Source organism: Delphinapterus leucas, chromosome 12, assembly GCF_059928025.1.
Source record: "Delphinapterus leucas isolate spDelLeu-1000000601 "Yukka" chromosome 12, BTC_Dleu_Yukka2, whole genome shotgun sequence".
NCBI lineage: Eukaryota > Metazoa > Chordata > Mammalia > Artiodactyla > Monodontidae > Delphinapterus > Delphinapterus leucas.
In genome coordinates, this window is record NC_143140.1 from 17,408,233 (window position 1) to 17,552,411 (window position 144,179).

Consider the following 144,179-nt stretch of genomic DNA (forward strand, 5'->3'; position numbering starts at 1 on the left):
AGTGCAACTAGTATCTCTCAGGGCTGAATTCAAAGTGTTGTTCAGGGCTGCTCTCGTTTGAGGCTTGGGATCTCTACCAAGTTCATTTGTTGCAGGCAGAATTCATTTCCTGTGGGTGTAGGACTGAGCTCCGTTGTCTGCTAGCTATCAGCGGGGGATGGCTATCAGCTTCTAGAGGCTACTCTGAGGCCATGCTATGTGGCACCTTCTATCTTCAAGTCAACGATGGTGCTTCAAATCTCTGACTTTCCCCTCTGCCACAAGTCAGAGAGAACTCTGCTTTTAAAAGGATCATGTGATTAGGTCATGCTCACCTGGCTAATCTCCTTTGGCAGTATCATGTTAACATGATCACAGGAGTGATATCTCATCTCTTTCACAGGTTCTGCTCACAATCAAAGAGGAGTTAACTTAGAATTTTGCCTACCACACATCTATATACACACCAGTGACTACAACTTTGCAAGCTGCAGGACTATTTATATCAGGAAACCTGCATTCTGGGAAGTGGTCAGGAGCTCTGACATCTTCAAGGTCCATGATGAGCGGACAGATTCTAGCTCCATAGTATTTAAAATAAAGTCCTTTCATTTTCTATTTATAAGGAGATTTTTGGTTTAGAAATTTGTATAGAAACACACTCAATTCATCCCCTTTCCTTTCTCTTGTAATGAAACAACAAATTTGTCCCTTGATCTTTTAGGTTTCAGAGAAGAGCACATATCTGACATTACCTGAGATGAGCTTGCTCAGCAAAGTACATACTCATTCCTTCTTGTTAACACCCCCATATTTTAGTGGAAGGTAAATTTTTGTTTACATGTAGGATTTGCTTCAATTTTTCACACATGTTTCTAAGAATGTGCATATTGAGGTTGGTAGGGATTACTGTACATAAGGGGTTTATATTTATGCTCTTTTTTGGCCTATATTTATTGGAAAGACCAACTTGCCAAGGTTCTAAGATGAGTTCAAACAAACGCATCTGAATATTTTCCATCAAGCGGAAGGTAGAGGATCAGGCATGAATTTTCTCTTTATAGCACTTCGGATAAGAGACTTTGGAGTAAAATTCATGTATTCCTTCTCCAACTTGGTAACCACAACATCTCTTTGTCTCCATTGGCTTTTGGCCATTGATCTACTGTCTCCTGTAGAAGACACCCACGATCCCTCATAAGGCCAAATGGTGATGAGGAACAAGAAGTTCTCAAGTGATTTTAGTCATGGAATGAGTCATAGCCAAGTCATGGCCTGGTTACATCATTTAAAGTAATTGAAGAGGGGCTTAATTTTATGTTTTTCTCTGATTTGGGGGAGTGAATTATTAATAGTAGCTATTTATTTAGAGGAGAAAAAGTCAAGAGATTTAGATTGGAACCCAGCAAACACATTCCCTACTTATTCAATATAGTACAGGATGTGTAGATTTACTTTTTTGACTACAAGAACCACCAAAAGAAATTAGTTGGTTTTCATAAATTTAGGGAGTGAAAGTTTAACTTTATATTAAAAAAGTTTAATTTCATATTAAAGTTAATATAATATATATGTTTAAAGCAAACATTTTCAAAAATCAAAACACTATTTTTTCCAAGTTTTTAAAAAATGATTTTTCCATTACATAACAACAATAGCTCATAACTTTGCCACAACATTATGGCTACTTCTAAAACTGTGATTTGCTACTGTTAGGCAAAACAATGAAAAGTCCATGAGAGGACATTGCATTCAAGATTAGTGGTGTCAGGATCTTCCAACAGCCTGGAGCCTCCAAGCTGTACTTTGATCAAGGATTCTTTTGGTGTTGGTACGTCTCTCTTGGATTACTGCTTAGTTTAGCTTTGTCCTGGCTGACCACACCCTGTCCAGCTGTGATAGATCATTTAGCTGCTACTTCTTCTCCTCCTTCCCCTTCCCCTCCTCCCCTTCCTACTTCTTCTTCTTCCTCTTCTTTTGGTTTAACTGAAATTGTTTAAATTACCCTATAGAAAACATAAGCCAAGCCCCTTTAGAAGCAGGAAGACTTGGACTGGGAATCTAGGCTAGTGCTGCAAAACAGCTCCTCTCTAAGACCCTGATCAAAGCACTTTCCCTTAGATTTCTGAGCTGAGGTGCTCTGATCTGCATTTACCTCTGCCTCCAGTCTTAGCATCTTCTCTGATACATCTGCTGCTCATTCTGTGCACAAAATGATACCTTCTGCTACCCCTGTGTCTGCTGACACTTCCTAGTTTCTGGGTCATATCTCTTTTGTGATGATTCTCTCATATGACCTTGGTCTGTCTCTGGCCCAAATTGAGCCTCTTGAATTCTGCCCTCTTGAAGTTTCTCCCAGCTGGAGCTGTATCTTATCACCCTGTGCTAGAACAGAGGAAACCCAGAGGAAAAAGAGTGATGTGGCATCCAGCCTCAAGGAACCCTCAGACTAGTAGGAAAGGCAGGCCTTCATTAATTAATTACAGTATTAATCCCTCATGCTCTAATTCTAAATGGTCTAAAAGTGTGAAACTTTTTTTTGTTCTGTCCAGCTTTCATGTTGGTTATTCCTAAATATTCCAACACTCACTCATTTAAACTAAGGCTGGTTCCTAACATGGCTGCTTCTCTGCTTTGGGATGCTCACTAAATCCCCAACTTAGGAGTCAATGGTAAGAAATAAAACATTGAGTAGATGGATTTGATCTTAGGCTGCCCTTTGTCATGAAAGTGCCTTGGCCCCTGAGCTTTGACTGTCCGTCGTTCTTTACTCCATGAAAACTTTCATCCATATGAAATTGCCTCTATGTGACTCTGCATGCTGACTGAAGAGAAAATAGGAAGGAATAAATCTAAGTTGTTACAGAAGAGAATGTCCCAATATAGGGGCTTTTTTTCTCTCTGTTTAACCTTTATAACTTTGCCTGTAATATTTTCTGGAAAACATCTTAGAAGGTATGCAGAGTCTTAGCTATATTTATGGTAAATTCAAATACGATGAGATTAAAAGAATTGTCCCGGGACCTACACAAATGGAAGGCAGATCCCAGAACTCCACGCTCATACTCTTGTGTTCTAGCCTTTGGGATTCTTTCTTGGTCTCTCTTTGTTCTATCTGCCAAAGCATGATCAGAGCAGAAAACATCCTCAACCAATTTAGTCAAGCTCCCCATTTGGTGATTGCCTTGTTCTGAGAACATCTTGTGTATTACCGCATTTGAAGCTCCAGTTGGAGCTTCATTTACATTCAGCGACAGCTTCTTTCAAAGAACTGACCTTCTGACTATGCCGGGAGGAGCAGGGCTAAGACTTTTTTCAGCTGGAAGTTACACATTACGTATTTAGAGTGTGTGGTCATTTCAGATCTGTATAAGGCAGGGGTGGGAAAAGCGATGCCTTACAAGGCTCCTAAGTATATCTCCAATCCCGTAAGTCCAACTTGGTCGGTACTAGATTTACTCTTATGTAAATACTTATCTGACATCTTTGTACATCTGACTATAGAAGAGTACCACTACAATATTTTAATGTTTATTAATCGAAAATCCAGGCCATTTTAATCTGGTTATGTTTAGCTAACACACCAAAATCAATTTAATTATAGTGTTTAAAGATCCTAGATTGTCCAAATACGGCAACTGAATGAAATGTTTTATGAAAATAATGTTTTATGAAAATAAAATATTAGCCAAAAAGAAAAGTTTGTGTGTTAAGATACTAATCTTTCTCTCATACTTTTTTTTCTCTTCCTTGCTGTTTCTCTACTAATTTATATCTGTGAATCTCTCAGTCATCAATTTTATCTAATTTACAAATCCACACATTTCTTATAACTCTGTGATGGCGAATGCCTGGTACTTATATCACTCCCTCCCTTCTTATACCCATGTCAGATATCATTAAACAATGACAATAATCCCTCCCACTGAGCTGTGGATTTGGCTTCAGAGTCCATCTCAACACAGTAGTCTAAGCACTATTAATCTTATAGAACTGGATCATAAACTTTAATCTGTTTGCTATTCCTGCTACTTCAACATTCTCAAACACTGTTAGAAGTAGAAGATAGAAATGAAAAATGAAAGACTAAATTCAATAAAACCTGTTAACTTAGGTTATCATAGCCACTGATTGATGAAAAGGATTAAAATGCTTTAGGGAGAACATTCATACTGAGTGTTGTACTAGACAACTTCTAACAGTAGGCCATTCTGCCTTTGTATGAATGTTTCCAAGTACAATTAATTTACTTTTTGATAAAATAACTTATTACATGATTAAAAACCCTGAAGTTTAGAAAGAGTTTCCTTTCCTAAAGTTGCTTTCCTTATAACTCCACCTACTTGCCTTGCATTCCTTCAATTGAATGCATTCCTTGCATTCAATTCGATGAGTTTTGAAAATTGAGTAACCCATGTAACTATCACCTAATACAAGATGTAGAACATTCCTATCACCGAGAAATCTTCCCCAAGCCCACATTGATTGAACTCCTTGCCTCTCACCTCCCAAAGAGAAACACTGCCTCATTTCTATCACCATGGATTAGTGTATTAGTCAGAGTTCTCCAGAGAAACAGAACTAATAAAATATATATAGATTTAGATAAGAGGAGATTTATTGTAGGAATTGGCTTACATGGTTACAGAGACCAAGAATTCCCAAGATCTGTTGTCTGCAAGAAAGGCTAGTGGTGTAGTTCAGTTCAATTTGGAAGCTCTGAGAATCAGACTGGTTGGTATAAGTCCTGATATGAATCTAAAAGCCCAAGAACAGGGAACACCAATGCAGGAGAAGATGACTATCTCAGCTCAAGCAGAGAGAGTGAATTTGCCCTTTATCCACCATTTTATTCTATTCAGGCCTTAAACAGGTTGGCTCACGCCCACCCCCATTGGTGAGGCAATCTTGTTTACTCTGTCTACTGATTCAAATTCTAATCTCTTCCAGAGGCTCCTTACAGACACATCCAGGAATAATGTTTTACCAGCTATCTGGGTATCCTTTAGACCAGAGGTCTCCAAACCCCGGGGCCGCAGACTGGTACCAGCTATCTGCAGAGCTCACTCTCTTATCTCTCAAGTATGTGCCCAGATGTCACCTTCTCAATGAGGCCTTTCCATGACGACTCTGCTTGAAATTGAAATTTGCCCCCATCCCTGCCCCAGACCAGCACAATCCCTTCTTATTTTCTATTTATATTTTCCTCCTTATAACACTAAACACCAACTGACTATATATTCATTTTTTTTTTTTTTTTTTTTTTTACTGTACGCAGGCCTCTCACTGTTGTGGCCTCTCCCATTGCGGAGCACAGGCTCTGGATGCGCAGGCTCAGCGGCCATGGCTCACGGGCCCAGCCGCTCCGCGGCGTGTGGGATCTTCCTGGACCGGGTCACGAACCCGTGTCCCCTGCATCGGCAGGCGGACTCTCAAACACTGCGCCACCAGGGAAGCCCTATATATTCATTTTTATTATTTATTGCCTGCGTATTCCCTTTGAGTGTAAGTGCCTTGACAATAAAGATTTTGTCTGCTCTGTTTATGGCTGTAAACAGTTTTGGTTGCACAGTCATCTACTATACTCGATGAATATTTCCATATACATTTATTTATATAGATTAATGAGTGAAATCTTGCTATTTTATATCTTAAAGTTGGAAAGAGTTCCTAGAGGCCAATTGATACCACTTTCAATTAGGATTTCCTCACTGGTATGTGTAAATTTCTATATTCAAATGCTATATCTCCCCAACTGTATTGTAAACTTTTGGGGAATAGAGGCCTTGTGTGTAATCTTTGTATTACCTACACTATCTTACGGCAATAGGTTCTTAACACATATTTTTAGAATAAGTGAATAGGTATAAAGCAGATAGAAAGTGCCTTTAATGTGCTACAATTTCTACTTTTATGATTTTTTTCCTAACAATTTTTATTTATTAGGGTTTGGGAGCAGCATATACCTACAATTGTGTTTCTAAAAGTCAAAGTATAGTACATTTTCATACCTAGTTTCCATTAAATTTTATTAAAATGCTTTTGAAATGCTAATTCACACTCCCAATGATATTCTAAACACATAAAAATATAAAAATTCTCTTCTTTAAAATTTCAGCTTAAACAATAAATATTCCATAACAGATTTATATGTCTATATCATGATCTTTATCCTGTATTTTTTATGCCTTTAACTAATTTTAGAAAAGAGGAAGAACTTATACATGTACACGTGCACGACACACATGGGAAAATAAGGGACTTTGAAACAAATGTTGAAAGGAGCTGAAGAATGCCAAATACTGTCCTAATCCACAATAGCACAATATATTATACACTTAATTATTCCCCTAGTAAAGTTAAAAGAACTTATGGGAAATTGCTAACAATGAAAATGAGATCTGTTGTGTGTCAAGTAAAAATTCTCCTCAATAAAGTTGAAATATGTGTGTATGAATGTACCTAAAATTAATTCAACATTCTAAAATGGAATGACATTCTATTCACAAGATATACAAATTAGAATGAGTTTGAAAGTGAACCTGTGGATTCAGAGGTGAATAAAGCAAATGATTAGCCTCTGCATTTGCTCTTGAGCCCTCCTGTGTCGGGTACACAGCCTGGTTTCATGCATGGGGTGAGGGCAGTGATTCTGCCTTGACTATTTCCAGCATTGTTTCTTGCACTATCAAATATCAGAAAGTATAAGTTAAATGAATAAATAAATACAAAAAAAGAATATGTTGTCCAGAGGGATTGTGAGCTTTATAAGATCATACAGACATTTAGTGGACCAGCTGTAACTAACACCTAAATTCTCCTGATTTCATTGTCAAATAAAATTATTTTAGTTATATGAATAATAAAATGTTTTAGGTCAAGAGGTTATATAGTCCCCCAAATATTTTTCAAACACATTAGTTTTATTTTACTGATATAATATTTAAAATTACAACTAAATTTCATTTCTTTAAAAAAAAGAAGCAAGAGTTCTTTTCTTTTTCTTTTATTAAGTGCAGTTGATGTACAATATTCTATTAGTTTCAGGTGTACAACATAATGATTTGATATTTAAATAACTACAAAATTATCACTATGATAAGTCTAGTAAACTTCTGTCACCATAAAAGTTATTACAATATTATAGACTATACCCCCTCTGTATTACATCCCTGTGACTTATTTATTTTATAAAAGGAAGTTCATACCTCTTTATCCCGTTCACTTATTTTACCCAACGCTTTGCCCTCCACCACTCTGGCAGCCACCAGTTTGTTCTCTGTTTCTATGAGTCTGTATCTGTTTTTTTGTGTTTGTTCATTTGTTTTGTTTTTAGATTCCACATATAAGTGAAGTTAAACAGTATCTGTCTTTGTCTGTGTGACATATCATCTGTGTAATACCCTTTATGACCAACCAGGTCATCTCAAATGGCAAGATTTCATTCTTTTTTATGGCTAAGGAATATTCCATTATATATATACCACTTCTTTATCCATTCATCTATCGATGGACACCTAGATTACTTCCATAACTTGGATATTGTAAATAATGGTTCAGGAATATAGAGTTGCATATATCTTTTGAAGTAGTATTTTCATTTCTTTGGATAAATACCCAGAAGTGGAATTGCTGGATCATATGGTAGTGAGATTTTTAATTTTTTGAGGAATCATCATGCTATTTCCTATACTGACTGCACCAATTTACATTCCTACCAACATTGCACAAGGATTCCCCTTTCTCCACATCCTCATCAACACTTGTTATTTGTTGTCTTTTTGATAATAGCCATTCTGACAGGAGTGAGGTAATAATCTCATTGTGGTTTTGATTTGAATTTCCTTGATGATTAATGATATTGAGTATCTTTTTCATGTGCCTGTCTTCTTTGGAAAAATGTCTATTCAGGACCTCTGCCCATTTTTTAATTGGGTTGTCTGTTTTTTTGATATTGAGTTGTATGAGTTCTTTGTATATTTTAGATATTAACCCCTTAGCAGATGTATCATTTGCAAATATCTTCTCCCATTCAGGAAGCAGCCTTTTTGTTTTGTTGATAGTTTTCTTTGTTGTGCAAAAGCTTATAGTTTGATGTAGTCTCACTTGTTTATATTTGCTTTTGTTTCCCTTGCCTGAGGACACATATCAAAAAAATATTGCTAAGACTAATATAAAAAAGAGTACTGTCTATGTCCCTCTAGTTTTATGGCTTCAGGGCTTACATTTAAATTATTAGTTCAGTTTCAGTTTATTCTTGTATATGGTGTGGGCAAGTAATTCAGTTTTATTCTTTCATATGCAATTGCCCAGTTTCCTCAACACTATTTATTGAAGAGGCTCTCTTTCCTCCATTGAATATTCTTGCCTCCTTTGTCATAGATTAATTGCTTATATAAGTGTGGATTCATTTCTGGGCTCTCTATTCTGTTCCATCGATCTATGTGTTTTTGTACAAGCACCATACTGTAGCTATATAATAGAGTTTGAAAACACAGAGTGTGATACCTCCAGCCTGTTCTTCTTTCTCAAGATTGCTTTGACTATTCAGGGTATCTTGTGTTTACATATAAATTTTAGGGTTATTTGCTTTGTAGAAAAATGTCACTAGTATTTTGAAAGGGATTGCTTTGAATCTGTAGATTGCCTTGGGTAATATCGTAATTTAAATAATATTAATTCTTCCAGTCAATGAACATGGTATATATTTCCATTTGTTTGTATCATCTTCAACGTCTTACAGTTTTCTGAGTACAGATCTTTTACTTCCTTAGTTAGATTTATTCCTAGGTATTTTATTCTTTTCAATGAAATTTTAAATGAGATTTTAAAAAATTTTCTCTTTCTGGTAGTTCATTGTTAGTGTATAGAAATGCAACAGATTTCTGTATATTACTTTTGTATCCTGCAACTTTACTGAGTTCATTTATTGGTTCTATAATTTTTTGTGGTGTCTTTAAGATTTTCTATATACAGTATCGTGACATCTGCAAACAGTGAAAGTTTTACTTCTTCCTTTCCAGTTTGGACTCCTTTTATTTATTTTTCTTATCGTATTTCTGTGGCTAAGACTCCCAATACTATGTTGAATAAAATTGGCAAGAGTGGACATCCTTGTTCTGTTCCTGATTATGGAGAAAATGCTTTTAGGTTTTCACCATTTTGAGTATGATGTTAGCTGTGTGCTTGTCATATATGTCCTTTATTTATGTTGAGGCATGTTCTCTTTATAACCACTTTGTGGAAAGATTTTATCATAAATGGATGTTAAATTTTGTTTAAAACTTCTTCTGTGTCTGTTGCGATGATCATATGATTTTTATTTTTGACTAAACATTTTTTCTTCAATATTTCTTTTACATTGGAGTATAGTTGCTTTACAATACTGTGTTAATTTATACTGCACAGCAAAGTAAATCAGCTATATGTATATCATCTTTTTTAGATTTCCTTCTCATTTAGGTCACCACAGAGGATTGAGTAGAATTCCCTGTACTATAGAGTAGGTTCTCATTTGTTATCTATTTTATACATAGTACCAATAGTGTATATATGCAATCCCAATCTCCCAATTCATCCCACCCCATTTCCCCCTTGGTATCTATACATTTATTCTCTACATCTGTGTCTTTATTTCTGCTTTGTAAATAAGATCATCTACACCAATTTTTTCAGATTCCACATATATGCATTAATATACGATACTTGTTTTTCTCTTTCTGACATACTTCTCTTTGTATGGCAGTCTCTAGGTTCATCCATGTCTCTACAAATGATCCAATTTCATTCCTTTTTATGGCTGAATAATATTCCATTGTATATATGTACCATATCCTCTTTATACATTCCTCTGTTGATGGACATTTAGGTTGATTCCATGTCCTGGCAATTATAAATAGTGTTGCAATGAACATTGGGGTGTATGTGTCTTTCTAACCATGGTTTTCTCTGAGTATATGCCCAGGAGTAGAATTGCTGGGTCATATGGTAGTTCTATTTTGAGTTTTTTAAGGAACCTTCATGGTGGCTCTACCAATTCACATTCCCACCAACAGTGTAGGAGGGTTCCATTTTCTCCACACCCTCTCCACCATTTATTGTTTGTAGATTTTTTGATGATGGCCATTCTGACCAATGTGAGGTGATAGCTTATTGTATCAACAGTTTTGATTTGCATTTCTCTAAAAATTAGTGATCTTGAGCAACTTTTCATGTGTTTTTTGGCCATCTGTATGTCTTCTTTGGAGAAATGTCTATTTAGATCTTCTGCCCATTTTCTGATATTTGTTTGTTTGATTGAGTTATTTGGTTTTTTGTTATTGAGCTCCATGAGCTGCTTGTATATTTTGGAGATTAATCCTTTGTCAGTTGCTTCATTTGCAAATATTTTCTCCCATTCTGAGGGCTGTCTTTTCGTCTTGTTTAGGGTTTCCTTTGCTGTACAAAACCTTTAAGTTTCATTAGGTCCCACTTGTTTATTTCTGTTTTGATTCTCATTACCCTAGGAGGTGGGTCAAAAATTTCTTGCTGCGATTTATGTCAAAGAGTGTTCTGCCTATGTTTTCCTCTAAGAGTTTTATAGTGTCTGGCCTTACATTCAGATCTTTAATCCATTTTGAGTTTACTTTTGTGTATGGTGTTAAGGAGTGTTCTAATTTCATTCTTTTACATGTAGCTGCCCAGTTTTTCCAGCACCACTTATTGAAAAGGCTGCCTTTTCTCCACTATATATCCCTGTCTCCTTTGTCATAGATCAGTTGACCATAGGTGCATGGGTTTATCTCTGGGCTTTCTATCCTTTTGCATTGATCTATATTTCTGTTTTTGTGCCAGTACCATGTTGTTTTGATTACTGTAGCCTTGTAGTATAGTCTAAAGTCAGGAAGCATGATTCTTCCAGCTCCATTTTTTTTCCTCAAGATTGATTTTGCTATTTGAGATCTTTTTGTTTCCATACAAATTGTAAAATTTTTTGTTCTTGGGCTTTCCTGGTGGTGCAGTGATTGAGAGTCCACTTGCAGATACAGGGGACATGGGCTCGTGCCCCAGTCCAGGAAGATCCCACATGCTGCGGAGCAGCTGGGTCCGTGCGCCATGGCTGCTGAGCCTGCATGTCTGGAGCCTGTGCTCCACAAAGGGAGAGACCACAACAGTGAGAGGCCCGTGTACTGCAAAAAAAAAAAAAAAATTTTTTTATTCTAGTTCTGTGAAAAATGTCATTGATAATTTGATAGGGATTGCACTGAATCTGTAGATTGCTTTGAGTGGTATAGTCATTTTCACAACACTGATTCTTCTAATCCAAGAACATGGTATATCTCTCCATCTGTTTGTGTCATCTTTGATTTCTTTCATCAGTATCTTATAGTTTTCTGTATACAGATCTTTTGCCTCTCTAGGTAGGTTTATTCCTAGGCATTTTTTCTTTTTATTCCAGTGGTAAATGGGATTGTTTCCTCAATTTCTCTTTCTGATCATTTCTTGCTAGCATATAGAAATGCAAGAGATTTCTATGTACTAATTTTGTATCCTGCAACTTTACTATATTCACTGATTAGCTTTAGAAGTTTTCTGGTGACATCTTTAGGATTTTCTATGTATAGAATCATGTCATCTGCAAAGAGTGACAGTTTTACTTCTTATTTTCCAATTTGGATTCCTTTTACTTCTTTTTCTTCTCTGATTGCCATGGCTAGGACTTCCAAAACTATGTTGATAATAGTGTCAAGAGTGAACACACATGTCTTCTTCCTGATCTTAGAGGAAGAGCTTTCAATTTTTCACCATTGAGAGTAATGTTTGCTGTGGGTTTGTTGTATATGCCCTTTATTATGTTGATGTAGGTTCTCTCTGTGCCCACTTTCTAGAGAGTTTTTATCATAAATGGGGGTGGAATTTTGTCAAAAGCCTTTTCTGCATCTATTGAGATGATCATATGGTTTTTATTCTTCAATTTATTAATATGCTGTATCACATTGATTGATTTGCATATATTGGAGAATCCTTGCATCCCTGGGATAAATCCCACTGATCATGGTGTATGATCCTTTTAATATGTTGTTGGATTCTGTTTGCTAATATTTTTTTGAATATTTTTGCGTCTATGTTCATCAGTGATATTGGTGTGTAATTTTCTTTTATTGTGATATCTTTGTCTAGTTTTGGTATCAGGGTGATGGTGGCCTCATAGAATGAATTTGGGAGTTTTCCTTCTTCTGTAATTTTTTGGAAGAGTTTGAGAAGGATAGGTGTTAGCTCTTCTCTAAACATTTGATAGAATTCGCCTGTGGAGCCATCTGCTCATGGACTTTTGTTTGTTGGAATATTTTTTTTTGGCGATACATGGGCCTCTCACTGTTGTGGTCTCTCCTGTTGTGGAGCACAGGCTCCGGACGTGTAGGCTCAGCGGCCATGGCTCACAGGCCCAGCTGCTCTGTGACATGTGGGACCCTACCGGAACGGGGCACGAACCTGTGTCCCTTGCATTGGTAGGTAGACTCTCAACCACTGCGCCACCAGGGAAGCCCTGTTGGAATATTTTAAATCACAGTTTAAATTTCATTATCTGTGATTTGTCTGTTCATATTTTCTATTTCTTCCTGGTTCAGTCTTGGAAGGTTGTACTTTTCTAAGATTTTGTCCATTTCTTCCAGGTTGTCCATTTCATTGGCATAGAGTTGCTTGTAGTAGTCTCTTATGATCCTTTGTATTTCTGTGGTGTCAGTTGTAACTTGTTTTTCATTTCTAATTTTATTGATTTGAGTCCTCTCCGTTTTTTTCTTGATGAGTCTGGCTAACGTTTCATCAATTTTGTTTATCTTCTCAAAGAAACAGTTTTTAATTTTATTGATCTTTGCTGGGTTTTTTTTTCGTTCCTATTTCACTTATTTCTGCCCTGATCTTTATGGTTTATTTCCTTCTACTAACTTTGTGTTTTCTTTGTTCTTCTTTCCCAGTTGTTTTTGGTGTAAAGTTAGCTTGTTTATTTCAGATTTTCTTGTTTCTTGAGGTAGGATTGTATTGCTATAAACATCCCTCTTAGGACTGCTTTTGCTTCATCCCATAGGTTTTGGGTCATCATGTTTTCATCGTCATATTTTTCTAAGTATTTTTTGATTTCCTCTTTGATTTCTTCAGTGATCTCTTGGTTATTTAGTAGCATATTGTTTAGTCTGCATGTATTTGTGTTTTTTACAGGTTTTTTCCCCCTGTAATTGATTTCTAATCTCATAGCATTGTGGTCAGGAAAGTTGCTTGATATGATTCAATTTTCTTAAATTTACCTAAGCTCACTTTGTGACCCAGCATTTGATCTATTCTGGAGAATGTTCCATGTGCACTTGAGAAGAAAGTGTATTCCGCCACTTTCGGATGGATTGTCATATAAATATTAGTTACGTTTACCTGGTCTTATGTGTCATTTAAGGCTTGTGTTTCCTTATTAATTTTCTGTCTGGACCATCTATCCATTGGTGTAAGTGGGGTGTTAAAGTCCCCCACTATTTTTGTGTTACTGTTGATTTCCCCTTTTATGGCTGTTAGCATTTACCTTATGTCTTGAGGTGTTCCTGTGTTGGGTGCATAAATATTTACAATTGTTATATTTTCTTCTTGGATTGATCCCTTGATCATTATGTAGTGTCCTCCCTTGTCTCTTGTGACAGTCTTTATTTTAAAGTCTATTTTGTCTGATATGAGTATTGCTATTCCAGTTTCCTTTTGATTTCCATTTTCAGGGAATATCTTTCCATCCCCTCACTATCAGTACGTATGTGTCCCAGGGTCTGAAGTGGGTCTCTTGTAGACAGCATATGTATAGGTCTTGTTTTTATACCTATTCAGCCAGTGTGTGTCTCCTGGTTGGAGCATTTAATCCATTTACATTTAAGGTCTTTATTGATATGTATATTCCTATTACCATTTTCTTAACTGTTTTGGGTTTGTTTTTATAGGTCTTTTCTTCTCTTGTGTTTTCTGCCTAGAGAAGTTCTTTTAGAATTTGTAGTAAAGCTGGTCTGGTGGTGCTGAAATCTCTTAGTTTTCGCTGTTCTCTAAAGCTTTTGATTTCCTCATCAAATCTGAATGAGATTATTGCTGGGTAGAGTAATCTTGGTTGTAGGTTTTCCCTTTTCATCACTTTAGGTATATCCTGCCACTCCCTTCTGGCCTGCAGAGTTTCTGCTTAAAGTTCAGCTGATAACCTTATGGGGATTCCCTTTTATGTTATTTGTTGCTTTTCCCATGCTGTTTTTATTATTTTTCATTGTATTTAGTTTCTGTTAGTTTGATTAATATGTGTCTTGGCATGTTTCTCCTTGGATTTACCCTGTATGGGACTCTCTGTGCTTACTGGACTTGATTGACTATTTACTTTCCCATGTTGGGAAGTTTTCAACTATACTCTCTTCATGTATTCTCAGACCCTTTCTCTTTCTCTTCCTCTCCTGGGACCCTTAAAATTCAAATGTTTGTGGGTTTAATATTGTTCCAGAAGTCTCTGAGACTGTCCTCAATTCTTTTCATTCTTTTTTCTTTATTCTGCTCCATGGCTGTTATTTCCACCATTCTATCTTCCAGCTCACTTATCCATCCTTCTGCCTCAGTTATTCTGCTATTAATTCCTTATAGTGTACTTTTTATTTCCATTATTGCATTGTTCATCACAGTTTGTATTTTATTTAGTTATTCTAAGTCCTTTTTAAATGTTTCTTGTGTTTTCTCCATTCTATTTCTAAGATATTGGATCATCTGTACTGTCATTACTCTCAATTCTTTTTCAGGTAGTTTGCCCATTTCCTCTTCATTTATTAGGTCTTGTGGGTTTTTGTCTTGCTCCTTTGCCTGCAAGATACTTCTCTGTCTTCTCATTTTGTCTAACTTACTGTGTTTGAGGTCTCCTTTCTGCAGGCTGCACAGTCATATTTCCTCTTGCTTCTGGTGTCTGCCCCCAGTGGGTGAGGTTGTTCCAGTGGCTTGTGTAGGCTTCCTGGTGGGAGGGACTGGTGTCTATGTTCTGGTGGGTGGAGCTGGACCTTGTCCCTCTGATGGGCACAGCCACCTCAGGTGGTGTGTTTTGGGGTGTCTGTGGGCTTAGTACAACTTTAGGCAGCCTGTGTGCTGATGGGTGGTTTTGTTTTCTTGTCTTGCTTGTTGTTTGGCATGGGGCATTCAGTACTGGAACCTGCAGGCAGTTGGGTGGAGCCAGATCTTGGAGTTGAGATGGAGACCTCAAGGAGAGCAGTTGCTGTTTAATATTCCCTAGGACTGGGAATTCCCTGACATTCCAGCATCAGGGACTCACTGTTCCCTCCCCAGAGGCTCAGGCCTGACACCCAGACTGGAAACCAAGACCCTGCAAACCACACGGCTTGGCAATAAAAGGGAAAAAAAGAGAAAAGACAGGAAAGAAACAAATGAAAACACACAGACCAAAAATACCACACACACATACAAAAAAAGAAATACAAACAAAAACAGGGAAAACAAGGGAGCAACCAGCCCATCAAAAGAACCCAAAAATGAAACCAAACGTTTAAAAATCAAATTGACCAGAACAAAAAATAAAAGACAAAACAAAAGCAGAATGCAAACTGAAGGAAAAAAGGAAGAAACAAAACAAACACACAAAAATGATATAAAAAGATAAAACAAATAGAACAAAGGAAGAAAGATATAAACAAAATTGAATAAAGGAAAGAAAAAAGAAAACAAGGAAAAATTACAGAACAACAAAAATGTAACATAGAAATAGAAATATAAAAATATATTAAAAAATTTAAAAAAACGAAATGAAAATAAAAACAATATTAAAACAACAGAACAAAACAAAACATAAAAAATAGTAATAATTATATTTTCCTGGTGTCTCAGCTGTCCATGTCCTTGCCCCCACTGTGAGTTCAGGCCAACTCCACCATTACCCTGGGGTAATGGAGAGAAGGAAGTATATATCTGTTTTTAGATAGCTTTGTTCTGAATTTTGAGGATGGTTTGACCATTGCAATCCAAAGCAAAAATTAGTGAAATGAAGTTGTCAAAAGATTTGAAGAATAAAACAACTTCCACTGTGTATTTGATTAGGTTTTTAAATATTTGGGATCAGAAAGGCAAAACTGTGCATATACTGGCATATGTTATCACCAAGTGTTGATCTTTTATTTAATAAACAACTTTGCCAAGAGATTAACTTTTCCTCATTATTCTCTCCTAAGAGAAGGAGAAGTAGAAGGTATGGAAATACATGCTGTTGAAGCCAACACAAACTATGTCATTACATATATATCTTTCGGGTTCTCAACAAGGAATAAATTGTGTTTTATTGTCCCACTTTTATAAGAGGGGACCATGTGGCTTAGAAATTTTTTTAGAAACTTGATTAAGATCATGCATCTAAGATATGGTAGAGTTAAGATTCAAATCCAGGTCTATATCACTGATTAATTCATCCAAAAGTATTTATTTACTATGTGCCAGGAATTGTGTTAGATGTTACAGACCCAAGAGTGAACAAAGCCAGGCGTTGTCCTTGTCCCCAAGGAATTTACAGTCTGGTTGGGGATATTAGCCTTAATCAAAGGATGACACAAATTACATACATTGCTATGGTAATTAGTGCTCCAAAGGAAAGTTAAAGGATGCTGCAAGAGCTTATAATGGGGAGTTTGATTTCATCAGTGGGGGATAGGAAAGGCTGTTGTGAGGAAGTGGTGGCTGAGTTCACTCTGACAGTGAGTGCAGAGGCCAGTAAAGTCTGGTCCAGGCAGATGCATCAACTTACTCAGGGAAAGCTCTTGGGCTGAGGGAGCTTGAGGTTAAAGGAGAGGAGCCTTGTTGGCTTTTGGTCATTTGGTTAGGATTTTGGACTTTATCTCAAGAGTAATTAGAAGCTATTGAAAGTTTCAAAGTTGATTTATGTTTTGAAAAGGCGCCTCTTTCTGCTTGTAAAACACTCAATTGGCCACATTTTCACTTACTTTTCAACTGGTAACTGTAGGCACGCTTGGGGGAAAAGAAGTTAGCTTACGTTTATACCCCTCTCAATGTTTCTATTTTTCAGTTTGTAAGAAATTAAAAAAATGAATTATAAAATTTCACCTCAACTCTTGAAAGGGAGATTCCATAATTTCAGACCTTGGATGAGAAGACAAAACATTAACAATGTGACGTTGATCAAGATATTTCTTTGGCATTTCCTGTCAGCCTCCACATAGACATTTGAGCCTAGTTTTTATACAATGGACATTACTAATTTCCTCTAGCTCCTCTATGTGCTTGCACGAAAGAGGAAAAACATGTCTGAAAGGCTAATAAAAGAAATAGTGAAACACATAGTTGAATGGTTAAAATATTAAGTGTTTCAAAATGGTAAAATTTGAAACTCTTGGTAAGAGACTGAGTATGAATGATTTAAAAAAATGAAGACATTTCGATTTGTTTCTGAAAAAAAGAAATGGAACCATTCTGCTTAAATGTTTATTTTCTCTTTTTTTCAAAATTTTGATGTTTCATTGCTGTTATTTTTATTGTATTAGATAATATTTGATATTTCATTAACATTGAATATATTTTTAAACATAAAATTTGTCTTTAAAAGAGTCTTCTGTGATATTGAAGTGATGTAGCAATCAGTTGACCTTAAGTTCAAATGTAGATCAGAATATTAATTTTCAAGTTACAGAATTCCTAGCAAAGAGGGGTGCGGTTATAGCTATGAAAACACTCCAAATATATGATAAACAGAAAGAAACAGTAAATATCAGCAGTAACAAGCTTATGAATTACTTTAATTCTATAGTTTTATGATCAAATTTCCTGTTTTCTAAGAGAACCAAAAATATTTTAAAACATGACATGAACAGAATATTTAGTAGTTGGTGAAAGTTATAATTTATATTTTGTAGAATTGCACGAAGAAACATGAATGACAATGCAGACAAGCGAGTGATTTGGGGAAATGATTAGACTTAGAATAAAGTGCTTGCAACACCGGGCTAACAGCATGAAGTTAGTTACTGTTAAAATACCAAAAAAAAAAAAAAATTGCTTTCCTGAGTCTAGCTAAGTGACTAGAAGTGAGGAAACAGCTTGGGTCAAATCCAGATTAAAATCTTTGTGTTCAGACAATCTGAAAGCTTCCTTTTCCCTTTATTGAGTATTTCATGAAAGAATAAGCTATATCATATGTTAAAATATCTATCTGCTATTCCCTCTTTAAGAAGTCAGATTCAAAACAATCCATTGTCTACTTCCACTCAGAAGTATTTAAACACATTTAGTTCACACCATTGCTCAGGTTTGTGTTCAAAAGTAGGTAACGTAGAAGCAAGGAGAAAAGAGTTCACTTGAGTTGATAACTATCACTAAGAAAAATTTGAGACACATTCAAATTTATATGTAAGTTTCACTAATTTTTATTTGAATTTTAAATGTAAAAAATTCTGCTATTCAAAAGTATTTCATCTCTAGAGTAAATAACATTCAAAGATTAAAAAATATTTACACTTTGAACTCTACAAATATTAGTCCCTTGAAAGATTTTTTCAGTTACAAAATATTTCTGTTACTAGTATCAGATGTGCAGACTCTACAACAGTTGGGAATTTAGGAAATTAATTATTCGTGTACAAATTCCCCCTCATAAATTTTGGCTGCCTTCACGGAAGGCTTTCACCAAGTGCTATCCAATTTTCACCTCTCCTTCATTCTCATGCTCTCTTATGAAAACAAAAGGAAGAAGAAAAAATAAATCTAAGATTAAATGACTCTTCCACCAATTCACACTCAAAGTTAAAAAAGAACATTTGGGGACCCCATAATACACCTATCTTCCCCCAAAAATGTATCAAGAAAATTGGAAACAATTATTGTTAAACATAAAAACATAGACCTAATTTCCTATACCTTTGCTGAAACACAGCTGGTCTTTTAAGAGAGTGAAAATATAACTGAAAAATACAGTATTTGTCTTTCTCTTATTTCACTAAGCATAATAAAACAGACCAGTGAATACAGCAAACTGAAGCACACTCAGAGATACAGAGAACTAGTGGTTACCAGTGGGGAGAGGGGTGGGGGAAGGGGCAGGATTAGGGTAGGGGATTAAGAGATACCAGCTGCTAGGTATAAAATAAATAAGATACAAGGATATAATGTACAGCACAGGGAATATTACCAATATTTTATAATAACTTTATATGGAATATAATCTATAAAAATATTGAATCACTGTTATACACCTGAAACTAATATAGTATTGTAAATCAATTATACTTCAATTGAGAAAAAAGAGAGAGTGAAACTAAATAGTTTGTATTATTACAACCTTTTGGGGGAACATCAAGCATCACCTGTGGTTTTGCTCTGGTAGCAAAATGAAATGGCAAGTTTCTATTAACATATGTGGGACTCCCTCACCCCCTGCCGGAATGCTTCAATCACCCCTCCACTTGCTTGGTGGATATTTATGATCACAGTGTGTGATTCTTCTGGTGAAGATTTCTGGAGGTTTGTGATGGAAAACGGAACATTGAGGGAGTTTTTACCATGTTCTTAGAGATGAACAGGTCAGTACAAAAACTAAAGTACTGTTGAGGAGAAAGTCCTTGCCTATAGAAACCAGTTGCCAAAGACCTAATCATTCATTTCCTTCATCTGTTATTATCAAACAGTTGTTTTACTTAACTAATAACATTGTTGTTGCAATGTTAATTTTAAAATTTAATGTCCAGCTTTCAACGAGATCAAAATAGCATGGCAGAGTTCAGTGGAAGAAGAGAAATACTATATGCATCATCAAGGCATTTATATATTTAGAGCAAGTTACCAGTGACACATACAGTCACCACGTCTAACAGGTGTTCCAAGGGGATGCTTTTACCTGCTGTATTTTATTTGTCCTATAGAACTTGCTTTGTGTTAACAGATTTAAGAAAATAGATGTCTAAGGAAAACACAGGTAAATTAGACCCCTTCTCTCTAGCGTGATTAAAATGTTTCCTTTACAACCGTAGGTTCTTACTTAGGACTATGACCAATATTCTTACTTTCTCCAGGAAGCTAGGTGAAAGTGTTTAAATATCTAAAGTTAGAACAATAAAAAAATTATTCAAGTATAAAATAATACTTCAATGGATATATTATAGCAAAACAAATTACAGTCTCCAGTGAGATTGGATACCATGACCTGAAAAATTATATACTGTATTCCAACAGTGAGAAAAAAATTTAATTAAATATTCACATTTAAAAATATATATATCAAGCTACTTCAAACCTTTTCCCCAGCAACACTTTAGTATGTATACTGAACTGGTCATCTTAAGATCATGGTAAGAAATCTTCTAATGCTCTGGTTTTTTTTTTTTCGGTACGCAGGCCTCTCACTGTTGTGGCCTCTCTCGTTGCGGAGCACAGGCTCCGGACGCGCAGGCTCAGCGGCCATGGCTCATGGGCCCAGCCACTCCGCGGCATGTGGGATCTTCCCGGACTGGGGCAGGAACCCGTGTCCCCTGCATTGGCAGGCGGACTCTCAACCACTGCGCCACCAGGGAAGCCCCTAATGCTCTGTTTTAATCACAGAAAGATTAAATACATTTCACGTAATTCATTTTTCTAATAAACAAATCAGAAAACAGAGAAAATTTCTTGAAAGTTTTTGTTATTTTTTAAATTATCTTATCATTCTTTCAAGTTAAGACCTCTGTATCTTTAAATTTATCTTCACTGGAATATTCTATGCTGTTCAAATTAATGCTTATGGGTCTCAGGTGTCTTAATAACATACAACTGTAAAAGATAGTAGATTGTTGATCATGGTATCTCATAGTTTTAGGGGGAATTTATTTTAATTGAAAAATGTATTTATCCAGAATTAACAAAATATAGGAAATTGAGCCCTGCCATCTACTAACTCTTTGATATGTTGTTTAATCTCTTTGATCTCCAAATTTCTCACCTAATGAGTGGAAATTGTAATAAGCAACATCATAAAGATGTTGTTAAAATTATGAGACTTATAAAGTACAATGTCTGCTACATGATTTATTATTGTAGTTGCTATTTTCACTTTTTGACAGTATAAATATAATATGGTATTTCATTTTGTTACTTTGCCTGACATATAAGAAACAAATAAATTTCCAGTACTATTTATAACCCAAATTTATGAAAAAACCGTTGTCCTGAAGTACATAAAGTTGAAAGACATCCTTCATAACAAAACTGCATATTATCATTTCAGGAATAGTGAAAACACATGGCTGGCAATAGAACACTAAAATATGTCTGGTATTGTCTCATTCAGAAATAGAGGTAATTTTTCATAGTTCTGAAAACATCAAAGAATGGATGGAGTTAGGAGTAATATAACATATGCATTTCTATAATGTGTAGTTATAGACCAGTAAAAGTGAGTCTATACGATGAGGCAATTACATGGACATTAAAAAAAAATAAAAACTAATTTAATACCAAGGTCTTCTCTTTTTTATCTATATATTTTTACTAAAAGACTACCTCAGCAATAAATTATCTAATTTAAGTACACTATTTATTCCATTTTCTTTGCTAATATAGTATTTACCTATTGTTTGTTATGATTGTTGAGTTACTGTTAAGATAATAGACAATATATATACCTTGATGTATAATATATTTCAAAGAAAAATGTAGAATACGGAAAATTTTGCTTTCTTCATGTAGTTTCTTAATCATGTATTTTGACTATTCCCCAAAGGAAATAATAATTTAAAAAACACACCTCAGATTTTCAGTTTCTATTTTTCAGTTTTTCCTTTGCTTATTTAGAACTGACCCTGAGCAAAACAAACAAACATAAAAACAAAAAAAACCCAAAAAACAAAAAACTGTGGAGTGGATTTGTTCTGTTTTCCTCCTAGTTTCCTTTCCCATATTTGACACTATTTATCTACAGGCGCCAGAGCATGTCCTTGGAGTTGTTTTTCCAGTAGTGGTGATGGATTTATATTGATCCATCCACACTCATTGGCTCAATCTCTTGTGGACACCATCCTGTACTCGTTGGACACCAGGTCAACATCAGGGTTCTGGTTTTGCCTTGGAGCTGAGTAAAATGAACTGTCCCATATGTAGACTTCACTCAGCTCATCCCAGGTAAAACAAAAGTAGGGGTGCCCTTTTCCTAACCATCCTTCCTAACTCTTCTGACAAACCACCAATGTGCCTGAGCTCTAAGAATTCTAGGGAAGTTGTCTGTATTTAACCCTGTTCTCTTCTTTACAGGTAGGACTTGGAGCCCAAAACTTATGAGAAAAACCTCCAAGTGATGTGCATTTTAAAAAGAAAGCCCAGAAATTACAACTCCATACAAGTGAGTAAGATATATTTTTAATGTTCTCTAGGTAACAGTTTACTTCAGCTGTTCACTGTCCTACTAAAGGTAGTGATGTCTTCAGTGTTATGTGGGAGTCCCCCTCACCTCATGTTGCCTTGTGTCATTTGCCTTTAATAAATTCATATTCTTGCGTTCATTTGCTTAACTTTTACATTTCCAGACAACCTAGTCATTGGAGAACTCTTATATTTCTGAGCTCCTTGCTTAAACAATATTTAGCCAGCGGAAGGGTTCAATTATCAGACTTTATATTAGCTTTAGGTCAAGAGTTCTTAAAACAATAGAAGTATTATCAAATAATTCACTTCCTGTCTCTACAAAAGATATTGATTGCCCTTCCTAAAAACATAGACTGTTGTAATGTGTTCATCTTTGGATTTTGCTAATGTTTACATGTAGCCCGTTCTTCATTCCAGAAGATGAAATCTCTTGATTCCATGACTAGGAAATAAGTTTTCTCATTTTCTCCTGAGTACATTTTACACTGTGTATATTTAATGCTGCTTGTGGAAAAGAAAGACCTAATTTTTTCTTCAGTTGGTAAAATAGAGAAAAAAGTAGGTAATGATCTAAACACACTATGCTATCCCAGGCAAAATAATATAGGAGTGCCACACTAGTCTAATCCATAGTTTGTATAGCATAATGTTCAATTTCTTAGAGAGAAAATTTCTAACATAAATGAGTGACATAGATGCATTTGATCTTTTAATTTTACTTTTATTTACTTTATTGGTAACATTATAACAATATTAAGAATAATAAAACTGGAGTACGCTTATCCAGGGTCTTTAATTCTAAATGATTAAAACGTATTTCACCTTTTACATTTTAGTTGTTATATTTGCTTATCTTTTAGTTGACAAGTAAAATCATTTAAATTAGCCAAAGACAGAAAATTAAGAGAATTTTTTATGATTTTTAAAGAAATTTGAAACAATCTCAAACTTACAGAAATTTGTAAGTATAATACAAAACTTTTTTTTGTCCTGAATCATTTGAGAATTGGTTGCTGATATGATATTATGTCACACCCCAAATACTTTAGTGCAGCCATCCCCAAACTTTTTGGCACCAGGGACCAGTTTCGTGGAAGACAATTTTTCCACGGACAGGGCGGGTGTGGGGCGAGGTCCAGGTGGTAACACGAGCGATAGGGAGGATGGTTCAGGAGGTAATGAGAGCGACGGGGAGCGATGGGGAGTGGCAGGTGAAGCTTCGCTCGCTTGCTGCCGCTCATCTCCTGCTCTGTGGCCTGGTTCCTAACAGGCCGTGGACTGGTACTGGTCCATGGACTGGGGGTTGGGGACGCCTGCTTTACTGTATATTCCCTACAAGTAGGGATATTCTCCAACACAACCACAATGCAGTCATCTAAGTCTGGACATTAACTTTGATAGTTTACTACCATCGAATCCTTAGACTTCACTCAAGTTTCCCAATTATCCCAATGTTCTTTATAGAAAAACGACAGTCTACCAATACATTGTATATTTAGTTGTGTCTCATATTATCCTTCAATTTGAAAGAATTTCCCTGTTGTTCTTTGTCTCTTATGACTTTGTTATGTTTGAATTTTGTTGTTACTTTGTAGAATGTCCCTCAACTTGGATTTAGCTAATGTTTCTTTCTGATTAGATTCAGCTTCTGTGCATTTGACAGAAATATGACAGAAGTTACGCTGTGTTCTTTTGACTGCTTCCTATAAGGTGGCACACATTTTTAAATTTTTCCTATTACTGATAATATTTACTTTTATCACTGGAATGATGTGGTATCTGCTAGGCTGCTCCACTGTAAAATGACTCCTTTTCTCTTTGTATAAATAAATATTTTGTAGGAAGGTAGCATGTAACTATGTAATTATCCTGTTCTTTAGAAAACTTTCAATTTATTTAATTGTATTAGTTGAATTCCTAGTTCCTATTTTGCTCAATGAGTTATAATCTATTACTCTAAACGTTCATTTTCATGCTCAAATTATCTCCAGTTTAGTCAATGCCTTCCGTGAAATTTAGGCTTGCTTCTGGGTCCTTTTAAAAAAGTGCCCTTTGAGCCAAGAATGTTAAGTGAGGAAAAATAGTCTTTTCAATAAACAGTGTTGGGAAAACTGTATATTCACAAGCAAAAGAATGAAATTGGACTCCTATCTTATTAACTTCAAAAATTAACTTGAAATAGATTAAAGACTTAAATGAAAGTCTTGAAACCATAAAACTCCTAGAAGAAAACCCAAGGAAAAATCCTCTTGACAAGGGTGTTAGTAATGATTTTTTTGGATATGACATCAAAAGCACAAAGGGATAAAAGCAAAAATAAATAAGTGGGGCTACATCAAACTAAAAAGCTTCTGCCCAGGAAAGGAACCAATCAATAAAATGAAGGGGCAGCCTACAGAACAGAAGAAAATATTTGGAAACCATACATTAGGTAGTGGGTTAATATCCAAAATACACAATGTACTCTTACAACTCAATAACACAAAAAAATAAACAAAAACAAATCATCTGATTAAAAAATGGGCAGAGAACCTGAATAGACATTTTTCTAAAGAAGACATACAAATGACTGGTAGATACATGAAAAGGTGCTCAACATCACTAATCATCAGGGAAAAGCAAATCAAAACCACGGGGAGATATCACCTCACCCATGTTAGAATAGCTATTATCAAAAAGACAAGAGGATGTTAGAGAAGATATGGAGAAAAGGGAAACTTTGTGCACTGTTGGTGGGAATGTAAATTGGTACAGCCATATGAAAAACAGTATGGAGATTCTTCAAAAAATTAAAAATAGGGCTCCCCTGGTGGCGCAGTGTTTGAGAGTCCGCCTGCCGATGCAGGGGACACAGGTTTGTGCCCCAGTCCAGGAAGATCCCACATGCCGCGGAGCGGCTGGGCCCGTGAGCCATGGCTGCTGAGCCTGCGCGTCCGGAGCCTGTGCTCCGCAGCGGGAGAAGCCACAACAGTGAGAGGCCCGCGTACTGCAAAAAACAAACAAACAAAAAAAAATTAAAAATAGAACAACTATACGATCCAGCAATTCCACCTTTGGGTATACATCTGAAAGAAATAAAATCACTATCTCAAAGAGCTATCTATACCCCCATATTCATAGCAGCATTATTCACAGTAGCCAAGGTATGGAAGCAACAAAAGTGTCATCAACAGATGAATGGATAAAGAAAATATGAGAGAGAGAGACAGACAGACAGACACTGGAATATCATTCAACCATAAAAATAAGGAAATTCTGCTATTTGTCACACATGGAAGGACCTTGAGGACATTATGCTCAGTGAAATAACTCAGTTAGAGAAAGACAAATACTATATGATCTCACTTGTATGTGGAATCTAAAAAAAGCTGAACCCATGGAAACAGAGTAGAAAGGTGATTGCCAGGGGCTGGGGGTCGGGGGAAACGGTGCGATATTGGTCAAAGGGTACAAACTTCCAGTTATAAGATGAATAAGTTCTCAGGTCTAATGTACAGCATGGTGACTCTAGTTAACAATACTCTATTATATACTTGAAAGTTGCTAACAGAGTAGATCTTAAATGTTGCTGAAATATGCAGAAACAAAATTATAGTTATGTGAGGTGATGGCTGTGTTAACAAATCTTATTGTGGTAGTCATGTCACCATATGTACATGTATCAAATCATCATGTTGTATACCTTAAACTTACACAATGTTATAAGTTAATTATATCTCAATAAAGCTATAAAAAAATAAAAAGTCCTCTTCATTCTTTGGGTATTTTCTACCACCACAAAATGTTAGTTCTTAAATTTCCTGGCACAACATGCTCCATTCTGTATTTTCCCTGCCCCAGCTGTGAAGTTGGCTATTTCTCCAATGCTCCTTTGGTTGAAGAATGACAATTAGAAGTAGCAATCTGAGGGTTACATTTGCCTATTGTTATTGGGTGTTGCTGCTCCCAGGCCATTTTGGTGGACAAAGCTATATTAACTTTGACATCTACCTATATAAGTATTGAAATGCATGAGTTTACATTGCAACATTCAATTTCAAACCAATGCTACAGGGTCCATCCTGGTTTTCTCACTTTCCATATTGTTCACCCACCATGAGAAATCTGACTACCATTAGCCTTAATGTATTGATTATTTAACCAGTCTCCTGCCTGTTAACCAACCTCCCCTTGCCAGTGCTTCCCCTCCCCTGCATAGATGACCTCCCCACCTGCTCTGGGCTCCAACACAACCAACATGGGCATTGTTCTCACCACACTTGGCCCCAACACCCACACTGGGCAGCCCTCATTACCCTGCTCAGGCTTTGATACCCACCTCTGAAGCACTGCAGGTCCCCTGGCTTGCTTGATGCTCCCTGATGATTTGGAGTCTAAATTGCCTGTAAAAGAAAGGGAACAGGAAGAGGAAGGGTCATCTTTGTATTTTAAAAATCTAATTTAATAAAAGAACTTACTGTTTGACATTCTGCGGCCCCCTTTGGGATGCCTTGTTCATCTTGATCTCATTACTACTGGACAGCTTAAGCGTGTTTCCTCTTACTTCTTTCTTGAAACACTTTTCTCTCTTGTTTTGTAAGGCAACATCTTAGATACTTTTTCTTTATTATTATTGACCACTTTCTCCCAATCGTCTGCATTTATTTCTTTTCTTGTACTCATTCATTAAATCATAATGTTCTCCAGAGTCTTGTCTTCAGGCTTTTTTTCCATGGGAGAGCTACTTGATGGGATTCAGCAATGATCTATACTATTTAAGCACAAAAAATTAATTGCAATAAAAAAAACATAATTACTGGACCAGACTCATACACCCCATAGCCTGGAGCCCAGGTGAGGCTCCTATTTCAGCAGCATAGCCCCATAATAACATGCATGGCCCCTGAACACTGTGTGGCCTTGGAAAGTAAGCTGCAAGTTTATTGGTGGTACAATGAGGTAACCCAAGTTCTCATGAGCATCGTTGTGGGTCTCAAGCACAGGCATAAGGTCAGAGCAACACAAAGTTTTGGTAAGGTGTTGGCAAGGACTTAGTTGTATGGACACTGATTTTCAAAGTTGGTAATGTGTAGCCTGTGAGATGAGATGGCTCTTACCATAGGTTACCTAGCTCTTTTCAGAATTGAGAGAGTGGGTAATAATCAAAGTTGTGTGAAAAGGGTGTGAGACCCCAATCAGGAGAGCCAAAGACAAATTCGGGGGTGCTGGCTGGCACTAGGAGTGTCCGAGAGGTGCTAAGCAAGACAGTGCTGGAATCCTGGAAGACAAGGCATGAAGACAGGGCATGTATGAGTGCCAGGGGTCAGAAAAAGTGATTATTTCACCCAGGCTGGCAGTTTGAGGTAAGAATGCACTTTGTCATCATGAGCTGGTCACTGTTTCTCTTTACTATTTGGTGATGTTCTCTTTGTCTATCTAAAAAGGAAAAAAAAAAAATTCCGAAGTAACTTTTAGAAATATTTGTGCAAAAGTTAAAATTGAGATGAAAGTAAGGAATTCCAGCAATAAAACAAATTAATGTGTTAATCTCAACACAAATAAGAATATAACATTTCTATGTCTTGCATCACCTTTGTCATTGTTTGTGATGAATCAGTTTTAGATTATTTACTCTCAAAGGAATAGCATGTGATCTATTCTTTTTTATTTGTTGGTTTTAAGAAAATAAGCTTATAGAACCACTTAGCAATTTCAGGGAAACAATTCTTCTTTTCACTATGATGTAACTTATTTGTAGCTTTACAGCTACATTAATGGGACAAAATAGCATATTTTAAAAGAAGTTGAACCAATCAAAGAAGGGATTTGCAAATTATTCTGGTATCGTCCTCATTTCATCTCCCTTTGGATGTAATCTCATTGATAGTGGAGTAAGGACAGAGTAAAAAGCCAGATGTAGAGGAAATAATAAAAAGAAAAACAAAAAAGGCTGAGCTCATCTTCAGCCTGGGCTGCTTCTCATGCATCTCAGCACTGGTCATGTTTATCAGAGTTCCCAAGTATGGCAATGACAAACCCTTTTTCCTGGCTTCTTGCCTTACACAGGATTAATAAGTAATGAGTTCATTATCTTAGGAAAGAGCCGTTCCATTATCATATCTTTTTTAAACCATTTACTTTAGTTACTAGCCATTATTGATTCATATTTGAGACACATAATATTATGACAGATATCTGTATTTATATCTATGAATCTCATATCGAAGACAGAATGGCACAGCACACACACACACATGCATAACATATGTCTATGTGTGTAAATATATTGTTATTATGCAAATGAATGATAATCATTTTCTAATGAGAGCTTACCATTTTATTCTTTAAAATATTTAGTTGATTTCATGGCTTGATTTGAAAAAGACCCGTTGAAGGAGGTCAACTGTAGAGGGTTTTTTAGAAAGTTAAGTTTTCTGATTTCTCACATCCAATAAGTAGAAAGCATCATGTATGGGGTGGAGGCAGGGAGAGGAGTGGACAGAATGATGGAAGCTGAAAGCTGCTCAAGGTCCGCTTGCCCTGAAAGGTAGCTCACACAGAGAAGCACTGGTTTCATAGACATCTTTTCAAATCAGTCCTCCTCAGAGAACAACTGCCACCATTTAAAAACCTGCTATCTCTTTGCTGATTATCTGGGATAAGATCATCACAATTCTCTTCCTAATGAGCAGAATTTTTTTTTTTAATGTCAAAGGAGCAGAAGTAGCCACAGCATAGATGAAGGCATTTGTGTAATATCTAGTAAATATACCACCGTGCCTCATAAATATTAAGTTCAGGACAACTTTCATCCAAAAGTGGGATTAGTTTGATCCAAACCAGATGAATGAAGAAAGCAGCTACCATGTAAATAGTTCACTTGTTACTTTTCCAGATAGAAAACAAGCTAACTATAAATAATTTGGGGGCTGTTTAAAAGGCTTTCATAGTTTTGTCAGGATAACATTAATTTTTGGAACCCTTAAAATGTAATATTTTCCAGAGGTAAACTCTAAAGTGTTAGATGAACATACAGACATAAAACTATTTTAAGTGATACAATAGTAGATTTCTTCCCTACACTTTTTCAGTTTTAGTCGGGGACGGTTTTTCTAGGTAATGTTTTTAAGACATTATGTTTAAACAGGTATAAAGAAGGCACTTTGTTTGTAGACCTAGTGGACCATGACATGTCCATAACGGAAAAAGGAATGTCTTTGTTGTATTTGCTTCAGACCACCATTCCCTGGCTATGTATCCATTGTCTACTTCAGCAAAAAACAAGCAGTGATGTTTTCAGTGAATAATGCCATTATGTAACCTTCCACCAATATGTGAATGGTCAGAGTGGTCCATCCAGTCCTTCTGCCTGTCTTTCTGCCCTTACCTTACCATTCCTTTACATCTGTGATGAGAAAGAGAAAAGAAAAGAAAGGAGCAGAGCAATGCTTTAGACGAAGTTTGAATCCCTTCCTCTCCAAAAAGAAAATTCATTTTGCAATTTGAATCCCAACATCTCATTTTTCTTCTTCCCATTTCTTTTTTGTACTAACCCTCTTCTCTTTTAGGTTCAGTGCCTGTGTTGAATTTTCAACTCTCTCTACTTTCTCTTCCTGTCCTCCCTTGCATTCTGAAAGCTGAGATCCTTTCAGTAAATGATAGTTTGAATTAGTTCTGTTTTTTAATCTTGAATCTTCATATCCACATGCCTTGGGATCCACATGTTTTATTGAACATTAGAATGAGATATTATCTTGAGACTAGGTGCTGTTTTATTTATTTGTATCCTTCCCTCTCTGATGAATGGAGAAGCTAGCACAGTGTTTGGCACATAATAAAAGGTGCTCAATAAATAATTGCTGAAAAAGGGAGTCTTATACCTGAGTTCTAGTGCTGGCCCTCAGTAATTGAGCCACAGGGAACTTTAGTTTTTTCTGCTATAAAACTGGATGTGGACATTACGTAGTTGCTATCTTAACTAAATGAGATGACTTATCTAAAAAGTGACCTGCAGAGTTCCAAGGACACAGTAAGTCCTCAATAAATATTAGTTCCAGTCTCTGTAGGCTAGTCATTTAATTTTCATAAACTGTACTCTCCTCTTTTGCACAAGAGGATTATAGTATTTCCTGGAACTTCCTGACAGGCTTGTTCTGAGGATTAAATAAGTTTAGGTTTGTGGAACTCCTTTTGCAATATTAAAAAAATGATATAAAATTTTATTAAGGTATTGAAAATGTTTATCAAACAGATTCAAAAACTGATGGATTAAGGAATTTAAGAACAAGACTGCTGTTGAGTGATTCTTCTCTTTCAAGGACAAATCAGTATTTATACTTTTTAAAAAGGTGTTTATGATTACTTGTGGTTCGTTTGTCTAAAACACATAATGTGGTGACTAATTGCAGAGTTGTGAGGCAGTTCTGCTTGGGTTTCAGTTCTGGCTTTAGCACTTTCCAGATATATAATCTTAGGCCACATCTCAATGCTTTAGTTTCCCCATTTGTGAGATGGCCACAGTAAGAGTGCTGACATTATGGAGTTGGGATGACTAAACGAGATAACGTGTAGAACTTGCTTTGAGCAGAGACTGAGGTGTACTAAGTGCGCAGTATATGTCAGCTCTTGCTTTAAATAGAATCATCACTTTTTGTATGTTTTCATGTAACCCTGACAACTTTAAATTTTTGGTCAACTCCATTTTATACTCCAGCATGGAAGAAATATCACACTGTATTTTGATCCAAACTGAAGAAGCATAAATAAAAAAATATATAGGGGCAAGGGGGATCTTTCACTTCAGTAAATTGACATTTTATATAAAAGATGAGATTTTGTAAAAAAAAATTTAAATGATTAAGACTCTCCATTTTAACTATCGATGATTCTAATAATATTGACAATCATTCTGCTGGGAAAAATGATTATGTCTTGGTCAATGTCCTCTTAGTTGAAATGAACAGGAACACACCTCAAATTGTGTAAGCTACAAAGGGGCTTTTGTGGACAAATACTAGGTATTTCACAGAATCCAAGATCAGCTAGGCCATGGGAGAACTTATTCCAGGAGTAGGTAGTACTCTCAGTTCTTTATTTCTACTTTTCTCTCTGTGCTCTGTAGTCATGTTCCCACTGAACTTGGTCCCCCTTGACGGGCTAGTACATGGTGTCAGGGAGGAAAGCATGGTTGCTGAGAGACCACCCTAACCCATGCAGCAGAGCTTGGAGAGAAGGGCTGGCTGTGTGCTGAGCAACCCGGAAGGTCTCTACTGTAGATTTCCACCTAAAATAAATGTATACTATAATGATGAACCAGGAAATCTTTCAGTGTCATACCTTTAAAAGGAAAGCACATTTTGATTTAAAAATATACGCAGAAGAGAAATAATAATGCTACCCTGCAATCTGCTGCATATATTGTTCCCAAATGGGAAGGATTAATTTGTTTACTGACTGAAAATGTATGAGATTCAATGTGTTTCTCATAAGCCTGTTTTGAATGGAATGCTCAGTACTTTTTAATATTCTTTTTTAAAGCCAAATGAAATATAAAAATTATTTGAATTTTAACCGTGGGCCAGGAAAAGGTGAGTGGCAAAATTCCTATAAATTTATAAACCCTCTATATTTCAAGTTGATCATTTGATCTTTCAAGTAGAATTTGTGCTCCTGGAATAGCTATAACTCACTCATGTAAATTACCATTTGGTCACATCTTTAGTCTGCCCCCAAATTGTTTTTGGAGGCATCTTAATCTCTTCTGGCTTCATAGAAGTTGGCAGACAAGGCAGCAGGGAGCTATTGTGGGTTTGTCTGTTGATATAGGGCCAGAGCTTCTGCTCCTGTCCTGAATTAGGTTCATTGACAATATTCCCCTCACCACCTCACTCTTTCCCAGACTTTATTTGAAGAGTTTTAAGGTTCCGTTGGATGCAAAGAGCAGAGATTTGGGAAATGAGTAGGAAAGTCAAGATCTGGGAGAATGAGTGAGAGGAAGACAAAGGAAAAGATTGTTAAAGTTTAGGACTTTAGATAAATTTTCAGTGGCCTCATAACATCTTAGCACTTTAGTTCATAATCCAGAAATATGTATTATATGTATATATTTGGTAAAGATGTGTGTGTGTTCTATATATAATAAAACACATGGCATTAAATCTTTGGTTTTTTTAGTAACACTTATAGTTTGCAAAGAAATAATAATATACAGTGTCTCTGGCTAAAATTACTAATATGAATTTAGCAATAATTATTAGAACATGCAGTCCTTTGGCAAATACACCATTAAACAAATTAGCAGACAGAGCCTCTACCATGGTTTATTTTGCATATTGATTTGATGGTTCATATCAAGTAGCACAAATAATTGATGATGTGGGTAAAATAAGCTGCCAGGGCCAAATTCATGAAGAATCTTTCATCAGGCATTTTAAAAGAGAGATGACCATTTAGAAAGGTTTAGGCAGCCTTGGAGGAAACTTGCATTGGATGATTAGATCTGACACTTTTATTTATTTATTTGGTTGCGCCGGGTCTTAGTGGTAGCAGGCAGGCTCCTTAGTTGTTGCTTGCCAGCTCCTTAGTTGTGGCACATGGGTTCCTTAGTTGTGCCAGGTGGGATCCTTTAGTTGTGGCTTGCGGGCTCCTTAGTTGTAGCATGGGAAATCTCGGTTGTGGCATGCGTGTGGGATCTAGTTCCCTGACTGGGAATTGAACATGGGCCCCCTGCATTGGGAATGTGGATTCTTAACCACTGTACCACCAGGGAAGTCCCAGATCTGACACTTTTCTTTAAGTTAGGGTCTATTTTCAAAATAATAGGAGATTTCATAATTTACCCCAGGCTGTTATTATTTTTGGTACTACACATATGACCTTTCAGGTTTGTTTTCTTTAATCAAATATCTGATTCTTCTTGGACAAAAGCCAAGTCTCTGTAGGTCTCCATCCTTTTAATTATAAAATGATCCAGTAAAAAGTGATGTTCTGTGATCATAAAAGGTTTTTCTCCAGATTTAAGAGCATCTAAAGAGCTGTGAATAGTAAACAAGTCTGTCTGCAAAGATCCATGGAGGGAGGTAATAAATTTATATTTTGAAAGTCAATAATTCTAGATGTCTGGGGTTTCATTGGGAAAAACTAAGATCACAACAGAGTTTGCTGCAGAGAATCATGGAGGCAGAAGTAACGAAACAAGCAAAACAAAAGAGGGGCTCTCAAATTTAAAAGAACTATGTTTTGTCCTTTTCCTACATGTATTTACTTTTTATTGCCTTTAAGATTTGCTGTTCTGAGTAAGCCAAACTGTGGGTCTTACTTTTCATTCTTGTCTTAGGCTTTCTAGGGCATTGGGTTTGTGCATGAATTTTGGTTATATTTACCAAAGGCAATATAGAGATTTTCTGAGAAAATGTCTATGATGAAAAATGTTATAACTCAGTAATTTCAGCACATATAATAATTTTTCCCCCAACCTGTAAGTTGCTTTAACCATGCCTATGCATCTGGCACATAGTAAATACTTTAAAAATGTTACTGAATAAATTAATTCTATTCAGAGAGAAGTCTCTCAGTATTTTAATAGAAAAGGCTTTCACAAGGACTGAGTCTGGGTATGAATTTATTCTGATTACTACTGCTCAGGTAAACAATTAGGGTGCTTGATTTATTTATCGTAAACAAGGCAAATATGTCCCAAGGTAACTCTATTTTAAAGAAATATTAATTCTTCTTTGTTCCAGCTCTTTTCCCTCTCTCCCACTGTTACCTGAAAAATGGGTTTCCCTCTTGGTGGGTGTCAAGCCTAAAGACACAACCAAACCAAAGATTGGAAGAAGGAAGGATCTATTACTTGTGGCAAGTATGGAGAACACTGAAGATCTTGCCCAAAGCAGTGTCTCTGCAATCAGCAAAATTGGGGATCTTTTAAGCTAAGGGTACATGCATATTCATGAAGGGGCTTGGACAATAGACAGAATCTGAGCTTTAGCTGATGAGAGTCATGAGGGTCAGAAAAGGTCAGCATCATCCTCCCTTAGGTTCCAGTTGATCTGGTGGTTGAGCATTCAGGCTAATCTTTATCACTGAAAGAGAACTGGAAGTCTTTACAACTGATATGTTATATTTGCTGTTGTTACTTCTTTTGCCTGATAACAGTCCTTTGTTCCTGCATTCTGGTGTTCCCTTAAGATCATTAATTACTGAGACCTGTTCAAGGGCAAGCATTGTGACCAGACTTAGATCACAAAATGGCTTAGGCCTAAAATGCCTTCTCTTATGTCAAGAAGACCATGCCTGGTTCTCTTTCTCTGGGGATGCCCTACCTTATCTGCTTAAGTATCTTTTATGTTTCCATTGTCTCTCTTCTGCATGTTCTTCTTCCCTTTTCCTTGTGTCTTCTTTTCCCTTCCATGGTTCCCCTTTTTCTTTCCTATTCTTTCCCTCCCCTTAACGTCTTCCTTTTTTTAATGTAGTCATAAAAGAGAACAGACAGCAGAAGCAAGAATTACAATCTTGCAGCCTGTGAAATGAAAACCACATTCACACAAAGATAGACAAAATGAAAAGGCAGAGGACTATGTACCAGATGAAGGAAGAAGATCAAACCCCAGAAAAACAACTAAATGAACTGGAGATGGGCAATCTTCCAGAAAAAGAATTCAGAATAATGATAGTGAAGATGACCCAGGACCTCAGAAAAAGAACGGAGGCAAAGATTGAGAATATGCAAGAAATGTTTAACAAAGACCTAGAAGAATTAAAGAACAAACAAACAGAGATAAACAATACAATAATTGAAATGAAAAATACCCTAGAAGGAATCAATAGCAGAATAACTGAGGCAGAAGAACAGATAAGTGACCTGGAAGACAGAATGGTGGAATTCACTGCCACAGAACAGAATAAAGAAAAAGAATGAAAAGAAATGAAGACAGCATAAGAAACCTCTGGGACAACATTAAGCACAACAACATTCACATTATAGGGGTCTGAGAAGGAGAAGAGAGAGAGAAAGGACCTGAGAAAATATTTGAAGAGATTATAGTCTAAAAATTCCCTAACGTGGGAAAGGAAATAGCCACCCAGGAAGAACAGAGAGTCCCATACAGGATAAATCCAAGGAGAAACACACCAAGACACATAATAATAAAATTGGCAAAAATTAAAGACAAAGAAAAATTATTGAAAGCAACAAGGGAAAAAATGACAAATAACATAAAAGGGAACTCCCATAAGGTTAACAGCCGATTTCTCAGCAGAAACTCTGCAACCAGAAGGGAGTGGCAGGATATACTTAAAGTGATGAAAGGGAAGAACCTACAACCAAGATTACTCTACCCAGCAAAGATCTCATTCAGATTCGATGGAGACATCAAAACCTTTACAGACAAGCAAAAGCTAAGAGAATTCAGCACCACCAAACCAGCTCTACAACAAATGCTAAAGGAACTTCTCTAAGTGGGAAACACAAGAGAAGAAAAAGAGCTACAGAAACAAACCCAAAGCAATTAAGAAAATGGTAATAGGTACACACATATTGATAATTACCTTAAATGTGAATGGATTAAAAGCTCCAACCAAAAGACACAGGGTCTCTGAATGGATACAAAAACAAGACCCATATATATGCTGTCTACAAGAGACCCTCTTCAGACCTAGGGACACATACAGACTGAAAGTGAGGGAATGGAAAAAGATATCCCATGCAAATGGAAAGCAAAAGAAAGTTGGAGCAGCAATACTCATATCAGACAAAATAGACTTTAAAATAAAGACTATTACAAGGGACAAGGAAGGACACTACATAATGATCAAGGGATCAATCCAAGAAGAAGATATAACAATTATAAATATTTATGCACCCAACATAGGAGCACCTCAATACATAAGGCAAATCCTAACAGGTATAAAAGAAGAAATTGACAGTAACACAGTAATAGTGGGGGACATTAACACCTCATTTACACCAATGGACAGATCATCCAGACAGAAAATTAATTAGGAAACAGAAGTTTTAAATGACACAATAGACCAGATAGATTTAATTGATATTTATAGGACGTTCCATCCAAAAACAGCAGATTACACTTTCTTCTCAAGTGCACATGGAACATTCTCCAGGATAGATCACAACTTGGGTCACAAATCAACCCTTGGTAAATTTAAGAAAATTGAAATCATATCACGCATCTTTCCCAACCACAACGCTATGAGATTAGAAATCAATTACATGGATAAAAACATAAAAAACACAAGCACATGGAGGCTAAACAATACGTTACTAAATAACCAAGAGATCACTGAAGAAATCAAAGAGGAAATCAAAAAATACCTAGACACAAATTACAATGAAAACATGACAATCCAAAACCTATGGGATGCAGCAAAAGCAGTTCTAAGAGGGAAGCTTATAGCAATACAAGCCTACCTCAAGAAACAAGAAAAATCTCAAATAAACAATCTAACTTTACACCTAAAGGAACTAGAGAAAGAAGAACAAACAAAACCTAAAGTTCACAGAATGAAAGATATCCTAAAGATCACAGCAGAAATAAATGTAGTAGAAACAAAGAAAACAATAGCAAAGATCAATAAAACTAAAAGATGGTTCTTTGAGAAGATAAACAAAATGATAAACACTTAACCAGACACATCAAGAAAAAAAGGGAGAGGATGCAAATCAATAAAATTTGAAATGAAAAAGGGAAGATATGACAGACACTGTAGAAATACAAAGCATCATGAGACTGCTACAAGCAACTTTATGCCAATAAAATGGACAACCACGAAGAAACGGACAAATTCTCAGAAACGTACAACCTTCCAAGACTGAACCATGAAGAAATAGAAAATATGAACAGACCAGTAAGTAATGAAATTGAAATTGTGATTAAGTCTTCCAACAAAATTCCAGCACCAGATGGTTTCACACATGAATTCTATCAAACATTTAGAGAAGAGCTAACACCCATCTTTCTCAAACTCTTCCAAAAAATTGCAGAGCAAGGCAGACTCCCAAACTCATTTTACGAGGCCACCATTGCGCTGATACCAGAACTAGACAATGATACAGAAAAAGAAAATTACCAACCAATATTACTGATGAATATGGATACAAAAATCCTCAACAAAATACTAGCAAACAGAATCCAACAACACATTAAAAGGATTATACACCATGATCAAGTGAAATTTATCCCAGGGATGCAAGGATTCTCCAATATATGCAAATCAATCAATGTGATACACCATATTAACAAATTGAAGAATAAAAACCGTATGATCATCTCAAGAGATTCAGAAAAATCTTTTGACAAAATTCCACACCCATTTATGGTAAAAACTCTCCAGAAAGTGGGCATAGAGGGAACGTACCTCAACATAATAAATGTCATATATGACAAACTAATAGCACACATCATTGTCAATGGTGAAAAACTGAAAGCATTTCCTCTAAGATCAGGAAAAAGACAAGGATGTCCACTCTCACCACTATTATTCATTATAGTTTTGGAAGTCCTAGCCATGGCAATCAGAGAAGAAAAAGAAATAAAATGAATACAAATTGGAAAAGAAGAAATAAAACTGTTTCTGTTTGCAGATGACATGATACTATACATAGATAATCTTAAAGATGCCACCAGAAAACTACCAGAGCTAATCAATGAATTTTGTAAAGTTGAAGAATATAAAATTAATGCACAGAAATCTCTTGCAATCTTATATACTAACAATGAAAGACCAGAAAGAGAAATTAAGGAAACAATCCCATTCACCACTGCAACAAAAAGAATAAAATACCTAGGAATAAACCTACCTAAGGAGATAAGAGACCTGTACTCAGAAAACTATGACACTGATGAAAGAAATTAAAGGTGATACAAACAGATGGAGAGGTATACCATGTTCTTGGATTGGAAGAATCAATATTGTGAAAATGAATATACTACCCAAAGCAATCTACAGATTCAATGCAATCCCTATCAAATTACCAATGGCATGTTTTACAGAACAAGGGCAAAAATTTCACAATTTGTATGGAAACACAGAAGAGCCCGAATAACAAAAACAATCTTGAGGGAAGAAAGCAGAACTGCAGGAATCAGACTCCCTGACTTCAGACTATACTACAAAGCTACAGTAATCAAGACAATATGGTACTGGCACAAAAACAGAAATATAGATCAATGGAACTGGATAGAAAGTCCAGAGATAAACCCATACACCTATGGTCAACTAATCTATGACAAAGGAGGCAAGGATATACAATAGAGAAAAGACAGTCTCTTCAATAAGTAGTGCTGGGAAAACTGGACAGCTACATGTAAAAGAATGAAGTTAGAACACTCCCCAACACCATACACAAAAATAAACTCAAAATGAATTAAAGACCTAAATGTAAGACTGGACACTATAAAGCTCTTAGAGGAAAACATAGGAAGAATACTCCTTGACATAAATCACAGCAAGATCTCTTTTGACCCACCTCCTAGAGTGATGGAAATAAAAACAAAAATTAAAAAATGGTACCTAATTATACTTAAAAGCTTTTGCACAACAAAGGAAACTCTAAACAAGATGAAAAGACAACCCTCAGAATAGAAGAAAATATTTGCAGATGAATCAACGGACAAAGGATTAATCTCCAAAATATATAAACAGCTCATGTAGGTCCATATTAAAAAAATGACAACAAGCCAGTCAAAAAATGGGCAGAAGACCTAAATAGACATTTCTCCAAAGAAGACATACAGATGGCCAAGAAGCATATGAAAAGCTTCTCAACATCACTAATTATTAGAGAAATGCAAATGAAAACTACAGTGAAGTATCACCTCACACCAGTTAGAATGAGCACCATCAGAAAATCTACAAACAACAAATGCTGGAGAGGGTGTGGAGAAAAGGGAACCCTCATACACTGTTGGTGGGAATGTAAATTGATACAGCCACTATGGAGAACAGTATGGAAAAAAACTTAAAGTAGAATTACCATATGACCCAGCAATCCTTGTACTGGGCATATACTCAGAGAAAACCATAATTCAAAAAGACACATGCACCTCAATGTTCATTGCAGCACTATTTACAATAGCCAGGTCATGGAAGCAACCTAAATGCCCATTGACAGATGAATGGATAAAGAAGATGTGGTGCATATGTACAATGGAATATTTCTCAGCCATAAAAGGAATGAAATTGGGTCATTAGTAGAGACATGGATGAATGTAGAGACTGTCATACAGAGTAAAGTAAGTCAGAAAGAGAGAAACAAATATCATATATTAATGCATGTATGTGGAATCTAGAAAAATGGTACAGATGAACTGGTTTGCAAGGCAGAAATAGAGACAGAGTTGTAGAGAACAAATGTATGGACACTAAGAGGGAAAGTTGGGGGTGGTGGTGGTGGTGGGATGAATTGGGAGATGGGGATTCACACATATACACTAATATGTGTAAAATAGATAACTAATAAGAACTTGCTGTATAAAAAATAAAATGAATAAAATTCAAACAAAAAAGAAGGGAAGGAAAAAGATAATTAAAAGGTAGAGAAATTAATTTTACTGACCTTACAATTCTGCCCAGGATTATAAAAAATAAATAGTCATAAAACAAAGTAGATATTTTTAATATTAAAGTTTAATTTCTTCTAACGTACATTAGTTTTACATTTTGCAAACAAAATGCCTATATGATGCTTCCTTAGTCTTTAAAAAAGTCCGTTTTCCCATTTTGATTATTTCCTATTTGAATCATTCAAAGTTTTCGAAAGATAAAAATATCTTGTCAGAATGGAAGTTACTAGCCATTATATGTTTTATGGAGAAGTACTCTAATTTCACACATTTAAAGTTACTATTTAGAAAGATTGTATGGTGGTTCCTAAACTCCAGAAAGATATTAGATTTAGAGAATAATAAGCTTAAATAACAAAGTTTCCAAGCTACTTTGTAATTAGAATAATAACAAATACTTTCCTTGGCATCAACTCACTACTTTTGTAGCAAATCAATTGTGAGTAAATCCATCGTTGGTTGGAAAGAAAGATTAGCATATCACTTTCTATAGTTCTTTTCAGTAAACAGGTGGATGGAAACAAAGAGAAAGGAATAGATGTGAGTGGGAGATGAGAAATGACAGTTCCTCCAGGATGAGACAAGAAATATGGAGTATGTCCTTAGGTGCACTGAAGACTTATGTTTAACCAGGTTCCTCCTCTAGCAGCAGGCCCATACCTACACAACCCATCATCTTCCCAGGAGCTCAATAACCATCTGGGTCTCACTTGATGAGAAGAATGAAGAAGAGAATCCAGTTCCTGTGGAGACCATCAGCAGGATAATGCCTTGTCATTGAATTCATCAGTCAGAGAGTTGGGGCGTCACATATGATCATCCATAAGATATTCCTTCATGACAGATGAGATGAGAATTCAGCACCTAAGACTCCAATCATAGCAACTTCTGTGGAGGGACACAGCATAACTCTTTTTTTCCATGCCACCATCTGAGGCTAGATAGGAAATATCATTTGCTCTCTTAGTAGAAATCCACTTTAATTAAGAGTCTATCTTCCTGAAACAGTCTTCCCTTGGGTTTCATGACACCTCATTTTCTTCATTTTTCTCTTAGTATTCTTTATGATTTATAAATACATTCATTATCTAGCTTATATTAATTTTTATTTCATATGGTTCAGTGGTCATTCATTGAGATACATTTTTTCTCCATCAGATATTTGATGAACTTCATTTATATTAAATTAATTCAAGGATACAGAAGCCAATGGGATGAAGGAAATAAAACTAGTGTTGGGTGGGGCTGGGGTCCAGAAGTGGTTCAAGTTGATGCTGATGAACCTAAGTATTTCAATGAAATAAAAACTGAAGTTTTATTTGAGGCCTATGAAATATTCCTTGATATAGTGCTGTCTGCTTTGAAAGAGGAAAATGTTTCAAAGGCAAAACATTTAGAAAGAAAACATTGTGTTTTCACATGCTGATGTTATCCTAGGAAAGTAAAATGCAAATGACTACAAAGGATTAAAATCTGAAGACCAGATACAGCATTTATCTGTTTGGACTTGGTAAACATGAGCCAAAGAGCAATATTTCTACATGATTTTGCCTGGGAGAGATTAAATTGGAGTGCTCTGTGACTTCTGAATTATGATTATTTTCTTGGTCTTTATTTTTGCCTGCAGAGGGCCAGGTTGCTATTCCCTTTCTTGGTGAATTACTCAAATACTCTGAGATCTTCCTAGACCTCTTTCTTGCTCCATAATAAAAACTGTTGTTCTTACACAAATTACAGCTTTAAGGCATAGATATATTGGAATAAAAGAGATGGACGTAGCTTGTGGAAGAGATTTGTTAGATGGAGCAACCCTTAAATATTTGAATGGTTGTAATTTGAGAGATTTATAATCCAGTTAGCATTCATTATGTGGTTATTATGTGGCAGGTGTCGTGCTCAGGCCTCCAAATTGCCCCATTTAAATTCAAATCAACATTATGTTGTAGACACTGTTGATTATATTAGCATATTATCTCTGTTTTTCAGATGGAGAAATCCAGTCCATAGCAGTTCAGTAATTTTCCTGAGGACACACAGATACTGAAACATGGGGCCAGGATATGAACCTGGTATTCTGACCCAGGGCACTGATGAAAACACTCCAGCCCATCACTTCTTTGCTTTGTATACCTTTGGCCAAGACAAGAAACACTGACCAATGGAAGCCACAGCAAGGCAGATGCAGGCTGAATAAAAAGAACTTTCTAATGATGAGATCTATACAAAGTAGAATGGAGTGCTTTGGAAATGATTGCTGCCTCCTTGGTTTTGTTCAACTGGAGATGGAATGAAGGCTTTGTGGCAATGTTGCAGTGGATATTTTTACTTCATGAAAAAGTTAAACTATTTTTAATTTTTTTCCTTCTTGTCCTAGAGTCTATGATACTATGAAAAAATTTCATGTGGATATGTCTATTCCTAACTTGCCAGCAAGAGTAGCCGTCTCTGCCTCTTAAGTTTCCTTTCACAAAATGCGTCCTCTGCTCACGTTGACTGGATCTTTTCCTCAATTTCCTTTACAAAGATCTGTATTAGATTAGAAATGGAGTCTGAGCATGGAAGAGGAATGCTAATGAAATTCAAAGTATGAAAAGAAGATGGAGAAAAAGAAGACCAAATGCAGAAAAATAAAAGAAAGAATGGCTAAACCTCTCCTCTTTCTAAGTTAATGGTTGAAAATTTCTTCTGAATTCCTTAACGAAAATGGCGTATGTAAGTACAGATACTCCTTAGTTTATAAGCATATTATCTTTCAAAAAGCTCTTTCTTAAGTCCGTTTTTTTTTAAGCTCAAATGGACTTAAGAAACTGATTAAGTCAGGTTCAAGTCCAGAATATATTTTTATAAAATTGGTTAGTAAATGAGTTCAAAGTTTTACAATTTGCATATTCCATCCCAATGATGTCTTTCTTGTTAGGGATTCTTTTACAAAACTGGTCAATATTGAGCATTTTCCTGCTAACAATAATCTACACACACTACTTGAACCCTTGATACCAGATACCAATTATACTTGTGATAAAATTTTTACCAATGGTATTTTACCTGATCAGGTTTTAATTTCTCAAACTCCTATATTTCATCTGATTTAACAGTAGGTTTTTCCTTTTGTGAATTGCTATCTCTTGCTTGTTATCAATTGCCTGGACACATAATTTTTCATAAGTGATATGATTTTCTTTATATCCTTTAGAAATATTCTTACAACTGAAACACTCAGCCAACATGTCTGTAAAATATTTTTCATTTCCTTGTCACTTTCATTTAAAAATATGTCTATTTTTATCATAATTATACATCACTTTTTACTGGCATTTTTAAGTCTCCCTTTTTTTTTTTACTTTATTGGAAAAACATGGTGTATAAGTCAAGATAGTTTATGCTGAGGTAACAAAAAATACCAAAATCTCAATGGCTTAATACAACTAAAGTTTATTTAGGTGCTTGCGTTGCATGTCCATTTTGGGTCAGTGGTGGAGCTGGGCGTTCTGCCCCGGCAAGTCATTCCTCACTATCCTGAAATGCTGGCGCCTTTTCAGTGTACTACTTCAGAGTTTTTGAAGTGGAGCAGGACCCTATGGGGCCTTCCCAGGACAGACACAACACATACACATCCCATTTCCTCTGCTTGCCTTTTATCTGTAGATAAATTTTAGCTGAAGTTTAAACTTAATCAGAGAAGTGAGAAAATGCAGAAGCAAAGGAAAACAGTCAAACAAGACCAAATAAATAATAGTTTAGTCATTAAACATAGTCAAGGACCTTTAGTTCCTCCTCAAGGGCTACAGATAATATTCTGAGCCATATTATTTTAGCTGTTTTGTAGATGCTGAAACCCTCACTGTGTGGAAGAAGTTAACTACATGATGACCAGACTGTAGCCATGACATAAGCTTCCACAATTCTGAGAACTGGCCTCAAGGAAATGGGAACAAACTGACCCTGGAACTGAAGATTAACTGTATTTAAAACAATCAAGATGACACTGATCAGACCATAGCATGACCAATTTCAAGATGATTGTCAGAGCTGACTGTGCTGTTCTGCTTGCAGCCCCCTTCCTCCACCTATACATCCCGGAAACTCTGCTTTAAAAACTTTTTCCCACTGATCAGCAGTGGGGAATTGACCTTTGGACATGAGTCCATCTTATCCCCTGGTTCCTGAATAAAGCAACCTTTCCTTTCTACCAACACTTACCTCTTGAGTATTGGCTTCTGAGCAGCAAGTAGCTGGACCAGAGTTCAGTAACATTTTCAGCTTCAGAGGAAAACGGGGCAAGAGCTGAGCATTGGAAATTAAATGCTTCCTCCCCAAATGGCATGAGTTACTTCCACTCACATTTTATTGGCCAAATCAGGGCACATCACCTCTCTTAACTTCCAGGAGGTGGGGAAGCACAACCTTTTGCGTACTTATAAATAAAGAACAGGCTATTGGTAAACATTGGTAGTAGCCTACCATACACTGGGATTTTAGTTTTCTTAAGCACTCTTAAATCTAAATCATGTAACATATACCCTAACAGGTTTGTATGCAAGTCTACAGCTGAGGTTAAAATGACCACCCTTACAATCTGTCGATGTGGGCAGAGTTGATGTACTTTGTTCTAGATGGAGACTTTGTGTACCTGTGAGGGTATTTTAGTTGAAAATACATAGATTTCAGTGACACAAGGCTGGCATGAACTCCTCTGCCTGATGATCAGGGGTTTCCTATGACGCAGGCCTCTTTCAGTAGAGCTGGTTGGGTCAACAGTATTACAGAGAAATTTCTGAGCTGCTTGCTGGGTTCCAAGGACTATGAATTGAGACCCCTCTGTAAAGGTGCTAGGGAAGCAATGAAGAAGATATTACTAATTTTACTAAAATAAGAATTATTTTTATAAAAGACATTAGCCCATGACATAACATTACATTCTTGGCCATAGTCTCCACATTAAAAACAGAAATGGCACAATCTTACAAACCATTGTCCAGGGTTGGGCCAAAATGGTGTTTACAGAGCCTTCAAGGTCTCTGAAAACTTTCTCTAAATGAGTTTATTTCAGAAACTTAAATTTAGACATTTGTTATAGACCTTCACCCTTTTTCCAAGAATTCAGATGCTCTCTTTGTACAATTTCAAACCTCTAACTAGCTGAAGATTGTTAAAAGTGAACAAGTGTTGTCTTGGAGTCAAGATGGTGGTATGGGAAGATGCAGAGTTTGTGTCTCCCCACAACTAATGCAACTGACAGACACTGGTGGGGGACCCCAATGCCCAAGGAGATGGGAAGAACCCCCAAGCGAACTGGTAAGAGGTGGGGGGACTGAGGCGGGAGAAGTGGATGCCAGACAGGACTGGCACCCCTGAGGGGTGGCTGAGAAGGGAGAGGGGTTCCCACACCTGGAGAGACCATCAGGGCCTCAGATCAGGGTGGGGGAGCAGACCCAGTGTTTCCCCTGCCCAATCAGCCAGGGAAGTCTGCTCAGGTCTCAGGCTGGGTCCTATGCCATCAGAGGTCCCCTCGGGACTGGGTTTGCCCTGGGGGTGAAGGAGGGAGTCTGGGAGAGAACAGGAGAGGCAGGCAGGAGGGCCCCTCCAGTACCAGAGGAGGGGGAAAGGAGGGCAGGGTGTTTGCCCTGCCCAATCAGGCACGGGGAGCCTGCTGAGCTCGAAGGCTAGTCCCCTGCCCTACAAAGCCCTCTACAGGCCGCATGGGCCCTGGGGTCATAGGAGGGAGGCTGGGGAAATCAAGAGAGACAGGTGGGAGTGGACCTACAGGACCAGAGGAGCAGGAGAGGAGCAGAGGGCATTTACTCCACCCACTAGAGCCCAGAAATCCTGCTGGGCTCCCAGGTGGGGTCCCCCACCCTCTGAAACCAGAGGCAGAAGCCATGCCTGGGCTCCTACTGTTCTGTTGAGCCTAAGCCCCACCCCCCAAAACCCCCCACCTTTTCCAGCACTGTGGGTCCTGAGCCTTGGCCCCACCCACTGTCCAAACATCACCCCTGCTTAGGTCCTGTCCTCCACAGCCAAGGCCTTTTCCACCTTTATTTTTTCTTTCTTTTTCTCCTCCTCTTTTTTATTATTGTGGTCTGTTTTATCTTCTGGCTGTTGTTTCATCTATATTTTTATTTTTATATTTTTTCTAACATAGCTGTTAGTTGGTTTCCTAGTTTAATTTTATTTTTTACTTTACTATTCTCTCTTTTTTTTGGTTTTTGCCACTCCACGCAGCTTGCAGGATCTTGGTTCACGAGCCGGGGGTCAAGCCAAAGCTCCTGCAGTGGGAGCTCCGAGTCCAAACTACTGGACTAACAGAGAACCTCAGACCCCAGGGAATATTCATCAGAGTGAGGGCTCCCAGATGTCCTCATCTTAGCACTAAGACCCAGGTCTACCCAACAGCTTACAAACTCCAGTGTTGGAAGCCTCAGGCCAAACAACCAGTAAGACAGGAACATAGTCTCCAAAATAAAAAAAAATTTTTAAAAAATGAGAGAGCAAAAAGATATGTCACAGATGAAGGAGCAAGGTAAAAACTGACAAGAACAAATATATGAAGAGGAAATAGATAATCTACCTGAAAAACAGTGCAGAGTAATGATAGTAAAGATGATACAGAATCTCGGAAATAGAATGGAGGCACAGAATGAGAAAATACAAGAAGTGTTTAACAAAGATCTAGAAGAACTAAAGAACAAACAAACAGAGATGAACAACACAATAACTGAAATGAAAAATACACTAGAAGGAATCAATAACAGAATAACTGAGGCAGAAGAACGAATAAGTGAGCTGGAAGACAAAATGGTGGAAATAACTGCTGAGGAGCAGAATAAAGAAAAAAGAATGAAAAGAATTGAAGACTATCTCAGAGATCTCTGGAACAACACTAAATGCATCAACATTCAAGTTATAGGGGTCCCACAAGAATAAGAGAAAAAGAAAGGGTCTGAGAAAACATTTGAAGAGATTATAGTGGAAAACTTCCCTAACATGGGAAAGGAAATAGTGACCCAAGTTCAAGAAGAACAGAGTCCCATAAAGGATAAAACCTAGGAGAAACACACCAAGACACATATTAATCAAACTAACAAAAATTAAATTTAAAGAAAAAATGTTAAAAGCAGCAAGGGAAAAACAAAAAATAACATACAAAGGAATCCCCATAAGGTTATCAGCTGATTTTTCAGCAGAAACTCTGCAGGCCAGAAGCGAGTGGCAGGATATAATAAAAGTGGTGAAAGAGAAAGACCTACAACCAAGATTACTGTACCCAGCAAGGATCTCATTCAGATTTGATGGAGAAATCAAAAGCTTTCAGACAAGCAAAAGCTAAGAGAATTCAGCACCACCAAACCAGCTCTAAAACAAATGCTAAAGAAACTTCTCTAGGCAGAAAACACAAGAGAAGAAAATGACCCACAAAAACAAACCCCAAACAATTAAGAAAATGCTAATAGGAACATACATATTAAAAATAACCTTGAGTGTAAATGGATTAAATGCTCCAACCAAAAGATAGAGACTAGATGAATGGATACAAAACAAGACCCATATATATGCTGTCTACAAGAGACCCACTTCAGACCTAGGGACACATACAGACTGAAAGTGAAGGGATGGAAAAAGGTGTTCCATGCAAATGGAAATCAAAAGCTGGAGTAGCAACACTCATATCAGATGAAATAGAATTTAAAATAAAGACTGTTACAAGAGACAAGGAAGGACACTACATAATGATCAAAGGATCAATCAAAGAAGAGGATATAACAATTATAAATGCTTATGCACCCAACATAGGAGCATCTCAATACATAAGGCAAATGCTAACAACCATGAAAGGGGAAATCGACAGTAACACAAAAATACGGGAATTTAACATTCCACTTACACCAATGGACAGATCATCCAAACAGAAAATAAATAAGGAAACACAAGCTTTAAATGACACAATAGACCAGATAGATCTAATTGATATTTATAGAACATTCCACACAAAAGTGGGAAAATACACTTTCTTCTCAAGTGAACACAGAACATTATCTAGGATAGATCACATCTTGGGTCACAAATCAAGCCTTGGAAAATTTAAGAAAATTGAAATCATAACAAACATCTTTTCTGACCACAACAATAAGAGACCGGAAATCAGTTACAGGAAAAAACTATAAAAACCACAAATAATGGAGGCTAAACAGTGTGCTACTAAATAACCAAGAGATCACTGAAGAAATCAAAGAAGAAATAAAAAAAATACACAGAAACAAGTGACAATGAAAACACAACAACCCAAAACCTATGGGACGCAGCAAAAGCAATTCTAGGAGGAAAGTTTATAGCAATTCAATCTCACCTCAAGAAACACAAAAAATCTCAAATAAACAATCTAACCCTACACCTAAAGAGACTAGAGAAAGAAGAACAAAGAATACCAAAAGTCAGTAGAAGGAAAGAAATCATAAAGATCAGAGCAGAAAACAAAGAAAACAATAGCAATGATCAATAAAACTAAAAGCTGGCTCTTTGAGAAGATAAACAAAATTGATAAACCCTTCACCAGATGCCTCAAGAAAAAAAGGGAGAGGGCAGAAATCAATTAAATTAGAAATGAAAAAGGAGAAATCACAACTAACACCACAGAAATACAAAGGACTCTAAAAGACTACTACAAAACAATTATATGATGATAAAATGGACAACCACAAAGAAATGGACAAATTCTTGGAAGGTACAATTTTCCAAGACTGAACGAGGAAGAATTAGAAAATATAAACAGATCTTCGTAAGTAATGAAATTGAAACTGTTATTAGAAATCTTTAAACAAGCAAAACTCCAGACAAGATGGCTTTACAGGCAAGCACTATCAAACATTTAGAGAAGAGCTAACACTGATCCTTCTCAAACTCTTCCAAAAAATTGTAGAGGGAGAAACACTCCCAAATTCATTCTATGAAGCCACCATCACCCTGATATCAAAACCAGAAAAAGATATCACAAAAAAATAAAATGATAGACCAATATCACTGATGAACATAGATGCAAAAATCCTAAACAAAACACTAACAAACAGAATCCAACAACATATTAAAAGGATCATACACCATGATCAAGTGGGATTTATCCCAGGGATGCAAGGATTCTTCAATATATGCAAATCAATCAACGTGGTACACCATATTGACAAATTAAGGAATAAAAACCATATGATGATCTCAATAGACTCAGAAAAAGCTTTTGACAAAACTCAGCACTGGTTTATGATAAAAAATCTCCAGAAGACGGGCATAGAGGGAATATACCTCAACATGATAAAGGCCATACATGACAAACCCACAGCAAACATCATATTCAATGGTGAAAAACTGAAAGCATTTCCACTAAGATCAGGAACAAGACAAGGGGGTCCACTCTCACCACCCTTATTCAACATAGTTTTGGAAGTCCTAGCCACGGCAATCAGAGGAGAAAAAGAAATAAAAGCAATACAAATTGGAAAAGAAGAAGTAAAACTGTCATTGTTTGCAGATGACATACTATACTTAGAAAATCCTAAAGATGCCACCAGAAAACTACTAGAACTAATCAATTAATTTGGTAAGGTTGCAGGATATAAAATTAATGCACAGAAATCCCTGGCATTCCTATACAGTAACAACTAAAAATCAGAACGAGATATTAAGCTAAAAATCCCATTTACCATTGCAACAGAAAGAATAAAATACCTAGGAAAAAACCTACCTAAGGTGGCTAAAGACTTGTACTCAGAAAATTATAAAACACTGATGAAAGAAATCAAAGGTAACATAAACAGCTGGAGAGATATACCATGTACTTGGATTGGAAGAATCAACATTGTGAAAATAATTATACTACCCAAAGCAATCTACAGATTCAATGCAATCCCTATCAAACTACCATTGGCATTCTTCACAGAATTAGAACAAAAAATTTTACAATTCGTATGGCAACACAAGAGATCCTGAACAGCCAAAGCAATCTTGCGAAAGAAAAACAGAGCTGGAGGAATCAGGCTCCCTGACTTCAGACTACACTACAAAGCTACAGTAATCAAAACAGTATGGTACTGGCACAAAAACAGAAATATAGATCAATGGTACAGGATAGAAAGCCCAGAGATAAACTCATGCACATACGGCCACCTAATTTATGACAAAGGAGGCAAGAACATACAATGGAGAAAAGGCAGTCTCTTCAATAAGTTGTGTTGGGAAAACTGGACAGCTACATGTAAAAGAATGAAATTAGAACACTCCCTAACACCATACACAAAAATAAACTCAAGATGGATTAAAGACCTCAATGTAAGATTGGACACTATAAAACTCCTAGAGAAAAACATAGAAAGAACACTCTTTGACATAATCACAGCAAGATCTCTTTTGACCCACCTCCTAGAGTAATAGAAATAAAAACAAAAATAAACAAATGGGACCTAATGAAACTTAAAAGCTTTTGCACAGCAAAGGATACCATAAACAAGATGAAAAGACAGAATTCAGAGTGGGAGAAAATATTTGCAAATAAAACAAGGGACAAAGGATTAATCTCCCAAATATACAAACAGCTCATGGAACTCAATATCAAAAAAACCCAAACAATTCAATTAAAAAATGGCCAGAAGACCTAAATAGACATTTCTCCAAAGGAGACATACAGATGGCCAAGAGGCACATGAAAAGATGCTCAACATCACTAATTATTAGAGAACTGCAAATCAAAATTACAATGAGATATCACTTCACACCAGTCAGAATGGCCATTATCAAAAATTCTAGAAACAATAAATGCTGGAAAGGGTGTGGTGAAAAGGGAACTCTCCTGCACTGTTGGTGGGAATGTAAATTGATACAACCACTATGGAGAACAGTATGGAGGTTCCTTAGTAAACTAAAAGTAGAACTACCATATGACCCAGCAATCCCACTATTGGGCTTGTACCCTGAGAAAACCATAATTCAAAAAGAAATTTGTACCACAGTGTTCATTGCAGCACTATTTACAATAGGCAGGACATGGAACCAACTTAAATGTCAATTGACAGATGAATGGATAAAGAAGATGTGGCACATATATACAATGGAATATTACTCAGCCATAAAAAGAAGCAAAACTGAGTTATTTGTAGTGAGGTGGATGGACCCAGAGTCTGTCATACAGAGTGAAATAAATTAGAAAGAGAAAAACAAATACTGTATGCTAACACATATATACAGAATCTAAAAAAAAAAAAAAGGTATTGGTTAACCTTGTGGCAGGGCAGGAATAAAGACATAGACATAGAGAATGGAATTGAGGAGGCGGTGAGGAGGGGGAAGCTGGGGGAAAGTGAGAGTGGCATGGACATCTATACAGTACCAATAGTTAGTTAGTGGGAAGCAACCGCATAGCACTGGGAGATCAGCTTGGTGACCTAGAGAGGTAGGATAGGGAGGGTGGGAGGGAGGCTCAAGAGGGAGGGGATAGGGGGATACATGTACGCATATGGTTGATTCTCTTTGTTGTACAACAGAAACTAACACAGTATTGTGAAGGAATTATACTCAAATAAAGATCTATTTAAAAAAAAAGTCAACAAGTGTTGACCCTTAGAAAGAAGCTACCTGACTTTTATTTCTGCAGAGATTTGAATATCGCTTCCCAAGTCTTTAAACAACAACAGGGGTGACTAATTAGGATCAACCTCGCCCCCTGTCTTCCCTCTCTTCCGTTTTCTCAGTTCCTCTTTTTCTCTCTCTCATTTGCTTGCTCTCACTTTCTGCCTCTCTTTCCCTCAGGCTACCTTTCTCTCTCTTTTTATTTATGTTGTCTTCTCTTTATTTTTTCTTTCATTCTCTGAATTAAAAAGAGATAAATAGACCTTTCTGAAATGTCTTGCTTAGTAGCCTAGCCCCTGATCTGGTGTGACCTGACTAATCTCTTGGAGGATGGTTTAAGCAGTATAGAAGTATATGGAAGGCACTCAAATGAAATTGGTCCTGTCTTTAGACAATGATTAACTGTTTTGTAATTTGAAAAAAAATGGAAATGTAAGCAGTAGTTCGTTAAAGTTCAATGTTTCTTTTTTCTTCCTTTAAAATTCTTATTTCTTGGGAAGAATACAAGAAATAATTTTGTACTGTTGAATAAATCCTGGTCGGAGGAACACTTAGTATGATGGGCAATCATCTATGTTAATCGGATGAAACTTTGTCAACTCCTCCGGCCAGGTTACTGTGGCATCTTTTCTGACTTAGGGGGCCCTTTTCTATGACATAACTTCATTCTCAACATAGTCCTCTAAACTTCCTAATCTTTCTGTCATACAATAGATCTCACTGAAGCTGTAACTATGTAATTTCCTAAAACATTTTTTTTTCTGAAGTGATAGAAATAATTTCTGTTCACTAAAAGGAAGTAAGTACATTTTTAAAGAGAAAAGATGTACAGCTACTAAACAGCCCAACTGCATTCAAAATAATTCTAGCACTTTTCCACCAGATGGCACCCCCTTTTTGAACTTTGGCAAGAGATTCTGAAGGCTGAGGAAAGCCTCTCTCATTTTAGAAATGGGGTTGGTTCTGGAAAAGATTTTCAGTCAGCGAAATTGAATTAATAAAAAATAATACTTAGACTTTTCTAAAATGCTTCCACATAAAATGCATGATTAAATAATACATTTAATTTGGTAAAATTAAGTCTATGTAAATAAAGCCAATCCCAGTTTAACCTGAACTCCCCAGGACTTAATTTCCATTAAGTTTTAATTTTCATATGATCTTTCTAAATGACTCTCATTTTGAGTGCCTCCTTTAACTTTTAAAAAAGCACAGCAACCGAGTATATTTAGCAATTGAGTGTCCCAAATGAAGACTTGACTTAATTTATAAATCAACCATCCACCTGCCCATCAAAATTCCTAGGTAAACACTTTACCATTTTGTTCAAAACCATGGGATTGGTAGTGGGATCTTCCAAGTTAAACAATATGGGGCCAAGTCTACTGGCTGCACACTTCTTGTTCATGTATGTGGCTGTGTCTGAATCTCTGACTAAAGTCTAACACTATCTTTGTTGCTCTTCTATGGTGACCTTTTCAAGTGGATCAGGGCGTGAGATGCCTTCCCAGATGTCACCCCAACACAATCAGTCAGTGGAAAAGCATCCTATTTCACAGTCTTGTATTCACTAAAGACATTACATTTTACTGAATAGGATCCAAATTGGATGATGTCCTTTGTTTTTGTTGGAGTTTTGCTCATTGATGATAAACAATCACGCTGAGAACTCAGGAACAGATCTTCATCATTTAGAGGGAACAAGAGCCAGTGAGAGAGATCTATCTAAAAATACACATCTGAGGCTTCAAGGCCAGGCTTCTTGTCCCTCTTGCTTCTCACATGTGATACATAGCCTATGTCTTGAGGCTGGTAAATTCAGTAAAGTTAATGAAGACTGTCAGGGAGGTGGGAGGGGGCCCAGCACAAGATAGACTGACTTAGATGGAACTAGAAAGGATTTTCAGAACTGATTTCTATGTCACTGACCTTATACTTGCTTAAAAGTGAGATGTTCACATCTTCCCACACTCCCCTACATATGGATGCTCAGCTTGATAATATTTTTCTCATCTCTGAATTTGCTCAAGATCAAGGTAAAATTAGTATCTCAGCTTATGAGATGAAATTTTAAAAAAGAGAAATGTTAGGTTTTAATAGTGGTATTCTTTCACTAACTATTAAGTTATTTATTTCTTCTAGTATAGTTCATATTTTAGACAAATGTCACATTATTTGATTTCTATAATGAAACTATCAATTATAATATTTGATAGGTTCAGGGAAGATGTATTTTTGATAAGGTATCTAAAATAATTCTTTAGGAACTGTTATTTGCTTCTGACATGATTGAGCATCTTAATCTGTCCACATGGTTGTCAGATTTAACAAATAAAAGTACAAGATGCCCAGTTAAGTTTGAATTTCAAATAAATAATACATAAGTTTTTAGTATAAGTATACTTCATGCAATATTTGGGACATACTTATATTTTTAAAAACTGTAGTTTATCTGAAATTCAAATGAACTGTGAAATTCAAACTTTCCTATCTTTTGTGTGTCATCTCCACCTAGTAAGTGACTCTTCTAGTGCAGCCTTCCTCCGCAGTTTCCACAGCAAGCACTGTGGAAAACTTTCCACATAGACCCGCCCCTCAGGACCTCTCAACCTTTTTGCCAGGATCTAACTTTCCAAGTACAGGCTCCTAGTTTTAAGAAATGAACCACTGCAGTTTGCTATTCTTGGGAAAATTCCATGCCAGCTTCATATGAAATTGAAGATCCAGTACAATAGAAAGTTGCCAGAGAGGTTCCTGGATTCTCTGAAGGGAGTCTCCTGAAGAAGCACGTTGCTTGTAGTAGTTCTCCAAACTTCCCTTCACAGTGTTATATTAAACTACCCAGGAACCCCTGGGTTGTGAGTAACCAGACTAACTTTCATTCTGATCATTCATGATCTAGCATTATGGTCCTCATATACCTTTGCCTTCTACACCTCATGCCTTGCAGTGAGGAATGGCTGTGGAGAATATCAATTCATCATGCAAGTCCCAGAGAGTTTGTCTGGGAAGAGTTATGAAACCAACCCTGTATTGTTCCTTTTCCTCATTCATGGAGGATGTAGCATGGGAGTTAGGCATGTGTTCAAGGTACATCTGGGTTCCCACAATTGTTTATCTCACTCAGGGTCACCTATGAGCCTTTAAGGAAGTCTTAAAATATAAACCTTTCTTGAGAAACAGGGAAGAGAAAACTTGCAGCATTAAAAACCTCCCATATAAATATATAACTTTGCTTTAGTACATACTAAAAAAATCTGATTGTCAGTTAAGTGTATAGCATTATGTTAATAGGTATAAATGGGTACACAAAAACAGAAAATGAGAATTCTTACCTCACCGAAGTTATAATCTAACAGGGGAGGCTGATATAGGCATATGAATCAGTTAAGCAATGATGTGAAGCAGTATATGAACAAGTGCCAAAGTTGACCAAAGAAAGACCAAATGCACAGCAGTTCACTGGAGCGGGAAATCCATGTAGGTTGAGTGGACCTTGAGGGATGGGTACCACGAGGATTAAGGAAGGAGGTTAGGAAACAGCATGAAGGAAGGCTGAAAAGGATCAGGAGCACGTGAGGGCCAATGAGGACCAGGTCTAGACGGAGGAGTGGATCCCTATGGAGGCAAATGTGCAGATCAATTTACACCCGGAGAAAGATACAATATCAGAGCAGGAGGTGGAGTTTGCACTTGATCCCATAGGTGATGGGGAGCTATTGGAGATTTTTGAATCATGGAATGATATCATGAAAGTACTTTGGCAACAGTGTAAGCCGGAAAAGAGGGAAAAAATATGGATTTTACAGTGTTGGTTTGAGGTGCTTGTGCAGTTTACTCAACATTAGTCTAAAAGCGAACAAAAGATTTATTAATGCCTGTAAATCAGTAAAGGTAAAAACACAAATGTACACAGAGATGCATATAACATGCATGTAAAGTATAGTCTGCTCTCTGCTTCCCAAAGAATTACTCTTCTCTGTGGTATGCAATTCCCAGGAGAAGCTTGTTGAAAGTAGAGTGAATTTCTTTCATTACCTTTGTTCTTTGACTTGACTGCATGTAGGTTGAGCTGTACATTGTGTTCATTCTGTTTCTTGGTATTCCATCATCACTATATTGCAAAGGGAGAGAGGTGGGAAACTATAGTCCTTCTTTTTTTTTTTAACATCTTTATTGGAGTATAATTGCTTTACAATGGTGTGTTAGTTTCTGCTGTATAACAAAGTGAATCAGTTACACATATACATATGTTCCCATATCTCTTCCCTCTTGCATCTCCCTCCCTCCCACCCTCCCTATCCCACCCCTCTAGGTGGTCACAAAGCACGAGCTGATCTCCCTGTGCTATGTGGCTGCTTCCCACTAGCTATCTATTTCATGTTTGGTAGTGTATATATGTCCATGCCATTCTCTCACTTTGTCACAGCTTCCCCTTCCCCCTCCCCATATCCTCAAGTCCATTCTCTAGTAGGTCTGTGTCTTTATTTCCGTCTTACCCCTAGGTTCTTCATGATCTTTTTTTCTTTTTCTTAGATTCCATATATATGTAATCTCCAAGGTTTACAAGCAGCTCATGCAGCTCAATAATGAAAAAACAAACAACCCAATCCAAAAATGGGCAGAAGACCTAAATAGACATTTCTCCAAAGAAGATATACAGATTGCCAACAAACACATGAAAGAATGCTCAACATCATTAATCATTAGAGAAATGCAAATCAAAACTACAATGAGATATCATCTCACACTGGTCAGAATGGCCATCATCAAAAAATCTACAAGCAATAAATGTTGGAGAGGGTGTGGAGAAAAGGGAACCCTCTTGCACTGTTGGTGGGAATGTAAATTGATACAGCCACTATGGAGAACAGTATGGAGGTTCCTTAAAAAAACTAAAAATAGAACTACCATACGACCCAGCAATCCCACTACTGGGCATATACCCTGAGAAAACCATAATTCAAAAAGAGTCATGTACCAAAATGTTCACTGCAGCTCTATTTACAAGAGCCAAGACATGGAAGCAACCTAAGTGCCCATCATCGGATGAGTGGATAAAGAAAATGTGGCACATATATACAATGAAATATTACTCAGCCGTATAGTCCTTCTTGTATAGGAATAGTCTTTGATTTTTTTGTTGAAGATTCTTCAAGGCTTCATGATCATAGATAAATTAAAGCCAGAAAGAGTGGTCTCCCTTTGTCACATAATTAAAAATAGTCTTTCAAGTGACAAAATTAAATGTTAAAGGAAATCCTAGCCACAGTCAATTCCAGAAAAATTCCTAAAGACCTTAGAAATGCAAAACCCATTTGTTGTATGCAAATGGAAACAAGTTGTCTTTTTAAAAATATATATATGCATTTTAGAGAGAAACAAGTAAATCTAACATGGTGAGATGATTTCAACATAAAAAGGAAGTATCCTATAAATAACACACAGATTTAAAACTTAGTTCTAACTAGTTTTTCCTGTGTTGTAAAATATAGTTACAGAATCCTGGGAGAAAACAGAATGGGAATAATGTTATTCTTAAAAGGCTTTGATGTTCCAAAACAGATTTCCTGTTACTTTAGTACCTATAACCTGTTTTTATTACTGCTTGCAAGTTAATCTTGGTTTTTTATTGTCTAAATTCTAAAGTCCTTTGGGCTGTGTCTCCACATGAAATCAAAAGTAGGGGATGAAACTGGATTAATTCACATACTTGCCTCAAGTCTCTGATGGACTTTGCTTAATCAAGAAGTCAATCTCTGTATTAGACAGGGTTCTTCAGAGAAACAGAACCAATAAGATATATTGGTACCAGGGAAACCAACAGTATAAGTCCCAGTCTGAGTCCAAAAGCTGAGAGCCACGAGCTTTGATGTTGGAGGACACAAGAAGGATATCTCAGCTCAGGCAGAGAGAGCGAAATTTGCTCTTTTTCTGCCTTTTTGTTCTATTTAGGCCCTCAAGGGATTGGGTGGCACCCACCTGCATTGGTGAGGACTCTCTTCTTTCCCCAGTCTACTGATTCAAATGCTAATCTCTTCTAGAAACACTCTCATGGGCACACCCAGAGACAATGTTTTACCAGCTCTTTGGGCATCCCAGTCAAGTCAATACATAAAATTAACCATCACTATCTCTGTGGCCTTAGTGTATAAGTAGCTAATTAAAATATGGCTCAAATGGTGACCTTTCAGGAGAAATTTAAACACCCCTTCTGCCCCCCAAAAGCATTCAGCTTTATTCAAGTTTATATTTGGAAGTGGTAAGGAAGACATTAAAGAGAATCAATTAGTCCAATTTTAATGTACTTACTATTCTGGTAAATGCTATTGAGACAGGAGATAGATGGGCTCCAGGCTACATATTTACAACTGGCCCCCTGTTTACATTTCTTGGTGCAGGAAAAAGGTGGGCTTCAGGCTGGACACTTACAAGCAGCCTCCTGTTTGCATTTCCTGAGACAGGAGGTAGGTGGGCTCCAGGTTAAGCCTTTACAACCAGCCTTCTGTTTGCACTTCGAAATAGAAATAACAACAGAAAGAGGATAAATAGCCAGGCTTTGTCTCCTGAGGACACTTCAAGGTAACAGTCACAGTCACGGCAGGAACAGAGAGGGGCTAAACCCTGTTTGGGGAAAAGATAAGAGGTCATAGATTTCCCATCTTTGGGGCAAGGGAGACATTGCACATGTGCAGAAAGGCTCCTGCGGGTCAAAAACGAGGGGGCGCCACGCCAGAATAGGTGATGCCAAGGCCCCCCTCATAGGACTCCGGGCTGGAATCCATCTTGGAAAAAAGTTGCGCACGCAAGTTGGGGAGGACCCTAGGGCAGGTCAGGTGTGGGAGAAGAAGCTAGATAATTGGCCAAAGGTAAACAAAGACCCGAAGAACTGCCCTATATACATGATCTAACCATCTCTTTACTGCGCTCCTCCTGGTTAAGGAGGATGTCCACACCCTTCTCTCCGGGTTTGTATTTCTGCCTTGCTTCTGCCTTAAATAAATAAACTGCTTCTCTGTGTGCTCTCCCACTTGTTGTGCTGTGCCTCTAATAATAAACTTTGTACCTGTTTTTACAGTTTTTGCCTCCTTGAAACATTCTTGATTTCAAATGGGAGTAAGAGCCAGGGGAATTTTGCTTCTAGCCTCTAGCCCCTGGTGGTCTAGTGGCTAGGATTCCTGGTTTTCATCCAGGCTACTCAGGTCCAATTCCTGAGCAGGGAACTAAGATCTCACTTCAAGCCACCACTCACTGCTGCTGCCTCTCCAAGATCACTAGGAAGGAGAATGATAGCATTCTATTAGACAATCTAAATAGGAGAAAAAATATATATGTTTGGGGATTCCCTGAGGAAGCGGTATTTAAGCTGAACCTGAAAGATGGGTAAGGGAAGGAAGATGAGGAACAGAAAAGAGAGCATCCCCACAGAGGAAAGTGCTTACTGGAGGACCTAAAAAGCAAGATAAAGGTGGCGCAGGAAGAGAAAGAAGGACAACCGAGTGTTGTGGGAGCTCAGAGAGTATGGTGAATGATTTATTTTTTTCACATTTATTCATTCTCTATCTGCCCTTGGATGCCTCTTCCCCACTGACTTTGGAACTTGGCTATATGACATTCTTTGGACAATGAGTATTTTTCATGTATAAGTGAAAGCTTTCAATGCACTGGTATGACTTAGCTGGACTTTTTTCCCCCCTTCTTTCTGCCTGGATGGATCAGCATGCACTGGATAGGAGCTGACTCCTTTGGCCTTCATCCCCAAACATAAAGACAGTGGTGGGATCACATTTCTCCCACAGCCTGGACCAGAAATTAAGATGGTCACAGTTGACATGCAACGTAAGTGACAAATTACCCTGTGGGGTTATAAGCCACTGAGACCTTGGGGATTTGTTTGTTAGGCATCATTAATTCAATGAAAGCTGAATGATATTAAGGAAGGAAAACCCAGAGATACATAAAAAGGTCAGACCATGCAGGGACTTTTAGGCAATATTAAGGACTTCAGTTAATCACAAGAAATCACTGAAGCAGGGTATTGACATAATCAGAATTTTATTAAAAATAAGAGAGAGAGAGAGAAAGAGAGAGAGAGAGAGAAGAAGAAGAATATAAGAAACCTTTGTAGTTTACTGCACTAAGGAAGATTATCTAAAAATATAAGTACTTAACATTGCCAGACTCTCATTTAAGCACTTTACCTGTAATAGCTAATAAAATTCAAATGTATTAACCTTGGCTGAGCCAGGAATCAAACTTCAACAATCTGGTTTCACTGCTACAGTCAGAGGAATCCAGAGGAGACAGGATGCTGGTTTGAACCAGGGTTGACCAGAGAGATGGAGAGATTGCGATGGAAGTTGAGAGATACACACAAAGTAGGAATATCAGGGCTTGATTTTTGTCTGGCTGTAGGAGATTTCAAAGATGGCTTCCAGATTTGTGAAATGAGTAATACACCAGGAGAGGAGGTACTGGGAGAGGGTGAGTTGGGAGAATCTTAATTCAGATTGTAAGCTGCTTAAGGGTAGAAACTATGTGTTATCAAGATTTTGCCTGTGTGTTATAAAACCTCAGTGATGACTTACAAAATAAATGAAACATAGATTTACAAAAGTCTATTTTAAAGTATCACGGGACTTTAGTATAACATTTTCTTAGATGAAGATGAGTTTTTCTTAAGGGTTTCTGTTGATAGAATTCACAAATTTGACTCAGAGAGAACATTCATGTTTGGCATGAGTATTTCTTCCATACACTCAAGGTTAGTGCTTGTGTTATAATTTTGCATTTCATTGCTACCTCTTTTTATTAGTGGAAAATGCTAATTCATCAGATGTAGCCACATGCTATTCAGAAACTTTATTGTCATATTAGAGAAAATTTAATGTGATTCACAGTTTTAACATAGAACAGCATTTGTATTGTAAATTCAGTAGTGAAGAAACGAGCATTTATTCTAAGACTGCTTTGTGTCAACACTGTTTCATTTATTTATTTATTTTTGGCTACGTTGAGTCTTTGTTGCTGCACGCAGGCTTTCTCTAGTTGTGGTGCGTAGGCTTCTCATTGCAGTGGCTTCTCTTTGTTGTGGAGCACGGGCTCTAGGCACGTGAGCTTCAGTAGTTGTAGCATGTGGCCTCAGTAGTTACGACTCACAGGCTCTAGAGTGCAGGCTCAGTAGTTGTGGTGCACGGGCTTAGTTGCTCCACAGCATGTGGGATCTTCCCAGACCAGGGCTCGAACCTGTGTCCCCTGCATTGGCAGGCGGATTCTCAACCACTACACCACCAGGGAAGTCCCATGTGCCAACACTATGTTAACAGGTTATAACAAGGTTATTTCATTTAGTCCTCACAGCTGTTCTGTCACAAATTATGTTTTTGCCTTGGCTACAGTTTCTTCCTATTGCATTACACTTCTGGATTTTAACCGTGATTAATTGTATTTTTTTTGAGAAATCTTTAGTATTTTGTAGCATTTATTATTGAGCGTGAATAGTAACGAAAAGCTTCCTTAAATGCATAGATATCAATACAACCACTCTGTACCACACTCCTTTAAAGGAGCCCATTTGTAAAGCTGGTGTCTTTCAGCATCAGCACTCAAGTTACACCTTACATTGCAGGGCTCCAGAGACCTGCTGTTCTTACTTTTAAATGACACATACAATCCCTTTGTCTGTCTCCTTCCCCTTCTTGGCTGGAGTTAGTGTCACCTAATTGTCTTCTGCTGAGACACGTAAGCACAGTCTTCAAGCAACATAAGGGCTGTGCACAGAAAGCCAGAGCCATGGTGCCGTCAGGCCAAAAGGAAATGGAGAATGGAGTAAGACTGATGTAGGAATGTCAGGAAAGAGATGAAGTACATCCCCTACATACGAACCTTTGAAAGTTGCAAACTTTCAAAGAGACGAATGTGCATTCCATCATCAGGCATGAGTGAAATTGTAGCTTGCCCTCCGTCTCCTGTCTCCTATCGCTGATGACCCTTCAGCTCTACCACCTCCCACCTCCTCCAGTCAGTAAGTCTTCTTGCCTGTTCACTTGATGCCAGCCCCTGTATGCCAGCTGTTGTACTATACTACTGTACTATTCAAGGGACTGTAATGTAAGATTAAACATGCTTTCTTTATTTGTGGTGTTTGTTTTTTATGTATTATTTGTGTGAAAAGTATCGTAAACCTATTACAGTACAGTACTGTATAGCTGATTGTGTTAGTTGGGTACCTAGGCTAACTTTGGTGGACTTACGAACAAATTGGACTTACAAATGCGCTCTCAGACGGAACTTATTCATATGTAGGGGACTTACTGTAGTGATTTCTGTATTGTCTTCTGTCTGAGGTAAATATGTGTGGCTAAGGTGACATATACAATGTTCAACCACCAGTGTGGTCTAGTTACCTACAATCAGAACAGATGCAGCACAAATTAGAACAGAAATCAATCACCAATCACCAAAAGGATATCATTCACAAATAGTCTTTAGGGCCTGCAGGTAACTTCTAGCTGAACATCAGTCTTGGAAGTAATTTTCTAAGTGTGGTGAGCATGAGTTTTTTTTTTTTTTTTTTTTTTTTAGATTTTTTATTTAATTTAATTTTATCTTTTTGGCCACCCGTGTGGCATGTGTGATCTTAGTTCCCCTACCAGGGATTGAACCTGTGGCCCCTGCATTGGAAGCATGGAGTCTTAACCACTGGACTGCTAGGGAAGTCCCAAGCATGAATTTTAAGAAGGCTTGGGCTGCCCGTACTATATAAAATTATGTACTTATTTGTCTCTATAATGGGAAGTAATTGATTTGAAAAGGAATACAGTGGCATGTTTTAACAGTCAAATGTTTTACCCTCAATAAAGGTATTTATTAATAAAAATTAATATTTGTACTATCCCAGGACCTTGTATGTATTTATTTAGTACCCTGTGATTTATAAAGCACTTCCAAGTCTACAGTCTCATACCATACTTATAAGATTCCTGAGAGGTGGATGGAGAAGGTGGGAGATGAATAGAGAAGTTAAATATTTGTCCAAGACCAGATGGCTAATATGCAGAGTAGTCATAATGAGACATGACTTTTAGAAAGATGTGAAATTGTGAAAATTAACTATTGTATTTCTTATAAAAACATTGAATGGCTTCTGAACTGCCTAAGGAAGCTCAAAATTATACTGAAAATAAGTAGTAACTAATTTTTTTTCTTTGGAAATAGTGAAATAAGGTAAGTTCTGACATTGTTGTGTTTGTGCTTATGAAAATAAATAGAAGAGCACATATTTGTTAGCCTCTCAAGACAATTGTTCTTAATTCTGTGAAAAATCTATTTCTATCCATTATCCAGCTGTTGATATCTAAATACCGTTCTCCAGCAAAATGAACCAGGTATCCTTGGAGAAATCACCTATTCTAGAGCTGAGACAGAAAAAATACAAGATCAGTCTGGGCCGTTTCACAGTGCCAGAAAGAAAAGAATTGGGGGAAAAAACTCAGAAAACAACAACAATAAGAAAAACAAAAAACAGAAACAACAGGATGGGGGCATGTTCAAGGGATACCAGGAGCCAATCTGAAAGAGTTCCCAATGGACAAAGCTGGAACAATTCAAGAAACAGAAGTAGAATTAGCTTATAATATAAAAGAGAAAATAATATCCACAAATCCATATTAAATAACCCATTATTGAATAAATAAATTAGGACAAAAAGACAAATCTTCCTTACAGAAAAATTCCAAATAATATATGTGCATAATCCTCTCTCCAGGAGAAGGAATTTACCACCCCTCCCCGGTTTGAGTGTGGGCTAGAGTTGGTGACTTACTTCCAAAGAACAGTGTATGAAAAGGGGAAAAATAGTGGCTTTACAGTGAAGAAAACTGGCAAACACCATTTCAACCAAGTGATCAGGGTTAACCTCACTGGTGTTAAGCCATGTTCATATCATGTACACCCTGATATGTTTTGATAAAAAAGCACTTTATCTTTGATTAAATCTTTCCAAAATCTTATAATCTCAGTCTAATTATGAGACAAACATTATACAGACCCAAACTGAATTGCATTCTATAAAATATCTGACAGAACTCCTCAAAAATGTTGAGGTCATGAAAAACAAAGATCAAGAATCTGTCGCAGACCACAGGAGCCTAATTTGAGACATGACAAATAAATGTATTATGGGATCCTAGACTGGATCAGAACTGGAACAGAACTTGGACATTAAGGGAAAAACTGGTGAAACCTGTATACATTCTGAAGTTCAGATAATAATTTAAAAAATTTAAAAATGTTGGTTTCTTAGTTTTGCCAAATGTGCCATGGTAAAATAAGGTGATACGTTAGGGGAAACTGAAACCCGGGCATATGGGAACTCTGTACTATCTTTGCAACCCTTCCATAAATTTAAAATTATTCCAAAATAAAAAAGCTTACTGAAAATAAACTACTCAGAATGTCCTTGTGTACACGTGGGTCTATGTACGTGTCTGTGTATGTAGGTACGCATGAATGTCAATCAGTAGAGTTGAGCACTTTACTGACAATTCTATAATATTGAGTAATAGTGACAACTATTTTTACTTTAACGCTTGTATTACACTTTGGCTATTTTTGGTATGTGCTCCTAAGCCAACATGGCATGGCTTCTGTGTGCATGTTGTCATGTTCACACATATCTTTACATATTTTCATTCAGCTCTGAAATGAAAGTGTGTTAAATGACCAATTTTTTGAACATTAAAGAACCTTCTATCCAGGGACAAGAGCCAATGGGCAGCCAGAGCACATACTTGCTTTTATTTACTGTGATGATTAAAGGGATTCATTTTTCTAAAAGATCAGCACTAAGGGCCTCTGTATCCAGTGCTCATTCTGGTGGGAATCAAAAGCCTTCTGGGAGTCATAATGGATAGGGCAGGATTCCTGTCTTTCAGCAGCAGTGAAGAATCAGATCAAAGGTTTTACACTCCTCTAGAGCCCTCAGACCTCATGCAGTTTTGTCTCTGGTGATGGTCAAGTAGTGAAGTCATTATAATGGCAAAGAGTATCTCTTGCTCAATGAAAAATAGCTTGGCATGTATCACCCTTCTGCAGTGATGTTAATGGGATGAATAAAAAAAAATTATGAAAGTAGAACTGGCTATTTAGTGAAATAAGCAGAGAAATGTGGAAGACCAGTAATTTCTGCACAGCTTTGCTGTTCATCAAATTCAATTTGGTATCCTTGGAGGGAAGACCAAGAAAGATGTACAGGTTTTCCCTGCTATCTGAAAGTAGAGCATTCCTATAAAGCCTTTTGTAAACTGAGAAAGCATAAAGTGAAGAAGCAATTACCTTAACATACATCTTGCTAATGGACACACAGAATAAATCAAGACAAAGCACAGATGCTCAAAGACACAGTTCAAAGCTCTGGCGGCTTGATGCTGAGATGCTGTATGTATTGATAGCTCCTGGGGAAGGAGCTTGGCAGTGCCATTCTGGCTATTGGGGAATATGCGGCTCAGTGCAGAGCAAACACTGAATGTGACTTTCCCTTTCCACCTTTTTTTTGGTTTTACTTGTTTATTACTTTTATTATTTTTTTAACGTTTTTATTGGAGTATAATTGCTTTACAATGGTGTATTAGTTTCTGCTTTATAACAAAGTGAATCAGTTACACATATACATATATCCCCATATCGCTTCCCTCTTGCATCTCCCTCCCTACCACCCTCCCTATCCCACCCTTCTAGCTGTTCACAAAGCACCGAGCTGACCTCCCTGTGCTATGTGACTGCTTCCCACTAGCTATCTATTTTACATTTGGTAGTGTATGTCCATGACACTCTCTCACTTCGTCCCAGCTTCCCCTTCCCCTTCCCCGTGTCCTCAAGTGCATTCTCTAGTAGGTCTGCGTCTTTATTCCCGTCTTGCCCCTAGATTCTTCGTGACCATTTTTTTTTAGATTCCATATATATATGTGTTAGCATACAGTATTTGTTTTTCCCTTTCTGACTCCCTTCAGTCTGTATGACAGACTCTAGGTCCATCCACCTCACTACAAATAACTCAATTTCATTTCTTTTTATGGCTGAGTAATATTCCATTGTATATATGTGCCACATCTTCTTTATCCATTCATCTGTTGATGGACACTTAGGTTGCTTCCACAGCCACTATGAAGAACGTATGGAGGTTCCTTAAAAAGCTAAAAATAGAACTACCTTTTCACCTTTTTAAGTAAAAGTGAAAATCCTCTTCGGATTTCTTTTGGTTAGCGAAAACAGACGCCACTGTAGGTTTTGATAAAAGTGAAGGGGTATAAAGCAAACTTTTGAAAACCGAAGGATACCTATATTCATTCCCTAATGTTGAACTTATCAGTTTATTAATAACATCATCAGTGCAGGGCTTTTATAGCTCTACACTAAGCTGGCCTGATATAAGGAAGCTATTCATCCATTTTTCATGTCTAAATAATTTCCAAATGACTTAATCTTTTGGTTTATATTCCCAGATTTTCTCAGTCAATTCCCCTGTCTTTCAGGCTGTGTGTCTAATATGCCAAATAAAATAGTAAACTCAGTGAAAAAAACCCACCAAAACTCCAACATATTCATCCTGTTGTTGGGTGTTGTTTTGACAATATGACTTGATGGATGATGGGTCTTATTCCAATCTGAGTAGTTGTGTAGATACAGCCTCTTATCCTGCCAAAAGACAGTTTGGGGAATTTTTTCTTGACTCAAATGATTTGTCAGTATCTGCAATGTAGATATAGATAACATCTTCATAATGCCAGGCTTCTAGATAACGATGGAAGAATCCACTCTAACCATCCTGGAATTTGGAAATATCCTGACAGTAAGTTGCCTTTTTTTCACTTTATATTCAATAATTTTGTATTGATTAAATGTTCACACATATTTATATAAACTCTTAGGCAAAATAAAACTGTGAAATAAACTTACTTTCTTAAAATGGAATAACCAATGTTTTTAATATATAGAAATTAAGTATTAAAATCCATCATCACATCTAAAATACTTTTCAAGTGGTAAATCTATCCCTAAACCATGAAAGGATGTATTCCTAATTGTGAATTATTAGGTCTGAGTAGGTTACTAACAAAAATATTAAGATTAGTAGCTTTTGATTTCTGATTTTACATATTTTTACATATTTCCTCAAATTTTACAATATTTTACATATTTGCTCAGAAAATCAAATACAATAAGATCTCGTCTATTTTTTAAGAAAAACTATTAATCGGTAAGAAGTACCTTCTCTGAAGAATATTAACTTATTTCCTGAGGATATGTTAGGCAGTTCTTAGTGCTTTTTTCATTTCCTCCTGTTGGGCTATGGGCTTTCAAACCTGATCCTTGACATTCATACCCTTGAAATTGAAAACTGTTTCTTATCCACATTGCCTGAACTTAGTACCTGCTGAGATTTGTGGGACAATGTTTTAGTGAGGAAACTATGTACAGGTTGGGGTCTTCCACACAGAACTCTGGGGAAAGTGCCCACTCTCCTTAGGTAAGTGGAACCACAGCAATAAACCTTCGGGGGTAAGAATAATGGAGAAGGGATAGAATGGAAATTTCCAAGACTTTGCTAGCAATAAAATGTTTTAACAAGGACGTTTTCCAGAGTTATCTGATTCTTGGGTGTAATAAATCCTCTGCTAGGAGTCTGTGGAAAATGGTCTACAGTAGTAAGGGTTTGCGTTAATGGGTTCTGGAAGAGAGGTGACAAAATGTTCTCTCTTTCTGTCTCTCTCTCCCTTTTTTGTTTGTCCCAAGTGTAATCTTTGGTCAGAATTCCTGCTCCCAACTTCACCCCTGAGTCTGTTTTGAGAGTGGGCTTAGTAAAAATGTAATTTTTTTTGGCTTGCCTTTTTGACTGATAGATCTTAAGGTGAATAATTTTTGAGGCAGTTTCACTTGAGCAAGGTAATGTTTCTTTCACTTTGTTCAGGTATTATTCTTTACTACCTCAATATCCACTGTGATTCTTTTTCTAGAAATTGTTTTTCAAAAATAAAAAGAGATCATGCCAAGAATCTTATAAAGTCAACTCAAATGCAAGTGTCTTGATTCCAGCTCCTTGGGAATATGAGTAAGAGGAAGAACAAAGGATGAGTCAATTCTGCCACCTAAAAAACTGAAAACTACTGAATATTTTGCAAAACAGCAAACGTCATTAAAATTTCTGAGAATATGTAATAGAATTTACATGCAAAGTAATATGCATTCATTATATTTATTGAGAAAATAAAGGATAAGAAAAAGAAGCAACTATTCAATCAAAACCTCACAGAGATAAAAAATATTAATATGTTAGACCTTCAAAAAACTTTTTTTCCATGAAATTCTTTAATAGTTTCTTAAAAATGTTTTTCTTTTAGAAAATCTTTTGGTTTCTTTTGGACATTTTCTTTAATTTTTTTTCACAAAATTCTTTCCATACTTAAATCTTTAAAATCTTAGAAGAAAAATAATCTTAAGGTAATTTTATGTATTTTGCTTTTTAAAAGTAAATCAAATGCTCTTTTTTTTCTTTTTGTACTGTTATCTTTGGTTCAGTGCTTCTTTGTAAGTGATACTTGATTTATTTCTCTTCAAGGTCAATTTCTTAAGAAGGAAGTCTACCTAAATTTTTCTAAATCACGCTATTTCTTTAGACATACGATTTTAAATCTCAACCCAATCTTTATACTAAACTCAGAGTTACTAAGTCAAGATTCTGTGGCATTTGTCTTTTTAAAAGGGAGACAATGATGGATCAAGTTAACACTGATTAAAATAAAATGGGAACTCTTTGAATTCTGCACATTCTTATTCAAGATTATTCCATGGGCTTCAGTATTTCGTGTAAAATCATCCTGAGTCTTAGACTTAGTTGGAGTTTTTATCATCAATATGAAGAATCATTGACCAAAGACTCACTTTCTCTTGGGGAAGGGGAGGGGCAAAGTGCTGTTGAGTCCAGTGTTTTGGTCCAGTTATCATCAGGTTTTTCAGTGACCACAGACTGAACTTCTAATTGCAGCCAACTCTCTCAAAATAGTTGTTTTGGGTTACAAAGGGAAATAAAATGAGGGTACATGAGTCATTCTACATTCTTTAAAATGACTAGCACAACAATTTTCCTAAGGAGGGGCAGTAGGGTCATGTTCATCTTGAAAGGATACATCTTACATAATTGAATAATACAGTGAAACTACAATAAGAGATGATGCAGACATTTCCATTTAAACAGGGATTCTACCTGTGCCCTCTTTTATAGCTAAGATCCACCAGCCAAGTAGCAGAAGTTCTGGAGTTTACTGGACACCCCTGAGAAATACAGCTGTCATCAACAGCTTGAGGCTTCTGTACCTGAAATACAGCTGCTAGCTGTCATCTAGAAGCAAGAGTTTTTAGGATGGAATTAGGTGAAAGAAAACAGTGCTTATGAAGAGGGCCAGAAAGAGGTTCCCCTTGAAAAAGATGTGAAAAATTTGGGTCCAGGAGTAATCAGGTTTATTGGAAATGCTTTATTGAGGAGCCTGGTGAACCAAGCCAGAGCCTGCCCCTTTCATGTCTCTGAAGAACTAGCCCTTAAGGGAGGGGCAAGCGTGAGCTCAAGAAGTTCTCTTTCTACACAGGCTCAAAATATGCTGTGCAGGGCAGTCAATGGGTAGCTTCATATTCATAATTATCAGCCTCAGCTGATGTTGTTACTTATGTGAATTATAATTGGATGTAGCAATTACAGAAGAGCAATAAAATTTCAGAGTCGTGAATTGATTAGAAAAAAGAAGTTTAGAAAAGCAAAATAATGAAGCCCATTTTATACTGTTTCTGTACAAAAGAAAAGCAATCAAAAGAAAGGAAGTGTGGTTGAAAAATGCCTTGTTTAATTATATACAGACTAGGTGTTTCCTATATTAGATGAAAATAGGTGTATATTCCACTTTCTATTACCCGAGAAAAATCAGACACATCTTTTCACAAAGAAAGAAAAGGTTAGACAATGGGATAAGCTAAAACCCATAGTATTACAAATTAGATTTTTATTTTGATATCAGTAATATTTTTAAAAGGAAAAGGGAGAGCAATAAAGCTGATCTTTTCTCCTATGTGTGAAATAAGGCTTCCCGTACTATTCATCATAGCTTTGAAAAGTTGAAAACTTTTTGTTTTTAAATATACTTGGCAAAATTCTGCTCAAACCTAATAATAAGAAACCATCTTTTTTCCTACTGGACAGCTGTTAGCCATTAAAATAATGGACTTTGAACTTTAATCTTTAAATCATGTGCAAATATTTATATATCTGCAAATTAGGAAAAATATTTTCCCAACACTGCTTAACAAAAACATTTAATCTCTGCATTATTCTTATATTATTGTAACATTTCAGGTGTCTCTTAAGAGATAGTTTAAACTTCCAGCTTACAGTAATATTGACTGTGTCCAGCCAAAATCTGAAGTAGCTTAGTGGCTACCGATTACTTAGTCAAAGCTGAATACTATGTATTTAACTGTTCATCTTTTAAGGCATGTTCTTCTTATAGCTTCATTTATTACCAAGTAATTATGAAATATTATATCATCAATTAAAAAAAGGGCATTTTAACTTGAAATAGAAATTTTTAAATTACCTAATAATCTTGACTTCACGAGAGAGTCAAGAGAGATGGCCCATTAGAATTATATTTTGTATCACCCGGTGCTTAGGGTCTATCACTTTACTCATTTATTACACATTCTGGAGTGTCCACAAGAGGCCAGACACTAGGTTAAGAGGTAAGCTTACAGAGAAAACATGAACTAGTCCTTGTCCCTAAGCAATTTAGAATAAATTATAGTAATATTGTATTATAAGTGCTATAAGAAGTGTCTGCAGAGGACATCACTGGAATAAAGTAGGAGTCAGAACAAGGGTATTTGGTGCTACCTGCGTATAGAGGTAAGGACACAAGTCTAAGAAAAGGTGACATAATCTGATATTTGAAATCTGAGTGTACCAATTTGTTATGGCTAAAGGTCAAACTGAAGTTAATCTTCTCCATGCTGGAAGAGGCATTTACACGTGTGTTTTGTGTAGATCTGGGTGCCTTTCCTCCAGACTCACTCTCCTCATTGATAAGTCTTCCTGCTTACTTTTGATCATTTTGATCAATTTCAAAATTGACAGGCCTCTTATTTATCATCTATCCCAATGGTTCTTGAATTTGTTGTGAATCAGGATTACCTGGATGGATTCTTAAAACATAGATTTCTGGGCCCTACCCAGTGTTTTTGACTCAGTATGTCTGGGGTGGAGATCGGCAATTTGCATTTTTAAGTTCCCAGATGATGCTGATGCTGCTAATCCATGGACCATACTTGTCCTATTATCAGAATCATCTGAGGATGTTTTTAAAATATATGGGGTCCATTTCTAGAGATTCAGATTTAGTTGAACTTGGGTGAGAACAAGTAATCTGTGTTTTTAATATATCTCCCCAGTTGATTCTGATCATCAGTGAAGTTTGGGATCCACTGACACAGTCCAGTTCTCTCATTTTACAAATGATAAAATTGAGATGTTGAAAAGTAATGACAATTCACCAAAACATACACAATTAACAAGGATCAGAGAAAGCTCTTTTCCCCACTATACCTCCATTTCCTTTCCCTTCAAGAAATCATAATGAGAATTTGTTCTTTACTGAATCAAGTCAACACTCTTATTGCAATATTCAGTGATTTCCAAAATCTCTTCCTTTTAACTTATGGTCCCAATAGTTAGTCTTGGTTACAATTAGGCTGGCCCCAAATCAATGAGCAGGAAAAAAGTATCTGCTATATTCTATGGGAGGGGTTGAGGTGGGCTCAGATTAGAATAAAACTCAGTCCCTTCTTTCAAGGAACTTCCAGATAAGTAGCAGACACCACATTCCCAAACATGTACAAATACACACCCTTGCGTAATGGTAATAAAAGACAGATTTATAGTAAATACTATTGAAGAAGTACAATATATCAGAAAAGCCTCAGCATGATGAAACAAATGTTTATATTAATCTACTTGCCAGACACTATGCCAGCTTCTTAGGGTTGCAAAAACTGTTAAGGCTTAGTTTTCTACCAAAGGAAATCATAATAAAACTATGCAAAACACAATTGACTCTATACTGAAACATAGTTAAACTATAAAATGGCATGAGTAAAATGCTATCAGAAAATAGAAGTGGGAGTGATTAATTCAGCTGAAATACGTGGAAATGTCCACAGAAAGGGTTATAGAAAAAGCATTTACACATTTTGTTTAGATTTGGGTACTTTTCTTTTAGTTTCTCCTCTTGCTTTCATTTTTACGTGGCCAGGTGAAGGAGAGGGCAGAGCAAAAGCACAAAGGTGAACTTGTAACATGGATTTTTTCAAAAATAGGTAATGGACAGAGAAGGCTAGAACACAAAGCATGTGGACACAGAATAATATTCATGAAGGTGAATTTAAGCTAGGCTTTGAAAGATGCATAGAATTTGGTAAATAATACTAATTTTTGCATACATTAATTATATTATTTTTTTAGATTTCTTCCCCGTTTATTTCCAAACTACCAAAAGTTTTACCCATTCCCCGGGTTCAAATCAAGGCCCTTAAAAGTTACTACTTTGGTGCTTGTCAACCCTTTCTGAGAATCACAGTTACCTCTGATGTTTAAATAAAATACATAAGGTCTGGCTCCACTTGAGAGGTTTTGATCCTGAAGATTTCAATTCAGAGTGCCTGATGGTTGAAACCTGGTATTTCTAGTAGGTAGTTTTTTTTAGCTAATTTTGATCTGAACCACTGGCCTACCGAATGCCAAAACCTAAGATGGGTTCAGTGGGTAATCGCTAAACTGAATGTTTCTCTGCAATCTAAATGCTTAGATAAGTTCTCTATACAATTTTATTATCTTTGTCCCAGGAAGATAGTTTTAAAGTATATACCCTGAGATGCTAAAAGAAATCAGGGAAGAATCAAATCAGGGAAGAATAAGCTACACAAATATTTTGGGAATAAGGAAACTCAATATGTCTATTTATCTGCTCATGCCCACACACATGCTTCCATAAAAAAAATACCATCCCACTGGACTAGTTTGTTCTGTAACCAAACAAAGATTCTAAATGTACACGAATTTAAAGTCAAGAATATTCATACTTAACTCTAAAACGAATTTTAATTCACTATCCAAATTGAACCAAATTGTTCAAATTGCATAAGTGTTACAGACAACCTCAGGAAATAAAAATGTCTAATTGATCCCTATTGGATATTGAAGAATTAGTCATCAATGAGTAGTGCTGCATTTCTAGAGTCTGCTTTCGAAGCTCACTCTCATTAGTCATAGAGCCTTGTGGGGGTGGATATAATGTGGTTAGAGCAACTGCTGATGACTTGTTTTTCTTAGACCATTTAGTAAGCACTTTTATTGAATAAGGTTTGAATTATTTGTATGTCCTCACAGGTCATAGTGAATGTGTCACTTCAAAATACAAATAAAATATTTTTTTTATTTCTGAGACATGATGTTCTGAAGAGTCAAATCCCATAGCTGTCCATTTAATTAAATCTTGCTGGATTGAGATTTTATTATTAGGCATTCCATTAGCTCAATACTCAAGGTCAGTGTTGTTAGGACTAAAAAAATATGTTTTCTCATGGACAAAGGATGTGACCTTGGAGGGCAAAGCAAAGATATTCAACATATGATGACATTGTAAAATATTTTATAATTTTTTTCTGAGTACTACAGATACTATACTCTCCACCCCTCTAGTCCCTCAGTGAGAGAAATTTTGAGCATATATGATACATAAGAACTTATATTTTGAGATTTATTTAAAAATAGTAAAAAAATGCTATTCCAAAGTATAATAATTGTAAGCTGTATCATATGTGAAATCATTTCTTCTCTCTTCATAGTATGCAACTTTTCATCTGTGTGAAAAAGTTATGTACATCAGGTATAATATTTCAATATCATGTTTTTTTAAATGAGATTTAGTATGGCATTTACATTTTAAAATCAACATGGGTACAAATTAATAGAACCTAAGGTATTTTATAAAGTGACAGTAAAATAGGCAATATTGTTGCATGTAAACTTTAAATACTACTTGACATGTGTGTGGTGATGAGGGTTGAAAAATAAAGGAAGAAGCCTATTCTGACCCAACACAGGTAATTTATTAGGAATAGCTAATTTGATATTTATCACCACTTTAAAGTAGATATTATTACACTACAAATGAAGAACTTGAAGTGAAGAGTTTAAGTAGTTTAACTCATAGTTGAATAAGTGACAGAACTGGTATTTGAACCTAGGTGATCTACTCCAGGATTTCTGATCTTAATCACCACACTATACTGAGAGAAGAATTTGCATATATAACTCTTAACATTATGATTCATGCTGGGAAGAAAGTCCCTTATAAGATGAAAGAGTGAAATTCAGCAACTATGTAACACAAATTATTTTAATACTCTGCCTGCTATATAAGAAACTTCATTTGCTAAAGTAGAAAATAAAATGTTTAAAAATTTGAAAAGAAACAAAATATATTGCCTATAAATTTTTAATATAGTGGAGAGAACATTGGACTTAGAATTAGGGATTTTGAACTCTAGCTTTATCCCTATCTTGGTCTAGACCCATGGTTCTCTAACTGCACCAAGGGACCCTGGGATACAGGCAGTGAACTCATGGAGTACCATGAGGTACTTTAACAGTGGCACTTGACATATGTTGGGCACCGCACAAACTACTAGCTCAAGATAGTTCACGGTTTTGATATTATTTCACACTACAGTCCTTCAATTACATAATATTTTTGTGAAGCTCAGGTTTCAACAATCACTGTGATAAAAAGCAAGTAGCACTTGAACATCGATATGGAACAGGAAATGTGATGGCAATATATAACCTGATTCCAAGGTCTGAGAGATCAGGCAGTGCCTAGAGGGAGCATATATCCCATCAATAAGTAACTGTGGTTAAGAATGAAGTAAAGGTGCTATTTTTTCTTTCAATTAGCATATATGATTTTGTTTAAATGGCTGCCGAGTTGTTAGAGTGCAAATAATTTATTAATTTGTTTGCATTAATTACTTAATAAATGGGACTGATAGGTATTCATTTTGTACTAAGAGCATCATAAAAAAATTGCTGGGGACCTAAGGGCTTCATGAACTAAGAGACTTTAAGAAACTCTGGAGTAGAAGTTTGGTATATTGAAGTTTTGTATGTTGAAGTTTTTGTTCTAGCTTCAGTTTGCTTTTCTGAAAAAGTCTCAAATTCTAGTCTAATTCTAACAGGCAATGATTCTATGGCAAGACAGGGGGTAATTTAGGCAACTCTGAGAATTCCATACCCCATTCACCTACAGCACTTAAGTACTACACTAAATTGGGAACATTTAATGATTTTCTAATGCATTTTAAACCAGATCTTTTAAAATACATTAACTGTTAGGTGTAAATGAGTTAATTATTTTACAAATATATCTCACCTACCTCTTTAATCCATAGAGCTTGTGGTTTGGGGTTTTTTGTGTGTTTTGTTTCGTTTTGTTTTTTGGCATTTAGGAGTTTTCCCCATCTGTTAACACGTTGAATTAGAAAATTCCCAGATTAAGTGAAAATCTGTACTTTGTAAATATTAGAAAATCTAGAGTGTCTGAACTACTTAAGAAAATATTGTTGCATGAAAATTTCAAATCAAAAACAAGTAGCCCACTGTTTTCAAGAAAAATTCTAGTTAATAACCACACCAGAATTGCATTCTTTTATATTGCCAACTTACACAAGGAAATGCTCATTTAGAAAATATTTAAATGTGTGTCTATAAAAAAAAATACTTTTGTTACATGGAAAAGTATTAATCTTATTAGGCTGATTGATTCTTTATTTGAGGTACAATAGGTTTGTATTGACTTGGTTGGTATTTTCAGGGACTGTTTTTGGCTCAAAACATGGGCCAAAATAGGTGTTATGTTACAGCCAGATGATTAACACATTTGATTTTATTGGCAATACCTGAAAGAAAGAAAATTGCAAAATATTTGTGAGAGACTTGTATCTTTGCGTTAGTGAATTTAGAAATACAGAAAGAAATCTTTTATTTTGGACAACTGGGTAGTAACAGAATGGTTCTGTGAATGGAGTGTGAGCTCTTGGATAGTACTTGCTTAATGAGTGTTTAATGAACTAAAACAACCCCCTAAAATGCCCCCAACTGCCACCCATTGTTTTAATTCTATAGCAAAGTGCATATATGGAAACAAGTAACTCAAATCCTTTGCTGGTCATATGACCATAGAGACCGTTCATAGTTAATTAGTCTGAATAAAGTTGTGGAATATTTCAACAAATATTGTCAGGGTTCATTTCCTTTTTTAATAGGAATAAATATTTCCTCAACGAATGGATGTAGAAAATGTAGTATACATATACAATAGAATATTATGTAGCCTTAAGAAAGAGGGAAATCCTTTCATTTTTGGCAGGAAAATACTGCTTGTATGAGGAGTCTAAAATAGTCAGATTCATAGAAGCAGAAAGTAGAATGCTGGTTAGAAAGCAGAGAATAGGGGCTGGAGGGTGGAGGGGAGGTATTAGCCAGAGGGTACAAATTGTGAGTCATATAAGATGAATAAGCCCTAGAGAGCTACTGCATAGCTCAGTTCCTACAGTTAACAATATCATATTGCATACTTAAAAATTTGCTAAGAAAGAAGATCTTATGTTAAAAGTGTTTGTATCACAAAATAAATAATAAAGAAGGAAGGAGAAAACTTTTCAAAGTGATGTATATGTTCACGGCATAGATTGTGGTGACAGTTTCATTTATCTCCAAACTCATTAAGTTGTACACATATATACACCTTTTGGTATGTCAATCATACCTCAGTAGAGTGATTTTTTTTTTCAAAGATTTCCTTTAAATAGCAAAGAGAGCACTTGGTGATTTAAAATAAAAATGAAGACTCATAAATATGTAAAAGTTTAGAGGATATCTACTGTTTCCAAACAAAATTTAGATGCATTATAGGGTCTTGGCTGGATCACAATAAGGGTATAAATCTTGGAAACAAACCAGCAATTGTTATTTTTTTACACATGAACTGAAGTGGCAGTAACAGTTCTGCCCATTTTTGTGAGCAGCCTATTCAAGTGTTTCTATACATTTGTTTCAAATATTTGCTCTTGGTATATATTGATTTAATTAAGTGTATGCATTTCCTACTGCCGCTGTAACAAATTACCAAAAAGTGGCTTAAACAACATAGATTTATTATCTTCCAGTTTTGGAGGTCAAAATTCTAATGGACTAATCTAAAAAAAATGGTACAAATGAACTTATTTACAAGACAGAAACAGAGTCACAGATGTAGAAAACAAACTTATGGTTACCAGGGTGGAAAGGGGAAGGATAAATTAGGAGATTGGGATTGACATATACACACTACTGTATATAAAATAGGTAATTAATAAGGATGTACTGTATAGCACAGGGAAATCTACCCAATATTCTGTAATGGGCTATATGGGAAAAGAGTTTTAAAAAGAGTGGATATATGTATATGTATAACTGATTCACTTTGCTATACACCTGAAACTCACACAACATTGTAAATCAACTATACTCCAATAAAAAAAATTCTAGAGGGCTAAAATGTAGGCGTCAGCAGGTCTGTGTTCCTTCTGAGGAGCTAGGAGAGAATCTATTTCCTTGCCTTTTCCAGCTTCCAGAGACTGTTCTCATTACTTGGCTTGTGGCCCTCTCCATCTTAAAAGTTTCTCTCTGAACTCTGCTTCTGAGGTTACATCTTCTATGATTTTCCTGCCTCCTTCTTTCCCCTATAAGGACTCTTGTCATTGCATTGGTCCCACCTGGATCTGTACAGTCCCTTTTCCACATAAGGTAACATCTTTGGTGGGAAGGAGAGGTAAGGGATATTATTCTGCTTATCACATTAAGGTATGTTTTGCTTCATTCAACAAAGTATTTTAGGAGACAGTATGAATATTCTATAAAGGCTCTGAATTTAGTGGATTAACTCCCCTTATTTGATGCATACAATTCAAGTTTACATTTGATAGAATAATTATAAATCAAAACCAATCAGCTACTAACACATATTTCATTAAATGCAGTTATGTTATAGCAAAAAAGTGAAATGATGAGACTTGTAGTATAAAATATTTTCTACAATTTGAAAACAGTTTTTAAATCTAAAATTTATATTAGGTTTGTTTACCTGAAATAAACCTAAAGAAAGTTTACAAATATTTTTTATAGTAAATGAGCAGGATAAATAAATGGCCCTGATTAGAAATTAATTCTTATCTTTAACTGTGGAGCACATCTTTCTTGTGTTCCCAGAAGAAAGCTCTTTCACACCAAAAAGGGCATAAAGTAATCCATCTTTTGGCTCCATCTATGTGGAGCTTGTTGATTTCACACAGAGATTTTGGCTTCCAAGAACACAGTACCATTTGAGAGAAACAGCTGTAAAATCATACAGCTATTTACTTGTACAAGAAAAGCAGGCAGCAAGCATTTTTTAGGACAGAGGTTCTCAAACCTTAATATGGATAAATATCACCTGGGGAATCTTATTAAATTGTAGATTCCAGTTCAGATCTGGGGAGTCCAAAGATTCTGGGTTTGTTATGCGGTGCCAAGTGATGCTGATGTTATTGGTCTCTGAACCACATTTTGTATAGCAGGGTTGTAGAACGTTCTGGGAAGGAGCAAATGCTGCCATGGAAATCATCTTAGAAAAACATGGTTCTTAACGCATTACCTTGAGTAAACATTTAAGTGATAACCAAAAATTTTTTTGTGAATACTAATAAGAAACAAGAAATGGGCATCTCAGTAAAGGCTGGGTAGGATGTATGATTATCACCATTTCTTTAATGAGGAAGAACTAAAACTGTGTTTTAATTAGAATCCTCTGTATATACTTTCTAGTCAGTTGTGAGTAGGAACATGTGGTGAAAACATGGTTCATTTATAATGTATGAATTGACTTATTCTCACTAAATCAATTTTTTTCATTTAAGCAATACCTTATATTATTTTTAAATATATATATATACATATATATATATTACTGATACCACTGTTTTTTTCTATTTCTGGTATCAAGTTTTGTTGCTCAGAGTGGGAAAAACTGGGTGAGCCTTAAACTTTAACAATTTCACTCTTATTTTTGTAGGTTAGTATAGAGCTCTGTATTTAAACATATTTGTTTCCCTTACTTGAAAATAATCAGATAATAAACAAGCAAACAAGTAAATAATACAATTTCAGATAGTTAAAATGGTGTAGAGAAAAAGAATGGAGGGTGAGAGACCTGTGGAACAGGGTTTGGATAAAGTCAGACAAAAAGTGTGGAGTAAAGATTCTATGTTGAGAGGAATAGCAAATATAAACACCTTGATCAACAGAACAGCTAGGCTCACTCAAGGAATGAGAAAGGATGGAGTGAAGTGAGTGACAAAGAGCACAGAGGAAATGCCTTCAAGAGTTCGTTGGGGCAGAGCTCCCTTTGGGAGCTAGGGAGTAAAGACATTTGGATTTTATTGCAAGTGTGATACAATACACTTGCATCAGTAGAAGACAGACAGTGGTGAAAGGAACAGAATAATGACCACAAATCAACACTCTCCTGTGATTTAAGCTTCTCTTTTCCTGTTCCCCATCAGGGCCCCCATCGCTCTATTTCTTATTTATTTATTTCATGTCTGTCTTTCCATATGGAATGTAAGGTCCTTGAATTTTCACATTGCTCATCACTGTATCCCTCGGTTACATCGCCTGACTTGGGACAGCGTCTTAGTAATTTGTTGTTTTCCGAAGGTATGGGTGCGTAGGACTTCTTGGTTGATGAGTTTGAGGAGAAGATACAAAAAGGAAGAGTCCAAGGTAATGGATATTTTTTCTTTTTCAGAGAAAATGGATGCAAAAATGGTACAGTATATGACAGCTGAAAAAAATACTGAAATTAGAAAGACAAATTCAGTTCGGAAAGAAAGAAAAATTGAGTTTAACTTGAAATACATTATTATTTAGCTTGAAATACCATTATCCTAATGGTGAGATGTTCAAGGGCAAAATGTTCTGTAGCAGTTTGGAGAAGAGAGAGTTCTGTAGTGATTCTTATTCCCGCAGAACACCAGTTCCATGTGATTTAATAGGTGTTCTGCCAAAGAAAATTCACAAAGTTTGCGTCCACCCGCAGGATCCTTCTTTCATCTTTTTCTTGGCTTTGGTACTTCTCCAGGTCTTCATTTTAATCTGTTTAGCTGTTTTCAGTATGTCTCTATAGCTGATTTTTCTTCATTATAATGATTATTTATTGTAATAATTATCTCAAAATTTATGTATTTCGTATTTATTTTTGTTAATTGTATGCATTTAAATTTAGCATGTTCTGTTAACTAATTTATTTAAAATTTGTAATTTAATACCATATGCTAATGCATATATATGGAATCTAAAAAAACAGTACTGATGAACCTAGTGGCAGGGCAGGAATAAAGATGCAGACGTAGAGAATGGACTTGAGAACACAGGGGGAAGGGGAAGCTGGGACGAAGTGAGAGAGTAGCATTGACATATACACACTACCAAGTGTAAAATAGATAGCTAGTGGGAAGCTGCTGCATAGCACAGGGAGACCAGCTCGGTGCTTTGTGACCACCTAGAGGGGTGGGATAGGGAGGGTGGGAGGGAGATGCAAGAGGGAGGGGATATGGGGATGTATGTATACATATAGCTGATTCACTGTGTTATACAGCAGAAAGTAACACAACATTGTAAAGCAATTATACTCCAATAAAGATGTAAAAAAATTTTTTGTATTTTATCTTTTATTGTTGTTGTTCTAGAAAAAACAAACATAGCATGTAGGTGTGTGATAGGCATCTGAGAGGAACACCTGAGGAATTATGCCCTAAAAAACAGTGGTTTCATATTTAGTCTCCCATTCCTACTACTACTAATTACAAAGCTTTCCTAGACTCCTAGTTTCAGTCCTGGTGAAATAAATGTGAATTAAAATAACAGTGCTCTTTTTTAGATCTCATGTTTTCTGTTCTAAATAATGCTGGGCACTATAGACTCGATTTGTATCCCCTTCAAATATCTATGTTGAAGTCTTAACCCCCAATGTGGCTGGATTTGAAGATAGGGCCTTTAGGGAATAATTAAGGTTAAATGAGATTTTAAGGTTAGGCCCTAATCCAATATGACTGATGTCTTTAGAAGAAGAGAAAGAGACACCAGGGAGGCGCACACACAGAGCAAAGGCCATGTGAGGACAAAGGGAGAAGGAAGCCATCTGCCAGCCATGGAGGGAGGCCTTAGGAGAAATCAAACCCAACAATACCTTTATCTTGGACTTCCAGCCTCTACAGCTGTGAGAAAATAAACTTCCACTGTTTAAGCCACGTGGTCTGTGGTATTTTGTTATAGCAGCCCTAGCAGAGTAGGCTAATACAGCAGGTTCTAAGCTATCACTGCTGTGTATCAAGCTGACAGAGACACATAGCTTCCTCTCCTATTCCAATGGGCAGAACAAGACACATGGCTCACATCAAGGGGCAAGACTGAGGGGCATGCACAAAGGAGAGCAGATGTGCACCACATGCCCAGTTGTTGGTTGTTTCTCTGAACAGGTTACACTGATTTCTCACCCTCTTCATATCGCCTAAGACTCGGTGCTCCCATTGACTTGCACTCACATTTGATGTCACTTTTTCCAATTACAGAAAGTAAGTTCATAACTGGCTATTCAGACCCATTGTTACATAGGTGACCTGCTCTACGAAGTCTATTTCTCATCACAAGACGGCTCATATTCAGGAGATTAAAATTAAAATTACTGTAAGAACACATGCTTAATTAATAAAGATATAAAGAGCTACATTGTGTATATGTAGTATACACACATATATTTCTCGGTTACGACAACTGAGAGGGCCTAAAAGAAAAGACACTCCATAGTAACAAGCACACCTAGTCTTGGTTTCTAATACCATTCTTCAATAAAAGGAACCAGGGATCTTGAGAGAAATAGTTGATTATAGGACTGGGGTGGAATATATACAAGATGAATCTGGAGCAACTAACTTGAAAGAAAGAAATCCACAGTGATGGGGATGACGGGAATATGTCAGAACATAGAAGTCAAGTGAAAGGGCTATCAATGGCCAAAACTGGAATATTTTGAGCAAAAAATAAATAGTATTAGATTATAACCTAAGGTATAAAATGAATATCCAACTACATGAAGAAGAGAAAATTCTCCTGTGTAGAATTCCAAATAAATTATGTAGTTACTCTTCCCTAATGGAAAAGGAGCATAAGTCCCCATTTCTAAAGTGTGGGGTGTGCATAATGACTTTCTTACAAAGAGTACAATATGAAGGGGGGGGGTAAGAGTGATTTAATAATGGAGAAACCTGACAAACACGACTTCAGCCAAGGTCAACATCAACAGTCACAAATTATGTTGATAGCCTTAATATGATGTGATGAAATGATACTCTACCTCTACCTGTGTGACATTCCTCCTCCAAAACCCAGAACCCCAGGCTAATAGTGAGAAAAACATGATTTCTATAGAGAGGCATTCTACAATATACCTGACCAATACTTCTCAAAGCTGTCAAGGTCATCAAAAACAGTCACATCTGAGAAACTGTCAGAGTCAAGAGGAATTGAAGGTAATATGACAACTAAATGTAATGTGGTACACTGGATGGGATCCCGGAACAGAAAAAGGATATTACATAAAAACTAAGGAAATCTGAATAAATATGGATTTTAGTTGATAATATATCATACTGGTTTATTAACTGGAACAAATATAGTAGCAGTAAGATGGTAATAAAAAGGGAAACACATTTCTACTATCTGTACAAATTTTCTGTAAATCTAAAACTGCTCTTTAAAAAGTACACTACTAATAAAAAATGATTGGTAGAAAAAATTTCAATTACTGATGACATTCTATGTGCTTTTGTTAATCTTAGCTCAGGGAAACATCTGAATGAATACAGTACAATCTTCTAAAATGTTGCTAGAGGAGACAGTTATGTTAGAAAACAAAATCCCGCATATTCGAAGCTTTAGAACCCTTTTTTCTCTTGCCATGCAGCAAACTGATGTTGGCATAGATAAGAATGGCTAAAATAATTTAGCCATATTTAATGTTAAAACTATGATTTTTAATTACCTGGAACATATAAGAGGAACTTTTTTTCATCTGATGCTGATTTAGCAAGCCTCAAAATGAACATGGTATGTCATGACAATTACATTATTCCTGCCAGGGTGCATGCAAATTTTTTAGATATCTGGTCTCAATTTGACAGTCTTTTGAACTTTACATATCTGCTATGCACCATCAGCTAACATCATAATTTTAAGAGATCTGATACTCAGGTTGGCAATGTTTCCACTATCTCACTCATAAAAATAAACCTCAACTAGGGATAAATGTATTCCCTGGGACCATTAACGAGGTATTGTGTAAATCAATTAGGAAAATAAAAACACCTGGCTAAATTAATTTATGAGCAGAATCTACTAATGTTGAATGGCAGTCTAGCATTCCTCCTCAAAACCCCAGTTCCATGTGATTTTATAGGCATTCTGCCAAAAACCGTTGTCATATAAGTTTGGGAAAAGCTAGGTTTAACTAAATTAGATAGGATATCTTTTCCAAGACTTCTCATAATATACTGGTATTTTATGATTCCTCAAATGTGCATAATTTCCCAAGATTTTTGAAAAAAAACCCCACTTTCAAAGAAAACATGGTTATTCTAAGAAACCAGTTTCTATGGAGCTCCAGTTGGGAAAACTTGGTCTTGGTCAATGTTTTTCAAAAGCTCGTTTCGGAATCAGCAGCAGCAGCAACAGAAGGGAAATTGTTAGGAATGTAAATTCTGTGCCCTACCTTACGCATTCTGAATCAGAAACTGGTTGGTTGGAGCCTAGAACTCTGTGTTTTAACAGGCCTTCCAGATGCTTCTGATGCATACTAAAATTTAAGCACAATTAACCTAGAAGAGACTCGCATCTTGAGTTTACAGACCAATGTTGTTGATTGCTTAATATCTACAATATTATTGTTCTCCTTCAGAGGATTGATGTCTTCAAATAGGCTGAAAGCCATTACTTCATCTTGACTTTCAAAGGAGCTGTATATGACTTCTTAGTTCACAGAACTGGATCAGTGGGATGTATTAAGAAGTCTCAGATGAACCAGAAGAGTTCTTCAATTCTTACGTATCTGAATTCTGTTCACTGTGAAATGAATGAATGAGGAGATCCTATTTCTTTAGGTAGGACTTGAAAGAAGGACGACATTATGGAAAAAGAGACAAATACTTTATTGGGGACTATGAGAAACAGCTTTTATTTCAGGGTCCGATTACTCAGTAAAGGTAAAGAAAGTGAACTAGATTGGCAATGAAATGTCTGTGCAGTAAGGCATCACATATAGAGTAATTGAGAGCCTAGTCTCTGGGTCCAGATTGCTTGGGTTTGAAACCCAGCTCTACATTGGGCAAATAATTTAATCTCTATGCTTTAGTTTTCTTGTCTGTAAAATGGGGATAATAATAGTACTTATCTCATAGGATGCTAAAAATATGAAATAAATGAGGTAATGTATTTTTGATGGTTTCTTTTTCTCCCAGTTTCCTTAATAAAACTTAATGTACCTTAATATATGATTGACAAATAAAAATTGTATATGTTTAAGTGTCCAATACAATGTTTTGATATACATATAAATTGTGAAATAGTTACCACAATCAACCAATTAACATATCCATCACCTCACCTGCTCACATAGTTACCTTGTATGTGTTATACATGTGTGTGTGTGATAAGAACACTTGAGATCTACTCTCTCAGAAAATTTCAAGTGTATAATATGTTATTATTAACTATAGTCATCATATTGTACATTAGGTCTCCAAAAGTATTCATCTGGTAACTAAAATTATGTACCCATTGACAAGCATCTCCTTATTTCCCCCCCACCCCATGGCCCCTGGTAACCAACATTCTATTCTCTATCGCTATGAGTTCAACATTTTTTAGATTCCACATGTAAGTGAGTATATAAAGTACTTGCCTTTGTGTCTTGTTTATTTCACTTAGCGTGATGTCCTCCAGATTCATCTGTGTTGTTGCAAAGCGCAGGGTTTCCTTCTTTTTTAAGGTTGAATTGTGTTCCATTGCATAATTATACCACAGTTCTTTATCCATTTATCCACTGACAATTAGGTTGTATATATCTCAACTATTTAATAATATTACAATAAACAAAAGAGTGCAAATATCTCTTTAAAATAGTGTTTTTTCCTCTTTGGATAAATACCCAGAAGTGGAATTTCTGGGTCATATGGTAGTTCTATTTTTAATTTGGTGGGGGGGGGAATCCTCCATACTGTTTTCCATAGTGCTTGAATTAATTTAGAGTCCCACCAACAGTGCACAGAGTTCCCATTTTTCCACATCCTTGCCAACACTTGGTTTTCTCGTCTTTTTGATAATAGCTGTTCTAACAGGAGTGAGGTAATATATCCTCGTGGCTTTGATTTGCATTTCCCTGATGATTAGTGATGTTGAACATATTTTCATGTACCTGTTGGCCATCTGTATGTTTTCTTTGGAAAAATGTCTATTCAGATTCTCTTCCCATTTTTAAATTGTATTTTGTTTTACTATTGAGTTGCATGAGTTCTTTATATATTTTGAATGTTAACCCCCTATCATATATATGATTTGCAAATATTTTCTCCCCTTCAGTATGTTGCTGAAAATGAAAACTTTTGTTGATGATTTCCTTTGCTGTGCAGAAACTTTTTAGTTTGATATATTCCAATTTATTTATATTTGCTTTTGTTGCCTTTGCTTTCTGTCCCTATGTAACAAGGGCCCCCTTCCAGATAGTTTTAAATAACATGTTCATCTCCTTCTGAGCCTTTACCTACATGCTTTTAAAGTTCACATTTCTGACAACAGACTGTTCATGATGATTTGAGTATTCACTAAGATGATATAGGATTTCTCTACATGCTCCTTACTTCATTCTGAACCCTCACCAGCAGTTCCAAGTTCTTTAACCATATTTCTACCAACAGTGTGTTCAAGGCAATCTAGAGGTTTTCTGTTATGTTCCTCAAAATTCTCCCAGCTTCTACCCAAAACCCAATTTCAAAGCTATTCTACACATTTAAGTGTTTGCTCCGGCAGTGCCTCACTCTTAGCACCAAAATCTGTATTACTTATTTCTCTTGTAACAAATTACCACAAATTAAACAATACAAGACTTAGAATAATACAAGTCAATTATCTGGAGGTCACAAGTGCAAAACAGATTGGCAGGGCCACAATCCTTTTGGAGACTCTAGGGAAGAATCTCTTTGTCTTTTCCAGCTTCTAGAGGCTGCCTGAATTCCTTGGCTTGTGGTACAATCCTCCATCTTCAAAGCCAGAAACATAATATTTTTCTAGCTCTGACCCTCTGTTCCATCATAACACCTTTTCTGACTCTAATCCTCCTGCCTCCTTAATCACAAGGGCTCTTGTGATTACACTGTGTCCATCCGGATGATACAGGGTAATCTTCCCTTCTCAAAATCCTTAGCAGAGTCATATTTGCCTTTTGACATGTGAGGTAACATATTCAGTTTCTCAAAATTAGAAGGTTGATGTCTTTGGGAGGCCTCTGCTCTGATTAACACATGCACCTGATTTGGGGGCATAAATTTCAAGCCCTGAGTCCTACAGGATTTTGAATTTTTAAATTTAAAACTTTCTTTTTCCCGCTTAAGTTATTGTTTATTTCTGAGATGGTAAATCCCAGACTGACCATTTTTCTTAGTATTTCTGCTGTGGCCTTCCTTCCTTCCTTTAGGCAGAAAAGGCAGAATGCCTTAGATTCTTGAAGAGCCATGGAGTACAATGGGAATGGGAATTGGACACAACTCTTGATACCTCCACTGTAATTTCATTTTTTTTTCATGTTGTAATCTCCTAATCTTCTCTCCAAACATCCATTCTTTACCGTATATAAAGAGAAGTAGAAGTACTTCTCCAGGACAGTGTTAATTAAACTAACAGAATCATAGAGCAGGAGACTTCTGTTTCTTATTAAACAAAATAGAAAGATATTTCTAAAAACAAAAAAGAAAGAATGCTTTCATCAAAAGGTGACATCTGAGGTACAGTATCTGAGAAGAATAAACCTGAAGGGCAACAAAACCTCATTATCTAGCTTTTTCTGATAACATACTTAAACAACTTTATGTCTGAAGCATAACTTTGATAGTTGATGTTTCTACTGATTTGCAGTACTACTGGTTAACAGACATATTTTTGTTTATGCTTTAGCATGCACAGCTGGTTAAGATGCAATGAGGTTCTTACAATTAATCTAACAATAATACCTGTAATTCTCCTTTTTAGTGTAAAAGTCACTCTCCGGAAGAATTTTCTCTTTCTTTTTTTAGTAAAACAAGCTCTGTTGTGCAAAAGTGAAAATAAAAATTTGACACCTTTGCATAATCAAATAATCTAAAAAGATTGCTTTAGAATGCCTTTGGGGGAAATCAACTGTGTAAGACTGTATAGAAAAGACATATTTTAAGCCTGCTAGAGATTGTTGAATTTGGCACAAAGATAGAGAAATGTAAAGTCGGTGGTTTATTATCCTGTAATCCTTGGAGCTCTGAGGATTTCATGGAAGGGCCTCAGAGACTGCTGCAAAGTGTAAAAGGGCCAAAGAGGCAAGTCTTCAGCCAGAGTGCTCGGTTTTATCTGATTTATGTGTTGGTTCTGGATACCTTTTGATTGAACAAAGGCTTTTATTCGGCTAAACAATTGGATACGAATTGCATCAAATAACATGGCCTAAATCCTGGTCAGTGAGAAGCGGGGCCAGGACTAAATCCTAGTCATTTCATTCTTTCACTTAAGTCCCTTCAGTGGCTCCCTGTCAGCTTCAAGATAAAATAGATACTCTTTCACCATGGTATTCATATTCTTACTGGCCTGACTCTTGTCTATTTCTTTAGTTTATTTCTTGCTTTGCAGTCTTCTTAATCCCTTAAAGACTCTCCACAAGTTATGTTTTATACCTAGAGTGTCCTAATACCTGACAATGTTCATAATCTTTGAGATTCTTTACTTCCTACTTCCTTGATTACCACAGTAAAGTTCAGGGCCCTCTTCTATACTCCCATAGAATGCTTTACATACTCTATTATGGGGCTTAAATAATGTATTTCAATTGTTGGTTTGTTTTTCTCATGCAGCTAAACTGTTCATAGTATGCTTTCTAAAGATTTCATCTCTGGATGTCTAGTGCCTGGCATAGGTATTGGGCCACTTTGACGATTAAATAGGCAAATCTCAATTTATTTCTTTCTCCTCTGTACCATGCTATGCAGAAATATTCCTGGGGCATGAGGAATTAGGATGGTTACCTGAGCCAGCACTTAGAGTTACTCTGCATCACTGGCAGCTGGATTCAGGAGCAATACCAGGGAGGAAAGAAATGATTCCAGCTGGCATTAAATAGACTCTATAAAGATACTTATTTAATTAATTAAATAATTAAGCTCATATCTGTTAAGTATCTTCTATATAGCCCCAGACACTATTCTAAGTGAAATACTGTGGATACAGCAGTGAAACATAGAGACAAAATATTTACCTTGAAGCTTCCATTCCAGTGAGGGTGAGATAGGTAATCAGCAATTACATAAAATGTCAGGGAGTAATAAAACTTCTGAAGGAAATTAAAGCAGGGTGAGGGAAATAGAGAGTAAATAAGAAAGGAAATTGCTCTTTTATAGAGCAATATTTAAAAAAAAAAAAAAAGGCCTCCCAAAAAAGGTGAGGGGTGAGAACTGAATAAGTTCAGAGGAAAGTAAGATTGAGCCATGCTGGTATTTGTGGGAAGATGCTTCAGGTAGGAGGAGGTCAAATTCAAAGGCCCTGAGGCAGAAGCATCCTTCTTGTGTTGAAGAAGAGGAAGGAAACAGGGTCAGTGTGGCTGCAACATAGTAGAGAAATGAAGCAGGGAGGAGATGAGGTCCGACAGGCCACAGAATTGATCTGATAAATCAGGGTAAGAATTTTAGTTCCTATTCTGGGTGTGGTGGAAAAATCATTGTATCATTTTGTCTAGAGTTTTGATCTCATCTGATTTGAGTGTTTAGGGGATCTCTGTATGAGAGTAGAGTACAGGGAAGCAGAGGTCAGAGGCTATTGAAATAATGCAGGTAAGAGATGTTGGTGATCTAAGTCAGAGTAGGAGTCACGGAGGCAGTGAGAAGTGGTTGAATTCTAAATACATTTAGAAGGTACAGCTGACTTGAGGTTGGGTTGTATGTAGAGTATGAGAGAAGGGAGGAGACAAGTACGACCCTTGACCAATTGGAAGAATTAGTCATAATTTCCAATACTAAAGTAAGGAAGAGTTTTAGAGGAGCAGATTTTGGGAGGAAATCAAGATATTCTAGATATATTGTTTGAGATGAGTATTAGAAATCCAAGTGGAGATGTGAAAAATGCAGTCGAATATTTAACACTTGAATTTAGAGGCACATTCAGGCAGGAGTGATAACGTTGGAAGTCATCAGAGTATAGACAGCATTTACTGCCATGACTGGATGAGATCACTCTAAGAGTAAGTGTCAAAAGAAGTTCCAAGGCCTGAGCCCTGGAAGCACTTGATTGTTTAGCCGTCAGGAAGATGAAGAGAAATCAGCAAAAGAGATTGAGAAGAGGCCAGTGGGAAAAACCAGAAACAGTAATGTCCCAGATGGAAAATGAAATACATTTTCTAGAAGGAGGAAGTTGATCAACCATGTTAAAAGTTGTTACATCACATTAAATGAGAACTGAGAATTATTCATTGGGTTTGGCAACTTGAGGTTAATTGGTGAGATAGTAGGGACAAAAGCTTCACTGGAGTGCACTCAAGAGAGAGTTGAAAAGAAATTAGATCCTGAGAAGTTTCTCTATAAAATGTGGTGACTTGAGGGGAACATGGGGTAAAGGGATTGATTGATTTATTTATTTTGTAATTTAAATTAGGAGATACTGTAGCAGATATTTAGCTCAGTCTACACGTCCTGATAGGCTGCTGGCTGAAGTCTTTGGAACTGATAACTGGATCTTTGAGGACATAAGATACTGGATAGCTTTCTAAAGATGCCAACCATTGGCACATGTAAACAACATGTCAAGCTGGACCAGCAGCAGCTGTAGGTGTCACTGAGGCAGAGTCCTCAGTACCTGCCACTTTTCAAGAATGCCATCAAGCAGGTCATCAGTTTCAATCAATGTCAACAAACACTGGGCTCATAAATTAAATCCCACAGACCTTAAATACAACACACTGGCAGTATTTGAAGGATTACCTGATATCTTTGGGATTTCTGTTTTTAATAGAAGATTTAAAAGATGATAGTTTGCTTTTTAAAATTAAACCTAGTGTCCAAAAACCTTTTTGAAAAGAAAAGTGTGAAGATTCAACCCTTCCTCTTGGTGAACGGCACCCGGGGAGAGCCTCCTCATTTTAAATGTAGAAAACGGTCAATTCCTGATGTGTCCCTTTGGGCAAATTTTAATTGTGGTCTCAGAGACTTCTTTTTTCAGTTTATTTTTTATTGAGGTAACATTGGTTGATAACATTGTACAAGTTTTACGAGTACAACATTATATTTCTACTTCTGTGTACACTGTCGTGTGCTCACCACGAAGAATTTAGTTTCCATCCATCACCATAGAGTTGATCCCCTTTACCCATTTTGCCTTCCCCCTGCCTCTTCCCCTCTGGTAATCACTACTCTGTCCTCTGTTCCTAAGGGTTTGTTTTTGTTTGGTTTGGTTTGTTATTTTATTTTGTTTGTTTGTTTATCCTACTTGTGAGTTAAATCGTAAGGTCTTTCTCCACCTGAATTATTTCACTTAGCATAATACCTTTCAGGTCCATCCATGTTGTCACAAAGGGCAAGATTTCTTTTTTTTTTTTTTATGGCTGGGAAGTATTCTGTTGTGTATGTGTGTGTGTGTGTGTGTGTGTGTGTGTGTGTGTGTACATTTTCTTTCTCCATTTATCTGTTAATGGGCACTTAGATGGTTTCCACATCTTGGTTATTGTAAATATTGCTGAGATAAACATAGAAGATTGGACATCCCTGGTGGCGCAGTGGTTGAGAGTCCACCTGCCAATGCAGGGGACACAGGTTTGTGCCCCGGTCTGGGAATATCCCACATGCTGCGGAGCGGCTGGGCCCGTGAGCCATGGCCGCTGAGCCTGCGCGTCTGGAGCCTGTGCTCTGCAACAGGAAAGGCCACAACAGTGAGAGGCCTGCATACCGCAAAAAAAACAAAACAAAGCAAAACAAAAAAAACCATAGAAGATCATGTATCTTTTTGAATTAGTGTTTTCGTATTTTTAGGACAAAAACCCAGAAATAGGATAGGTGGATCATATGGTAGATCTTTTCTTATTTTTCGAGGAATTTCTGTACTATTCCCCATAGTGGCTGCACCAATTGACACGTCAGCCACAGTGCATGAGGGTTCCCTTTCCTCCACATCCTCACTAATACTTAGTATTCCTTGCCTTTTTGATAACAGCCATTTTAATATGTGTAAAGTGATATCTCATTGTGATTTTGATTTGCATTTCCTAATAATTAGTGATTTTGAGCATGCTTTCATGTGCCTGTTGGCCATCTGCATATCTTCTTTGGAAAAATTTAGATTTTAGATTTAGATTTAAGGTTAGATTAAGATTTAGATTTAATCTAACCCTATTTAGACTCTCTGCCCATTTTTTTAATTGGGTTTTTTGGTTTTTTATTGTTGAATTGTATGAGTTCAATGCTGTGCATGGGCTTTCTATAGTTGTGGCAAGTGGGGGCTACTCTTCATTACCGTGCATGGGTTTCTCATCGAAGTGGCTTCTCTTGTGGAGCACAGGCTCTAGGTGCGAAGGCTTCAGTAGTTGTGGTGCGTGGGCTTGGTTGCTCATGTGGGATCTTCCCAGACCAGGGTTCAAACCCATGTCCCCTGTTTTGGCAGGTGGATTCTTAACCACTGTACCACCAGGGAAGCCCTTAATGTATTGTCGTACTCAGTTTGCTAACATTTTGTTGAAAATTTTGGAGTCTATATTAATTAGAGATATTGGCCTGTAATTTTCTTTTTTTGTGTTGTCTTTGTCTGGTTTTAGTATTAGGGTGATGTTGGCCTTGTAAAATGAGTTAGGAAGCATTCCCTCCTCTTCCATTTTTTTGGAAGAGTTTGAGAAGAACAGGTATTAAATTTTATTTGAATGTTTGGTAGAATTCACCTTGGAAGCTGTCTTGTCCTGGGCTTTTTTGGAGGAGGGAGGTTTTTGGTTACCATTTCAACCTCTGTACCAGTGATTGGTTTATTCAGATTTTTTTTATTTCTTCATGATTCAGTCTTGGAAGGTTTTATGATTCTAAGAATTTGTCGATTTCTTCCAGGTTATCCAAATAGTTGGCATATAACTGTTCATAATATTCTCTTATAATCCTTTGTATTTCTGTGGTATCCATTGTTATTTCTCTTCTTTTGTTTCTGATTTTATCAGAAACATGTCTCTTTTTTCTGAGTCTAGTGAAAGGTTTATCAATTTTGTTTGTCTTTTCAAAGAACCAGTTTTTAGTTCCATTGATCTTTTCTATTTGTCTTTTAGTTTCTATTTTATTTACTTCTACTCTGATCTTTATTATTTCCTTCTTTCTGCGAACTGTAGGCTTCATTTTTCCTTTTTCTAGTTCTTTTAGGTGTAAGGTTAGATTGTTTATTTGAAAATTTTCTTTTTTTCTTGAGTTGGGGCTGTATAACTATAATCTTCCTTCTTAGTAAATCTTTTGCTGAATCCCACAGATTTTGGCATGTCGTATTTTCACTTTCATTTGTCTTCAGGTAAGTTATGATCTCTTCTTTGATTTCTTCACTGACCTAATAGTTGTTCATTAGCATGTTGTTCAGGCTCCACATTTTTGTGATTTTTCAGCTTTCTTCAAATAGTTTATTTCTAGTTTCATACCATTGTGACCAGAAAAGATACTTGATATGATTTCAATCTTCTAAAATTTATTGGGACTTGTTTTTTTCCCAACAGATGGTCTATCCTTGAGAAAGTTCCATGTGCACTTGAGAGGAATGTGTATCCTGTTGCATTTGGATGGAATGTTCTGTACAAATCTATCAAATCCTTCTTGTCTAAGATTTTATTTAAGGCCACTCTTTCCTTGTTGACTTTCTGTCTGAATGACCTCTCTGTTAATGTAAATGAGGTGTTAAATTCCCCTACTATTATTTTGTTGTTGTAAATTTCTCCCTTTTGTCCTGTCAGTAATTGTTTACATATTTTGGTATTCCTATGTTAGGTGCTCCTATGTATATTAATAATTGTTATGTCTTCTTGATTAATTGTCCCCTTTATCATTATATACTGTCCATCTTTGCCTCTTTTACCTTTTTGGCTTGAAGTGTATTTTGTCTGATATGAGTATGGCTACACCCTCTTTATTTTGACTGCCATTTTCTTGGAGTATCACCTTCCATCCCTTCACTCTGAGCCTATGTTTGTTTTTAGAGCTGAGGTGAGTGTCCTGAAGTCAGAATATAGTTGGGTCTTATTTTTTAATCCATCCAGCCACTCTGTGTCTTTTGATTGATGAATTACATTTATTTAAATTTAGGGTGATTACTGATAAATGAGGACTTAGTATTGCTATTTTATCTTTTGTTTTCTGGTTGCTCTATGTCTCCATTGTTTCTTTTTCCCTGTGTTTCTGTCTACCATTTTGGTTTGGTGGTTTTCTATGATGTTTTTCTCAGTTTCCTCTTTTTCTATGTTTCACGTCTCTGCTCTAGATTTATGTTTTGTGGTTACCATTAGGTTTGAAAATAACTTCTCATAGGTAAAATCGTCTTTTTTCTGCTGATTGTATCTTATCTTTGTTGACCTATATGGATTCCACCCTTTTTCTCTTTCCCTTTTGTGCTTTTATTGTCTCAAATGATGCATTTTTTATGTTTGACGTCATTACCAAATTGAAGTAGCTATAGTTATTTTTTCTGTTTTTTTTTCCCTTTAACCTTTATGTTATAATAAAGTATTTAAAACCTACTCTAATATGGAGTTTCAATTTTCTTATTCTGTCTGTCTATTTATCACCTTAAAGTTTTGTGTACTTTTGCCTTTTTGTGTTTGGTAGACGAACTCCTTTCAACATTTCTTGTAAGTCAAGTCTAGTGGTGATGAACTCTCTCATGCTTTGTTTGACTGGGAAAGTCTTTATGTCTCCTTCATATCTGAATGATAATTTTGTTGGATAGAGTGTTCTTGGGTGACAGTTTTTCTCTCAGTATTTTGAGAATGTCTTTCCACTCTCTTCTGGCCTATAGAATTTCTGCTGGGAAATCTGCTGATAGCCTAATGGGAATTCTTTTGTAGGTTACCATCCTTTTTTCCCTGCTGCCTTTAAAATTCTTTGTCATTGACTTTTGACAATTCTAATATAATCTGTCTCAGAGAAGGTCTTTTTGCATCGAGGTAATTAGGTGTTCCCTTAGCTTCATGAATTTGTATATCCAGTTCCTTCTCCAGGTTTGGGAAGTTGTCAGCTATTATTCATTTAAATAAACTCTTTTTTCCCTTCTCCCTCTCTTTTCCCCTAAGATACCCATTACTCAAATGTTGCCCTTCCTAAAAGAGCTGAATAGCTCTCATAGAATTTCCTCACTTTTCTATGTCTTGATTCTGTTTACTCTTCTACTTGCATTATTTCTATTTTTCTATCTTTGATCTTGCTAATTCTCTCTTCTCTGAGGTCTTCTCTCTTTATAATGCTTTCTAATGTATTATTGTCTAGGTTACTGAGTTCTTCAGTTCCAGAATTTCTTTTGTTTTTAATAAATTTATTATTTTATTTATTTATTTTTGGCTGCTTTGGGTCTTCTTTGCTGCACATGGGCTTCCTTTAGTTGTGGTAAGCAGGGGCTACTCTTTGTTGTGGTGCACAGGCTTCTCATTGCATTGACTTCTCTTGTTGCAGAGCATGGGCTCTAGGTGAGCGGGCTTCAGTAGTTATGGCACACGGGCTCAGTAGTGGCTCGTAGGTTCTAGAGTTCAGGCTCAGTAGTGGCACACGGGCTTAGTTGCTTCCCAGGCCAGGGCTCAAACCTGTGTCCCCTGCATTGGCAGGCAGATTCTTAACCACTGCGCACCAGGAAAGCCCCAGAATTTCTGTTTCATTCTTTTTTAGAGTTTCATTCTCTTTGGTAAAGTATTCCTTCTGTTTATTAATTTTTTTCCTGAGCTCATTGAATTGCCTTTCTGACTTTTCTTGTAGCTCATTGTTTCTTTATGACAGAATTCAAAATGAATTCTCTATCAGTTAGATTTCAATATTCTGTGACTTTAACTTTGGTTTCTGGAGAATAGTCATTTTCTTTTTGTGATGCAGGGTTACTAAGTTTCTTTATGGTGCTTGGTAAGTTGCTTCACTGCTGGCTAACTTGATGTAACGGTCACCTTTCTGCTTGATTCTAATGACTTAGTGTTAGAAATTAGAGACATTTCATTTGTTTTACTGTAGGTGGCGCTGTATCACAAGGTTTTGGTTTCTCTTGCCTAAGCTGCCTCTGGTTATATTTGAGAGTCAGCACTTTCCACTCGCCACTGCCTCTGTCAAAGCTGCTGCCCTGTGATTTCTTGTGCCTCTGGGGTATTGATGCCTTGCTACTACCAGTGTTGCTTGATCATCACCTGGGGCACTGGTACCGTGAGCTCTTCCTGTGCATCCAGGATCCCTTGAATCACAAGCTCCACCCCTGGAGGGAGGGAGTAGGTGAATGGGAAGCTGTGGTTGCCCCAGCTCCTCTGCAGTGGCCAATGTTGTAAGGTTTTCAGGCTCCACCACTGAGAGTGGGGTGGAGGCAGGGACCCCAGAGTCATGGGCACCTCAGTGGCTGGAGAGATAGGGTCCCAGGCCCCACTGCTATTGCTGCCCAGTTACCTGCAGCTGTGGGTGCTGCTGGGTCTGGAAGGCTGGAGTCATGTGTGTTATCTCTCTGCTGCGACCAGGTTCTCTGGGGCTGTGGACTCAGCTACCATAGCTGGAGGCCGGGATCAAAGGAACTGCTTCCACTGTTCCCCTGGTTCTACCTCTTTTACGTTTTCCAGTCCACCCACCTTTACATGCACAGATTCATGGAATTCTCTGGCATCCTGTTGGGTTGGATGGGAGCACCTTTGATGCTTTGATGGTTGTAGGTAAAAGGGGAGAGACAAAGCAAGTGTCTCACTTTGCCGTGCTACTGATGTCTCTCAGAGACTTGTATGCCTGCCTTCTCTTGTTCTTTTCATCTGCCTTCTCTTGTTCTTTTCATCTTTCCACTGTACTGTTATTTTGGCCTCTTTCTCTTTGTTACACCAACACCTCATTCCTCCCTTTTGCCTGTGTGATTCACCTGTTTGACACCTCACCTAGCTCTCCCTGCTCTTAACTCACATTGACTCTCTGATTTTCTTCTGTAAACCAAGTGGGAACCTGGGGTGCCAGTCTTGGTTTCGGAGTGTGAACCTTGAACTCCTAATAACTTCTTTGGGATTTCTGAGTTGGTCATGCAGTCCACATCCGGGAGATAGACAGGACAATGCAAAAGGGCCCAGAGCCATGGAGACAGGATGTGGGAAGTAGGAAGACAGTACTCTAAGGAACTTCCTGATCCCACAGGGCTACAGAGCAACTCTTCTGAACATGGCTCCCAAAGCCTGCTCTTAGGGTTTAAAAGAACATGTCCTATTTATCAGACTGCTGATTTAATATCTCCACTTGAATGTCCAATAATCACCTCAACGCATAATTTCCAAAACCAAACTGGTCACTTTTTACTCTCCAAACCTACTTCACCTGAAGCCTCTCTCATTTCATTTAATAGCACTACATCCTTCTAGTTCAGGCAAACACTGTGGAGTTATATTTGAGTGCTAATTCTCACCCTACATTCGATATGCCAGGAAATTCTCATTGAATTTATCATCAGAATATATCCAGAATTTGTCTACATCTTACTGCCTCCACTACAACCACCGAGGTGAGAGCCACCATCATCTCCTGCTTGGATTACTGCAGAAAACTTTTACTGTGTCCTCTTGATTTTTCTATGGGCCTCTTAGAATCTGTTCCCAATAGAGCAGCCAGAGTGATGGCTTTAAAATATAACTTAATTTTTGTCAGTTCTTCTAAATAAAATTCTGCAAAGTTTCTCATTTTTAGTAGAGAGCAATTCTGTAAATATATATTTGGGCTACTGAATCATCTGGGGTAGTTGTTCAAATGAAAATTACTGGGTCATACCCAGCAATCTCCCAAAGGTTTTCTATGCATAAGAAGAAAAACCTAGGAAAATTTCAAGGAGGAGATAGGCCTTAGATGATGGACTGAATCTGTATCAGAAAAAAAGTGGAAGAGGATGAAGAGCTTCTGCACTTTAGAGGAAACCAACAGGCTGTTGTTTATAACTTTCCTACAGATACCAGCAGGTAGGTATGTATGTGCTGGGTAGTCCCAATCTATCTACCATAAGGTTGGATTTGAGACCCCATAATGGCTGTGGATTTGTCAAACCAGACTGTCACCATGACATTGACAAGTGCTATCCATGATGCAGGCCATCAGTTTACCTGTAGTTCCATGTAGGCATTCTCGCTCGGTCCCATGCAGGGGCCAAGCACACTGCTAAGGTTGTGGTCCCCTTGGCTTTGAGGGCTTGGAGGCCCAATACGGCCCCTGCTCCAACAAGCCCACTGACTTGTCACTTCACATTTTATTATCAACTAAATAAGAACCAAAGCCTATTTATCCTCCTCCTGTTATAATGTCAAGAAAAAAATATTTTATAAACACGTGGTATTTATAGGTAGCATACCATATATGATTTAAATTGTACAATTTGTAAATGATAGATATTGCAATATGGTGTATATAGCTCAAACTATCGGGTAGACTTGATATTATTTTTATTTCCTTAGCATTAGAGAATATAGAGATCAGAAATGTTATGAAATTTTCTTCCCTTCCTTCTATTTCTTTTCCAAATTTTTTTTAAAGAAAATGAAAACTATTACATTTTTGGCTCTTACACATTCTCTAGTTTTATTTAGATTTCCCACCACCATAATTCACGTGAGCAGCACACATTGCTCTGAATGTCAGGGAAATGAAACTTCTGAATGTGGTTCATAAAGTAGTTGAATGTCTTTTGACAAGAGACACCCCTCAGAGAAGATTGTATGCTCCTTTCCCTTGAAAATGACTTCCAAAGAATGCTGACATTAATGTACACCAAGACCCATTAACAAGGTTCCCACCTGAGGATTCTTTAGAATAAACCTAATTAACATATGTGGAGTGGCTGGATGTAGAAATTGTCACTATTAAATAAATGTAGGTAGAAACAATTTTTCTTGGCTACATTTTTTTTTTTTTTTGCGGTACGCGGGCCTCTCACTGTTGCGGCCTCTCCCGTTGCGGAGCACAGGCTCCGGACGCGCAGGCCCAGCGACCATGGCTCAAGGGCCCAGCCACTCCCCGGCACGTGGGATCCTCCCGGACCGGAGCACGAACCCGCATCCCCTGCATCGGCAGGCGGACTCTCAACCACTGCACACCAGGGAAGCCCCGAATTAGAGAATTTTTTAAAAATTCTGAACTAAATTAGTAGTATGATATAAGCATTTTTTTCTAAATAAAGTTTGCACTCAGTGAATTAAATAATACCTAATTTGTTTTTCTGTAACTCTGTACATAAGGAATATTCCAAATAACTAGAGATTGTCTTGATTTCTCTGTAGATTCTGGAAGCTTACTTTACTTGAGAGTTTTCTCTCCACTCACTGTAAAAGCTTTTACTTTGGAGGGAAAGGACCTTTTCTACTGTAAACTATAAGATATACAAATATATGAAAAAAGAATGTTATTATAGATTTATGAGGGTAAGTCAGATGCAAAAATTTAAAAGTCATAATAGTCTAATGATTACATTAAAACCAAAGCAGCCTATTCACCTATTCTTCATCTTGTCTTCACAACTGATTGAGTATCAGCTACCTAGAAATAGTGGTTCTGCTTCGCAGTGAATAATGATCTTAACCAACAACGTGTTAACTCCAGTGGATCGAGGGCAGATGGATAGGAACAATCACCTTGCTTTCTAGGAGCAGACTCTGGGTGCAGCATCTTAAAGAAAGACCAACGTCAAAACAAGGGCATTTCACTTCCTTCCTCATCTGACTTTGCAGAGCAGTATGACTTCTTATTCCCATGGCTGTGTCACATTCTGAAATCTATTAAAACCGTAACAATAAACTCCTAAAATTTCATGTCAGAAGCATAGCATCTAAGGCTTAGTGATGAAAATTTAAAAGGGGTGGCTTGTGTGTTAAAATAACAATAACAAAACTTGGCATCACTTCTCACTCCTTCTTGCAGGAACTGTTTCAAAGAAATTCTTGTTTAAAGGAAATGCACATTGTAGAAGCTAAATAATAAATGTGGTATGACTAAATAGGATTAAGGTTAATTAGGACTGGGGAAGTTTTCTGAGCGTAAAAACAACTGTGAAGGGAAGAACATAGTTTTGAGTGCCAGGAGATCTAGGCCCTAGCTAACTAACCAGCCCTGCCTTACTAACTTGCTGTGTGTCCTAGAGATTCTCACATCCATCTCTGGGCCAAGATGACTTAAGTAATTCTTTCTAAGTGTATTATTTTGGTGATTCTAAATTTTTTAGAAAACAATTTTCATATCTAGCAAGATATTTGTATATGCAAACCAATAAGGTTTATAGATGTTTAGTTTTTCCCTGCATCAAATGATGTTTTTCAGTTATAATCATGGAGAAGGGGGAACCCAATCACCAAAGAATTGCTAAAGTGACTGCCTTTGAAGCAATTTTGCAAATGTCTGAATGATATATTGCACAAAAGACCTATAAGCAATTAATAGAGAACTTATTAAAGAGTGAATTTTTAAGTTCAAACACCAAAATATTCCTTTAAAATAAACATATGTGCCTGTAATAGAAAAAAAGCTGTTTGATGTTAATATGTCAAATTAGCTTTCAGTACTAACCAATTGGAGGAAAGCATGGAAATCATCCTTGGGAAAGATGGAAAAAGCTAACTCATTTACTGGAACTGAGAAAAAATTCTTGATAATATTTATTTTCAGATAAACAATTGAATAGTTGTTTAAGAATTCATATGCTATTTAAAAATCCACAGGATATTTGCCAAATCATCAACATTTTTCCAACTTTGTCTTTTATACTTCCATTTTCTGCTGTAATTTCTAAACCTGATGGCATGAAGTATGATTTAATAGAAGAGTAGATGAAACACAGTGTAGTCCAGACCATGATTCTGAGAAGAAACATAGTCCTGAATAGATAGAGAACACTATTTGTTGCTACTAAGAGAGAGAATTACTAAAACATAATATCCATTTGCCTCTGTTATGTATTTTTATTTTTAATTATTATTTTCTCCTTATGAAATTAATTCGCGATTGTTAACAAACATAAACACCTTAGAAATATTTATTGTAAAACTTGAGAGGCCCCTATAATCTCAACTCCTGGAGAAATCTAGCAGGTTAGCAGCCTTCTGTACTTGCCTTCTAGAACTTTCCCCTATAAATATATTAACGTATGCAGTATATTACTTGATCATTTATATGTTGGGCCATGGGGAGAGGTGACAGATAATTGTGCTGGGTAGCTGAACAAATCTGAGTAGTTCTTAAAATTCAGTGCATATAACATCAGCAAAAAACAGGTAATGATAGGTTATGATTAAAGTACTTTAATGTTAATAATAACGTGCTCTAAATGGTGCAAGATGTGGCCTGAGTTGGAAGGTCTAAGATAGTCTCACATCAGTTCAAATCAATAGCATAAATTCTTTCTAAATGTGGGACATGAATGCTTTACACCATAGCATCTTAGGACTGGAAGACACCCCAGCGCTCTTCTAAAGCCTAGGCCAACAGGTTTGATTCACTGACCAGGCCAGAGAGCAGGTTCAGCACAGCTCAGGCCAGTTCAGTTGATTGTCCTGTGAAAAATGAGATTCTAGAAATTGAACATATAAAGATGATACAAACTCTATCCTTTCCCGTGATAAGAGACAGGCATATTAACTGTTAAATTAAAAGCAAAATAGAGCTATGATGAAAGCAGGAAAGGCTTGTTGTGGGATTAAAGAATTAAAACCTGGATCTAGCTTTGGGATACAAGGATCTGATGCTCAGGAAAGATCCCTTAGAGATACAGGAAGGAAGGGGGCAGCGCACAACCACTAAAAGAATGACACAACCATTAAGAAGAACAGGATACCACAGAAACTGGTTAGAACTTACTAGGCCCAAGATGGTGGATGATTTGACTTCCAGTTGATCTTGAGCCTCATTATATGCTCATCGGCATCTAAATGACACACCCACACGTGCCAGGACAGTTCTGATGAGGTCGACCATAAAAGGCCAATAATTGGGCAGTGGCCCAATCCCTGGAAATCCCTACCCCTTCTCCAAGATAGTTAGAATACTCTTCCTACTTGTTAGCCTATGAAATTACCCAGCTCCTAAAAACTAACCACCGGCACACCTCCTGTCATTCCCACTTTTCTAGATATGACCCCATGCCCTCTGGCCTCTCACCTTCTGAGATGGCCTACACTCTGCCTATGGAATGTGCATCTCTATAAATAAACCTGCTTTCACTTTACTGTGGCTCGCTCTTGAATACTTTCCTGCATGAAACCAAGGACCCTCACTTGGCGGCCCATCCCAGGGACTCACTCAAGACCTGGGACGTGACCATCCTCTCACGCCCCTTTTTTCCTACAACATTAGGAGAACTGGCACCTGCATTGGATCCTGAAGTATTAACAGGAAGTGCAGAAGCCAGGGAGGGAAGGACAGGCAGTGAATATGGGCCACAGGAAAGCCTGAAACAGAGTCATGCATTTGGGAAACTACAGGCAATTCCGCGTATCTGAACTACGAAATGCAAAGTAAAAAGGGTGGACAGTGGGCTTGAGTAGCAGCAAGGGCTATGGCCGGCCAGCCTACCATGCTGATGGGCCTGGATGATGCTTTGTGGTGACAGGGAAGGCTTAGAGGGCTTTAATCTTGCAGATTTATATTTCAGGTATCTTACTTTGGGGGCAATAAATAGAAAGTACCCCATGCTTAAAGTTTTCCTTCAGTGTGGGGCAGTGTCTTCTGCAGTGGTTTCCCTTCCCCCTGGCTGTAGTCCATGAAAGGTGACCAGCATGAAGGGGATTTAGCCTGTGTTCTGACAGTGCTAATTCCTGTCCTTGAGGAGGTGCAGTGTTTTTGTTAGGTGCTTTTATTTGTCTTTGTACAAGTGGAAATTCTTTCGTATCACCAAACTTTCTTTTTTTCAAAGTTGCTTTTATTCTTTACTGATATAATGACACACAGAAGGCAGATAGATGAAGGAGTAAATACTGTTTCCTAATCAACTATCTCAGGACAACAGTGCAGCTATGACATCAGTGTTTGGAATGAAAAATCTCCTTAATCAGGAAAACAGAGTGACCTTTTCTGTTTTTATGATGGTAATGTCTGAGAGGCATCATGTTTCTTTTTCAAAACTCTAATTTCTAGATTCTTTTCCAAAAGTGAAGTCTGTTTTTTCTTTCTTTCTTTTTTTTTAGTTTTGAAACTTAAAAAATATCATCAAAGCATTGTTAGTATTTCATGAATGTGTGTGTGTCTGTGTGTGTGTGTGTGTGTGTGTTAGAGACACGGGACTTTCTCTTAACAACACCAACATGACAATATTGTTGGTTGAACATTGAGTACTATATATGTGGAAAGAAATTGCGATATTAATGCCACTTGCTGGCAGTGACTAGTAAATGTGAGAGAAAGCCAACTTTAAAATAAATATATCATTGTATATCTATCATCTTGAAATACACACTCAGGATGTGGATTCTAAGTTATAGTCATCTTATAGGTAAAGAGGTAGAATGGGGCATTGGAATCTTTATCTCACTAATATGAGGAGAGAAATAAGATAAAAAAATAATGTGTTCACTCTCTTCTGAAGTACCTACTCATTTAAGAATGCCTAATCTATTTTCTACCCAGTAGAGAGCAGTAAAAGCCCACGATGCTCTCATAAAATCTACACCTCAGAATCACAGGCACATGACCGTTGGTACTCTCATCCGGGTTCGAGCTGAGTAAGGGCCGTCTAGGACACTGGCCTCGTGTACTTTCCTATATGTCACATTCCTTCTCATACTTGTTCTTTATATTAAGTAAAACATTTATCTATCAATTTATATGGATGTTTATTTGGATACAAATGAAGACATGGGTCAAGCTTGTGGTCACTTAGCATGCTTTAAAGATCTGTAGGTACACAAAGTATGGTGGTGGAAGAAGTTGTAGATACAGGGGAAACTCACAGCATGAAGGTAGGATAAACTTAGGATTCCTGAAAGAATACCCTAAGTGCCACTAGTTAGGCAAGCCTCATAATTACCAGCAACTAATATGTGACATTCTTATGGCAATATTAGTGAAATACAGGGATCTTGACTGGTAGACAAACTGAGGAAAAATTAAACTAAAATCACCAACAGAAGGTGCTGTGAAGGGATACGTATGTGGTGTTCACCAGACTCCATCTTTGTTACCTTTCTCTTGTTCTTTCAGTGTTTCCAGAGGGGATTAAAGTATAGAGGGATGCTATCTAGTTATACAGATAGAAAGTACATCTTATCATCTTTTTTTCTTAGTTATCTGTGGTTTTGATTTGTATTGTAAAAAACCTTTGAGTGCAGACATTTTCAGCTTTTCAGACGTGTGTTCCCAGAAAACAGTTCTGAAGGAGGCATTTTTGAAAACGCAGATACTGTAGTAGTTTCTGTTTAGCCTCATTGACAGAAACCAATATGCAACTGAGTAAGTGTGACTGGAAATAAAGAATTAGATGTATTAAGAAAGTGTCAGAATGAAGTATATATATATATATATATATTTTTTTTTTTTTTAGTATATATATATATTTTTTCTGGGCACTGAAAAATATGTTCATCTTTTCTTTTTATAAAAATAATGTGCACCAAGGGTAGATTCAGAGAGTATGTTAAAATGTTGTCTACATTTATGCATCAATGACATTATTGATTCATCATCAATAAGGCGTAGAATTTAAGGTGGTTTTGTTCCGGTAGTGATGCTGTCACGAGATGCTACATTCTTTGATTTGGCCATCCTTACAACCACAGTCATACACTTTAACTGGTAGACAAGAGTTAGGTGTGCAGTTTGTGGCAGTGGAACAGACTGGAGCTAACTACCCAACATGTGGTAAGCTTGAATGTCACCCTGCTCAGCTCTGCTCTTGACAGCTGAGCTAGTATATCTCAGCAACCATTGTTAAGAATGATTTAATCACCACTAGTAACAACTTCTTGTACTTTCTTTCAAAGTGTAAGCATCTATTGAGGTTCAAAGTGTTGTCACTGAGGAATTAACAGTGTTTGAATTTGGCTGTAATGTTTTTCTCAACATGTCAATATTCCTCAACAAATGAAATAAGCTATTTTTTGAGTAAGCTTGCAACTTTATCCACCTATTATGAGATTTACTAAAAATTTCATTTCAATGGTCAGTATGTATTAATTAGAAACAATTACTTTTTAAAATTATAATTTAGTCTTACCCTAGGTTGATTAGTAACCAATTAGTTTCATTGCAGAAAAACAATACAGAGATACATACTATCATGTCTCTTTGCGTTTACACTTGAATGAGACAATGTAGTACAGCCAGAAGAACTTGGACTTCAGAGTTAGGAGATTCTGATCTTAATCCTGTAGTCTAAAGTCCTATGCTCTTAATACACCATGCTTTCCTCTGCACGAATAAGAAACCGTAGTCAGTATATGTAGAAATAGGGCAAATTGGATCCTAAGTATCAGTGGAGACAAGGGATGGCTTTGGTGACTTTCAGCTCTTCATCATCCCCATCATTTCCATCAGTCCTTCAACCTACTCTTTGATTTAGATAATGAATATTTTTGCCTGGCTTTGTTTAAAATGCTATACACATGAAGCCTTAAAATAAGTCCTCTAGCCCCTCCTTCCAATCAGATAGCTGCTCTAAGCCATTTCTACAGAGACATAGTTCTGAAGATAAAAGTGGTGATAGAGTTCAAGAGGCAAGGCCATGTTCCAAACCTCAGTTGTGGTTTAGAGTCAAGCTCTAGGGGCCACCATCCCATCTCAGAAGAGGAGGAATGTATGTCCTGATGTGAAATGACATGGATCTAGGCCAAGTGGGAGCTCTGGGACAGAGATAAGGACTAAAGCCAAAAGACATCTCAAGGAGGCAGGCTGGGTGGATCCAGTGCATATAAGAACATGCAGCACAGTGAGAGGAAAGCATGAAGAGTGATTGAACATTTTCTAGTGTGTGAAGGGGACCGTTTTGTGGAGGAGAAAAGTGAATCCAACTGTCGATATGTTGAGGCCTGAGTGGTCCCATGGTATCTTAGAAAGTATGTTCTTTATACATCTTCAGACATGGGTTGAAGTGCAGGTCAGAGGTTAAACTGGAGACATAGGTTTAAGTGTAGATGAAGTATAATGCTGCTTATCCTTATCTTCTCTCTTACTACCGTACTTAGGACTCTCTTTGCTCCTTTGACAGAAATGGGGGTTGGGATTTTTCAATTACTTTCAGTTCAGTCTATTGTGGTGTTTCCACAGTTGACAATGTTGTCTATAATGTAGGTCTCCTACACTTGAACATGCATATGCCCACAGATGATTCAAGGAGGTGTGTTTCCATCACTTTAGAGCAGGCTGTGCTATTTATTCTGCCCTCAGAAGTTAATGCAAAGATTTATGGCATGTCTGGCTGGTATTGGAAATTTGATGGAAGTAAAAGCTAAAAAAAAAAACTAAACAAATCTTTTTTACATATTATATAGGCAAAGCAACCAGATAAAAAAAAGGATTTTTAAAATTTCCCAATAGCAATTTTTGCCACCACCCAGATGTGATTATATTGAATCTCCTCTGGGAGTTTATATTTTGCATTTAAATGGTTTGAATAGTTTGTTTATTCTTTCCAGCGAATATATGAGGAGCTCTACTATGTTCCAGGCAGTCTTCTAGGAGCTAAGGATACAGTGGAGAATAAGACAGGTAATACTCCAATTTACATACCAAGGAGGTAGACAGGCAAAATACATGTGAACCAATATACGGAAGGTGATTTTAGATAGAATTAAGGCTATGAAGAGTATGAAATGGGGTATTGTAATAGAGGGTTAGAAGGATGTTGGGTTTCACTTGGAATGGGTAATCAATGAAGAGGCATGTTTTGCCTTCTGAGTTGAAAGGCAAGAATGTATTAACAATGTGAGGATATGGGGTCAGCATTCCAGGGAGAGTGAAGAGAAAGTGCAAAGACTCCAAGGCAGGGAAAAAGTTGGCCACTGAAGGACTTAAGGAAGGACAATGTGGCTGAAGTGTGATGGGAGAAGGAGAGAGGCCAGAGATATGGCTCGGGAGGTAGTTGGAGACAGATCACGTGGGGCCTTGTGGGTCACGGAAGAGTATTTGGATTTTATTCCCAGTGCATGGGAATTTGTGCAGAAGAGTGAGATGTTGTACTTAATCACACTCTTCGTAGTATTGGATTGGCCAGAAAGTTCATTTGCGTTTTTGCGTAACATCTTACGGAAAAACCCAAACGAACTTTTTCGCCAGTCCAGTAATACTGCTGTTTTTCAGCATTTGCGCATCTACATTTCCATTTTAATAAAAAGTTAAGTAGTTTCTAGGTTCTAGAATTTTTATGTTAGAGTATCCCAACAATAAGGTAGAAATGTACATATTCTAGTGTGTTAAAAAGATATGCGGGAAATATAATAGACCCAGTGTCCTCGTAGTACTTGTACTTGAAGACAGGTTTGTTGGCCCAGGGAGTCTGTGTGGGGGACAGTACACCTTTGCCGGGAAGATTAGTATCACTGTCGTAAAGGCAGAGACAGGTCAAGGTAAACATGTTTTCAGCGTATTAGGCTGCTGGCCAATGTCTCTCAAACACACAAAGCCATTAAATGGATGTTTTGAAAACTATCACCTGAACCTGGATATGAATTAAAATGTTTCGTAAAGCTGGCTCTTGAAATGTGCAGGACTATCTTAAATGTTACGAAAACATTCAGTATTTTCATTTCACTTCCTTTAGATGGACTGTAATATGATTCCCACACATGGTCTGACAATATCTTCCCCTTGAAAAACAACAACAAAAAACCACCCTGCCCTTAGCAAAACATTTTTTTTTTTTCTTTTGTGTCGTGCTGGAGCCAACACCTTACAATTTGAATTTGGAGAATTATGCTTTCCATTTGAAAACAAACAGTGCTGAGGTTGTATCCTCTTTTTTGAAAACATTGAGAGGATTTGACATGTTCATGACTATGATGAGGGTGTATGATGGGTTTCCTGGGTCTTGGGGAATCTGCTTGGTGGCCTCCCTGAGAAGCAGGAGTCTTTGTGAGGGCCATCCTCTGACCTCCTTCAAAAACAAGATGGGGATCAGATCCTGGGGGTTGTGTTTATGGAAAGTTCTTTACTTGTATTCTCAAGAACCTAGAGGGGAAAGGACGAAGGGAAGAAAACGACTCTTCCTGAAGCTCTCTATTCCCTGAAATGATCTCAGAACAGCCCTGAATGGAAGTCTAAAGGTAGAGAGTACAGTCAGACGAGATTATACCATGAATAGTATCTCTTAGATTTCATATGCCAAGTTAGAGGTTGTGTTTTATATATACGCTTGTGTTTGTGTATATATGTGTATGTATTTTTGACTCTCATTATTCCCAGTGGTTACGTTCTCTGGAATTGCTGTGGACATGGAATTAGTGAATCCTGAACCAACCATTGCTCCTAGGGGAAATACAGGGTTAGGGTCCCATGAGCTTCTGGTTACATCTTTTGTCAACTGATCAATATGTAACTTTTTAATGTGTTTTTCTGTTTAGACACCTTATAAAATATGATATTGGTTCATTTACACTGAATGGCATTAAAACTCATGCCTTGAGTGAAGTTTGCCGACACACATATTGTTCTCATAAGGTACATACATCACAGTCTTTCTGCACTTAGGAACACTAGACAGCACTTCAGCACTGCTCTTGGTGTCCATTTTAAACAACAAAATCACCAACAAAAAGCACAAAAATGTTTTGGCAGAAGAGCCAAGTGTACGGATTTTGCCATTACAAATAAATTTTAGAGAGGAGGAGGTGAATTTGCAAATATGGGATTCTTGAATAATAAGGATTATAAATATATAATTTTTACTATTGCATTCAATTTTTCCATTAGTGCTACACAAGGAAAAGATCTTTTTGTTTTGACACTTTCTCTGCATCATTTTTCAAGAGTAATACTGATAATGATTGTTGTAAACACATAGTCTGAGAGAAGCTTTTCATCTTTGCTTTGAAACTGACATTTCATTCTTTCCAAAGTGAAAAGTGTCAATCAATCAGTGAAAGAATAGCCAGATAGTGTCAGTTCCCATCAACGAATGCATAAAGCCTGCTAGTGTGTTTTTTCTCAGAACCTGAGAGAGAAATTCAGAAATATCTTAAGTAGATTTTTCTAGCAGAAAATGGGAGCATGTTGATTTTTAAATTCCCACCCATAATTAATGAGAATGTAATGCAACTGGAGACAACTTGCTTTTTATCTTGGTGGTTATTTTTTCTCTTGAAATACAAATATGATTCCATCCTCTATAAATCAATAAAAGCTTGAGTTGGTCATATTTTCTAAACTTTGTGAAAAGGAAATTGCATCATAATAGCAGTCTTCAGATAAATAAGAAAAACTCATTCCCTAATGTCAGCATTTAGACCACAAATTGAATACCAAGACCCTCAATTGTTGTTTTCGTCTCATTGTAAAATTTTAAAAATTCAGAATGATCCAAACCAAAAAAAATATAAAAACAAACTCAGAAAACTACATATTCAATTGTTTTTATCAGGACAATACATGGAAAAATTCTTAGTAAGAAATAAGTTGATAGAAACATGTAATCTTGACTTATACACTTGCAAATTAAAAGAGCATAATAGCAAAATATAATTCATTTTAGTTAGAAATGACCATCCCTTTGTAGGGTTATTTGAGTAGAAAGCTTGTACCTGAAGCCTGGTGTATGGGAAAGACCACTCATCATCTTTAGGAGAGTGGAATGCCCAGACCCGACTCTGCTACCAATTAGAGGTACGCACTTGGGTTGAACAGTTAGGACCTCAGGTTTTTGCTTCTTACCACTAAAATGTGGAATTTCGTCTACAAGGTCTCCATTATCTCTCTCAGCCCGGAAATTTTCTGGGGCTCTAGTATCAATACAAAACACCTATAGTAGACATTTACTTGAATTTCAGAAAATTGCTCAAGAATTGATTATGAATAAAATGGAGTAACAGAGTAATTCTAAAAAACACTATGACTATGTCAATCATATAATTTACCATAAAGCCAGAGCATTTTTGAGAGGGATGCTAAAATAATTTAAAATACATAAGCTTTTGAGATATTTATTTATTTATTATTTTTTTTTGCGGTACGCGGGACTCTCACTGTTGTGACCTTTCCCGTTGCGGAGCACAGGCTCTGGACACGCAGGCTCAGTGGCCATGGCTCACGGGCCCAGCCGCTCCGCGGCATGTGGGATCTTCCCGGACCGGGGCACGAACCCGTGTCCCCTGTATCGGCAGGCGGACTCTCAACCACTGCGCCACCAGGGAAGCCCTGAGATATTTATTTATTAACAAATTGTTTTTTATTATATTTGTGGACCAACAAAACAGTTCTTTTCAAAAATTGCTTGAAAACAAAATTCTTTTAAAAAGTAATATTTTGGGCTTCCCTGGTGGCGCAGTGGCTGAGAGTCCACCTGCCGATGCAGGGGACACGGGTTCGTGCCCCGGTCCGGGAAGATCCCACGTGCCGCGGAGCGGCTGGGCCCGTGAGCCATGGCCGCCGAGACTGCGCGTCTGGAGCCTGTGCTCCCCAACAGGAGAGGCCACAACAGTGAGAGGCCTGCGTACCACAAAAAAAAAAAAAAAAGTAATATTTTATACATAAAAACAATTTAAAACAATTATTCATATTGCTTATTTTAATTTTAAAAATTGCATAAGTAGAGTATTTATTCAAGAACTTTAATCAATGTTTTAAAAAACCCATATCTATCTCTAATATCATGTCACTGGTATTTTCCCAATGAATGTATTTTTTATACTACATAGGCTTATTACCTTTTATTCATGAAATTGCATGTAATCTTGCTCAAAGTTATATTTAATAAAGTTAATAAATCTTGAAAGCTTTTTTATTTTAGACATTTCTCTGTATAACCTTAATTGAGAAAATATTTTCTCTACAGATATTAAGTTACCTGGAAAGTTCAGAGCAAATTCTTGCTAAATATAGGCTATTTTCATTTCCAATTATTTAATTGAAATATGTAAATATTTCAGTCCAAATACTGATACTGTTTTTTATTTTAAGCTTTTATTTAGGTACCTCAGCAAATATTTTTATAAGAAAATCAAAGTAAATGTCTCTATTTATAATCCTTTTGACTTTTGCCAAATTCAGATGCTGCAAAATCATAAGCATATACTTGTATCCTGTGGAATATGGGAACTGTATCAAAACATTTCTCCAAAGAGAAATTATAAAATTTCAGAATTAAATTTTGTGTACTTTTGAATTGTCATCATTTAATTGATTCAATTCCTCCTGTGCTTTAAAGGGATAAATTTTGATGTCTTCTCAATTGCAAGCTTGATTTCCCAGAAAAGCAATTCACTAAAATCTTTAAATATTATTTTTTGGGTACTTCATTTTTGGAATAATTTAATTAGAGATTTCCAGCTAATTTTGAACACAGTAGAAATATAAAGGACTCATTTGTAAAACGTTTCACCTGAATTGTAAGATATGTTGACTTACAGAATAATTCTTTAAAGTTCCAAACATTTAAAAATCTGATTGGTAGCAAGTAACAGAAAGTAAAAAAGTACTCTTTGACGTGTTAAACAAATTTTTTTTTTGTATTCAACACCTGCTTTGTAACAGAATTTTGAGGTAATAGTTGCTCTGTTAAAGTATATAGAAATGTAAATTTTGACTACAGTTTCCATTTAAATTGACAGAGTCTTGTTTGAGCACAACTGTGAATTGTGTATGTGCCACAATCAATTCTAGGTGTATTTCTGATGTTTGTGTTTCTTAGTAAAAGAATGGTATTTGTACCATTTTGCTCTGCTCCCCCAAAATTTATATTTGTATTATTACTGCAAAATATTACCTTCGGTGTAAACTTTAAAAAGAAAGATCTGTAAAATCTCTGCATACTTCATGTGTGTCTCAGACACAAATAGGTAAGAGGTACCTTGGCAGAAATTAGAACTATCAAGTGGAGTAGCATCAAACCCATGAAAGCTTATTTTAATGTAAATGTTAATAATCAAATCTGGTTAATTTTTTTTTTAATCTGGAGCAAATTCTTAATCAGATAAGACTTTAGGAAAGTAAACATAAATCAGAAAAACTGGCATGTCTGGTTATCCTGAAAATGACTAAACTTACAGAAACTTGACCTTACTGGAAGTTTTGGGATCTATGGCAATTCTTAAAAGCGGTTCTTTAACATTTTGCTTTTTGTTTCCATGTTTTCATGTTATCTTGCTGGCTAGTTTTCTTAAATTGCTAGCAATTGATTCATTTATCCAAATCACATTAGAGGGATATTTATATATATTTTTAATATATTTATATCCTAAATATGACACAGTAGACAGCATAACAGGCAAGACCAAAATTAACCATGGACCTTACCTTCAAGAAACTTACATTCTGGAAAGAAAGATAAAACATCTGTTTTATATTTATACATGAGTACACACACACACACACTCTAATACCAGCCTTATTGATATTCTTTTTATCACTGCTTATGTCATCATTCTTGCTGTTGGCTTCCTCCTTTATGGTCTATTTGATATTTTGTTCACTCCACACTTAACTTCCTCACTCCAGTGGTGTTTTTTTCTCCCACCCCACCTCAGCACCCCACTCCCAAGGTCTTTTCTGTAACTCTGCATTAGTAATGACTATGTAAACTCCAAAATCTGTGTCAGGATCTTGATCTCTGGCTACTCCCCTCTATCCATCTGGCTTACTTAAATTGTACCGTTACTGAGTCCAAGCTTGTACTGCTCACTGCACAACAGGCCACTAAATCTAAAGATGAGTTATTGGGTCAAGAAATAGTGACTTTATTTAGAAAGCCAGCAGACTGAGAAGAGGGTGGACTATTGTCCCAAAGAACCATCTTACCCAAGTTAGAATCTGGACTTCTTTTATACTTAAAAAGGGAGGGGCTATGGCTGGTTGCTGCAAACTTCTTGGTGCTGGAATCCTTTGTTCTTGCAGCTGTCCATGTAGATCTGATCACAATGGTCCTATAAACCTCCAGCAAGACTACTGTTATTTCCAGTTTTGCAACTTTTATGTCTATATGAATGGAAAAATGTTATAGCTTTAACAGTCAGAGCCTTGAGAATGGGCTATCATGCATATTTCAGGCTAGAGATAACATTTTTTTACAGAAGGTGCAGAGCCAGAGTGACTAAGCACAGGCAACACAGCACAGGGTTAGAGCTAAAGGAATAGATCTGATACAGAGTCAGGTTTTTTCTTCTCTGTTCCAGTACTCCTACACCCACAATTCTCCAACCCCTCTTTGAACCCCATCACTTTGATTCTCCTTTTCACTGTACAGCATCCTCTTTATTGTTTGATTTCCTCCTTACTCACAGTGAAGTCCTTGGCTCCACGGTCCACTACTATAATCATTTTCTTGTAAACAGTCTTTTTCCTGTTTCACTTTATTATAGGTAAGGCCTCAGATTTAGACATAGCTCCCTGGGGAAAAAACCTCAATGTTCTCATATTAAATTAATGAACACAAATCCCAGATGGTCTCCAGCTTTGACTAATAGCTCTCCATTCTTCTACTAAATTTCCATCCCCACATTCTAAGAAAGTTATTCTATACATTTTCTTCTTCACAGCACTCCCAACTCTGACATATGACCTCAGACCAGATACCACTGATAAGCTGTAAACTCACTAACAAGACCTACCTCACCTCACCAGCACATCTTCAGACCAGTCTTCATCTGTTCCAAGATTCTTTGCTTCACCTCTTGTTAAGAAGAGTCTGTGATCTTACTGAGGACAAAGACCCTACCCTTGTCTACTCAAGAACTTTACTCATGTAATAATTGTGTCTTGCTCTCTTTTTCAACTTCAATTTAGCCTACATTGGATGGTTTCTAATGGCATATAAAAAAGCCTTAATATCTTTTATCTAAGAAAAACCCCACACATTTAAAATCCTTCTCTCATCCCATATCTCTATACTTGATAGAAAAACTTCTCAAAAAGTTGATTACTCTTTTATTTTCTCTTTCTTCCCTCTCTATTCTTTCATTATTCTATTCCAATCAAGCTTTCTTCACCGCTCCAAAAAATAACCCATTTCAAGGTAACCAATGGCTTCTACCTATCCTGACAAGTCCACTGGTCGTGCTGTGTCCTCCTCTTACTTGATCGTTCAGCGACCTTTGACAAAATGGAACCGCCTCTCCTTCTTGAAACGTTTTCTTGCCTTGACTGACATCAGAGTCTCCCAATTCCTTTCTACTCCACTGACTGCTCCTTTTCATTTGCCTACGCTGGTTCCTTGTTCTCAGTCAGACCTCAAATGCAGAAGTACCCTTTCAGCTCAATTCGGAGTCCTCTACCTTTTCTGGGTCTCAGAGACAGTTTTGACCTTGTGTCAGAATCACCTGAACATTTGTCAAAACACAGAGTGCTGGGTCTCACTCTCAGAGTTTCTGATTTGGTAGGTCTGGAGTGGGGTCTAAGAATTTGCATTTATAACAAATTTCCAGGTGATGGCTTGTGCTGCTGTTCCAGGGACCACTCTCTGAGAACCCCTGGTTTAGTGATTCAATTACACCAAATGATTTAGAATCGGCCTGACTTTCAATTATACTTCCATCTTTTATTATCTGTGCAAAACTGGGCAAATTATTTAATCTTTATGTTCCTCAATCTGGTTGTTTGTAAAATAAAGATAATACAAGTTGCTATCTCAGGTGTTGGGAGAATTAAATGGAATAATCACATGACTACAATATTTTTTTAAAAAAACTGTTCTTCCTGCTTATACTCTTGCCTCTCTAAAATCTATTTTCTGAAAAGTAGCAGAGATGTACTTTTAAAGATGTATGTTGGGTAAGAATCTCACTCCCTCCCCAATTTTGTCATTCAAGGGAACCCAGAATAAAATGTCTGGTCCCCTTCCAGATCACAAGCTCCTTGATGCATTTTGCACCTACCATATTGGTCTTCTTCTGCTCTAGAAAATGTTCCAGTTACCCTTCACTGCATAACAAACTTCTCCAAAATTTAGTGGCTTAAAACAACAACGATCTTATCATTTCTCACATGTTTGTGAGTCAGGAATTCCAATAGAGCTTGGCTGGGTGATGCTTCTCCTCTTCATGGTGCATTCAAATGGCTGCTGGCCTGGAGAGGTCAAAAATAGTTTCTGTCATGTGTCTGGAGCCGTGAATGAGTAGCCAGGAAGGCTGCACTCAGCAGGACCCCTCTCCATCTGCCCCTGCTTTTAGTCATGTCCTCTTCCTGGGGTCTCTCCAGGAGGGTTGCTAGAGCTACCTATCTGCTAAGGGCTCTGAGAAACCAGGTGGAAGCAGCCAGTTCTCTGAGAGACTGGCCTGGAATAAATAAAGCCTCACTTCTAACACTCTTTGGGTCAAAGCAGTTGGAAGCCTGCCTAAATTCAAGGAGAGGGAGAAAAGTTGCCACCTTGCAATGGGAAAAAAAGCGTCTAAGAATTTGCCACCTTTAATCTACCACGGGAGTACCCCGAGATCATTCCTGCTAAATGCCTTTCATACCTGTTCCTTCCTCCGGGAATTCTGCTTCCAAATCCTTCCATGACTGACTCCTTCAAGTCTCAGCTCAGCCATCACCTCTTCATTACAGAAGAGCTCTTCTGACTGCCTTATATAAATGTACTTCCTCCCATCATCATGTATTCCATCAACTGTTTATTTTCTTCTGAAATTACTGTATTTATGACCTGCTGTCTCCCACTGTAATGTCAAATCCACAAGAGTAGAAACCCTGTCTTGCTCATCAACACTATGGTTCTAGAACTCAGAACGATGCTTGACACATAGAATTTTCTCAATAAATATTTTCTGAAAGAATGAAGTAGTGATGACTACACAATTCATTCATAGAAATGTAAAGAAAATTTATAATTACCATAAAACCAGTTTTAGTATTACTATCTGTACCTGAATTTTCTGAGTGTAAGGTATTTATGTGTATAAAAGACTTTTTTTTCCTCTAACTTGATTCCTTTTGATCATAGATAAAACTGACCTATCAGATGAGAAGATGGTATTTTTGCCATTCCATAATGGTACCATTTTCTTCATTACATTTTTGAGACGCGTTCATTTGAATGACACTTTTACCTAGAATTACTTTTGCTTATCCAAGAGATCTTCAAGGAAATTAAACAGATTTCTACTGACTTACCAAAAACAATGTCATAAATGTCAAACCAATTAAAACTTAACATTAAGAGCCACCTATACCTACTATGTTTTCAAGTTTCTTCTTACTGTGTTAAAGAAAACATTAGTTTCAGTAAAGAAACTCAGTCTCTCAGTATAGTAAGTAGTTCTTAAAAAGCAGTAGGAATTAAATGAAAGAGATTGGAAAATGACTTCATGTTTTTTCAGTATAACCAAGCATTTGATGTTTTCTGAGAAAATAAATTTAGATTTTATAGAACCAAAAATGTTTGGAAAACATTTTAAGTTGCTTAGTCCAACATGCATCTGATTGCAACTTTTTCTCTAGTTCATCCAACATTTTCAAGATTATCCAAACAACCAAGTAATAATTTTGAGAGTAAATTTATAAATAGGAATTTTTTTTAAGTTCAAGATGAAACATTGGTAAACAGAGAGATAAACCATTTTTTTTACTTTGTTATACAGCCAAAGTCATGGCAAAACGCTAACCTTTTGTAAGTTTGTTAAAGAAATAGATTCAAGGGCTTTTTTTTTGATGGCTCCTCTAGTGGATTTTGCCTTCCCATCTTTAATCGTTACTCCATTATAAGTGCTCATAATACTCTGCTGTACATATGGGACTCTGATTTGCACATAGTCAAGACTCAGTACATATTCAGTCCAGTGAATAATTATATTATAAAAGTACCTACAAAGACTTCAATGCATTTATAGCAAAACTTACATATATGCTTTTACAAATAATAGCTAATGTAGCATTAAAACATGTCTATTTTCTTTATTTTCCCCCAACTTTTACCAGTCTTTATTCAGGAAAGGATAATGAAGTAAAAAGTACGGAAGCACAAAGTATGGAAACAAAATGTAGAATAAAGGAAAAGAAAAGTTAAAGCTAAGTGGAATAAAAGAAAGAGGGTGATGGGCCTCAGTAGTAAAATGTGTATGCCAGGTTATTCCATTCCCTCTAAGATTTACTATTTTCTATATTTGTGTTTATGATTTCCTATAAGGCAAATGAAGCAACTGAGGTAAGTATATTTAAAATATTTTTCTGCCTGGCATACTCATGTCATGATTTCTGAGTGTGCTGGTCTTAACTACTGCAGGGTTTTAAGGCCCCCAAGAAGAGAATGGCACTGCAGTCATTGTGGACACATCACGTTAATTGTGGTTCCTTAATTAATTGTGGTTCCTTAATTAATTGTGGTTCCTTAATTAACGATAAATGGACTAACTAGTTTATGCTAAGTAGTGTATTCAGTTCTCCCGGAAAAGCAAAGTAAATATAATGGTTTCTGTCTCAAAGAGTTGGCAGTCTAGTGAGGAAGTAAAATTTTTTATAGATCTGGGATAAAATGTGTTGAGATAATAAGTAATTGACTTGGAATTTATATCTAAAATTTAAATCTGATCACAAATTACACGTATGCATTTTTTTAAAGAACATGTATAATACCTTCTCCAATATGTTAGACCTTCCTGTCTCCACTGAATCTTCTATTGCTTTGAGTGATTTTTAGGTAAAGAAAGTCTTTGATGTTTAAAATTTATCTCAGGATGTGTCCGAATATGAACAAATTAAAAAAACAAAAAACAAAAAAACACAGACCTTTCTGGTTCACATGTTTTTAAAAAAAGGTTTATGTTGGGTTCTTGAAATGACATACCTGGATTACAGTCATAGGTACATTTATGTTAACATAGTCAGAGCTTGGATTACCTCTATCTCTAATTTTGTGAGACAACTAAACGTTCAATATTTAACTAATTTTCTTCTGACTCATTTCACTTTTCTCTTGATCTCCTCAGTCTACATTTTTTCCTCTTCTGTTTTCCCCTTTTAACCTCCTTTAAAATTTGTCTATCTTTACTAAGTTACCTTGATGTTTAGCTTTAGGTTTAACATTAAATCTTCATTTTTGGTGAGTCCTTGAGATGGATCTGAAACATGACATAAGATACTTCAGAAAAACATGAGCTCATTAACGTTCATTCAAGTAAATGCTAGACATGTAATCGGGCAACAGCTTCTTCTGGCTTAATAAGAAAAACAACCTGGAGTTTTTGTTTTAAGTTAAGTAAAATCTGCAGGATTACATCCCCATAAACTGTTGTAGTAGTTGGCCAAGGAAAATATAGTATAATTTACAACATTTCTTTTTTTAGATATCTATTGGAAAAATGCTTTTGCAATTAGAAAGAAGTAAATGGATTCATTCTTCCCTCATTAATTTGGCAAACACTTTATTAAACTATTGAAATTAAAAATGGTCACTTCTGGGCTTCCCTGGTGGCGCAGTGGTTGAGAGTCTGCCTGCTAATGCAGGGGACACGGGTTCGAGCCCTGGTCTGGGAGGATTCCACATGCCATGGAGTGACTGGGCCCGTGAGCCACAACTACGGAGCCTGCGCGTCTGGAGCCTGTGCTCCGCAACAAGGGAGGCCGCGATAGTGAGAGGCCCGTGCACCGTGATGAAGAGTGGCCCCCGCATGCCACTAGAGAAAGCCCTCGCACAGAAACGGAGACCCAACACAGCCAAAAAAATAAATAAATAAATAAATTAAAAAAAAAAAATGGTCACTTCTAGTGAAATCATAAGGGTCAAATGAAAAACATCACTACAATGGTGCAATATTCTTATATTCTGGGAAAGAAGAGAGAGAATTAATATTTTTGAACACATAATATAAGCCATCCCTGAGCTGGGAAATTTCTACTACATTCATAATATATTTTTACAACATTATTGTAATCAGTAGCCCATATTTCATGTAAAGAGATGTGAAGTAATTTGTCTAAACCCTAGATATAGCATATGGCCAAGCTTCAGTCTGCCTTGTTCCAAAGCCAGACCTCTTTCCATAAATCAAGTTACCTCCAATTTACTTCATAAATAATAAATCATTTTTATTATTCTTGTGCATGATAATTTACATGATTATTTATCAGTAAAGGTAATGTCAAAAATTCAGACAATTTCCATAAAAAATGAATGACAGATAATTTTAATGCAGAGTAACAATGTTCTTGAGAGTTATTTTTATAATATTCAAAAAATTTATAATAAAAAAGTATTAAAAAAGCTGCATAAAAATGAAAATAAATTAAAGTGAAAAAATGATCAATTTTATGTAATAGCATTCTATATACAAACTGAAATTATTTTCTAAACTGAATGAAAATATTTCTCTCAGTACCAAAACTAACTTATGTCATGCCTAAGTAACACTTACTAACTGGAGAATTTAGTACAAGAATATTTAAGCAAATGATAGGATTTTGCAGTGGCTACTGAGGCTAGTTCATTTGCAGAAGAGGTGCTTTGAGCCAAAACTAGGTTTTTTCTAAGTGCTGGACCAGCCAAGTTTTAGACAAGTTTTTCTGTCCTTGAGTTAATTGATATGATGTAACTGATTTCTTAGCCAGAAACCAAGATTATTTCCAAGACAGGAGAAAGAATCATGATCTCTTTCAAACTAATTTATAAGTCAGGGCTATAACTTTCTCAGTAGACTAAGGATTGAGAGCTTTGAGTTTCTATAGGTTTGAGTTTCTATAGTAGGTTTGTTTCTTCACAAACAAAACTAAAATACATTTTACCTTTATCTCAGTATTTTCATCTTTGAAATGGGCATATTTCTCTAAGGAATGTCCTCTGATCTTTGAAACTATTGAATGTAGAATTGCTGAGTAAGCCATTTGGGATAAATGCTTAGAGATGAAAAATAGGAAGGGAAGTATGTGGGCAGAGAGAGGGAGACAGCAAGAGAGAGAGAGAGAAAAAAAAAAAGAGAGAGAAGTAACAGGTGAGTTTCAAGAGGAATTTATCTATGGAAATAAGAATTTCTTGATCAAAACAGAGACTTGCACATTTCACTTAAATGTTATCTTTTCATGAAATTAAAGCATTTTGCTATTTTTAGAAGCTACCACTAGAACACTAAATAATTAGAAAAGGTGGCTTAAAATTCATGAAAAATGTTTATAGGGACAGGAGGCAGGTAATATAGAGGTCAATTTTAGGAGTAATATAGCAGATTAATGAACACTCTGACATTCTTTATCTCAGCTTCACAGATACGTCCAAGATGATCCTTGTTCTTCTTGATCAGGCTGAACCTTAATGGTGAAAACTCCTTAAATCCAGTCTCAACAAGAAGGGCCCAATCAGGGTCTTGAAGGGCACTCTGTAAGCACAAAGGCATAAAGTGTTCGAAACATCAGAACCAGAAATTACTTGAATCTAATTTTCAGGTGTACAAGAGACCATTGTAACATGAGCACTACAAGAAATGGAAAAAGTGAGATGTACTGCAGAAATTTGGACGGACTTAAAGCATGTGATGGATGAATGGAGAAGGGCGGCCAAGGAGCTATTAAGTGAGGACTGAAGCCCGAGCCAGAATCTTGGCAGCCAACAAGTGAAGACATCAGCAGATTCTGAAAAGATTAAACAGATCACAATGAGAGGATAACTCTGGTGATAAGGCTTCCCCGATAACTGGTGATAAACTGGATTACTCAGATTATGAATGTCTAAACAAAGAGCAGGGAGATCATCAGCAAATCGCTTATTGTTATTATTATTTGTTTGCTTTTGTTGTTGTCATTTTGTAATTAATGGAGACCTGATCGATTCTCTGCTAAGAATCATTTTTCTCGGCTCTCCTGTTTACTAAATTAAAATGAACTTCTTAGCATGCAATTATAAGCCCTCCATGATCTGGCTGGCTCTGACCTGCCTTCCCAACTCTCGATCTGACTACCACCTCACCCATTCTCCATTACCCTCTGCAACGCTGACCTGGTCAGTGCTCACTGGAAAAAGTCCTGTCACTGACCACCTCAAGGCACTTCCTTCTCAGAGCATTTCTTTTATTTTCTTATGCCTTCTTCTGCTTCTTTTTCCCTAAATTCTAATGACCATTTAAAACCTCTGGCATGAAATCTTCCTTGATTCTTCCCCAAAGAAATGGTCCTACATCTTTTGTTCCATTGTGAGACTTTGGTTTCTGATTATAGCAACTTAGAGATGATCCCCGTATATTTCCTTCTGACAGACTTTGTGCAGCTGTGAGTCTCTCCAAATGGGCTATATTTTGCTTAAGGCATGACTTGCCTTGTTTGTCTCTCCATCCCCAAATGCATAATAAACATGTCTGCCATGATTTTTGCTTCAATTGGTATGGAAGACTTTTGGTTTAGGAGATGACAACTTAAACTGGAAGAGCAAGAAGCTATGGTTACTATTATGGCTTTGATTTGTCATGCTGTAATCGCAGCATATGGCAAAATATTAAGCACGCAAGGTGACATCAATGTTTCCAAACCCTTAGGAAACAGACCAGGGTGTAGGCATGTGTGTGCAATTGAAAAAATTGAACTAATCCTTTTTATTGACATTTTCTAAAATAAAAAATATTGTTTAAAGCATAAAATGAACTGAACGAAACAGATTGACAGAGTATTATTCCTGTGCCTATTTCTACCCTGATGACGTGAATTTAGGCAAGCTATCAATTTTTTGAGATTTACTTTCTTCTGTTATGGAATAAAGGTGTTGCAGCAGAGGTGATCTCCAAGATACAGCTCAGCTTTATAGCTCCATGATTCTGTTATACTCCGTACTAACAGAAGTAGCAACTTATGACTTATTTTCATCTTCTTGGTTTGTGTATCATATAAACACTCATGTCTATCATTCCTGATTAGAGGGGTTTGGTTAGGAAGAGTAATGGGCTGGGCATGTGGATTATGACAGCCAGCCCCCACCTAATAGTCCTCGGGAGAATAAGGGTCATTCCCTGAGTATTCAAGGCATTGACTGAAAGAGACATTTAGGGTGTCCAAGCTGGATGAAGGAAAGTGCTCTCATCTGGCACTAGGCCTATTCTGTCTTAGTTCAGGCTGCTAGAACAAAATGTAACATACCAAGTGGCTTAAACAATGAGACATATATTTCTTACAGTTATGGAGGCTGGGAAGTCCAAGATCAAGGTGCTGGCAGATTTCATTTCTGGCGAGAGCTCTCTTTCTGGCTTACAAATGGCCCTTCCTGCAGTGTTTCTTTTGGTAGAGACAGAGATAGAGATATATATAGAGAGATCTGGTCTCTCTTCCTCTTCTTGTAAGGGCACCAATCCCGTCATTGGGGCCCCACCATCATAACCTCATCTAAACTAATTACCTCCCAAAGGCCAGATTTCCATGTGTCATCACAGTGCGGGGGTGGGGGGGAGTTAGGGCTTCAACATATGCATTTTGGGGGGACACAAGCATTCAGTGCATAACATTCCATGATCATTTCCTTTGGATTAATCAGAGTCCCAGGGCTAGGGGGTTGTAATTAAAACAGAGAAAAGCCAGGTAACTGAGGAGGTTTGGTGGGACATCAAGAGCCCAGGGTGAAGCTGCTGCATCTCGCCTACAGATGGCAGTAAGGCTGTCTGCAGCAGATTCTCTAACGGGTGAGCCCCATACAATACTGAGATTGGTTGCTTTAGGGCAATGACCAGTGAATCAAGAGGCCAAGTAGGAATGTGGAGGCATTCTAGTTCTGAGACTTTGCATTCACCTTCCTCACTGAGCCAGAGACTCAGCAAGAAAGAGGTTCAACTCTCCAACAAATGTGCAGCACCAGTGAGCAAAGCAAAAGGAAAATCAATGTTATTTTTGATCAACTTTTTAATGAACTCTTTAGATTTTTTTCCTGCTCTATTATTCATCTGTGCTGGTAGCACTTAGGTAAAAGGATGATAAAACATTTATATGGATGATTTTATGGTTGCTTTCAGCTCTAATTTTCTATATCTTTAAAAACAAATAGAATTTAATAGAAGAGTAGAGGAGTTGTGCTTTTGGCAGCACAATTAAATTTACTGGAGCTGTGAAATTTGGTCTTTACAAGTGGAACAGAATAATGAGGGAGGTGAGTTAAAATAAGGCTGAATATAAGAGAGTTGCCTTGTATACACCACACTCTAAAACCTGATAGTTCTTTACTTCTATATGAAGCAAAATGTATTTATTCGGAACATGAGTTTTAAAAGTTTTTTTAAAGAAATCTCTTATTTATGTCCTTGAAACATAAAAATACCTTACTTTGGAGGAAAAAAAAACCTAAGTAATATCTTGTGCTTATGGTGTGTATGTTTATAAAACTTAAAAAAATAAACCTAATTCCAAGAGATTAAAGACTTAAGAAAAATTCACCCCCTTCCATAACGATGCAGTGTCATTTTTTTATTCTTGGTCCCATGTCTGACTTGATTTGTGAGTTACCGTTTGTTAAAGACTTCAAATGTCCTGGACACCCAGAAGTTGTTTCCATGTTCTATAGTCAGCATGTGAAATGTTATTTAAAGCCCACATTTTCCTTTTAAATATTACCCCGTGGTTTCAATTCTACAGAGGTCGAATTTCAACCCAGCCCCTTGGACTTCCAGGCCTGGAAATCTTTAGCACGCTCTGTCTCTGTTTCCATCTCCTGAAAAAGTTGTCTCTGCAGACAGAGGTTTGGCATCTGCATACTTCCCTCACATATTATATATGACTTATGGAACCTGGGGAAACCAAAAAGCCTCATGGATGGAAAACATGGAATGTATAAGAATCCCTGGATATCTGCATTCAGATGTTTAGTATTTCTTCATTAATGACGTTAAAATTTAGAAATTAAAACTCAAAATCAGATGTTTTAAAGAGGGTTAGAACGTAACACATTTATTTATTTTTATTGGAATATAGTTGACATACAATATTATATTAGTTTTAATTGTATTGTACGGTGATTTGACACTTACATTATGAAATGATCACCACGATAAGTCTAGTAACCATCTGTCTCTATACAAAGTTATTACATTGTTATCGACCATATTCCTTATGCTCTATGTTACATCCCAGGGGGTTATTTATTTTAGAACTGGAGGTTTGTACTTCTTAATCCCCTCCATCTATTTCACCCCTCTCCCTACCTCACTCCCCTCTGGCAAGCACCCATTTGTTTTCTGCTTCTATGAGTCTGGTTTTGTGTTGTTTTGTTTGTTGGTTTGTTTTGTTTTCTAAATTCCACATATAAATGAGATCATATGGCATTTGTCTTTCTGATTTATTTCACTTAGCATAATATCCTCTAGATCCATCCATTTGTCTTAAATGGCAAGATTTTATTTTTATGGCTGAGTATTATTCTATGATATTTCCAAGCAATAACATTTCTTCTTTATCCATTCATCTACTGGTGGTCACTCAAGTTGTTTCTATATCCTGGCCACTGTATATAATGCTGCAATGAACATCAGAGTGCATATATCTTTTCAAATTTTTGTTTTCTTCAGGTGAACTCATACAATTCAACATCAAAAAATCAAATAAGCTGATAAAAAATGAGCTGAGAACATGAAAAGACATTTTTCCAGAGAAGACATATAGATGGCCAACAGGCATATGAAAAGATGCTCAACATCACTAATCATCAGGGAAATGCAAAGGAAAACCACACTGATGTATCACCTCATACCTAGTCAGAATAGCTATCATCAAAAAAAACAAGAAAAGACAAGTATTGGCAGGGATGTGAAGAAAAGGGAACACTCATGCACTGTTGGTTGGATTGTAAATTTGTGCAGCCTCTATGGAAAACAAGATGAAGATTCCTCAAAAACTTAAAAATAAAACTGCCATATGATCCAGCAGTTTCAGAACAAAATGTACTTAAAAAGCTAGTGAATTCATTGTGGAATTACAGGACAAATCTTGAAACCTGTGCTACAGTGTATGTCAAAGCATGTTTTCTGAATGATCAGATCCTTTTTTTCTGGTCATCCCAAGTCAGTTCTAGATTTGATATCATCCTATATTTTTGCCACATTAGGTCAAAATTCAATTTATTATTGCTGTTTTGGCTCTGTAGTGGTAAAATACTGGATACAAAACCCCCAGAGTCCAGATCTACTCATGGTTGAATAAGTAATTCAGTGTGTGGTAGATTCTATTCAGCATGTTGCATAGCAAGGTTTGGTAACCTGAGAGTAAGCACTGAAAAAGTCAATTGCGTTTATGATTGGAAATGGAAGTACAGTAGTATTTTCAATTATCTCAAAGGTTATACTCAATTTCTTAAAGTGCATAATTCTATTTGCTGTCTTTATTAAGTTTTATCACACAGTTTGTTTTACTTAGGGACAACTGATGATAAAACATTATTGGAATGATTTTGAAGCTTCTTCCAGCTCTAATACAATACATTAAAAAATAAGAGAATTGCCTTGTATATACTACACTCTAAAACCTGATAGTACTTTACTTCTATATTAACCAAAATATACTTATTTGGAACATGATTTCCAAATTCCTTCTATTCATTCCTTCTTTTCGTTCTTATATTTTCTGTTTTATATGTTACATGTGTATATATATATATATATATATATATATACTTATCTCCTAGATATATTATCTAGCTTTTATATATTATCTAGCTCTTAGCAATTTTTTTTTTTTTTTTTTTGCGGTACGCAGGCCTCTCACCGTTGTGGCCCCTCCCGTTGCGGAGCACAGGCTCCGGACACGCAGGCTCAGCGGCCATGGCTCACGGGCCCAGCTGCTCCGTGGCACGTGGGATCTTCCCGGACCGGGGCACGAACCCGTGTCCCCTGCATCGGCAGGCGGACTCTCAACTGCGCCACAAAGGAAGCCACCCTCCCCCTTTTTTTAAAAAAAAATTTCTTGTTTTAGTGGTCTTTTCACTGAACTATGTCACTAAGGACTGGGAACCACCCAAGTGTCAAGAACCTTTTCTCTACTTGCTAAATTTTCTAGCTTTTAAAAAAAATGTATTTTAAGGAAATACAGAGAAATAGATGGCATTTTATGGAGATATATTGGTCTTGTTAAGACATTCAGTTTAAACAACAATTCAATAATTAATCAATACTATTGTTATTTTGAGAAAGTAGAAGCTTATTTTGGGAAATAACTTGCAATTGGGAAGCTGTAGATTACTTGATGCTGTTTAAAATTGTGCTTATACTAGAAAATATATAATGTACTTAAAATCTTCATGTAGGCAAATAATTCTTTAAATTCCCTTTTCTGTATTACTTTCTATTCAATGAAGTAATTTTATTTAGGTCTCTGTATCAACTGTATGAAAAGTTGATCTAGAACTGATTTTAGTGCCAGATTCTACAATGAACTTATTGACAAGGAATAATATTTTGAATTTATGTTTTGACTTTTAAAAATTTACCTAGTGTTTTTTTGAAGTAGATTTGTTCTTTGAAGAAACAAAGGCATCCACATACTTGAGGTGAGAAAGAGAATTATGCAGTAGAAATGATTACTCTTACAGAATTAGTTGTGGAATATTTGAAATGAAGTGTATGTACTTTGGATAAGTATATTGTGAAGAGTGAGTTTTGTAGCTCATCTTTCAAAGGTATTTGGGTTTAAATCCCAGATTCATCACTCTATGTGAACCTGGATTAGCATTTAAAATTTCTAAACCTATCTCCTCATCCTTAATAAGAATTACATATGGTTATTTTGAGGATTTAAATCCATGCCTGGCACATAGTTAGAGCTTAAGAAAGATCAACGATCTGTTTCTCTTCTCTTTTGTTTTGTCTTCTGAAAGAAGGCTCTGATATCAGTTTCTGTTACAATTTGTGGTTATGAAGGGAAAGGTATAGTAACGACTCCTTTTCTGTGACCCATCAAGTTGGTATTCACAATCAGCTGGCAAAACTATCACTGTGTTGGTTTGCGCCATTGGAAGTATTGCTAATGCACCAGTTTTAAAGATCTGTCAGCTCTGGGCACCAACAGCATGGCTACAGTTGTTAAGTCTTGGTCAAGTTCAAACATGTATTTAAAGCAATGTCTGAATGAGTGATTTAATACATCTCTTTATAAATACAACAGAATACATTCATTAGAAATGGCTGACTGAGAAAGGCAAATATTGCATGGTATCACTTATATGTGGAACCTAAAAAAGCTGAACTAATAGATATGAGCCTGGAATGGTGGTTACCAGGGTATGGAAGGTGGGGGAAAATGGGTAATTGTTGGTCAGAATACAAACTTCCAGCTATAAGCTGAATAAGTTCTGGGGATCTAATGTACAGCATAGTGATCATAATTAATAATACTGTATTATGTTCTTGAAAGTTGCTAAGACAGCAATTAGTAATATAATTTAATATTCTCACCACAAAAGGGAATGGCAATTATATGATATGATGTAAACATTAACTAATGCTATGGTGGTAATTATTCTGCAATATATGTGTGTATCAAGTCAACACGTTGTACATCTTAAACTCACAATACTGTATGTCAATTATATCTCAATAAAGCTGGAAAAGAAAAAAAAAGAAATGGCTGATCCACTTTGTAGATGAATAACTATATGTTAATTACCATAGTGTTTTAAGCATAATTACAAATAGCAAAACACATTTTAAAAACCCAATGGTGTGGTTCAGATATGAATGTATAATCCATCCTCTCTAGAAATTGGTAAAGCTTCTATTTCAATATAAAGGTGAGGTGTTTTGTTTTGTTTTGTTTTGTTTCCTGGAATGACTGCAACTTTGCTACTTCTTTACTCTTCTTAGTTTGGATGATTCCCTGCTCTGTGTCTCACCCTAGTTTTCCTCTTCACCGGACTGCGCTAAAGTCACTTTCTTATACTCATTTATTCACTGAATTTTTACCAAGTCCCTATTATGTATCAAGCGCTATTCTAGGCATTGGAATGCAATGCAGAATGAATGACAAAACCCCTGTACCCGTAGGAATTTCTAGAGCAGGAGACAGAAAACAAAATCCATACATAGTTGTTTCAGTCAACGTTCCATGCTGCGTAGAGAAACAAATACTGTAAGAAGTTGGGCAGAGAGAGTGAGGTTGCTGTGGTTAGTGGGATATTTGGAGGTCTCTGTGAGAGGACACTCCTTGACTAGAGACCTGCTATAAAGTCTGGGTGTTAAAGGAAAACTACAGAGAACTTTTATTCTCTATCTGCAATTGCCTTAGATTTCAGAGTCTTTATCAAATATCAGACCAAAAAATTGCTTTCCAAAATATATTATGAGGGACTTCCATGATGGTGCAGTGGTTAAGAATCCGCCTGCCAATGCAGGGGACACAGGTTCGAGCCCTGGTCCAGGAAGATCCTACATGCCGTGGAGCAACGAAGTCCATGCGTCACAACTACTGAGCCTAAGCTCTAGAGCCTGCGAGTTACAACTGCTGAGCCCACGTGCCACAACTACTGAAGGCTGCACACCTAGAGCCCGTGCTCCACAACAAGAGAAGCCACCACAATGAGAAGCCCGCACACCGCAACGAAGAGTAGCCCCCACTCGCCGCAACTACAGAAAGTCCTCACGCAGCAATGAAGACCCAACGCAGCCAAAACTAACTAACTAAATGAATTAATTAAAAATAAAATAAAATATATGGTGTAAAGCTTGATAGCAAGTACTTACTACTGGACATGGCCTCACACTCTGTATTTGCCCCCCACTCCTTTTCTCACTCTGTCTCTTCTTTGACCTCTCTCTTCCCCTCTCTCCCTCCTTTCCCTCCCTTTTTTCCTCCCCTTTCTTTCCCTTCCCCTCTCCTTATACTTCTCTGGCTCCTGTAGACTTGGAATTCATTGATTATCCATTTCATGACTCCTGTTTATAGGATTCGCCATCAGTAAAGGAAGGATTTTAAAGGTGTGGTGGAAAAGACTGAAATATTTATTTCAGAAGTGACCAATATAGAAATAAATATAATTGACATGATTATCTAATTATAAATCTTTTAACTGGTCATTGATTTGATACATTTTGGATTAAACTCAAATAAAATTTTAGTTTTGAAATTATAGGAACGATCTAGGGAAAAGAAAAATAAAAGCAAATTTCTGCACAAAGTATAGTATTTTTAAAGGTTATCTACAGAAACTCTAGATATGTGTTTTCCTACAACATAAATAAAATAGATTTATCTTTTCTACCCACCATGACTATTTAATAAATATAGTGAAGAAAAAAGCTTATATATTAAAAAAATTTTATTTTTCTATACTGACTCTATCAAACCTATCCAAACTGTGTTTATTTGGAGGAAAAATAACTACATGAAATATGAAAAGTTCAGTAGGTAATTTAATATTACCCAAGGTAGAGAAATGTTAACATTTATTGTATATCTAACACACATACACAATAACATTTCTGTAATATTTATTTATTAAAACAAACCTAAGAGTTTATCCATGCCACTACTTTACAGATGAGGAGTTTCACAGGGGAGCTTTCCCAAGGTTAGTTACATATCAGCCCCCTCAAAAGTTGGGATTTTTAAGGTCTTTCTAGATTGTAAAAAGCATGCTCTACTCCTTGTAATATGTATCCTCCCTAGAAAAACAATCAGGCATGGATGGGATGCTCAGAGGAGATAGGAGTAGACATGAAATATTGAATCAGCCAACTGCTATTTTTCCTAGAATTGACCCCATATGTAGATAATGATTCAATTTCCATCACAGTAGTATTTTAAATTTAGATGGTGAAACTTTATGCAAAATCAAGTCAGTTATATTGATTCCCATTTTCTACAAATTAAGATAAAGGCATTTTTGCTTTTTTTACACTCCTTTCATGATCTACTAAAGACATTAAGAGCACAATATTGAAATTTACTGTGGATTATTCCATTTTCACAATGACATCTATTCTTTAGCCTAATATTTAAATGCCAGATCAGTCCCTAGTAATGGAATTGTTGGCTGATATAAGAAATTGCTTAATTAATTTTACTCAAATTACTTTTATTTTCCATTGCAATATAAGTTAATAAAACAAAAAGGATGACACATTTAAACTCACCATTCATTACGCAGGTGATAATGATCTTATATATAGAAAATTCTAAAGACTCAACCAAAAAACTGTTGGAACTAATCTATGAATTCAGTAAAGCTGCAGGTTATAAAATCAACATACAGAAATCAGTAGTGTTTTTATACATCAACAACTAAATATCTGAAAAAGGAATAAAGAAAACAATTCCATTCACAATAGCATCAAAAGCCATAAAACACTTAGGAATAAATTTAACTAAAGAAGTGAAAGATTTGTACAATGAAAACTACAAGACTTTGATGAAAGAAACTGAATAAGATACAAATGGAAAGATATCCCTTGTTTATGGATCAGAAGAGTTTATATTAATAAAATGTTCATACTACACAAAGCCATCTATAGATTCAATGTAATCCCTATCAAAATTCCAATGGCATTTTCCACAGAAATAGAAAAAAAACCTTAAATTTGTGTGAAGCCACAAAAGACCTCAAATAGCCAAAGCAATCCTGAGGAAGAGGAATGATGCTGAAGGCATCACATTTCCTGATTTTAAATGTGCTACCAAGTTATAGTGAGCAAAGGAGGCTTCCGAGGAGGTGGAGGAGACCACAAGCCACAAGGAAAGAAGACGAAGTTTGAATAGTGTCTTCTATCCCTGTCTTCCCCTCTTCCAGTTGCAAGAAAGGACTCTGAGGTGTTTACTCTGTTACCTGCTCAGTGATGGAGCCTTCTGAGGACATTCCAAGACAGTATACAGCCCTGTGGTCTACTTGGAAATCCGTATAGGTAACATTTGAAGGGAGATAACGCTATTGGTGTTGACTGGATATTTGTATAAACTTTTTAAAGAGTTGAGTGATAGAGCTAACCCTTATCTGTAAGTTTTGAATTTATATTGTTTCCTCCCATGTACAAAACCCATCCCATTAGAGGTTTTCCTCAAGATTATTTTTTATTAATGCACCTAATAGACATCATTAACTATGATTTCTGGCATTTTAAGGTTAACAAAAGATATGTGAGGCTCTGGATATGATGATAACCAATAAATTTTTTAAAATTTAACTTTTTAGATAAACTAGAACCAAACAAAATATCCCGTCATTTTTATTAAATTTTTGCCTGGCACCATCATCTGTTAATAATGCCACTATAAACAAAGATGGTTGCCTGGGTACCAAAAATAGGAGACTGGTTTGGTTAGGATGACAGCACAGTCACTCATGGAAAGCATATGGTCACTGTGAAGAAATATTCACCCCCCCAAATAAACAAACTGGGGCAAGAAAACAAAAGAATGCTTTTAGGAAAATGAAAGTAATCTGGTAGTAAAGAGGATAAAGCTTCATTAAGTACAAGACATAATTGAAGTGTTAATCTAAAACATTAACATTGAGCAGACAGATGTGTATCTTGTGAAAAAGTTAGCTACCAATTATAAATGTTTACCTGTGCAAGTACTATTTTAAATATTTTACCTTTAAGCCTCATCACAATTCTATGAGCTAGCTACTATTATCTCCCCACTTTACAGACAAGGAAACTGAGGCACAAACGATAAGTATCTTCCTCAGTCTTCCATGGCTAATAGATAGTAGAGCTGGGAGTTGAACCCATGTAAAGAGGTTCTGGAATCCATGCACTTAAATATTGTGAGATACTGAGGTTTGAGAGGAAATTAAGGTTCAATGATAGCATACCATTTCAATGATATTTCACACTAAATTGTGCTTGGGTTATGCCACATTTGCTGTGAAGCTAGGCCTCATTTGAATTTATTTAGCACAAGTTGTGGCCATCCATAGGACCACTGATGCTACATAATAAATACTCATTACTATTATCATTAAGAAAAAAAAGTATTGGAAAACTTTTGGTCTCCACATCTTCAATTAAAAGAAGGACACAAGTAAGTTCCAATCATACATCTCATCCAGAAAGGACTGGCAAGCTTTAACTACCAAAATTAGAGTCCACCCAGAATTTATGACTGGCATTTTGAAGAAAATGCAAATGTTCCGCTGTTTTATCCCATTCCCTTTGGCAAAATGCAACTTTTATTCTTGAAAATAATTATCTTTGCCAACACTGCTTGCAAAAGGCATGTAGAAGTTAATAGAAATGACAGACAACATAGTTCACATAACTGAAGTGACTGTGGGATAATAGCAAATGATTATTAAGTATATTTTTAACAAATTAGACAGCATTCAAAGCAGCTAGATTTTTTTGGTTTATCCTTTCGTGCCTTTAAATTTAAACCTCATTTCACAAAAATCTACAAAGCAGTAAAACTGAATTAGAAGTAGTTTAAAAGGAATTTAGTATCATCAAACTATGTATATACTCTTTATATGTACTATGAATATAGTAAAGAAAGATTATATTTAAAAGCAAATTTAAAGTCTACTCGGTAAGAATTTTTATTTTTATTTTTATTTTTTTTTGCGATACATGGGCCTCTCACTGTTATGGCCTCTCCCGTTGCAGAGTACAGGCTCCGGACGCGCAGGCTCAGCAGCCATGGCTCACGGGCCCAGCCGCTCCGCGGCATGTGGGATCTTCCCAGATCGGGGCACGAACCCGCGTCCCCTGCACCGGCAGGCGGACTCTCAACCACTGCGCCACAAGGGAAGCCCAAGAATTTATTTTTATTGTCGAAAATTATACCTTGTATAATATTGACCATTTTAACCATTTATAAGTGTATAATTCAGTGGCATTAAATACATTCTCAAACGTGTATAACCATCACCACTACCTACACCTAAAACTTTTTCATCACCCCCACCAAAATCTCTGTACCCATTAAACAATAACTTTCCCCTCCTGTTCCCCCCAGTCCCTGGGACCTCTATTGCACTTTGTGTCTCTATGAATTTTACTGTTCTAGGTACTTCATATAAATGGAATAATATATTTGTCCTTTGTGTCTGGCTTATTTCACTAAGCATAATTTTTTTTTTAATTTAAGTATAGTTTACTTTCAATGTTATATTAGTTTCAGGTGTACAAAACAGTGATTCAATAATTTTTAGATTATACTCCCTTTAAAGTTATTATAAAATATTGGCAATATTTCCTGTGCTGTACATTACACCCTTGGTTCTTATTTATTTTATACCTAGTAGTTTGTACCTCTTAATCCCTTCTTGTATCTTTCCCTCCCTGCATGACTTTCCTGTCTGGTAACCACTAGTTTGTCCTCTGTATCTATAAGTCTGCTTTGGCTTTATTACATTCATTCTTTTGTTGTATTTTTTAGATTCCACATATAAGTGAAAACGTACAGTATTCGTCTTTCTCTGTCTCATTTACTTCACTTAGCATAACATACTCCAGGTCCATTCTTGCTGTCACAAATAGCAAAAGTTCATTCTTTTTTATGGATGAGTAATATTCCACTCTGTGTATATATACTTCCATATCTTAGCTATTGTAAATAATGAAGCTATGAACGTTGGAGTGTTAAGGTGCATATATCTTTTTGAACTAGTGTTTTCATATTCTTCACTCATATACCCAGGAGTGGAATTGCTGGATATGATAGTTCTATTTTTAATTTTTTGAGGAATCTTTATACTGTTTTCCAAAGTGACTGTACCAATTTACATTTCCACCATCAGTGAACTATCATTCCCTTTTTCCTTCATCCTTGCCAAATTTATTATTTGCTGTATTTTTGATGATAACCATTCTGTCAGGTGTTAGGTGATATCTCATTTCGGTTTTGATTCACATTTCCTTAATGATTAGTGATGTTGAGGATCATCTCATGTGCCTGTGTTTTCTTTGGAAAAATGTCTATTCAGGTTTTCTGCCCATTTTTTAATTGGATTGCTTGTATTTTTCCTATTTAGTTGTTCATATGAGCTCTTTATATATTTTGGATATTAACCCTTTATCAGACATATCATTTACAAATATCTTCTCCTATTTAGTAGGTTGTCTTTTCATTTTATTGATGGTTTTCTTTGCTGTTCAAAAGCTTTTATACACAACATTGTAAATCAACTATACTATAACATAAAATAAAAATTAAATTAAGAAAAGCTTTTAAGTTTAATTAGGTCTGATTTTTTTATATTTGCCTTTGTTTCCCTTGTCTGAGGAGACAGAAGCAAAAAATTATTGCATAGATCTATGTTAAAGAGTCTACTGTTGGGCTTCCCTGGTGGCACAGTGGTTAAGAATCCACCTGCCAAGGCAGGGGATACAGGTTTGAGCCCTGGTCTGGGAAGATCCCACATGCCATGGAGCAACTAAGCCCGTGTGCCACGACTACTGAGTCTGTGCTCTAGAGCCTGTGAGCCACAGTTACTGAGCCCATGTGCCACAACTACTGAAGCCTGCGTGCCTAGAGCCCATGTTCTGCAACAAGAGAAGCCACCACAATGAGAAGCCCGTGCACTGCAACGAAGAGTAGCCCCCGTTGGCCACAACTAGAGAAAGCCTGTGCGTGGCAACGGAGACCTAACACAGCCAAAAATAAATAAATAAAATTAAATTAAAAAAGGAGTCTACTGCTTATGGTTTCTTCTAGGAGTTTATGGTTTCATGTCTTATGCTTAGGTGTTTAATTTATTTTGAGTTTATTTATGGTGTGAGAAAATGTTCCAATTTCATTCTTTTGTGTGTAACTATCCAATTTTCCCAGCGTCACTTACTGAAGAGACTATCTTTTCCCCACTGATATTTTTGCCTCCTTTGTCATACATTAATTGACAATAGATGTGAGGGTTTATTTCTTGGGTCTCTGTTCTGTTCCATTGATTTATGTGTCTGTTTTGATGCCAATGGCATACTGTTTTGATTACTATGGCTTTGTAGTGTAGTGTCAAGTCAGGAAGCATGATGCATCCAACTTTGTTCTTTTCTCTCAAGATTGCTTTGGCTTTTTGAGGTCTTTTGTGGTTCTATAGAAATTTTTAAATTATTTGTTCTAGTTTTGTGAAAAATGCCATTGGTATTTTGATGGATTGAGTTGAATCTCTAGATTGCTCTACATAGTATGGACATTTTAACAATATTAATTCTTCTAATCCATGAACAAGAGATGTCATTCCATTTATTTGTATTGTTTTCAATTTCCTTCATCAATGTCTTACAGTTTTCAGAGTATAGGTCTTTCACCTCCTTAAGTTTACTCCTATGCATTTTACTCTTTTTGATCCATTTTTAAATGGGATTTTTTTGCTTTCTCTTTGATATTTCATTATTGTATAGAAAATAAACAGATTTCTATACATTAATCTTGTACCCTGCAACTTTACTGAATTATTAATTCTAATTCTTTTTTGGTGGAGACCTTAAGGTTTTCTATATGTAGTATCATGTCATTTGCAAGTTGTGACAGTTTCACCTCTTATCTTCCAATGTGGATGCTTTTTATATATTTTTCTTGTCTGATTGCTGTGACTAAGACTTCCAATACAATGTTAACTACAAATGGTGAGAATGGGCATCCTTGTTCCTAATTTTAGAAGAAAAGTTTTCAGTTTTTCACCAATGAGTGTAATGTAAGCTGTGGGTTTGTCATAGATGACCTTTATCATGTGGAGATATATCCACTCTATACAAATTTTGTTTAGAGTTTTTATCCCAAATGGTGTTGAATTTTGTCAAGTGCTTTTTGTGTGTCTATTGAAATTATCATGTTATTTTTATCCTTCCTTTTGTTAATGTGGTGCATTGCATTAATTGATTTGGGGTATTGAACCATCCTTGAATCCCTGGAATATATCCCACTTGATCATGATTATGATCCTTTTTATGTATTGTTGAATTTCATTTGCTAATATTTTGTTGAGGATTTTTACATCTATATTCATCAGGAATATTGGACTGTAATTGTTTTTATAGTATCTTTATCTGGTTTTGCTATTAGGGTAATGATGGCCTCAGAATGAATTTGGGAGTGTTCCCTCTTCAATTTCTTGGAATAGTTTAAGAAGGATAGGTATTAACTCTTCTTTTATATGTTTGGTAGAATTACCCTTTGGTGGGAGGTAGGGCTGGAGTAGGAGGGGCTAGAGCCAGAGTCAGGTGAAAGCTGAGTCTTCTCCTATACTCAGTGCTGTCACTGTCCTGGTGCACTCTCATCAGCAATAGCAGACTTCACCCTAGTGGAGAGCAGTGCTGGACCAAGGAGGGCTGGAACAAGTGCCTGGTGCAGGGTGGGGAGCATGTTGGGGTGATCCTGGAAAGCTAGACAAAGCCTCAAGCAGTTTTCAATCTGCTGCGTCTGCACTGTGACTGGGAGTGGGAAAATCCATGTACACTCTTCAAGACCGAAGTCTTAGTTTCTTACAGCCTTCTGGTAAGCCCCCAGCTAAGGGGGCTTGTCTTCTCAGTGTCAGACCCCAGGGCTGAGGTAGCTAATATGTGTCTTGAACCCCTTGCTCCCCAGGGAGGATCCTGGAGCCTATGATATCCCCTTCCTCTTCTGTGTTCCCTGCTAAGGGTGTGGATTCTGACCATATTGCTTCTCCTCCCTTCCTACCCGACTCCATGTGGTTCTTTCTTTACAGCCTTGGTTGTAGTAGAGCTATTCTGCTAGTCCCCAGGTAGATTTCAGTGAGTCACTCTACATGTAGTTTTAGTTTTGATGTGTTTTTGAGGGGAGGGGACCCCAGCATCCTCCTACTCTGACAACTTTATCTCTTCTCTCAGCATAATGTTTTCAAGGTCCATCCATATTGTAGCAAAAATAAAAATTTAATTCCTTTTTATGACTGAATAATATTTCAGTGTGTGTGTGTGTGTGTGCATGTGTGTATCACATTTTGCTCATTCATTCATCAGTTGATGGACCCATGGGCTATTGTGAATAATGTTGGTATGAATACTGGTGTATAAATATTTGTTTGAATCCTTACTTTCAATTCTTTTAGATTTATTGCTTGGAATGGGATTGTTAACTTTGTATAGTTTTAGGAACCATATATATGGCTCTAGGAACCACCATACTATTTTCTACAGTGGCTGCACAATTTTACATTGCTATCAGTAATGCTCAAGTGTTCCAATTTCTCCAAATTCTAATCAACACTGTTACTTTCCATTTTTAAACAATTATCACCTTCCTAGCAGGTGGGAAATGCTATTTCTTTCTGGTTTTGATTTGTATTCATCTAATTACTAGTGATGTTAAGCATCTTTTTATGTGCTTATTGCCTATTTGTATATCTTTGAAGAAACGTCTCTTCAAGGTCATTCAACTGGGTTTGTTGTTGTTGTTGAGTTGTAGGAGTTCTTTACTTATTCTGAATTTTAATCTCTTACCACATATATAATTTGCAAATATTTTCTCCAATTCAATAAGTTGTCTTTTTGCTTTCTTGATAGTATCCTTTGATGCACAAAAATGTTCTTAATTTTGATGAAGTCCAGTTTATCTAGTTTTCTTTTGTTCCCTGTTCTTTTGGTGTTTCTATCCATGAACATGAGATGTATTTCCATTTATTTAGTTCTTCTTTAATTCTTGCAACAATAATTTGTAGTTTACAGTGTACAAGACTTTCACCTCCAAGGTTAGACTTAATCCTAAGTATTTGATTTTTTTAGGTACTATTATAAACACAATTGCTTTCCCAAATTCCTTTTTGAATTATTCTTTGCTGAAGTAAAGAGCCACAGTTGATTTTTTGTGTTCGTCTTGCACCATGCAACTTTGATGAATTAGTTTGTCACCTCTAAGAGGTTTTTTTTTATGGATTCTTTAGGATTGTCTGTAGGTAAGGTCTTACTCCTTGTAATCTGATCTTTACTCCAACTCTCAACAAACTCTCATAACTTTTCATTTCTTTAAGATGTATACCTGAAAGACAACTTCTGTGTCTTATGGCAAGTGTATATTTAGTTTCATAAGAAACTTAACTGTTTTCTAGAGTGCTGTATCATTTTATATTATCACTAGCAATTGTAAAATATCTGGTTGTTCCTCAACAGAACTTGATATTGCTAGTATTTTTATTTTAGCCACTGTAGTTGGAGTATATATCAGAGTGGTTTTTATTTACAATTCTCTAATAGCTAATGAAGTTGAACATCTTTTCACGTGCTTATTGCCATTTGTATGTCTTCTTTGATGAAGGGTCTGTGCAAGTCTTTTTACATTTTATAATTGAATTTTTTTGTTTTTCTACTATTAAGTTTAAAGAGTTCTTCACATATTGTGAGACAATTCTTTGTCAGATATATGATTTGTAAATATTTTCCTCCAGTCCATGGCTTGTCCTTAAATCATTTTTACAGGTTACTTTATAGAGAAAAGTTTTTAATTCTTTAATATGAATGATATCTATTTTTTTTTTAATGTATAGTGATTTAGATGTCTAAGTATAGTGATAGTCCTAAGAACTCTTTGCCTAATCCCTGGTAACAAAGATTCTTTCCTGTTTTTTTTTTTTTTTCCTAAAAGTTTTATAGTTATACACTTTTCTGTGAGATCAATGACCCATTTTGAGTTCCTTTATACAAGGTGTAAGGTTTAGGTCTAGATTTATATTTTTGCCTGTGGAATTCCAATTGTTTCAACACAATTTTTTGAAAAAAATCTTTTTTCTATTGAATTATTTTTGTATTTTTGGCAAAAGTCAAAAGCAGACCTACTTGTGTAGATCTCTTCCTGGACTTTATTGTGTTCAATTGATCTGTGTGTCTATTCTTTACCAATTCCACATTTCTTTGTTTTTATAGCAGAATAATAAGCCTTAACATTATGATTCCTCCAAACACATTCTCTTTTTCAATATTGCTTTAGCTTTTCTAGTCCCTTCATTCTTCCATATAAATTTTTGAAACTGCTTGTCTGTATCTCTAAAAAAGTTTGCTGGAATTTTGATAGACATTGTTTGCACCTGTAAATCAATTTAGTGAAAATTCACATCTTACTATGGTGAGCCTTCTAATCAATGAACACTGTTTGTCCATTTATTTATAAATTATTTGAATTATTTCAGAACTCTTTTGTAGTTTTCAGCATACAGACAATGCACATGTTTTCATAGGCTTATATCTAAGTATTTCTTTTTTGTTAAGCTATTATAGATGATATTGTATTTTAAATTTGGGTTTCCAGTTATTCATTTCTATTGTAGAGAAATATACAGTCTTTGTAGATTGACCTGTGTTTCCTGTGACCTTGCTACATTCACTTGTTACTTTTAGGAAGTTTTTTGGTTTTGGTAGATTCCTTGAGACTTTCTACATAGGCAATTATCATCTGCAAATAGGGCAGTTTTATTTCTTCCTTTCCAATCTATATGTCTTCTATTTCCTTTGTTCCTTTAATGAACTAAGACATCTATTACTATGTTGAACTGCAGTAGAGAAAGTGGAATCCCTACTTTTTCCAGATTTTAGGGAAATTATTCAGTTTTATACCATTAAGTATGATATTAGCTGCATGTTATTTTATGGAAGCTCTTTATCAGGTTGAAAAAAGTTTTCTTCTATTCCTAGTTTGTTGATAGTTTTATTGTAAATGGGTAATGTGAATTTTGTCAAATGATTTTTCTACATCAATTGATATGATACTGTGGCTTTTATCCTATAGACTGTTTATATGGTGATTATATTGATTGATTTTTAAGTAACTGTTGCATTCCTGGAGTAATCCTCACTTGGTCATGTTGTATTTTTTGTTTCATATATTGGAGGATATGATTTACTAGTGTTTGTTGAGGATTTTATGTCTATGTTCATGAGAGATATTGTTTATAGTTTTCTCTACTTGTTCTATCTTTGTCTAGTTTGGGAATTAGGATAATGTGAGCCACATAAGATGATTTAGAAAGAGTTCTCTCCTATTTTTTTGGGAAGAGACTGTGTAGAATTGATTTTATTTCTTCCCTAAATGTTTTGTAGAATTCACCAGTAAAATCGTATGGAACTGGGATCTCTCTTTTTGAATATTTTAACTAAAAATTTAGTGTATTTAATAGATATAGAACTATTAAAGCTATCTTGTTTTTTCGTAAGTGTGTTTTGGTGGTTTGCACCTCAAGAAATTTATTCATTTCATCTAAGTTGTTGAATTTATGGGTTTCGAGTTGTTTGTAGTATTTTCTTATTATCACCCCACATGATTCTCAGGTCCCTATTCTCAGGAGAGGAGGGAGAGTTGACTCTGCTCACAGTACTGGAGGTCCGGGATGACTGACAGGCTCCATCCCACAGTCTCCACAATTCCTAGTCGAGAGTGGGAAAGTAGACATAGGTAAAAAGTTCCATTATACAGATTTAGCTTCTACCTGGTTCTTGTTTTGTGTGTGTTTCTGTTAAAATACAATTTATTTAATATGTATTATTGATTCATTAACATTGAAGGCATGACCCATGGTACTATAACACACGCCTAAACAAAGCTTACCTCAAGACACGTTCTCTCCTTAAGGCACATTGCAGTATTCTTGTGCTTATAAACTCTAGAAAATACTTCAGCAACATGCTTGGCGGGGAGACTTTTAAACAGCAAAACCACCAACAGAAGGTATGAAAATATGAAAAATATGGCATTAAATTGACTGAAAAGGACACACTTGTTTACAGTATGAGATCTGAAACAAGAGGGCAGAACAATGCTTAGTCTGATCTTGGCTGATAAAGTGTGCGGTGGGTGACTCAAGATTTTTGCAAGTCTACACACATCCATGAATGACCTTGAAGCCACTGCCAGTATAGATTTTGGGGTTACAAAGAAATTTTAGGAAGTAGGCAAATGGGAAAATACAAAATGGATGAATTATAAGGATTGTATTTGAGCTCTAAACCTAGGATCCTAAATACCATTGAGAAATAAAGACACTCACTGACAAGTTACTTAAGAAAAGCATATAATTTGACAGTCTTCCTTGACATGTATGAACATACTTAGGTAACAAATATTACAATAATTTCAGGTATTAAGAACTTGAAAGATTCCTGTAAAGACCCCAGCTTTAGAAGTCTTTAGCTTCTTCAGTAACTTTTAATGGAAAAGAATCCTAGGAATCCACATGCAAGGTGGAGATGCCATTTCTCACTCTCCCGTGTAAGAAAAAATATTCTTAAGAACAGTGGTGTCAGGGTGGGAGTTTTTTCCTTATTTTAGTTTTCTACTGGATAATTGTTATCAATCAATGTCAATTTAAAAGTAAAGTTAGTGAAGACAGATTTTTTTCTTTCAAAATTAAAGTGAAATAATTTGTAAATAAAAAATAAAATGCAAATAAAAAAAGAACAAGTGTCCAGGAAGAAACTGCACAGAACAATAATATAAGTCTGTGGTCATTACAGAAAAAAGAGACAAAGGTCACAATTTCTGATTGCATAAATTAACAAAAAGAGGCTCTGTCTGCTAATGATGAGAGAGCTTGGCATTCAATGTTAAATGTCATAAACTTTGTTTCTCCTCTTTTTTTCCTTTTTGGTGCTGGTTTCAATTGGTACAGCATGTCATCTGTAAGAAATGTCAATGCATTTCATTGAAAATAGGACTCTGAAAAATGTTTTCTCTTGAATATAAATGTAAAAACAGCCAGTCATTTAGAAAACAAAAATCAAGTTCTCTCTGGCAGGACTTACATTCAGTAAAATTTCCTACACAATCTCTTGGAATTAAATGCTAATTTTTAAATTACTTATAATTATTGCAAAAATGAGCCTGCTTTGAAGAAGAAAGCCCCCAGAACTATATGTAAAAGGAATCAAAAGACTATTTGTCTAACCTAGACCAAATCACTTAGCTTCATCTAAAAAGTAAGGGAGGAAATAACGAATGATAGTGTTTATTGAGTAATTACAAAGCACTAGACACTGTTCCAGTCCCTATGAGATAGGCACTGTCATCATTACCATTTACAGGTCAAGAAACGAAGCCTCTGCGAGATTAAGTATCTTGTCATGTCTTACAATAAGTAGGTGGCCAAGTTGGGATGGAAAGCCAGGTCATCTGGTTCCGAGACCAAAGCACTTGATGCTGCGCTGCCTCCATATAACGAGAAATGTTGCTTCTATGAGAAGAAGAAAAATGAATATGAAAGTATTTTTTATTTTTACTTTTAAAATTATTATTTTTTAAATTTTTTATTGAAATATAGTTGATTTACAATGTTGTACCAGTTTCAGGTGTACAGCGAAGTGGCTCAATTATACATATATATATGTATATATATCATATATATATTTTTTCTCTTTTTTACATTCTCTTCCATTATAGCTTATTACAAGATATTGCATATAGTTCCCTGTGCCATACAATAGGCCCTTGTTGCTTATTATATAGAAGCATTTTTTAAATGATGAAGTAATACACACAAGTTAGGAAACATGATGATAATTGTGGGCTTTATTGAATTTGATGTGACTGTGGAGACCTGAATGATGAATACTGACCAGCCAGGTAAAGTGTGTGCATGTGTGCACAAGTTAGGAAACATGATGATAATTGTGAGCTTTATTGAATTTGATGTGACTGTGGAGACCTGAATGATGAATACTGACCAGCCAGGTGAAGTGTGTGCATGTGCATATTCCTGGCAAAGAAAACCACTTGTGAAAATATCCTGGGATTGAAAGGAACTGAAAGGAAGCCAGTGTGACTGGATTTTAGTGTGCAAGTCTAGGGACAGTGGTCAATACAAGGAGGCAAAGTGTATCTAAACTATAGATATTTACTCATACATTGATTTATTTGTTCCAATAGAACACTAATACACAGTGTAGGGGTCTCTTTTTGTCATTGGTTGATTGATTGTTTTTGATTGGTTTCCATGTTAGAGATAGACACGCTCAGTGACTCTGGGTGCATGAATGCTGTTACCCTTTTATTTCTAAAACAAGCACTTAAAGAGACTCCACACACTGTAATTTTCAAGTGTTTTGGGCTCAAATCCCCAGTGAAATAAACTGAAAGATGTTTGAGTCTCAAAATAAATAAATAGATAGATAGATAGATAAATAAATAAAAGGGATTTAGCCCATTCAGTTGGAAGCTGGCTGAGTGGTCTCCTTTTGTAACAGAGAACAAACCTGCCTCCATAGTGGATCTACTTCTTTAGCTCTAACGTCTGCACTCTACTGCCTGTGCTTAGTCACTCTGTCTCTGCAACTTTTGCAAAAGAATGTTTCCTCTAGCCTGAAATATACAGGATAGCACATTCTCAAGGCCCTGACCTTTAAAAGTATAAAATTTTCTACTCCTATAGAGACACAAAGTTGCAGAAGAGAGAATAACATGTGTCTTGCTGGAGGTTCACAGGAACATGTGACCAGACCTACGTGGACAGCTGCAAGAACAAAGGATTCCAGCACCAAAAAGTTTGCAGCAACCAACCACAACCCTGTCCCCATTTAGTGTAAAAAGAAACCTGAATTCTAACTCAGGTAAAATGGTTCTTTGGGACACTAGTCCACCATCTTCTTGGTCTACTGGCTTTCTGAATAAAGTCACTATTCCTTGCCTCAACACTTCATCTCTTGATTTACTGGCCTGTTGTGCAGTGAGCAGTACAAGTTTGAACTCGGTACATTTTGACCCTTTCCCCTGAATCTATGCTTTTCCAATTGTGGTACTTATATTCCTTGGGTAAGAGGAATTATACTGGGGACACAAAAAAGTTTAGGGAAAGAAGGTTTAAAATTTTTTACACTTAAAATATTGCTTCAACTCCATTCAGAAGGAAAATTGGCAGAATTCATATTAACAAATCTCAAATTTATTTGTAAATGTCCAGATAACAAATAAATTTTATTTTACGTTTAATGAGTAATTAGAAGATTTACTATTTTGTTAGTGGGAGATCTTGTAGCTTTAACCCAGTAGTCATCTTGTTTACCATTGTTTACCATTGTCAATCCACCTACCATTGTAATATGAAAAGATTATGCTTAAAGAATCAGAAATGCATGAAAAGGGCTTGCTGATGAGAGCAGACAATAGCTACATGCATGAGTTCAGAGAGGATTATACAGCTGTTTTCGAAAAACAAGTCTATCATTCAAAAAATCAGAGATTTTTTCTTTTTAATTTTGATTATATAAACACATATTTTCTCCTAAAATTAGATCAATTTTCAGCCACAATTTTCTTCATCAGCATGTTTATAAACAAGTTGAAAATACTGGGGGTTTCTTGATGAGATGAAAATAAAAATTCTGAATACTTTCTGCATGTGATTTTGGATTGTTGTTCACTGATAGTTTTAAGATGTAATCCTTATAAATTTATGGTTTCAATTGGGAACATGGCTCTGTAGCTAAAAACAGGAGGTTTGTACTTGATTTTGAAATCAGAAAAATATTCAAGTTAAGTAAAGGATCAACTGAATCACGGAGGGCTGCGGCAGGAAGGGAATGCTGTGATAGTGAGCTTCCCAAAGTGAATTCAAAGACTGTGCTTCTCCAACCGTAACTGATAAGTTGGTAGTGAGCAGCAAAAGTCAATGTAAAGGTATAAAACATATGCAAATGCTCAATTGTTTATTTTATGCTAGTTTAGAGATACAGGTGTATCTTAATTTTAGTGACCTGCTTGAGGAAACATGGACAATGATACATGAAGCCATCACTCTTTCAAATGACCCTAAAAAATCATCCATGCAAATTTCAAGGGAACTCAGCAGGAATCTTTAAAAGGAAAAAAGAGGTAGTGTTGAGTAGCAAGAAATAAGATAGAAAGTAAAATCGAATAATAAAATAAAGATGTTTGAAACTTCTTTTGAAGTCATTTCAGTTTGCAGTTATCTTGGATGGAAAAGATCAAGAAAGAATAAAAAAATTGACAAAGACATGGGGTGCAAATGTGAGTAAATTTGTTTTTAACAAATGATATATTTAACCTATTTAGAAGATGTGATTTAAAAACCACTTAAGAGGTTGA